Here is a 125,000-nt window from a genome sequence, read left to right as displayed (position 1 = left end):
CTCAAGTACATTTACTCTACTGTCCACCACTGATTCTTGAACTGCTGTTAACTGGTGGGAAATAGAAGGAAATTGGCACAGATAAATAAGTTACACCTGCAGGTTCTCAGAAGGAAATGAATGGTGAAGAAATGACAAAGAAAAAACTGATACAGACAGAGTTAGGGGTTAGTACGGGGTCACACGTGCGTACATGCCTGCCTACCTGCATGCCTGTGTGTGTGTGTGTGTGTGTGTGTGTGTGTGTGTGTGTGTGTGTGTGTGTGTGTGTGTGTGTGTGTGTGTGTGTGTGTGTGTGTGTGTGTGTGTGTGTGTGTGTGTGTGTGTGTGCTTGCGTGTGTGCGTGCGTGCGAGCGAGCGCCTGCTTGCCTGTGTGTGTGTGTGTGTGTGTGTCAAAAACATTATATGCTTGACATACTGTATTTTCATGAAACATAGTGGGAGTGACCAACAGGCTGACCGGAATGGACCTTTGGGTCATTTGTTTTACTTGAGTAAATGTACCTGGTTGAAAGAAGAGGGAACTAGCCATTTAAGTGTAATAATTCTAACCCCTAGGGGTCCTTGAGGGAGTTCCAGGGGGTCCCCAGCTAAATGATAGATAGTTGGGATCCAAATGGACCCTTATGGGTCTGTAACTCTTAAATTTGTACACTCTCAGAGTTAAATTAACATTGATTTTACAATATAAATTGGGGTCTTAGAGATATTAATGCCATTAAATGGGGGTCCGTAGCCTATTGCATGTCAAACTGGGGGTCCTTGAAATTAAAATGGTTGAGAATCACTGCTAGAGCAGTAGAAACTTCTCTTCTAGTGGTCCCTGGAACATATTTTCAAATGGGGGTCCGCGGGCTAATAAGTGTCAATTTGGGGGTCCTTGACATGAAAAGGTTTGAGAACCGCTGCTTTACAAAACCTCACCAACAAGTGTGTTCAATTACAATCCAACCCGAACAGACCTGGTTGAGTTGAAGCCCAAAAGTGGGAAAAGGAACTTCATATATTGGGCCCAGACTTCTTGTTTAAAAGGATCCCTGTTTAATAGGCCAAATATGCGTTAATACATTATAATTGCCCTCTATTATAGCTCAAATTAAAAATATCTTAACTTTTTTATTTATTTTATAACTAGTTCATCTTTTTCCTCAAGGGGGACAACACACCCGTCTCAAGTTGATGATGTCATTTGTCCATGTATGGTCCAGCCCTGTGGAATTATATTAGCATGTCTTAGGGCAGGTACACACTGTAGGACTTTTAAAGTGGTCGGGGAGTCGTCTGATCGTTAAGCATTACACACTGCAGGAGTTTATTTCTTGAAATCGGCTGTCATAATATCGTTGTGGTTTTCACCCTATAGATTTATCCCCGACCAGGGATTACTGTAGGATAGTTCACTAGGATGCTATCTCCAGAGTCAGACCCAATACATACATTTGTGTTTATTCCAATTCATTTTAATCGACGTATCCCGTGATATGCCTCTCTCCCTCTCCCTCTCCCTCTCCCTCTCCCTCTCTCTCTCGCACGTCAAGTGCGCTGAAGCGGTCAGCGACAGTGTTGCCATGTCCGCTTATCATAAGCGACTTTGGGGTTGTTTTTCTGTAAAGTTGCTTGAAAGTGTAGTTGCTTTTTTGGCCTTGTTTCCTAATGTTGTTTGAACCAGTTGTTTCTCAAACATTTTCATGGCAAGGACCCCCAAATTAATAATAATAATGAATTGTCCGCAGAGGCGCACACCTCCCCCTTCTGAAAATATGTTGTGCCATAGACCCCCATACAAGATCTGTGTGGATTTGGAAAATATTCCACAATTCCCCCCCCCCCCCCCCCCCCAAATGTCTTCTTTAAAAATAGCCTATCTACAACGTGAGCTTGTAGATCGTTTATTTTCAAGTATCCAATGTATTTGTATATAGGCTTAAAGTGCTCATAGTCGCTTTTGTTGGGCTTGTTTTCACAAACCTGGTTGCTTATTTCGCTTAAAACAAAGTTATTTGGACAGACATCAATAGTTTGTGAAGCTGGGCAAATACAGCTCAAATCATTTGGACATTGCTTAAGTTGTGGCGTCTCCCAGGGGTCAGTATTGGGGCCCAAACTTTTTATTCTTTACATCATATATTATATTATTCTTTATATCATATATATACATATATTTGCCAAATTTCTAAGCTGCTGTCACTGGTACTTTTTGCAGTTGACACAAATGTTTTTTGCTCTGGGGATTATCCAGATGATAATATAAAATCATTTGGAATAAACAGGGATTGCTTTTTCAAATTCAGTGTTTACACATGTTTTTCAGAATGGATAAAACTATTTTTTAAATTTTTATTTTTTTATCGATCATATCGATATCGGTTATATCGGTTATCGGCCATAACACCGATATATTATATCGGATATCGATATCGGCCAATATGTCACATCGGTGCATCCCTAATTTCGCTCGCAAAATCTGGCAACACTCACAGACAACGACACACACACACACACACACACACACACGCACACACACACACACACACACACACACACACACACACACACACACACACACACACACACACACACACACATACAGATCGCTCGCTCTCTGTGTCTTTCTCTCTTTCTCTATCTCTGTGCAATAGTCCCAAATAAACAGCCCCCCTTCGAGCACGCTTGCTCACTCTCATTCTGTTTTATAATAATGTTTAACTTAATACAGGACTGGACGGTAACTATGCGGGGGATCTGTTTGTTGTGGTCAGGTCCACCGACCTTCCATAGCCACGGTGGCTGTAATGTGCTCTCATTGGCTGTAGCGTGCATCTCCTCGCAAGGCGGTCGCAGCTCCTTTCATATTGTATGATATTGCCTGCTGTCCTGTCTGACAGACAGAGCTGGGACAGAGCTGAATATCTAACAGGGTAGTTATCTGAAAACGGTCGGAAAGCCGTCGCAGAGCGGATAATTGCGGCCAGATTGCCTCGCGGAGCCTTTCACACACTCTAGTGAGCATTAGCTCGCCGATCAAAGGCCGATCTGCATCAGATCGGGAGGTTTTGTCGGCGAGTGCCAAAAAAGGTCGGCGACGGCAAAATCGGACCAAATGTCCTGCAATGTGTACCTGCCTTTACTAAAACAATGTATTACGTCCTATGGTTAATATGAGCATCAAAACAATAGGTTAAATACATTTTTATTAGCACATGCATTTCATACATTCCATATGGCTGGTGTGTGTGTGTGTGTGTGTGTGTGTGTGTGTGTGTGTGTGTGTGTGTGTGTGTGTGTGTGTGTGTGTGTGTGTGTGCGTGTGCGTGTGCGCGTGCGCGTGTGTGTCTGTGTGTGTGTGTGTGTGTGTGTGTGTGTGTGTGTGTCCAAGCCAACAGGACGATGACAGCTTGATTAAAATCCTTCCTCCATCAGTATCATGTTATACACACGTATCAGTGTTTTCTTCTTCATTCATTCATTGTTCACATGCCAACAAAGAACACAGTGTGTGACTTATTTATCTGTGCCAGTTTCCTCCTATTTACCACCACTTAACAGCAGTTATAATGTATTATTTATTTATACACTTAACAGCACTTATAGTATATTATGTATTTTATACAGTTACTGTTGTATTATTTTATACAGTTAACAGCAGTTAAATCCCGAAATCTAAATGTACTTGAGTAAAAATACAAAAGTATTGGTATCAAAATATTCTTAATGTACCAAAGTAGATGTTGTATCTCCTTAGTACATCCCATACTCCATACAACAAATAAGACAACGTGTTGTTCCCAATATACTGGTCTTTATTCACCTCAGGTCAGGTCTGTACTGGCTGAGATGCCTTTGCTTGCATTTACATCACAGGTGTCAATCATGGTGATCACAGCACCACAGATGTCAATAATGGTAATCAGTAATCAATATATGACAGTAGAAAGTACTCATTATGCAGAATGTCCCATTTCACAAGTTTTCAAATGTAGTAAAGTACAGATCCTCAGATTATGTACTTAAGCCTACAGTACTCAAGTACATTTACTCCGTTACTCTCCACCACTGATTCTAACTGCTGTTAGCTGGTGGGAAATAGATAGCCTGGTAAACACCCCTAGCCTGTTTACCCAGGCTAGGAAATGGAAGGAAATTGGCACAGATAAATAAGTTACACCTGCAGGTTCTCAGAAGAGAAATGAATGGTGAAGAAATGGTCGTATATTATGGACCCCAAGCTGCTTATACTTATTGAACATACACCATATAATTTACTAAAGTCCACGTGATCAGAGAGTGGCCTCTTCCTGGTCACACCTCGACAGCAGGGTGGGACACTCGCTCACAAAGCAGCCAGACAGAGACATTAGATGATCAAAGGAGTTGATCTGATTACCTTCCAGGGCGACCCCCACACACACACAAATGTACCCGTCCCGCCTGTTATTCTAATGTGAGCGACGGTGTTTAAAAGGTGAACTGTAATGTAACTCAGTACTGTCCCACTCCCGAAGCCGTGAGGCTGGAGGAGAGGGTCCCTCTTCGCTATGTTGTTTGTTACAGAATAAATGGTGATTCTGAACGAGTCCGGACGTCTTCTCCACTTTATTACAACCTGCGGGCCTGGTAACTCTCCACATTTCTATGCTGTCATTTACCACAAAATGACAAAGAAAAAACTGATACTTCTGTAACTTAATTCTGAAGGAGGAAATAAAACGAACTAATGTATTTCCTCATCGTAGGTCGATTCATTCCACTTGTTGTTCTGCTGGCTTTAGACATGCAACACACGTGACTTATTTATCTGTGCCAGTTTCCTCCTATTTACCACCGCTTAACAGCAGTTATAATGTATTATGTATTTATACACTTAACAACAGCTATAATTTATTATTTTATACAGTTAACAACAGTTATAATATATTGTTTTATACAGTTAACAGCAGTTATCATTTAGTTTTATTATAATGCAGGTAAAGGAATACAGCATGTATTAGTTACACTACTTTCCAAAGTGTTTGAGACAGGGGCAGCTAAAGGGGAGTATAGATATAGATATTATCACTATAATGTGTCAATACAGAAAAAGCTCATATGCTATGCACACATCTGGTGTCGCTGGTGTGATTGGCGTCATTTGAAGCTTTTCAATCATATACGTACGACAGTAAGTTCCACTAGAAGCACGTTGACGCGCCCGATGTAGCTCGGCCGTCACTTTCTTTCTAATAACACAGAATCACCTGCTAGCTGCAAGCTTACAGCGAGGAGCTGTGAGGTAAGACTAGCTGGGACCTGCAACCCACACTGACTTCATCTGGAGAAAAGGAAAGCTGTCAGTCAGTGTGGTGTTATGTGAGACAGGCAGGCAGACAGACAGGCAGCCAGGCAGACAGGCAGGCAGACAGACAGGCAGGCAGGCAGGCAGGCAGGCAGGCAGGCAGGCAGGCAGGCAGGCAGGCAGGCAGGCAGACAGGCAGGCAGGCAGACAGACAGACAGACAGACAGGCAGGCAGACAGACAGACAGACAGACAGACAGACAGACAGACAGACAGACAGACAGACAGACAGACAGACAGACAGACAGACAGACAGACAGACAGACAGACAGACAGACAGAGCTTCCGACTGATAATCATTCTAATTAAAAGATGTGTGTCTGATTTTGAAATGTAAGCCTTGTGTTGATATTTAGCCTTTTGTGGGGCATGGTTAAAAAATAGGCTAAAGTTACTACTGTTAAATCCTTGTCTCTCTCTCTCTCTCTCTCTCTCTCTCTCTCTCTCTCTCTCTCTCTCTCTCTCTCTCTCTCTCTCTCTCTCTCTCTCTCTCTCTCTCTCTCTCTCTCTCTCACACACACACACACACAGTCTAGCTGGCACTGCCCACGCTGATTTAACCGTTTCCCTGTCAATACGGTAGACACCAGTTGTCTAGTTGAGATTCAACATCAAGTGAAAAGCTGCACATTACCAGGTTTGATTTTGAGCCTATATTCCAGCTTAAAATGCCGCGAAGCCAAGCAACGCTTTGGAGAGAGCGTGGGGAGAGAGCGTGGGGAGAGAGAGTGGGGAGAGAGAGAGGGGAGAGAGAGAGGGGAGAGAGAGGGGGGAGAGAGTGGGGAGAGAGGGGGGAGAGAGTGTGGAGAGAGAGGGGAGAGAGAGGGGGGGGGGAGAGAGTGTGGAGAGAGAGGGGAGAGAGAGTGGGGAGAGAGAGGGGGGAGAGAGAGTGGGGAGAGAGAGAGGGAAACTTGTGGGGAAAATACATACAATCTCTAATCTCTGAATCTAATGTGATTCATATACCTATCAGTGAAGTCCAGGGCTGAATGTGACAAATATTGAGACCAATATGACTTTGTATATTGGTAATTTGCCAATACATTATTTTGTGAAATAAATGGGTTGTATTTCACAGATATACCTTTCTTGTACTACTGTATATTAAAATTCAATCATCCGTAACCTTCAAGTTAAATTCATTATATCCGTGGAATTAAAAATCATTGTTTTAATTGATGGCCTTCCTGTCCTGGCATTTGGCCTTTGTGCCCTCAAAAAAAAAGTGGCCTCACCCCTAATTAAATTAAAATTGTGTGAGTCAACAGTCTGACAAAGATCTTTAGTCGTGAGATGAGTTTTTTTTTGCTGTAATCCTTGTGCCCCGCCCTAACTAGAGTTGTTCCAACACTGATACCAGTACCGGCATCTTTTGCTGATAAATGCTGGTATCGGTATCAGCGAGTATGCCATTCAGATAACCACGTAATTCCTCACATGATGATGATGTCATTTACAGTTATATTGTATTTTTATATTGTATTTATTCTACACTTACTGTACTCTTTACGTTATTATCTTATTAACTTGTAGCTGCATAGTTTAACAATTATTAATGGAATGAAATAAATAAAACCTGTTCCTACGGTTCCATGTGGTTCCATTTGTACACTTGGGACTCTCAGGGTTCCAAAATGACCCTTACAGGTCTGTAACCCTGAGAGTCCCTGGACCAAGACTAGGCAGAATTTCAGAAAATGTGCTTGTATAAAATGTAGGGCTGGGACTCGATTAAAAAAATTAATCTAATTAATTAGAGGCTTTGTAATTAATTAATCTAAATTAATCGCATTTTAATCGCACATCAATATTTGACCTGAGATCAATGAAAAAAAATGTTTTCAAATGGATTTTGGTAAACGTCTTTAAGTACATGTACTCAAGAACTGTACTTAAGTACAATTTTGAGGTATTTGCACTTGACTCTCGAATACGCCTATTTCCAATTTTTTAATACTTTTACTTCTACTCCAGTAACTCCACTATATCTCAGAGGCAAATATTTTACTTATTTTAAAACTTTAGTTACAAGTTACTTTGTAGATTTCGATTAATATTATAAAACATACAGTAACCATGTGAAAATAGCAGATCTACAAGCACAAGGCATTGTGAGCTTGTAGATCTGCTATTTTCCACCATTGGAGGCTGGTAGAGTGTGTTGTTGTTAGTTGTTTTATAGTCGTTTAATTAATTATTTTAAAAAATCGCGCGCATGTGACCCGCACCGCATCGTGCAAGCCCCCCCCCCCCCCCCCCCCCCCCAAACGGGACAAACGCGCGCGTGGGGGGCGGCATCCATTACAGATTCTGATTTGCCCAGCCAACATTATCAAGCAGGCTATGCGGCACGTCTTCATTCAGTGGCTGCTCTGTTGTTGTGAGAACCACGTCGTTCTCACTTCTCAGACAGCTTCTCAGGCGGACCGATAATACCAGCGCACCAACCTGGTGCGCTGGATAATAGGTCCGTGTGAAACTCGTCCAGTGAGAAACGTTCCGCGGTGAAAAAATAGGCGCGATTAAAATGCGTTAATTTTTTTAACGCGATAATTTTTTTGTAATTAATTGATCGAAATTAACGCGATAAAGTCCCGGCCCTAATACAATGCTGAAGGCATTTCGTGTTTATTTTTGGTATACAACGTTTCTAGGGGTATTAAGGGGTGCTGAATCCAAATCTGCTGTATACCCAGCGCAAAAATGTCAATTAAGGCCTCAAAATTGAGAAATTCAACATGGCCGCCAGCGCCAGGACCTCTTTCCAAAAAAACAGGTGCTAAACCCACATTCTTTATTCTACTAACATGAAACTTTGCACAGAACATCTGCACTTATGGGGGAAGAAAGTAGGAATATAGCTGGGGTGCAACCATGAGAGTAACAGGGTGTTTTTGACTGTCTAACTGTAATCTTTATATAGGCGAGGATACAAAAATGACATTTCTTCAGTGTTTGCAGGAATACTACAGCAATTTGGTAATAACTGTACAGTGTTGGACACCAACATTGGAATCCCCCAAGTCTTAGCTTTCTTCAGGTACCAAGTTTATGCCAGTAGCCCTTATAAGTCTGGATATATAAGCATTTTACTGTAAGCATGCTGTTTTAGGAGAATTTTCAAAAGATAAATGGTGGGGCTTATACTGTAGTAGGGTCCGAAAGTGAGGTTCTGTGACCATCCTTTGGCAAGTACGTTTTGACGATTGATTTGACCTCTATGGACCCTTTAGAAAAGATTTAGCCCCCAGGTCCCTCCCAAAAATCCCGGCATTTTTTGCTAGACAGCCAAATTCAAAATGGCGCCCGGCGCCATCTCTAAAAATTAACTTTTGATCTGAATGACCTAGAATCATGTATGAAGGCACTTTTCCATACAAGTCAATCATGAGGATTCCACTTCTGACAAAATTTTAATTGTAAGACCTCGTTTTGACTCCGAAATTCAAGATGGCCGACATCCAGTAGAGTAAAAACTTATACCCAGGGGGCAAAGGGGGGTATGCTGCATTTGCCCTGCCATAAAAGGTTGGCCACCAGAAATAATATCTATGACCCAGTAGGATCACAACCTATATGGACAACCCGGTCACCTTGCTGCTGGAAATCCAATATGGCCGCCTCAATATTATCAGAAAATAGCTTTGGCAATAACTTTTGAACCAGATGGGCTAGAAATAAAAACTTGGTGTCTATTTCATGGTTTCAGAGCATGAGAAACTCAATGGAATACTTATCTTTATTATTGGGTGTGTCTGGACCTTTCATTTGCATATTTCCAAGATGGACGCCACGCGAAAATGAGTTTTACTATGACTTTTACAGTGACAGCTGACTGTTATGGCAAAAAGTCTGCTTTTTAAGCAATATGAACACATTTGGTCAGTTTGAGCTTTAATTTATATGTTGTCAATATGGCTGCAGTCATAAATAATGTATGGTATTACATTTTCCCTCAGATTTATTGATTTATAGATCTATAGTTGTGGGGATGATTGCAGAGAAAAATCGGAGAAAAAGCCCACAATGTATCTTATGTATCATTTTAATAAACTAAATACAATATAAACAGACACATGCACACTCCAAGACTTGCCAAAAACTTCAACTTTAGGGCTATACAAATTAACATAGTGGTATGCATTCAAGTAACATAACAAAAGATAGACTACTTAGTGACAAATAGAGTAAAGGCGGAGTTGAGGTTGCCTACAAAAGGTTCATTTTGACCTCTATGGTGCTGTCTTGCCTGCTTCTAAAGCCAATGATACTATGGTACAATGCTATTCACTGTCACTGTTGTCATGTGTTGCACTGATCCTGCTGCATCGTGTCTCCAGTCCCTGGCAACGGCATCCTAAGTAGCATGGAATTGCCTTCTTTGCACGGGAACAGTTTTTCTGGCAGCCTTTGATACAGCTGCATGATATTGCCTTGTTCATTGACACAGGCCAGGCTGGCTCGGTAGATGCAAGGGGGACTGCATTGCTAGCACTGAGAGACCATCCATACTCTGTGAAAGAAGGAATATCCGGCTTGGCGATATGTGCACATTTATCTATTATGGTTGCTAGAACAGCTCTTCTCAGGTGCAGGTCAAAGGCATTCTCTGTCGGGGGCAGCAGCTTTAAGAGGGTTGATCTATTATTGAGGAACTTGTACACTCTAAGCTTACTCAGGTCAAAATCCTCCTGGTGGTCCGCTTTGGATGTATATACAGCAATTGTGAGGTCTCGTGCCTGATTGATGGACGTCATCTGAGAGGGAATCATAAGAGTTTTCACCAAACTCCTCAAGTGCAGAGATCCAGACGCATGATGGCCTTGAACCATGCCTTCTTCCCAGTGAAGAAGGGATAGCTGGTGCTACAGTATCTCTGCCACTTAAACTATGGATAAAGGGCAGGGCACGACACTGTGCGAGCCCCAGTGCTGATACCATTTAATGGATAGGAAGGTATGAATTTTGCTCTGTTCTCACCCACAGCTCTGGAAGGCATCTGAGATGGGTTGCTGCATAGTAAAGGCACATGATGATGATGTCTGTGTCATTGGCATGGATGACAACTCTGTCAACTTTGTCATTCTGGACACTGTACAGGGTGTGGAGTATTATTCTTGTATCAGCCTCCTGTTGTGTGGATTCTAGTGCAGGGACATCTTCAATAGACCCCTCCTTGATCACCACACTCCTTGTCTCTTCTTTAAACCCCCCACCCAGGTAAAGATGTGTTGGACCAAGGGCCGACTTAAGTTTCACATTTTCACACCATTCGTCACAGAGGAAACTCAATAGGTTTGCCTTGTTAGCTGACACAGCAAAAAACTCCTGAGGATCTGGAGCTGTGTAATGCATACTGACTTCATATTCTTTGGTAGGTTTTGGTCAAGCATACAGTATCTGTGTTCTTGCTCAGCTGTCTTAAGACTAGGTCCACTGTACCGGTCAAAACAGAAGTGAATGATCTCTGTGCCAGCAGGCACATCATTCAACAGCAGACGTTGGTATCGTTCAGCGATTGTTCCAAATGCTTCACCTTTCAGGAACGACCAATGGCGCATGGCATACATGGCATCAATAACTACTGCTGTTTTTATGTCTTCTGTAGGCAGGTCAGGGATGCATGCAACTTTGGTCTCCTCTTTCAGGACCTTAACAAGGCTTGCCTTGGTACCTGTTCTCATCCTGCCATCTTCCTGGAAGAGGGAAGGGGGGAAGTCACTGCACTCATGGTTGCCTATAAAGTCAACAAGGTTGAGTTCTCCACCACTGGCTATGATTTGGGTCATGCGCAGGAGGGCAGTAATTTCATTACTCTTGCAGGTGCTGAGGTTTTCCCCTTAGATTTTGTGTTTTGAGTGTAGAAAGTGTTAAGCTTCATTATGCTGGTCTTCTTCTGTTCACTGGACAGTGACTCACACAGTGCCTTCAGACCCAGTTCTTTCACACTCATCAAGTCGTCCTTGACTGTGGAATCAGCACACTGTCCTGTAGATATGTTGATCATGGATGATGTGCTCACTGTAAATGGGCTAGTCTCCACTGCTGCCTTGACTACCATCTCTGCATCCCGGATTACACGACTCTGACATATAAATTAAAGCTCAAACTGACCAAATGTGTTCATATTACTTAAAAAGCAGACTTTTTGCCATAACAGTCAGCTGTCACTGTAAAAGTCATAGTAAAACTCATTTTCGCGTGGCGTCCATCTTGGAAATATGCAAATGAAAGGTCCAGACACACCCAATCATAAAGATAAGTATTCCATTGAGTTTCTCATGCTCTGAAACCATGAAATAGACACCAAGTTTTTATTTCTAGCCCATCTGGTTCAAAAGTTATTGCCAAAGCTATTTTCTGATAATATTGAGGCGGCCATATTGGATTTCCAGCAGCAAGGTGACCGGGTTGTCCATATAGGTTGTGATCCTACTGGGTCATAGATATTATTTCTGGTGGCCAACCTTTTATGGCAGGGCAAATGCAGCATACCCCCCTTTGCCCCCTGGGTATAAGTTTTTACTCTACTGGATGTCGGCCATCTTGAATTTCGGAGTCAAAACGAGGTCTTACAATTAAAATTGTGTCAGAATTGGAATCCTCATGGTTGACTTGTATGGAAAAGTGCCTTCATACATGATTCTAGGTCATTCAGATCAAAAGTTAATTTTTAGAGATGGCGCCGGGCGCCATTTTGAATTTGGCTGTCTAGCAAAAAAGGCCGGGATTTTTGGGAGGGACCTGGGGGCTAAATCTTTTCTAAAGGGTCCATAGAGGTCAAATCAATCGTCAAAACGTACTTGCCAAAGGATGGTCACAGAACCTCACTTTCGGACCGTACTAATACAAAGATTACAGTTAGACAGTCAAAAACACCCTGTTACTCTCATGGTTGCACCCCAGCTATATTCCTACTTTCTTCCCCCATAAGTGCAGATGTTCTGTGCAAAGTTTCATGTCAGTAGAATAAAGAATGTGGATTTAGCACCTGTTTTTTTGGAAAGAGGTCCTGGCGCTGGCGGCCATGTTGAATTTCTCAATTTTGAGGCCTTAATTGACATTTTTGCGCTGGGTATACAGCAGATTTGGATTCAGCACCCCTTAATACCCCTAGAAATGTTGTATACCAAAAATAAACACGAAATGCCTTCGGGGTTATGCTTCTCTGAAAATTGACCCTGTCTTATTGACTACTGTCCCAGATGTTTTTAGATTACACACTGGCATCAGTCGGACAGGTACTCTGTATCTCTGACCGATACACACATGATGGGTATCGAAACGTTTTTTTTTCCCCCTTTACTTTAACCCATTCAATATGGGGGTCATTTTAGATTTTAACCACTTTAACCATTATTTTATACTTTGGCTATTCAAAAATAGCAGATCTACAAGCTCATAGCGCGGCACCAAGTGCAAGTGAAAATTTGTGCAAATATTTGAATATATATATATGTTTAAGTCATTTTGTTTACTCTACACTTTACATAATAGTGCTAATAGGTCAGACAGTATCATGTCAATATCATGTCAGAATCATGTCAGCATCATGTCACTATGAAGCTATGTATGCCATCTATGAAAAAGTTGAATGTGCAACACAATTCTATACAGTGTGTAGTGGAAACGTTGAAGACCCCTGATGTAATAGTTCTCAAATTAGATGTCACGTTCCTATATTAAAAAAAAAAAAAAAGGATACAAAACAGGGATATGTTCTTGATTGTTTTTAGCGGTGCCAGCCGCTCTACATTTGACCGTGTGTGTGGGTCCGTCCGTCCGTCCGTCCGTCCATCCGTCCGTCCGTCCGTTTGAGCACGGCAAAGATGCAACACATGCGCCACTTCAAGACATCCACGCACGCACGCGCACACACACAGACACACAAGCAAGCCAGCACTGCACATGCACACGCCCACACACGTAACATGCGGTCCTGCGAGGCGCACCGTTGCAACACATGCACCACTTAAAGACATGCACACACACACACACACAAGCCAGTACTGCACACGTGCGTGCGCACACACACGCACACGCGCACACACACACACACACACACACACACACACACACACACACACACACACACACACACACAGAACATGCGGTCCTGCAAGGCGTATCGTTGCAACACATGTGCCACTTAAAGACATGCACACACACACAAGCCACTGCACATGTGCTCGCGCGCGCACGTGCACACATACACACACACACACACACACACACACACACACACACACACACACACACACACACACACACACACACACACACACACACACACACACACACACACACACACACACGTTGTAAAAGTGCATTTAATATGTGGGACTATTTGCCTCTATTGAGAAGAATGAGCGAGTCCAGGCATGGCTTCTACTTGGTTACTTTATTTAAGGAAAGTAAAGAGTTAACATCACATGGCAGCTTCAGCAGGAAAAGAGACAGAACTCAACTCAGAGTGGATATTTATACCCAGTGTGTGTGCACATGCATGCTGTTTTCTATATACGAGGTGTATGTGCTCTGATCCAGATGCGTAACCAGTGTGCATCCTATGTGTGTGTATGGGCATGCAAGGATGCGCTTCAGTGTGCACGTAGGTGTGTGTGTGTTACAAATACTGAGATGGTGTGTAAATGTGTGTGTGCTAAATTAAGTTTGGGTGGGTGTGTGTGAGTCCATTGTACATAAGTTAGATAAGACAATGTAGTGGTCAACTAAGGTCAGAAGGTCGATGAGAGCTGGACCCCATGGACACCCCATGGAATGTGTCCTTTATTCCCTGTGAAAAGGCTTTGAGGTTTCTTTCTGCACCTAATCTAGAATCTCTCTAGTATCAGTTATAAGGCTGACCACAGTAGGCCTTCATTAGTAATGTGCATGGTTACATTGTAGTGTGAGTGCATTACAATATGGGTACTGGACTGGTATATTAGTGTATATTGGTATGTGATATTATGCATGGATACATGTATGTAAGTACTGTACAAAGACCATGTGCTGCCCTAGATCACTGTTAGTCATTGACCATAGGAGAGTGTGTAGCATCATGCGGGGGATGTGTGTCTCTAGATCTGTTCTTTGTGTGGTTCAAATCAAGCCACGTGAGTCCTTATGTGTGATCATCTTAGGTATTTCTAGAACTATGCTATTTCAATATACCACACACACACACACACACACAAACACACACACACACACACACACACACACACACACACACACACGTAACATGCGGACCTGCGAGGCCCACCGTTGCGCCACTTAAAGACATGCACACACACACACACGCACGCACGCACACACACACACACACACACACACACACACACACACACACACACACACACACACACACACACACACACGTGCGCACGTGATTTGCTTCCAGTGGTGCTGTTCAGGAGCCTTCAAATTAATTTACAGGGATTTAACATTGTTTCTCTAGTTCATATATAGCCCAATTAAATAAGCTCATCAAAGGCACCGCTTCCTTCACACAGGGTGTGATTTTTCTTACTTCAGAAGACATTATGTACAGTATCTTTGAAAAACAGCTAATTTAGAAACAAGTAAGACGCGCGAACGCTGGAAGCGAACGCAGCTCGAAAATAACAATAAGAAGAATAGAAAGGAATGAGCAATTACTTGCCATCCGGCCTGAAATATGCACAAATGACATGGAATTCTTAGATATCCCAATAGATGAACTCGTGTAGATGCTTGTAGATGTGTTATTTTTGACTGTCGCTGCTATATTTTTCTCAGAGGAGTGTAATGAGTCACCCAGGGGCACAGGCGAATTTCAGCCACACTGTAGTGCATGCAGGCAATGAGAGCGTGACTCACATGGGGGCAGCCAATGAGAGCGTGAGTGACATGGGGGCGCGGCTGCACACATACTGCACACAGACAGACACACAAGCCGAGCCGAGTTTCATAGTATGCTCCACTTGGTCGGAGTTCGCCGCGCCTCCTTCCGCGTTCGCAAAAACAAACAAAAAACGAATTCCTTCTACCGAGCAGTTCATAAGGAAAACAGGATTACTGTATTGAAGTTGCTCTGAGAGCAGACCTGCTGTCACATTGCCCAACGTCAACAGCCTGGGTCGTCTTTTGCTTTAAGAGCATGTACAGTTTTAGTGTCGCTAGTCTCTTGATAATCCTTCGACTTATATGGTGGCATGGCGGGAGCCAGGTGGTGGTGGTGTCCATCCCGCTCATAATGAGGTCCAGTGGCTTCTCATGCGTGATGAATGCCTGTTGCTGTGATTCCATCAGGCGGTGGAGCCTCTTGTGAAGGTCATGGATGTTGTGCGAAGGGTGCACCAGTTTCCCCTGATGGCAATTAAGTGCTGCTCCAATTCCTCTGGAAAGGGTGCAGCACCTGCCATTACCAGCATAGTAGTTGTTGCCATTCTTACACCAGTCTGGGATGGCTTCCAGCCTGCAAGAGTAACAAGTGAATTTAATTAATTCATGTGGTATTGTAAGTGAAAGTCACACAACTGCTGCCATTCATTCTGATTTTGATTTTCTGTCTCATTGGCTCTAACCTTGATGCTTTCCTTTGGATTTGGAGCAAAACACTGTTCCAGTTCCAGGTGTCCATGAACTCCTGCAGCCTCCCCAACTTCCAGTTTGCCCCAGCAGTAGTGTTTGGTGGATATAGCGCTGCAAAAATCAAACATAGTTGGTTAGTGTGTGTGTGTGTGTGTGTGTGTGTGTGTGTGTGTGTGTGTGTGTGTGTGTGTGTGTGTGTGTGTGTGTGTGTGTGTGTGTGTGTGTGCGTGTGTACATTTTAAAATCCTATCAATGTCAGAAATGTCATACTTCTCCACAGGGGGGCAGTGTAGGACTATTTTGTGTGCTGTTATGATGGAGCTCCTTTAAGATAAGATGGCTTCACCCACCACTTGTCAGGGACATTTTCTATACCAATACTCAAACTTTGTCATCTCAAGGACCCCCGAATAGATTATATATATGTCCGCAGACCCCCCCCCCCCATACAAGATTGGTGTTGTTAAAATGTTTTTAAAACACTATATATATATATATATATATATATATATATATATATATATATATATATATATATATATATATATATATATATATATATATATATATATATATATATATATATATATATATATACATATATATATATATATATATATATATTTCAAATGTTTCGCATTTGTACAAGATTTTTTTTAAAATAGCAAATCTACAAGCAGGTATTCCCTGCCATTATAGCATAGAGCATAGATATATTGTTAACTATTTATCTTTAACTAGGATAAATGGATGGGACACGTGGCATTTTCACATCATGCTAATTTCCCCTTTTTTGTTGTGCTAGAAGGACAGAAAGATGAGAGAGGGACAGTAAGACAGAGGACAATGATGAGAGACAGAAAGACAGAGGACAAAGATGAGAGACAGAAAGACAGAGGACAGCAAGATGAGAGAGACAGAAAGACAAAGGACAGAGAGATACAGAAGGACAGAGGACAGAACGATGAGAGAGACAGAAAGACAGAGGACAGAGAGATACAGAAGGACAGAGGACAGAACGATGAGAGAGACAGAAAGACAGAGGACAAAGATGAGAGAGACAGAAGGACAGAGGACAGCAAGATGAGAGAGACAGAAAGACAGAGGACAGAGAGATACAGAAGGACAGAGGACAGAACGATGAGAGAGACAGAAAGACAGAGGACAAAGATGAGAGAGACAGTAAGACAGAGGACAAAGATGAGAGAGACAGTAAGACAGAGGACAACGATGAGAGAGACAGTAATACAGAGGACAAAGCTGAGAGAGACAGAAGGACAGAGGACAGAAAGATGAGAGAGAGACAGAAGGACAGAGGACAGAAATGAGAGAGAGACAGAAGGACAGAGGACAGAAAGATGAGAGAGACAGAAGGACAGAGGACCGAAAGATGAGAGAGAGACAGAAGGACAGAGGACAGAAATGAGAGAGAGACAGAAAGACAGAGGACAGAAAGATGAGAGAGAGAGACAGAAGGACAGAGGACAGAAATGAGAGAGAGACAGAAAGACAGAGGACAGAAAGATGAGAGAGAGAGACAGAAGGACAGAAGACAGAAATGAGAGAGACAGAAAGATGAGAGAGAGACAGAAAGAAAGACAGAGGAATGAAAGATGAGAGAGAGAGACCGAGGACAGAAAGATGAGAGAGAGAGACCGAGGACAGAAAGATGAGAGGGAGACAAAGACAGACGAAAGACAGATGAGAGAGACAGACAGAGAGATAAAGAGGACAGGCAGACAGAGTGAGAGACAGAAGTGAAGAGGACAGACTGATGAGAGACAGACAGACAGATTGACATAATGAATACAACACTCTGCTGCTGCTCGCTGTGTAGGTGGTCTCCATAGCAACCAGTAGCACGGTGGTGATGCTGCTGTGTATAGATAGATAGAGCAGTGATAACCGTGTGTGTGTGTGTGTGTGTGTGTGTGTGTGTGTGTGTGTGTGTGTGTGTGTGTGCGTGCGTGCGTGCGTGCGTGCGTGCGTGCGTGCGTGCGTGCGTGCGTGCGTGCGTGCGTGCGTGCGTGCGTGCGTGCGTGCGTGTGTTTGATTGCTCTCTCTCACACACATGTGTAAACCTATGTCCCTATTGGGTTACCTATAGGTATATATGGGTTACCTATACCTATAAATATATAGGTATATATGGGTTACCTAAAAAAAATAGTATGGAGACAAAAGGTTTCTGCCCGACAACAACAAAATATTGAACCAATGAAAACATATTAACACAAGCTTGTGACTTAATAATAACTTGAAAACGACAATATCAGCTGTATATCAGCTGTATAGTATGCAGTATGTTGTTAATGTTACTGTTGGGCAGAAACCTCTTATCTCCATCTTTTTTTCTTAAAAATAACAAAAACAAATGTACCCCCTTTTTCTCCCCAACTTAGTCGTTATGCCAATTGATTCCTCTCCACACACGTTTACTGTGTGTTGTCACTGCTGTTGTATCCCACTGACTCACCTACCAGTGAGGAGCCCCCACCAGGAGGACGTAGAGCCTTTGTCCTACTCCTCCCGCCCAACACTCCCTTCTGACAGGGGCCGCCCCTGGCCGTAGGAATTTGTTCAGTGACAATTATCACCCTCCGTGCCCCTTTATCCTTCCCCCGAACATGGGCCAATAGGGCATCGCAGTTGCGGCCACTTCCGGGTTCCACTGCAAAATACTCAATTCATTTTTCCCATTGACTTTTCCAAAAATATTTATATCAATTCATTTAAGCCTAGAATCAAGCCATCCAGGATCCTGGTGAATCATGACCATAAAATGTTTGATTCTGTGATTTATTTTATTTTATATTTAATTATATGATATACTATATTTAATAAATACCCTTTGTTTTGCCGTTTTCAACATTTTTTTTTACAGAATCAAACGTTTTATGGTCATGATTCACCATCCTGGTTGGCTTGATTCTAGGCTTAAATTAATTGATAAATATTTTTGGAAAAGTCAATGGGAAAAATGCATTGAGTATTTTGCAGTGGCACCAGGAAGTGTAAAGAAGTGTAAGAAAAAGTAGTGAAAACAGCAGATTCAAAAGCTCACAACGCATCAAGAGTAATACAAATTGGAATACAAGGTTTGCACCCAACAAAAATGAAATCAGACATATTGACACATATTGAATTTGGTAAACTCTCTTCGAAGTAAAACAATAACCGTAAAAAGGGACGATTTTATTTATTTATAAAAAAAATTGGCCAATCATCGTACTTAGATTATATATTTTTTTACAAATTAGAAATTCTAGAAATTCACGCCCACAGTCGAGACAGTGCCGCTACTTATTGGGGTAAGGGAGAACGGGTTACTGCAGCTGTCAATGCAATCCATGCGAGAGTCATCGTAAAATACATTGGTTTCACTGGTTGATTACTGAGGCTGTAGGGATTTGTGTTGTGTCCTAAAAAGTTGTTTGAGTTAACTGCCATCGCAATATACCAGCCCACAATATACTATAATATATAATACTCCATCAGTGTGTCAAAAGTGCTTGCATTGGAAATCTTAAGTTTAAGTGGTTGCATGGTACGTCCCGGACGCATCCCTTGGTCCCAGGTTTTCAATACATTTGTGTCTCTCATGTATCATTTTTATTTTATACTATAACATTTAGGCTATTTATTTTGGAAGATTAACTTGCTTCTAAACGGCGTCTTGCAAGGCTTATTTTTGATTAATACTAACCTGGGGTTCATAATTTCTGGCCATTTAGTAGTTACAACTACATCAGGCAAGTTAATATACAAAGGTAAACCCACACGTTTTAATTTCTCATGTACCGTCGGAGCTCCACGGCAGGTATTGAATTAATATACACCACATGTTCCAAATATATACAGACGTGAACAAAGTCTGTCGGGATGGTCATGGTCTGGTCGGGATGTAGACTTGAGAATTCCCCTCTTCAAAGTCGGCGCCCGTAAAGACAATGATGTCATTGAAATGTGACTTCTTGTCTGTCTGCCGCCTCCCCTCTGCTCTGTTAACATTATGGGGTAAACCCATTCAAGTGACAAATTAATAAATATATGTTTAAATATATATAAATATATGTTTCCAAATGTATGGGGTATACATTTGGAAACATATATTTATTCAAATCAATATAATAGTCTGCAGTTCATGTAGGATTATTTTAAAAGTAGGCTAACTACAGTTGAATTCAGTGGCTTCTATGGGCTGACCTGCAGTACACCGTTCTCCCTAATCCCGAATGATGGCACTCTCTCAATTGTGGGCGTGAATTTGTAGTCGCTCACGTGTCTCTATTAGCTTGGATTCTCGCCTATAATGTCACTGGTAGGCGGGTTTGTGAACTGTCCACAGCCCTCCTCTGAGACACAGACTAACAATAGACAAACATGGTACCATATTATAATGAGCATTTGTGAGGACCAATTATATGAAGATAGGTTGAAAATGGGTGATGTCGTCCTTTAAGTAAAAGGAGCAATGCCACAATGTTACTAATACCCTGTTATAAGTAAAAGTCCTGTATAAAAAAATGACTTGACTAAAAGTGAGAAAGCACTGGCATCAAAAGCAAAAGTACCATTATGCAGATGTCGATGTAAGAATCATATCATCATTATGTCATGTTATTGGGACTATAATTATAGATAGATAGATTAACTACTTTTCCATTTCATAACTTAGGATATTCAAAAATTGTTTTATTTTCCTAATAAAATTATATTTTTGATTAATAATTCTATTAGTTATTAATCATCTAAAACTGCAAAGTAACTTGTAACTAAAGCTGTCAAATAATTGTAGAGGAGTAAAAAAAGGTACAATATTTTCCCTCTGAGATGTAGTGGAGTACGTGAGTAGGCCTAAATGTCTTTTTTTAGCCTGTCCTCCATGTCATGTAGCAGGAGACCAGCTACAGGAAGACTCCCTGTAATCCTCTAATAATGTGATTTCTCTGCTGTTACGTGTCCAACTGGAGCTTTAAATGCAGATTATGGCATGTACACTACACAGTAAACTCCTCAGCGTCCATTTAACTCTGAGAGGGAGGTACAACTGTAACCAAATGGACCCGTGACGACAGACTCATTCGGTTGCATTTGTACCCCCCAGAGTCAGCTTATAATAGTGTAATAAAATGTTTATAACAGTGTTATTACAATGGGGCGCTGCTGGCGCACCTAGTGGGTAAGGCGCATACCACATATAGGCAGTGGTGTAAAGTAGCTGAGTACATTTACTCAAGTACTGTACTTAAGTACAGGTTTGAGGTCATTTTACTTTACTGGAGTATTTCCAATTGTCTATACTTTTACTTCTACTCCACTACATCTCAGAGGCAAATATTGTACTTTTACTCCACTACAACTTTAGTTTCTAGTTACTAACTTCAGTTAGATATGAATTATTACATTATAGAACATACATTAACCACTTTAGCCCTATTTTATACCTATATGCTATTTGAAAATAGCCGATCTACAAGCTCACAACGCGTCGCATCGGCTATTTTCAAAAATGTTAGTACTTTTGATTGATTGATTGAATACTTTATTTAGAAAGACATGGTAAAAGTAGCCTACATGGAAGTACAATTCACAATACAAGGTCCTCTAAAATGGATCGCTCATAAAAGCACTTGGCTTATTTAAAATGAGATCCCCGTCCACTCAAATCATGATGACATTTAAGAAGACACACAAATATACACTACTATATAACGTTATACCGCGTTTCGAGCTTGTAGATCTGCTACTTTTGATGCTTTTGTGTGACGCTGTAGTATGATCAAGTAGGGCGTTCATTTACGAAAAAACACAAAAAGTTAAAACGTGGACTAAGAGTTTTCTGCCCGACAGCAACCATATCCCTTCTTCCACTTGGATTTCCCAAAAAATGGACTCCTGTTGACTCCAATTATTCGGGCAGTGAGTCCAATCCTTGTTTTTGAAACAACACGGCCGAACACACAGTAGTAATCCCTTTCATCCCAGTAATTAAGTGGAACCTACATCCCAGGAAGAGCATTCAGAAAGACAGCTTTCCAAGAACCAGGAGCCAGAGCAGATGGAAAGTAACTAAGTACATTTACTCAAGTACTGTTATTTTACACTTTACATTTAAATATTGTACTTCTTTACTCCACAATTATTTGACATATTTAGTTGCTAGTTACTTTGCAGATTTGCTTATGTAATAGAAATGACCCGTTAACAACAAAGCCTATTTTGTACTGTAGGCTACTTTGGCTATTTGAAAACGACAGATCTACAATGTGACGAATTGTGAGGTTGTACAATGTTCCTACAATTTTCTAAAAATGTTTCTAAATTGGGATTACTGTTACTTTTGTTTTGTACGTATATTTTGATGCCTGTACTTTGTGTGCTTTTACTCAAGATTTTTGTAATACAGGCTATTTTACTTGAAACAGAGTAGCCTAGGCCTATTTCTGTAATATTAAGATAATTGTATATCTCATCTTATTTTCTCATTTCAAAGCTTTATTTATGGTCTAATAAATAAAGAGGCATTGTTTTTTTTTTTTTCTTCTTCTCATTTTTTCAAATTCAGTGTTTACATGTGTTTTTCATGAATGGCCAAAATTTGTACTTGTATTTGTAGAGATATTATTGACATTGGTAAATATCGGTTATTGACCATAACGGCAACATTGACTATATCGGTTTTGAACCAGAAGTTTCACATCAGTGCATCCTTAGTTGCAGTGCTTCTGTCTACCAAATGATGACAGTGCAGAACAAGGCTGTGAACCCGCACGTACACATACTAAACACACACACACACGCGCGCGCGTGCACACACGCACACAATTTATACTTTGCACCAGTGGTGGAAACAATTTTGAGGTATTTGTACTTTACATGAGTAATTTCCAATACATTTACTTCTACTCCACTACATCTCAGAGGCAAATATTGTACTTTTACTCCACTACAATTATTTGAAAACTTTAGTTACTAGTTACTTTTCAGATATAAATTATATTATGAAACATACATTAATCACGTTAGCCCTATTTTATACCTAGGCTATTTGAAAATAGCCGATCTACAAGCTCACAACGCGTCACATCGCGACGCGTTGTGAGCTTGTAGATCTGCTATTTTCAAACATTTCAGTACTTTTACTTTTTGTACTCTGAGTACATGTTACTTGTAACAGAGTACTTCTACATTGCAGCATTGATACTTTCACTTAAGCAAAACATTTGTGTACTTTTTTCCACCACTGTCCATTGTACATTAGTATCATTTATCAGAGAGAGAGAGAGAGAGAGAGAGAGAGAGAGAGAGAGAGAGAGAGAGAGAGAGAGAGAGAGAGAGAGAGAGAGAGAGAGAGAGAGAGAGAGAGAGAGAGAGAGAGAGAGAGAGAGAGAGAGAGAGAGAGAGAGAGAGAAAATGTGAGTGTCTGAATGACGGCAGGCTGCGTGGGAGAGCAGCACTGCCAGTGAGTGTCTTCCATGGCCTCTGTGCTGATCACCGGCCCCCGGATAATCACACACAGACCTCTCCACACGGCTTGCATGCCCTTGCTGTCCGCACGCATTCCCTACACCGCCCTATCAGCCAATCGGCTGTGGTGCTGCTGATGCTGAAGGGATTCCATCAGCCAATCGGCTGTGGTGCTGATGCTGAAGGGATTCCATCAGCCAATCGGCTGTGGTGCTGATGCTGAAGGGATTCCATCAGCCAATCGGCTGTGGTGCTGATGCTGGCAGCGGCTACGAGAGGAAGAATCATCTGCCCATTGTACCCGATGAACAAAACCCAGTGAAGAGCTGATGTTTAAGTGAAAGCAGAAGTTAAGTAGAAGTCCCTTGAGGGAATCACTACAATTATTCTCTTACGAGTAAAAAGGCTGTACTCAAATTTTTACCTGTGTAAAAATACAATAGTATTGGCATCAGAATATATGTACTTACAGTGCCAATATAAAAAGTATTCACTTTTTTTTTTTAATAAAAAAAATAAACTGGTCAAAGAAATCATGTCAAAAATAACCAATCAACAAGCTCACAACGTGTCACAGTGCAAGGCGTTGTGACCTTGTAAATCGGGTATTTTTTAATAGCCAAAATATAAAATAAGGCTTAAATGGTTAATGTATGTGTTGTAATAATAAACTAAATTCTAAATTCTACCTAAAGTCACTATAGTAACAAGCATTTTCAAATGATTGTATTGGAGTAAGAAACACAATACAAGAAAGCAGAGAAAAATGCATGTTCAACATTCACAACAACACACACATGAACATGGTAGACTCATAGCTGACGGTAGCCCTCAAGAACAAGATAGCCCTCAAGAGCACTAGTTAGAGCAGATAGTTGTCCCTGATGTCACACACATTCCCTTCATTTATTGACTCACCTGAGCATTGATAGGAGTTCTGACCCGACATCCTGAAGTGATTGCTGTTCTAAACACATATATACTGCATATCACACACAACCTTTGTAGGCTTTGTAGATTGGCCAAGCTGTGTGCAACGTTTGTTCTGCTACCAGTATAAGTGGGAGCTTTATCACTTGTGTGTGAACCTCAGAACCTCTGGCCCACATTTTTCAGATCAGCCTATCATAGCGCCACCATGAGGCCGACTTTTGCAAAACACATTTTTTGCTCCTACAGATTTTGACACTTTGTTTTGAACAAAATGCCTCAAATCATGAAGGCAGCATGAGATTTCCGTGGAATTTCCCACGTGTACATTCCCACTTGACCCAGAAAGAAATGACACTTAAAAACTTTCAAATCAGCCTCATGGTGGCGCAATAACAGGCCAATTCACATTTTTCAAGAATATATTTCCACCAAACTATTTTTTGGTAGGACATGATTTGTCCCAATTCTCAAGAATGGGTGATGGGTATATATATATATATATATATATATATATATATATATATATATATATATATATATATATATATATATATATATATATATATATATATATATATATATATATATATATATATAAATATATTGGAAGGACACAGATGCTTTTCCGGATTGAATGAGTGGTTGAGTGGTTGTTCCTCTGCACTCAACTCCATCATCACAGAACGTCTCTGCTCAGTTCCCTAGGAAACCAGACGAGCTGTTTGTCACTGCAGTGAATCCTCTGAGGTAAGGCAGTCCGTGGGCTGACATAACTTAAATGGCACACACACACACACACAGGGCCGCATTAAGACCCCTCAGGGCCGTGGAACACTACAAAATCAAAGGCCCCCCCAGTGGCGTAATTTCACGCACATGCACGCGCGCGCGTGCATTCGCACAACCTGCGCGAAATATTTCGGGTCTAATTCGGTTCTATTTGACCAATATAAATCAACATTTTTTCTTTAAATACTCAAACATTAAATACACAATTCTCACAGGGCCCTGCAGGCTGAGGGCCGTGGAACACAAGTTCCACTAAGTTCCACGGTTAATGCGGCCCTGCACACACACACACACACACACACACACACACACACACACACACACACACACACACACACACACACACACACACACACACACACACACACACACACACACACACAGCTAGAGTATTTCACTTTTTCCCCCATTAAAGGTAAGTGTAACGGACCCGAAGGGGGGTTTCCAGGAGTATAAATGTGGTGTCCCTGATACTTTTATTTTGAAGGACTTCCTGCCAAAACATCAGGTCTGTGAGGCTTTTACTTGAAGAGTTTCCTGCTCACAGGAGCAAATCAGCTGCAATTAGAGTAATCAAGTTCACCTGGTGCTGATGCCAGGGTGGGGCTGCAGCAAACAATAAAATGGGCTTGGTGGTGACTAGAGCATAAAGGACTGCACAGTGTTGCAAATGTTTGTAAACTAATAGACCCTGGGAAGGATGGGTTAAGGACGGACGCCAATGGACCCTGGAAGGATGGGTGACGGACGGACGGAAGGTTAAAATGACAAACTATGGAAGCCACACACCATGCCACTGTCTACCACAATTAGCACCTAGCTGGAAGGGGAACAAGGTATATGTCTCTGTTTGATGGTTTTGTTGCACTGTTTATATGATCTTATTGTTATCTGAGTGATCTTATTGTTGGCTTTTATTATCTGAGGGTTATTTTGAATTTGATGACGAGAAATAAGCAGACCAGATTGGAAATGGAACACTATGGAACTAATCGATTTCATATATTACTTTAAAAAATATCCATTTTAACGAAGTAATCTTTTTTCTTTTTTTTTACTTTTCAAATTACAGTAGAATACCGGAAGCAGCTGATCTACAAGCTCACAGCTTGTGAACTTGTAGATACACACACTGTAGTACATGACAAAGGGCTTCATTCGATATAATCAGATAATCGATTTAGTCAATTATGAAAAAAGTATTTATTTTTTCAAGTTGATTCGTTAATAAAATGTGCTTCTCAATTACTTGTTTCATTAAAAAAAGTAATGTATAGAATCAGAAAATAATAATAGTTGCAGCCCTTGGTAACTGTACTTAGTTGCTTTTCACCACTGTAACCAATGAAATGCAAGGTCCAGAGAGAATTCACTTTTCTTTCTTTTTTTAAATATTTTTATTATTTCCCAAATTTCTCAGCCGATATTTGTGGTTTCATTTGTAATTCAGTTCCTTTGCATTGTAGGTGAAAAGTTCCACAAACCTTTAAAAAAAATGAATCTACAAGCTTGTTGTGGGCCGATCTTAACGAGCAATACTGTATTTAAAACATTTGTCTATTTTCAATGAAAATAAAACGACAAACAAACATCTCTATGAATTCAAGGCTTCATGGAGTGAGCAATTGATAGAAATAGCCATTTTGGGTGTGAACTACCTCTTGATCATTTGTACCCCAGCCTCTACGACGCACCAACATGACAGTCTTAATTGGTAAAGAGCCATGCTACCATGCTGCCAAACAACACATGTTCACTGCTCTATATTAATAGTTCCTTTAGTCCGGTCTTTGCAAAGTACGGCTATTATATTAAATGAAATAATGGATGCTCCTTCACCGCCAGAGTTACAAAATGACCTCCTTCACGCGCAGCACTACAGAAAGGAATCTGTAATCATACCAAAGGCATACTTGAATATGAACAGAGGAGAGTCTAGGAGGTCAAAGAGGCTTCATACCCCCCCCCCCCCCCCCCCCCTACTAGGCCATGCGTGATGTTGTATAATTCCTGATTAAAGGCCTATTCACTGGAAAGCCACTTTGACGCACCTAGTAATTTATTCTCATTGAGAGGCGAGCGCGAGGTAGGGAGTAACCTTAGCTCCCAGGCCTGTCTCATCTCACCAGGAGAGAAGTTTACAGGACAACAGAAAGTGTTCGGCCCCACTTCGGTGACGGGGGGAGGGGCTATTTTTGTATACGTTTCTTTTGGAACATTAAAAAATAAATAAATAAAAAAGTAATTGAAAAAAAACATGGCCCCTCACGCATTAGTAGGACAATATCAATCACCAGAACCAAGGACATGCATTTTCAATGAATCTATTATGGTTAAAATGGAGTTTGAAGTTACAATGGGTTTATATAGGAAGGAGTGTCTGATAAAAATTTATATCAAATATCTAAATACTGAATCAAGCAACTTTAAAAGAAAAAAAACTGTCTGGGGTGAAACTCAAAAGCCAGAGTAGACGTCAAAATGACATCTTTGAATGTGAAATATCCCCTTTTAAAGACGGGGTGCCGTGATTTTCAGTGATCCCCCCCCCCCCCCCCCCCCCTAAAACATAATCATCAGGTATTATGTTTTACTAGGAGGAAGATTTTTTTCAAAAAAGTGTACAGAAATTGTTAAAATTACCCACCTGTCCTAGTCCCTCCTCCTCCTAATGCCCACACACCTGTTGTGTTATGATAATGAGGGGGAGTTTTGACTATGTCACTAAAGGGCTGTTTTTCTATTGGCACGTTTGACCCTCAAGGTTTCAGCCTCCAGGTAGAAACTCAAAATAGTCAGAGAAGACTTAAAACACCATAAAAACACCACCGGGGGGCTTAATGAAGTTCTATCAACCTCATAGACACATGAAAAACAGAAAAAGTGCAAAACCATGGCACCACCTCCAGCAGACCAGACAGACTGCTCACTGGAGTCTATGAGCGTTTGTCACTATTTCGAGTTTACATGACCCACGTGACCGGCGCTGTTTCTGCCCCCTCGTTGACGCAACCCTCCAATAGAAGGCTCTGGTTTTATGAGACATGCTCTAGTCCAGTGGTTCTCAACCAGTGGTCCGGGGACCACCAGTGGTCCTTAAGGCGGTTCCAGGTGGTCCCCATGCTGAATGATGGAGAGTTGGTAACCAAATGGACCCTTATGGATCTTTAACTCTTGAGAGCGTAAAATGAAACCAAATGGACCCGTAAGGGCCGTAAGGGTCCATTTGGTTTTGTTCAGCGCGATTAAAGTTTATAGATGAATTCATGAGGCATGGAGGGATTCTGGGCTACCGGAGCCACCTGTGGGGCTGAGTCTGCTCCGTCCAAGTTGTCCTGATGAATAATTGTGAACCGCTTGAAAAGCTTAACCCATTCAAACCGGGAAAGCATCTGTGTAACCACTTTAACCATCTTTTATAAGGTGGCTATTAAAAAATAGCAGATATACAAGCTCATAGCTCATCTGGTATTTTTGAAAAATCTTGAAAATCTCTGCAAATCTTTGAATATATAGTCATAAAGTGAACATTTTATACTCAAATATTTTTGAGATTGGGTGCCAAATACATTTATTTTTTGGGGTCCTTGACCACTGCACCACTGATATAGCAACATATGTTTTTTTTCAGATTTAGAAGACATTTTGTAGAATCGGTGTAATGACCACGCCCACGCCCTCATTCCAGAGATCCTCATCTCCAGCCTATTAACTTTACACACCTGTTCCTCATTAGTCCACTCCTATATATACCCCCCTCTTCCACTGTGCCAGTAGACAGTATTGTTTGGGTCTAGACACCAGCAGCTCCACACGGTCCCGTCCACGTTTGCCCTTGTTTGTTGTCACCCTGAACTTTTCCTTTCCCACTTGTACCTTTGTTGGACTTTATTAAACACCCTTGAAACCTGCGCCTGCATTCAAGAATGTCATTACATTCGGCCTCAGGTCTTGATTGGTTAAAGGGGTCATTAGCCTTCATTGTTTCAGAACCACCAAAGGTGTCATGGATCATTAGCAACTATGTGAGACATACTGTAGTAGGTCTGCTGATTAATTAAGCTCACTTAATCAACCGCAATCGACTTGTAATCGTCTGATGAATTATTGCATGCGAGCTACGCTCAGCGCCACCATAGCAATAGATGAAGTTGATAAATCGAGGTAACTATAATGTCTGCTCCTTGAACACAATATGGCCTTGGTTACACTTGTCGTTTCAGTCTGGCTTGTTATCATCATAATCACCTGCAGTTAAAACTACAAAACGGGACTCATTTCAGTGAATAAAAAGTTATTGTAATCAAATATTGTTCTTTTACTCCACTATAATTATTTGAAAACTTTAGTTACTAGTTACTTTGCAGATTTTGATTTTCAAAGTGAGGTCCGCAACCCACAGGCGTGGCCACTACGGGGGCTATTTAGAAATAAAAGGAAAATCTTGAAGAAAATAATCTACAGAGCATACAGTATTATAGTGTATTACTTGGATCATATTGAAACTCCCACATGTTTTAAACTCTCTGGGTTACATTAACAGTGAATATTTGTCAGTGTGACCACCCACACTCACACAGCTGCAAAATTGCAGTATCATTATTATGTTCACCACAATGAATGTCCATACAATTATCTGAAATGCCCCATTCTTGTTTAGTCATCTTTTTCTCTTACACAATGACATCTTTATTTATTTTTTCAAATATACAGCTACAGTAGCTATGATGCAAGTACAAGATACAAGCTTGTAGATATGCTATAAGAGTACAAATACAACTTGAATATGTTTGAAACATTTGAACAACTCAAATCGTGTACACTGGCACAAAATGTTTTCCGATGGGGGTCCGTGGCCAAATAATTATATATATTAATTTGGGGGTCCTTTACTTGAAAATAATGTGATAATAATCACTGTTATATAAGGCATTGGTTCTCAAAGTATGGTCCTTGGGGTCCCCAGCAAAAGTAGTTACTATAGCATCACAATCACTTTATCCAAGTATATGTTGGCTATTGAAAAATAGAAGATCTACAAGCTCACAGCACGTCACTTTGTGGCCCGCTGCAAGCTTGTAGATATGCTTTTTTTTTTAAATATTTGAAAAATATTGAAAATGTTTGGAACATTTTGAATACATATTAAAAAAATATATCTTCTCAGGTGTACCTGGCACAAAACCTTTTCAGATGGGGGTCCGTGGCCAAATGCATATCAATTTGGGGGTCCTTGACACGAAAAAGTTTGAGAACCACTGATGCATGCAGCAAAGGCCTCCAGCTGGAATGGAGCTGTGGATGGTGAACACAGCTAGCCTGGAAACCAGACAAATCTGCCAGTGCAAAAAAAACATAAAAAGTAGCCCTCAGCAGATTTGACCTGGCCCTGCTCTGTTGTCCCTGCCCCCGAAGTTGTGGGGGCACCAATCAGGGCCCAGTATGCAAATATGGGGCGGGTTTATCACCAGAGGCCCTTTTTTTTAATTTGCCGCTTGGAAATGCAGATTCCACACAGAGATTCCAGACTAATATCTACGCAGTGATATTAGTCTGGCCATGCCAGGCGAGGACACAGCAGCCACCTCCGTTCTGGACACTGTTAATAAAGTATTAAATCACAGAATCACACCTGGTTGATCCAGGGTTGGGACACACTGTGACTTCATGATGTCACATCTGCAGGTGAAATACATGCCTCTGCTTTTGATATATATGGGGTAATTATTATTATTATTTATGTTTTTTCAAAAATAGCAAACATAGCAGATGTACAAGCTTGAAGATTTGCTATTTTCACTATGTGTTGTGCCCTGAAGTACTTAGGTCTTAAGTGGTGTGTAACTGCGCGTGGCCTTGCACCTCTCCTGCATGTTTTTCCTCACAGAAGCCGCCCCATAGCAACAGGTGGGAGAAAGTCCGGAATGGCCCCGCTGTGGCCAAAATGAGACCAAGATCAATGAAAACAAGAGGGGGGGGGGGGGGGGGGGGAGAATATAGCAAGAATGTAGGAGGAGTAGTAGGCTACGGGCGTAAAAAAGTGTACATTGCCCAGATTGATGGTGTGACACATGTGTGAGGCCCCTTCTCTGTGAACTGCATTCCTTGTGCAGCGAGGCCTCCAGGATAGGGGCTCGCTGCAGTATTCTTGTGCCTGCGTGTTTAATCACATTACAGGTGGCAAGAAGTCGTGGACCGGGGTCCTGGGGCCCTCCGAACCGGAGTCTCCCGTCGCTCGGGATGGCAAGTCCCTCGGGTTCCACTCTGCCCGGTGCCCTGAAAAACAAGGCCGTTTGAGTCCTAACCCCCGTCCGTATTTATGCTGCTCCTCTTTACACACCCTCGGCGTGCCAGAAATAGACCTCGTCTCTCCCAGCGCTGGCTGAGCTTGTGCTCGGTGACTTTCGCCCCGCTCCAGTTCCGCAGTGGACTCCGTGCCGCGTTTTCCCTCTCGCTTGTTCCCTGCGTGGAAAACTAGGTCACTGTTTGCTTTGTATTATTCAGCAACTGGAATGATTGTGTGGGGAGGGTTCTTGACTGTGATCTGGGTGACATGCAGCCAGATAGCCAGCCAGTCAGTCAGTCAGTCAGTCAGTCAGCGAGCCAGCCAGCCAGCCAGCCAGCCAGCCAGCCAGATACCCAGCTAGCCAGTCAGCCAGTCAGTCAGTCATACACAGTCTGAGAGAAATCACAAAACCTTAATAACAGATATAGTCTAGATAAGCTTAATTAATTGCAAAACATGACACCCCTTATTCAAAACAGATGGCGAATGCATTCTTCTCTTTATAGGGCCTACACAAGTAATACAATTACCTATGAGACCTTTATGAATTGAACCTCACAGACAGCAGTCAGTCAGTCAGTCAGTCAGTCAGTCAGCGAGCCAGATAGCCAGCCAGATACCTAGTCAGCCAGCAAAATGCAGCATAAATATCAGTTTAACCACTATAACCATGTTTTATACTTTGGCTATTTGAAAATAGCTGATCTACAAGCTCTTATAGATCAGCTATTGTCGACTAATTTAATTGTGAAAAGTTTGGCATTTTGAAAAATGTTAACAACACAAATCTTCAGTTATGGGGGTCCACGGCCATATAAAAATGTGGGAGTCTTTGACATGGGTGAATTCGATAGGCCAATCATGTAGATTCATCCACTCTCTGACAATCTGTGCCTAGGACCTAGTGACTGTTGTCTCTTAATTGTATTGTTCACTTTCTTGTGTATTGTACATAAGTTTCTTTGCAATCATTGTAATTTTGTATGTTCTTATCATATTTCAATATAGTCTCAATTGATTTTCGAGGTCTTTAATGATCTAAACTTGTACTGATCATCACCACAAGCTGTCACCTCTGGTAATCACAGACTTATAGTTGCTTGATTCAGTATTTAGATATTTGATATTCATTTTATCAGACACGCCCCCTTCCTATACAAATCCATTGTAACTTCAAACTCCATTTTTAACATGTTAGATTCATCAAAAACACCCATCCTTGGTTCTGGTGACTCATCCTGCCGTCTTAATATGTGAGGGGGCCGTGTTTTTTCAATTACTTATTTCATTTATTTTATATACATTTTTTTCATTTTCCCAAAAAAATTGAAAATGAATGAAAAAGGTGATTGAAAAAACACGGTCTCCTCACGTATTAGAAGGACAATGTCAGTCACCAGAACCAAGGACGGGTGTTTCTGATGAATCTATCATGGTTAAAGTGGAGTTTGAAGTTACAATGGGTTTGTATAGGAAGGGGGCGTGTCTGATTAAAATTAAAATCAAATATCTAAATACTGAATCAAGCAACTTAAAAACTGTCCGGGGGGCTCACACACTGAGTAGACAATAAAATGACCCAAAAAATCACCCACTTTTTTACCTTGTAAACCTGTGATGTGACAATAAAACTGATTCTGAGTCTGAAAGTGAAATATCCCTTTAAAGAGGTGGTGCCATGGTTTTGCACTTTTTCAGTTTTTCATGTGTCTATGAGGTTGATAGAACTTCATTAAGGCCCCCGCTGGTGGTTTTATGGTGTTTCATGTCTTCTCTGACTATTTGGAGTTTTTTCCTGGAGGCTGAAACCTTGAGAGTCAAACGTGCCAATCCAAAAACAGGGGCATAGTGACATCACAGAGCCCCCAGAAAACATACCCTCCCCCTCATTATCATAACACAACAGGTGTGGGCATGAGGAGGAGGAGGGACTAGGACAGGTGGGTGGTGCTAAGGTGGTGGAGGAGGTGCTAAGGTGAGAACCAGGCATACTTAATGAACTGGACGCGTGTCCATATAAAAACATTTTTTTTAACAATTTCTGTACACTTTTTTTTTTTGGAAAAAAAATCCTTACATAATAATAATACCTTATGATCAGGTTTTAGGGTTGAAAAATATCATGGCACTCCATCTTCAAGTAACTCAGTCATTCTGCTGTATTATTCTTGAAGAAGGTAGTTTTCATTTGTGACTGACACGTTGCCCCTTCTCTGAATAAAAATGTCCTCCTGTACCGTGCGGGCAGTGTGCAGGCTTATTTTTATTGTTGATGTTGCCTACGCACCTGTCTTAAGACTTTTTTATTCTAGATGTGCTTAGGTTTTTTTTTTTTTTAAGCCATTAAATGCCTTCTAAATCAGTAGTTCTCAAACATTTTTGTGCCAAGGACTCCCAAAATTAAAAAAAAGAAAATAGCCGATCTAAAAGCTCACAACACATTAAGTAGTGTGAGCTTGCAGATCGGCTATTTTCGTGGCAAATGCTCCCCCCAGAATATGGGACTGCTATAGGGTTCAAGGGGTTAAAACGTGACACCGTACTATTGTGAGTGAGCAGTGTGGAAAGTAACTAAGTACATGTACTTTTTTGAGTTTTGAGTTACTAATTACTTTACTAGAGTATTTCCAATTTGCAATACTTTTACTTCTACTCCACTACATCTCAGTGGCAAATATTGTACTTTTACTCCACTACAAATATTAGAATACTTTAGTTACTAGTTGCTTTGCAGATATAAATTACTATTATAAAACATAAATTAACAACTTTAGCCTTATTTTATACATATAGGCTATTTGAAAATAGCTGATCAGCGGATGCGAGGCGTTGTGAGCTTGTACTTTTGGTACTTTAAGCATATTTTGATGCCAATACTTTTGTACTTTTACTCAAGTAACATTTAGAACACAGGCCTTTTGCTTGTAACAGAGTATTCCTATATTGTGGTATTGCTACTTAAGGCTTAATGTCTAAGTATTTCTTCCACCACAGTGCGTGCGTGCGTGCACTGCAGGAAAAGTGGACAAACAAACCCGGTGGTGAAAGAAGGATGTTTAGTGAGCATTCTTGAGGACTGAACGGTGATAAATAAACACCCCAAATCTCTCTATCTCTCTGTCTCTCTCTCTTTCTCTCTCTCTCTCTCTCCCCCCCCGCCCCCCGTCCCCCGTCCCCCGTCCGGGGTGAGATGGGAAGCAGGGGTCATCATCATGCCGGCTTGTGATGTAAAAAAAAAGAGAAAAAGTGAGATGCTGTCATAGTAGCGGAGGGATTTCATAATACTTGAAAAAAAAGTAAAAAAAAAAAAAAAACAGATTCGGAGGCAGGATTTCTCACGGCAATGTACGCATGTGGGCGTACACACACACACACACACACACACACACACACACACACACACACACACACACACACACACACACACACACACACACACACACACACACACACACACACACACACACACACACACACACACACACATATGTACAGTACACACATACAGTGCAAGGGGGGATGAACTCGTTCTGAGTTCACATGTCCTCATGGCCCCCGCCCCCCTTCATGTACAGGAAAGTTTCCTGCCTAGAGGACACATGAGGACACATGAGGACAACGATGTGGGGACATAATGTACGGGTTGCCTCAGGCCGACCATACATTAGCAAAACACTTAATCTAGATCTATGTAAACACAGCTAAACCAGGGGCTTTATTTATGTGCGTGCGTGCCTGGTGGGGGCAGGATGTGTATGCGGTTGCTTTTTAACCCATTAAGACCAAGCCGATTCTACATGTCTCCTAAATCTCAACAGTTTTCTGAAAAACGTATGTTTCTATGTCAGTGGTGCTCAAACTTTTTCATGTCAAGGACCCCCAAAATTATGTTTTTGGCCACGAACCCCCATCAAAATATGTTGTTCCAGGGGACCCCCCAGAAGCAAAGATTTGAGTTAAAAATGTTCGCTTTAAAAATATATATATTCAGAAGATTTGCGCACATTTTCACGATTTTTCAAAAATAGCAGATCTACAAGCTTATAGCGTGGCACTCGGTGCCGCGCTATGACAGGTCTTAATGGGTTAAGTCGCTGTTTCTCAACATCCGGTCCGGGGACCACCATGGGGTCCAAGATAGACCCTTTTGCGGGTCCAAAATAGCAGCTTGTAAGAACTTCTGTTTTTGCTGTTTGGGAGTTGAAAGTGAAAGTGTTTAAGTGTGTCTGTGTGTTTATAACATTTATAAACACACAGACACACTTAAACACTTCATTTAATATTTAATGTTTAATTTAATGTTGAACCAATACAAAGTATTAACGAGAGTTTGTGACTAAAATAGTGCATTTTTTTTTACGATTTTACAGTATAGATTGAGGTCCCAGAGACGGGAAGAAAATCATATCAAATGGGGGTCCGCGGTCTAATGCATATTCAAAGTGGGGGGGTCCTTGAAAAGATAAAAAGGCGTTGAGGATCACTGACTGAATGTATGCACCGTTGTAATGCAACATAACGTCTCTGTCCAAAACTGTTACAACTGTTACGTTTCGAGCTTGTTTAGATCTGCTACATTCGATGCTTCCGTGTGACGCAGTAGCAATGATCAAGCAGGGCGTTTAATTTAATGAAAAAAAAAACACAAATAATTTGAATACTGTACATGGAGATAGGAGGTTTCTTTGCCCGACAGCACAATATAAATAATGGGGGTTCTTTAAGGCTATAGGCCTCATGTGTTCTTTTCCTGAGAGGCTGTTGTCAGTAGATCTGTGCCGTGATCTGTGGCGTTCAGTTCAGCAGGGGAGGAGAGCGAGGGAGGGGAGGGTGGGGTTGCAGAAATCCCTACCTGGAATGTCAGCTGTTATGTAACTAGTCTTCCACACACAGGACCTCGAATGCTCTCTCTGTGTTCCAGAACACTTCAGCGCACAGCAGGACACATGGGTGGAAAGAGCCATGCAGTGGTGGGGGAGAAAAAAAGTACTTTCTTCTTTCTTCAAAAGTATCAATACTGCAATGTAGAAACATTCTGTTCCAAACAATCCGGTAATCCAAATTGACTCGAGTAAAAGTCCAAACGTGTTGGTGTCAAAACATACTTAAAGCACCAAAGTAAATGCGCTCGTTATATGCAGAACGTTTTCAAAAGTATAAACAATCATTTGAAAATAGCAGATCTACAAGCTCAAAACGCGTCGCTTTGCAACGTGTTGTGAGCTTGTAGATCGGCTAATTTTCAAAAGATTTTCATTCATACATTTTGAAAACTTGTGAAATGGGACAGTTCCGTGTAATGAGTACTTTTACAATGTTGTAGATACAATGTTTCTGCCCCGCAGCAACGATATATATTGATTTAATGATTATTATTACATTTTTGTGCTCTGACGTCTGTCTGTCTTTCTGTCTGTCTGTCTGTCTTTTTGTCTGTCTGTCTGTCTGTCTGTCTGTCTGTCTGTCTGTCTGTCTGTCTGTCTGTCTGTCTGTCTGTCTGTCTGTCTGTCTGCAGTGGTGATAAGTCACTAAGTACATTTACTCAAGTACTGTACTAAAGTACAGTTCAAATTTTCAATACTTTTACTTCTACTCCACTACAACTCAGAGGCAAATAGTGTACTTTTACTCCACTACAATGATTTGAAAACTGTATTACTAGTTACTTTGTAGATTTTGATTATCATTACAAAACATACATTAACCACTTCAGCCCTATACATTTCGGCCATTTGAAAATAGCAGATCTACAAGCTCGTAGCTTGTAGTGTAGATCTGCTATTAGATATGCTTGTATATCTGCTTGTAGATCTGTTATTTTCCAAAAATATATATACATTTGAAAACGTGTGAAATGGGACATTCTGCATAAATGAAGCGTATAGCGTTAGTTCATGCAGGACACGGAAGTCTTGCACGCCTCAGCTGCCTCCTCCACCCCAGCCTCCACCTTTTGATCAGGGTGTGGCATAGGCTCAAATACTTGTGATTTTATGTCTGCTGATTCAAGCTAATATGTCAATGTATTGCTTATTGTATTGCTATTGTATCCCTGTGTTTTTTATTTTGCTTAACGTTCCCTGATTTTGCTTAGCATGCTGCTTGGACCAAATTCAGGGAACATCTCTGTATTCCATTTCCATTATGTGTTGCAATTAATGGTTAAATCTACTTTGAGTGTTCCTGACTGAATGAGTACTTTCTACTTTTGGTACTTTAAGTATTTTGATACCAATACTTTTGGACTTTTACTCAAGTAAATGTTGAATTCTGGACTCTTACTTAAGCAAAAATACAAGCTCCAATCTTTTATTTTGCGGTATTGATACTTTTACTTAAGCAAAACAAATCTGTCTGTCTGTCTCTCTCTCTCGTGTGTGTGTGTGTGCGCGTGCGTGCGTGTGCGTGCATTTGTATGTATTTCTCCTTCCGTCTCGGTAAAATTATCCACACACATGGCAACACATAATGTATGGTCGTCACTGCATTAATACCAAACGTGTTAATGCCAAACGTGCTATCGTTTCAGACAGACACATTAAGCCAGCATAGAGACAACGAGTGAAACGCCCCCCCCCCCCCCTGACTGGATGCTGTGATAACCTTTTCATTTCCTCATTAGCTGACACAGACGACTGTCGCTGGAAGTCTTTGAAATGTGTACATCGTGTTCCCATCTCAGCAGCAGTCGAAACACAAACAGACAGACAGACAGACAGACAGACAGACAGACAGACAGAGCACTAAAAACAAACACGCAGACGTACACACATGCACACACACACACACACACACACACACACACACACACACACACACACACACACACACACACACACACACACACACACACACACACACACACACACACACACACACACACACACACACACACACACACACACACACACACACACACGCACGCACACACGTGACATGTCACATGGAGTGTTTGATAAAGCAGTCGTAGTTCTCAAAGGGTCCAGGGCCCTTGAGGGGGTTCCTGGGCGTCCCCAGATAAAATGTGTTTTGAAGACCTCTAGAAATGAAAATTAAATCTATAGATAAATAAAACCATTACTGCGTCAAAAGTAATCAACAAACTGTATACTATAAAGTAGTTGTCAAACATTGGCCAAATTACAGAAAGAGGCAAACATTGTGAAAATAGGCAATCCACAAGTTCACAACACCTCGCATTGCGAGGCGTTGTGAGCTTGTAGATCGCCTATTTTCACAATATTTATCTGTGGAACCGAGTAAAAGGAAAATGTTATGCCTCAACTCCTACAATTCCAAGTGCTTGTCAGGGTGGGGTGAGGGGGGTCCCTGTTGTAGAACCCCTGTTGTAGATTGTTTATCTGAGAATGACTCGCATGTGCATGGCCTGAAGAGAAAAGGCTAATAGAGTAATAACCTGGTATGTCAGGGACAGTCATTGCTGTGCATGTATACGGTGCTGCCGCTGACAAAAGATGTGCCAGCGAGTTTAACACTTACCACTTAAAGCTGCACTTTGTAACTTTCCTATGTTCTGTCGTGTCCAACCTAGACACGGGATCTAAATGTCTCAATAGAAGAGCAGGGAGAAGTAATTAGTGACTAAAATTTTAAAATCATTCTAGTGGAGTAAAAGTACAATATTTGCCGCTGAGATGTAGTGTGGAGTAGAAGTAAAAGTATTGAAAATTGGAAATACTCAAGTTAAGTAAAAAATACCTCAAAATTGTACTAACAGTACTTGAGTAAATTTACATTACACCACTGCTGGCAGGTGAGTCAAGCTTGAAAAAAATAAAATAAAAAAGCTTTAAATATAGGCCCAGGCTTTTGGAGAACTTTCACGCATAACGGCATGCACGTAAGGATGGCAGGGTTAGAATGAATCCGTCTCTATGACATCTTCACTGATGCTTGGATACCGAAACAAAAGGAAAACAAGCACACACCACACATTCTAGCAGCATTACAGCTCCCTTTGTGTTCTCATCAAGAGGGAAACGCATAGGTCTGGCAGACAACATGTCATGGGCTTAAACATTTTCTGTCAAAGGAACATCTTTGCCGTTGTTTCTGCGCAACCTCTCTCTCTCTCTCTCTCTCTCTCTCTCTCTCTCTCTCTCTCTCTCTCTCTCTCTCTCTCTCTCTCTCTCTCTCTCTCTCTCTCTCTCTCTCTCTCTCTCTCTCTCTCTCTCTCCTTCTCTCTTGTGATGCTTGCTCGCCTCTTTTCCTCTGGTCGTCTGCCAGGTTCACTGGTGGGTGCGCGCACACACACACACACACACACACACACACACACACACACACACACACACACCTATAGGCGTAGTGCTCCCAGTCTCTTCCTCTGCAGGGAACAAAAATAAACCAGCCTACACAGTCCCGATATTGCTGGAGCAGTGCTTCTCAAAACTTTTTGGCCACGGATCCCTGACTCTGAGGCAGGGCTGTGGGTTAAGACTTTTTGGGGCAGGGCTACAACCAGGGCCACCAGGCACCAGAAGCAGGTACGTGTGCTTTCAATGAGTGAATGAATGATGAACATGGTTGAAATGGAGTTTCAAGTTACATTATAGGGAGGGGGCGTATCTGAAAAGAATTATATCCAATATCTAAATATTGAAATATTGATGAATCATTGAATACTGTAAAAGAAAAAAGGGGCACGGTGGCGCAGTCGGTAAATACAATTCCCACCGGGGACGCTGTGGGCGCTGGGTGCGTGTCCTCTCCTCCGTGTCATCAGTGCCCTACCCTAGGTGGGGTTGGTGAAAGGGCCTCAGTGTGTGGAGTTTGCATGTTCTCGACGCGTCTCCTAGGGTAGGTACCCTAGGAGGCGGCCATAGCTGAATGGTTAGTGAGCCTGCCTAGGGAGCCAGAGTCCCTGGTTGCCCCAGGTTCGATTCCAGGCCAGGTCAGCATATGTGTCGATGAAATGAAATTTGTCCCTGAGCAAGACTATTAACCCCTAATTGCTCACAGGTTCTCATTGGAAACAAGACCGCAAGGACTTTCATGAACGACCTGTTAAAAGGAATTATCCTTTACCCTCACAGAAAACATTCAGTAATCCTGGCCTCTATACTGCCTCCCACTAGCCTGTGATCAATACCATTTTCGGGTTTCTGATCCGGTCGGAACGTTGAGTCATCAGGTGGCCGGAACCACCGACCGGAACCACCGGCGTCGTGCATCTCCAAAATTATTCCCCTAGTTTAAAACATGTTTAGTTTCGTATAATCGCTTTGTTTCTTTTGTATGTATAATAATCGTTCGGTGTGTTCATTTTATAATCTAACTCGTGGCACGACTAGCGAGACTAAACTAATTGATTCGCATTATGTGGGGAACAAAAACAATGCGACGCCAAACGGAACCAACCACCGGAACTAAAATTATTTTTTTCCTTTTTTCTAAATAGCTGAGAGATGGTCTGCTCTAGCTGATGGTATTTTAGCACTTTGGTTAGGGCTTCCTCTAAGCTGTAATCAAAATTACAGCCGACCTCACACACACACACACACACACACACACACACACACACACACACACACACACACACACACACACACACACACACACACACACACACACACACACACACCACGTTGAAGAACGCACGCTCAGTGTTGCCATGTCCGCTAATTATACTTTGGGCTACTTTTGGCTTTTATAAAATGGTCTCTCTCACACACATACTCCTTGCGTGAGTACCTACAGGCCTGTACACAATGGGGGAGGGGTAGTGAGTTGATAACAAACACACAGAAAACACATTGAAAATTTGAAATAAGCAGCAGTCGGTGCATAATCACCCTGAATCCTCCTCATCCCTTGCTTGTAGATCGGCTATTTTCACTATTAGTTTGGGTCCCGGGGAGAAATCAAAATTGTCTTGGGTCTCGAACCACTGGTGGTCCACTGGTTCTCAACCTTTACAGGCCGTGACCCCAAAATAATCATATTTTAACTGCTCCCCCCACCCTGACAAGGACTTGAAATTGTAGGAGTTGAGGCATTTTGTTTGACTTTGTTCCACAGATAAATATTGTGAAAATAGCCAATCTACAAGCTCACAGCGCCTCTTGTTGCGACGCGCTATGAGGTTGCTTCTTTCTTGTATTATTTAACAATTTGGCCAATGTTTGACCAGTTTTTATAGTATAGTTTGTTGATTACTTTTGATGCAGTGATGGTCTTTTTTCATTTTATTTCATTTTTCTATTTTTTTTTTAAGGTGTATTAAATTGTAACTTTATTGTCATCTGGGGACACCCCCCAAAAGTCATGTGGGGACCCACCTGGGGGTCCCGACCCACCGGTGGGGAACCACTGGTCTCGTCTACGACATCAGCCAACTATGAAGTATCTGACGTATGACTCCAAATTTGGGCAAGACTTCAGGCCGATCCGACCACCAGTCAGGTATTGGCAACTGATCAGTCCAGTGGTTTGCATTAGGTCAATTCAATTTGAAAATGTGGACTGCTTTGACATCTGGAAAGAAAAAAGCCACCAAGAGCAATGAAAACACACACTTCTTAAATGACTCATCTTTTCTTTTTTCTTTAAAAGATATTTTTTGGGGCCTTTTGTGCCTTTATTGATAGGACAGTAGTCTGGCAGGAAATGGGGAGAGAGATGGGGGGAGACACACAGAAAAGGTCGTCGGGATCGGGAGTCAAACCCCCGACACGCTGTGAAGCTGGATTACCAGCGTATATAGTATGTGCCTGGACCGCTAGGCCAGCGGGCCCCCATATTAATCCTTTCTAATAAAGTTGATAGTTAATAAAGTTGATAAGTTAAATCCATTCTCTGAAGGGAAGAGACCGTGGTAAGAGGTGGTGAAGAGTCGTACTCTTGTCCGTGATTGACCGGGCAGATGGTTAGAGGAACAGAGTTTTGATTAGGATTATTATTATTATGATAATAATTATCATGATTTAACTGAGTGTTATACGATCTATGTTGATATATCTGTTGACGATTATGATTATTATCATATGTAGGATCGGTACTGAAGTATGGATAGAGATTCTCAGTGAAGGTGCAGCCAGTGAACGAGTAAATATGAACTCTGGCCTCCACATCATAAAAGGAGACCAGACCCTCCTCATAATCCACATACACTCCCACTTTCTGGATCTTCTTAACTGGCCGATTCTGGAGCTTCTTCTCTCTGACAAGGAGGACATCAGGACCAGCAGAAGGCTTACACTCATTTAGATTCCTCAAGCATATTGCCCAGTAACTATTGTTGGGGCTCATTGAGATTACTCCCTTCCTTAGGATGGACTCTCTGGCCACTCCTATAACCCAGTCAGTCTCCTCTTCAACCTGAACCTCATAATAAAATCGTCCTGACGAGAGGCTTTGATTTCCCAAGACACAGACATAAGGAAGGAATCTCTTTTCGTTGTATAGGAATGTCTTCTTTACCTTGTTTTCACTCACTTGTTTTCCATCCTCAGACAGGAGGAGATAGGGATGTGCTGTATCGGGGTCCAAAGTCACATCCACAGCATGTTGCTGGATCCTACTCAACTCGGCATCGTACCGCTTCTTCATCTCTTGACTGAGTGTCTTCTCCAGCTGAACCACAGTCGTACTCACAGTCCCCACATATAAGGACTGATGGACATCAATCTTTGTCAAGTCCTTGGTGGGTGGAGAGGTGTTGATGGATGTGAAGTTCTGGAGGAGGTGGAGGTGGTCTTCAGTGTGTGAGAGCTGCTCCAGCTCAGAGCTTCTCTTCTTTAACTCAGTGATTTCCTTTTCCAGCTCTTTAATGAAGCCTTCAGCCTGTTTCTCTAGTTTGGCATGCTTTTCAATAGAGCCCATCAGAGAAGTGAAGACCTGCACGTGTGTGTCGTCGGTCTCATTCTTGCCGAGCTCTACTGCATGTTTGACCTCCTGAATCTTCACCTGTCTCTCCTGGATCATCTGCTGAACTTCAGCCTCTGTCTTTCTCAGCTCAGCCTTCCTTCCTTCACATCCTTCTTGCAGAGATGCGATTTGATGTAACTTGTGGTCTGACTCGGCGCAGATCTGACAAACGCACATGTCCTCAGTCTTGCAGAACAGCTCCAGAGGTCTGTCGTGTTTCTTACACATACATGTGTCTTTCTTCACAGGGTCAATCAGTTTGTGTCGTTTTAACCCCGAGACTCTCTGATGGGGCTCCAGGTGAGTCTCACAGTAGGAGGCCACGCACACCAGGCAGAACTTCAGGGCCTTGGCCTTGGTTTCAATGCAGATGTCACAGGAGGCTTCATCCGGCTCAGCAGGTTGCTGCAGTGACTGCCTGAACTGATCAACCATCTCTGACATCAAAGTATTGACGAAGACTTTTGGTACTTCATAGAATTGCTGTTTACATAGTGGACACTGACACACATTGTTGGTCACCCAGTCGTGTGTGATACAGGTTCTGCAGAAGTTGTGTCCACATGGAATGGTGATTGGATCAGTGAACACATCCTGACAGATAGAACACTGTAACTGCTCTTCAGAGAGCGTAACACTTGCACACGCCATCTCTGAACACTGACAACAACATTGAAAGTTGAATCAACCTTATTTTTATAGACACGCCGTATCAGACCATGTCACACTGATGTCACAGAGACAGTGGTTGGAAAAGTACTCAAATGTTTTACTTAGGTAAAAGTATCAATACTGCAATGTAGAAGTAGTCTGTTACAAGTGAAAGTCCGATATTTAAAATTGACTTGAGTAAAAGTACAAAAGTATTGGTATCAAAATGTACTGAAAGTACCAAAAGTAAAAGTACTAAAATGTTTGAAAATAGCAGATCTACAAGCTCACAACGCGTTGCGATGCGTCACTTTAGCTTAGGTATAGAATGGGGCTAAAGTGGTTAATGTATGTTTTATGTAATGTAATCATTTATATCTGCAAAGTAACTAGTAACTAAAGTTTTCAAATTATTGTAATGGAGTGAAAGTACAATATTTGCCTCTGAGATGTAGTGGAGTAGAAGTAAAAGTATTGGAAATTGGAAATACTCAAGTAAAGTACAAATACCTCAAAATTGTACTTAAGTACAGTACTTGAGTAAATGTACTTAGTTACTTTACACCAATGCATAGTATGCAATGTCGTCACAGAGATGCCAGTACAACTAGGCAGCACTCTTCATGGCATATAATTTGTCATTGTGCAATACCTTGAGTACTTGAAGGAAAGTCTATGACATCACACATATGCCGTCACTATGCCGTCAGGTATCTCCATAATTGGGCATAAACGAGGCAGACACAGAGACACAAACAAGATCAGAGAATATCAAATGATATCCAAATAACCTCTTAAAGGCAGGCGCTGGTCCCAAAAAGAACTGACAAACAGGCAAGTCTGCACACTTGTAGCTCCAGTTAAAACTAGAAAATGTGCTCCTCGGAGCACAAGTCTCCGCCAGCAGACTTGTGTTGGGAATGTTGGGAATGTTCTAATTCTTATGTTCTAATTCTTACAAAAAATAGAACATGTTACTGTGTCATAGTAACATGACACACTGTCTGTATAAGTGTCCTATCCGTCCTGTCTGTGTAAGTGTCCTATCCGTCCTGTCTGTGTAAGTGTCCTATCCGTCCTGTCTGTGTAAGTGTCCTATCCGTCCTTTCTGTGTAAGTGTCCTATCCGTCCTGTCTGTGTAAGTGTCCTATCCGTCCTGTCTGTGTAAGTGTCCTATCCGCCCTGTCTGTGTAAGTGTCCTATCCGTCCTGTCTGTGTAAGTGTCCTATCCGTCCTGTCTGTGTAAGTGTCCTATCCGTCCTGTCTGTGTAAGTGTCCTATCCGTCTGTCGGAAAGGCGCAGCGCTCCGAAGTGACACATCTATTTATAGGCCGCTATACGTCATGCGTCTCACTAGCCAATCAGAGCACACTCTTTCAATGTATTGTCACGTGTCACGTGAGGCTTGACCAATGTTAGCTTGGCCGAGGGGGGGGGGGGCGGAAAGTGAAAACATAGTCTCCTGGCGGAGACAATAAGCTTTATTTAGGACCTCCGAAAATGTGACCTTTAGAGCAACTGCTCTTCTTCAGACTGAATACACGTAGCATAGCACCATCTCTAACACAGACCACACAGGTCATGTGATCATCACCCTAATGCTACGTGTGTGTGAACAATAATGCAATCAGACAAAACAAAATATACAAATTAATCATACAGGTCAAAACAAGATCAAGAAGGACCTCTAAATATACGAATAAGCATCAATGGAGTCAGGTCGTGACAGGACGGTAAGCGGTCCACGACAGAGATGCTGTAGTCTGCGCGTTGTTGTGTCAGAGCTCTATGGGTATTGAAGATCAATAATTTCTGTCTATTGAGCAGAGACAAAGAAAGCCAGGAGGCAATAAGCTCACAACATTCTTACAGGAGGAGATACATAAACAAAACAAAGATATATAAACAAAAACAGGCACTCAACCAAATATATTGATTATCTGGCCCCAGAACATTATTTATTTTTTATCAGTGCGCAGAGTCCCTCAGAAATGCCAACCATCATGTTGACCAGTGTTATTGTGTTGAATTTGGATGTATTGTGATTGAAATGGATGGACCATGGTGACCGTGCTGCTGGTCAGGATTCACGTCTTTCCCCTGTAGCCTAATATCTCCTCATGTCCTAGAGCAGGGGTCTTCAACAGGGGGTCCGGGACCCCTAGGGGGTCCTCAGAGTCACTACAGGGGGTTCGCCAAATCTTTGTGTGATATGATTATTTTTTTTACCTTAACCACTTGAACCCTAGCATCCCTTTTCTGAGGAGAACTTTGACAAAAAATAGCAGATCTACAAGCTCACAACGCCTCGTGCTGCGAGGCGTTGTGAGCTTGTAGATCCGCTATTTTTGGCAAAGAGGGTGTAGAGGGGAAAAAGAGCAGACCAAGTAAAAAAAAAGAAATTTAATCTGAAACACAATTTTATACAATATAGAGGGAGTCCCTGCTTCATCTCTCTCTCAGCTAGGGGGTCCTTGGCCTGAAAATGTTGAACACCCCTGTCCTAGAGACATCTGTGATGATAATACTCACATGCTCACTCTCAGTTCGAATGGTTCACACCTGGGCCTCCCTCACACAGTTAAAACACTTGTTTTATGGCTGCCTTATGCCTTACGTGAAGCATAAGGCCATTTCAATTCATTTCCTATGGAAGTAACATGGTTTGATAAAGCTGACTTGCCTTAGGGGAGGGGGGGGGGTAAAGCCAGAGAGCGGCGAAGCAAGTCATCTTTATCAAACCATGTGACTTCCATAGGGAATTAATTGAACCGGCCTTATGCCTCACGTAAGGCGTAAGGCAGCGACAAAACACTTGTTTTAACTGTGTGAGGGAGGCCCGGGAGGTCTCCAGACCAGGCTCCGAACCTGGGGCGACAGGGCTTTTTCTGTGAATGCCCCCTCCCCCTAGAATGCGCTCCCAAACATATCAGAGATGCCCCTTCCCTCCCTACCATCAAATCGCCCTGAAAACCCACCTGTTTAGAATTGCCTTTCCGAATTGACTTTGATTTCAACTGTTTTTTAAAAGATATTTTTGGCCTTTATTGATAGGAAAGTATGCTGACTGTAAATGGGGGGAGAGATGGGGGAGGGTGTGACACACAGCAATTGGGAGTCAAACCCACGCTGTCAAGCTGGATTGCAGCATAATGGTATGCGCCTGGACCACTAGGCCAGCGTGTGCCCTTGACTCTTGTTTTTTAGTGTTTTATTGCTTTTATTATGATTTATTATTTGCTTATCTGAGTTTGTTCCTGGGTATTGCACTATTACGTTGTTGTTTTTTTCCCTCTCCCCCTGGCCCACACACACACATGTAAAGCGACGTTTTATGTAAACTCCAGGTATTATAATTTTTACACCTGGGAAAGGGAGAGGTTGAAAATATCCGTCTCTCTCTGGAGGTAGTTGGGGGTTTCAGGGATCGAACCCAAAACCTTTCGATCCAAAGGCATGTGCTCTACCGAGTGAGCTACCCGGCCGGACACGTAGCAGTCATATATTCCAGCCAGGTCTGGGGAACACAGTAAAACACAGTAAAATCTCTTGATTGGATCGATGCTGCCAACGCCTGTCCAGACAACCATGTCTCTGTCATTGCAATTACACAGGAACCCATTTTTTCACAATGGTATTTCACGCGAGACTGGAGCTCATCCAGCTTATTATCGAAGGACTATACAGTACATTAACCAGAAGAATGGAAGGCAGGGAAGTCTATTTCCAGGACGTCTAAAACTCTTACCTATGTATCGCGGATTCGAGGTGACCTCATCTGTGTCGGCGACTACGCGCTTGTTTGTTCCCAGAGCTGGTGTGGAGGTTAGTTGTGAACCCGGTTGTCGTATTAGTGTCAAAACAGTCGAGTAAACGTGAGCAATCGCCGATCAAGATGTCCAAAGTGATTGTTTGTCATAACTGAGTGTGCAGTGTGCATGAAAAAAAAGGAACACTAAAAAGTATTAAAAAAAAGAACAAAGAAATGTACTCAAACTCCAAAATGATATAACGGAGCTAGTACGGAAGCAGCCATGTATTGAGGCGCTCCCATGATTCCCGATTTGAGGAGAAATAGTACACTACTCACAATCCTACAGTATAGCAGCGACATCTCTAATTGGTAAATACATTTTCATAAAAAATCACTACCAGTCAACTACAATATCACCATTAACATGAATATAAAAACTATAATAATTACAAAGGTTAAAGGAGTCTTGTACCTTTTCCTAGATTATTATTATTATTGTTATTATTAGTATTATTAGTATTACACTTTATTTATTGCACTTGAATCAAATGTAGTCATGATTCATGATGGTTGGCTTGATTCCAGGCTTAAAACTCTTCATATGAGAATTTTATTAAACATCTATTGCTTAATGAATGGGAAACTCCTTTCTCATACCCCTTCAAAAAGTTCCACGATGGCACATAGCTCCAATGAACAAAAGTGGCCAATGCATGTGGTAAATACATGTATAAACTGTGGTATCTGTGTATGTAGCCGGAATCACTAGGGCCTTAAATGAAAATTCATATTTTCATGAAAAGCTGAGGATTGAGGTAATACTAGACTCTATTCTGAGATTTGACAGGAGAGATGATCAGAGGAGCAGAGTTTCTACCATTATAATTAGGATCAGGACTGAAAATTGGATAGAGCTTCTCAGTGAAGGTGCAGCCAGTGAAAGAGTAGATGTGAACTCTCGTCTCCACATCATAAAAGGAGACCAGACCCTCCTCATAATCCACAAACACTCCCACTTTCTGGAGCTCTTCTCTGACGAGAAGCAGGACATCAGGGCCAGCAGCAGCCTTGTACTCCGTTCCATTCCTCAACCATATAGTCCAGTAACCGTTGTTGGGGATCCGTGTGTTGGGACTCTTCCTGTTGATGGACTCTCTGGCCACTCCTATAACCCAGTCAGTCTTCTCTTTAATCTGAACCTCATAGTAAAATCTTCCAGAGGAGAAGCTTTGCTGCCCTAACACATTGGTACAATTGGTGAATCTCTCTTTGTTGTTTGGGAGACTCTTCTTTACGTCCCCATGATACACTCGTTTTCCATCCTCAGACAGGATGAGTCTGCAGTGTGCTGTATCTGGGTCCAGAGTCACATCTACCGCATACTGCTGGATCCTCCTCAACTCAGCATCATACAGCTTCTTAATCTCCTGACTGAGCGTCTTCTCCAGCTGAATCACAGTCGTACTCACGGTCCCCGCGTACGAAGACTGATGGACATTGTCCTTTGTCCAGTCCTTGGTGGGCGGAGGGGTGTTGATGGATGTGAAGTTCTGGAGGATGTTGAGGTGGTCCTCAGTGTGTGAGAGCTGCTTCAGCTCAGAGCTTCTCTTCTTTAAATCTGTGATTTCCTTTTGCAGCTCTTTGATGTAGCATTTTGCCTGTTTCTCCATCGTTTTATGCTTCTCAATACAGCTCATCAGAGCAGTGAGGACCTGCACACATGTGTCTGTCGTTTCTTTGTCCGCGTCTTTCTTGCTGAGCTCTAATGAGTGTTTGACCTCCTGAATCTTCATTTGTCTTTCCTGGATCATCTGCTGAACCTCAGCCTCTGTCTTTCGCAGCTCAGCCTTCTTTCCTTCACACTCTTCCTCCAGGGATACAATTTGATGCAACTTGTGGTCTGACTCGGTGCAGAACTGACACACACACATGTGGTCAGTCTTGCAGAACAGCTCCAGAGGTCTCTCGTGTTTCTTGCAAATAATGTCCTCCAGGTTCCTTACGGGGTGAATTAGTTTGTGTCGCTTTAACGCTGAGACTCTCTGATGGGGGTCCAGGTGAGTCTCACAGTAGGAGGCCAGACACACCAGGCAGGACTTCAGGGCCTTGATCTTGGTCTCGATGCAGACGTCACAGGAGACTTCATCTGGCTCGGCAGGTTGCTGCTGTGACTGCCTGAACTGATCAGCCATCTCGGAAATAAAAGTATTGACGAAGACCTCTGGTCTTTTGGAGAATTTCCTTTTACATAGCGGACACTGACACACATCGTTCGTATCCCAGTAATGTGTGATACACGTTTTGCAGTAGTTGTGTCCACACAGAATGGTCACTGGATCAGCGTACACGTCCAGACAGATCGCACAGCGCACCCGCTCTTCAGAGAGCATAACACTTCCACACGCCATTTCTGAACACAGAGCGAAATTGAAAAGTCGAGTCACTTTTATTTGCACTGACCCTTTTGTCAGACCATGTCGCGCTGACGTCACACAGGCACGCAACGTCGTCACAGAATCAGTGGTGGAAGCGAGATGGAGAAGGCAGAAAGCACAGCAGGGCAGTGTTGATTTTGACAGCAAATTTTGATTTAGTTTTAGTCATAGTCTTTTGAATAAAATTCAATTTAGTTTTAGTCATATTTTAGTCATCTGAAATGTTTTAGTTTTAGTCATGTTTTAGTCAACTAAATATCATAAGGTTATAGTCGACTAAATCTACAGTTGATTTAGTCGACTCGAATGTATTTTGGCGGTGCCTTGTTGGCGTTGTAATGGCTGATTTTACACTTGGTTGCATGCTGAAAATAGCAGATCTACAAGCTCACGACGCGTTGTGAGCTTGTAGATCTGCTATTTTGAGAGCACAACACCCGAGCGCAACCAAACATAAAATGACTTGTCTTTTAGTTGTACTGGATCTCTTCTCCACTAGTCCCTCACTAACATTTTAGTCTAGTTTTTATTTGTTGACGAAATTGTCAATACATTTAGTCTTCGTTTTAGTCATCATAGCTTAGTTTTTTATTTCGTTTTTATCTAGTTTTTGTCAGTGAAAAAAGGTAGTCGACGAACATTTTTCGTCATAGTTTTAGTCGACGAAATCGGGTGCAGTACGTTAGTCCGACAGCGCATTCCTCCGACAGCGCAGCGCTCCGACGTTTCCAATACTAAACCCGAACCAAACCCGCACCCTAACCCTAACCGCACGCGGATACCACATAGTCGGAGAAAAGGTCTGTCGGATTAACGCATGCCTCCCGACGAAATCAACGCTGCAGCAGGGCACATACAGTAAGAGGGCCATTAAGTAAGAGGGCTCTCCCTGGCGGTGGATGAAAGCATCGGTTGTGTGTCACATGTCCAGAGTGTCATATCGTGAGAGTGAGTTACTGGGACAGTGCAACGTCAACAACAAAGTAGAGTTTCTCCTGTTTTGTCTCTCTGAAAAAAAGCAATTTTTAGTGTCAGAATGTTTGGAAGATGTGTGGCTTGTGAAGAATGAGTCCAATCATTTTGTTCAGTGGCCATGGGGCAAAAGAATCAGTCACTGTGTTCACGTTCACTTCCCCCATTGGAATTAATAGACTCACAACCATATGAAACCTATGTCTCCTAAACGGGCGACCACTACGGGATACCTACGGGAAGTAAAAGAGAGAAGGGCGTTCTTGCCTTTCTATCGTCTGTCTTCATTAGAATTAGAATTCACTAGAATTATTTGAAAACTTTAGTTACTAGTTACTTTGCAGATATAAATTATTGTCTCCGCCAGGCCGAAAGGCATGGCGAGAGAATATGTTTTACCCTCCGTCCGTCCGTCCGTCCGTCCGTCCGTCTGTGACCAGCTAATCTCCGGCACTGTTGGCTTGATCGCAGCCAAACTGTGCGCACACACTCCCTGGATGCCAATTCAGAACCTCTGCCCCAAATTTTTCACATGGGCCTATTATAGCGCCACCAGGAGGCCACTTTTAGCAAAACTCCTACAGATTTTGTCCAAACGTCACGCAAATCTGTACACAGTATCTCTATAGTCATTAAACGAAACTGGTTTTTCAGATTTTTCATATTCCATCCTGTTTGGCTAAAAATGGCTTCCAAAGTTTGCAGGAGGTCTCCGTTTTGAATAAAATGTCTCAAATCATGAACACAGCATGCAATTTCCGTGACATTTTGCACACACATTCTCACTAAGTAGAGGAAGAAATGCCACATGAAAATGTTCAAATTAGCCTCATGGTGGCGCTATAACAGGCCGATTCGTGTTTTGACCTATAACTGCACCGATCTGTGTACAACTTTGTATGCACACTCTCTAGAGGCCAGGGAAAAACCTTTGCCCTGCATTTTTCACATCTGCCTTTTATAGCGCCACCAGGAGGCCAACTTATGTAAAACACATGTTTGGATATTACTCCTTCAGATTTTATCCAAATGTCACGCAAATCGGTACACATGCTCTTTATGGTCATGTGATCAAGACGGATCTGTTAGATTTTTCATATTCCATCCTCATTGAACAAATTGCAGGAGTGGCCCGTTTTGAACAAAATGTTGCAAAGCAGCGTCCGATTGCGGTGAAACTTTGCACGCACATTCGCACTACGTTGAGGAACAAATGCCACCCTTTTAACATTGGCTTGTTATAGCGCCACCAGGAGGTCTAATTTAGCAAAACATTTTTTTTTAACAAAATGCCTCAAAACATGAATGCAGTGTCCGATTGCCGTGAAAGGCCTAAGAAGAAATGCCACCCTTTTCACATTGCGGCCTATTATAGCGCCACCAGGAGGCCACAATAACCTACCTGACCTGGCGGAGACCTGTGCTCCGAGGAGCACTTTTTCTAGTTATATTATGAAACATTAACCACTTTAGCACTTTTAATTTATACCTAGGCTATTTGAAAATAGCCGATCTACAAGCTCACAACGCGCGTCGCATCGCGACGCATTGTGAATTTGTAGATCTGCTATTTTCAAACATTTTAGTACTTTTACTTTTGGTAATTTAAGTACATTTTGATACCAATACTTTTGTACTTTTACTCAAGTAACATTTTCAATTCCGGACTTTTACTTGTAACGGAGTACTTCTACACATTTGCAGTATTGACACTTTTACTTAAAGGCATTGTAGGGAACATTAAGCCTAAATTTAAAAAATATTTATATATATATTTTTTGCATTTTTCCCCCTCTATCAGCCACTATGATGCTGGGGTGTTTTCCTGCATTGAAACACAGTACTCTTTCTGAAAACCCTATTTTCCCTGCATTGTTATTGTTTGTGCAGTTTGTTTCCCGGCCACCAGGGGGTGATGCCTCCATAGACTTCCTTACGTACCGGACAAATATAACAACAACAACAACAATAGGGAAAATGGGGTTTTCAGAGAGAGGCCTGTGTTTCAATGCAGGAAAACACCCCAGCATCATTATATAGTGGCTGATAGAGGGGAAAAAATGCAAAAAATATATATATAAATATTTTTTAAATTTAGGCTTAATGTTCCCTACAATGCCTTTAAGTAATTTACTTTTTCCACCACTGATCAGAGTACTTCTTCCCTGAGAGAGGAGGAGGAGGAGGAGAAGACGTATATGGCGGTGTAATAGAAGAGGAGAGAGGAGACCGACCGTGACGAACGGAACATGAAGGGCAAGGCACAGCGGAGCTGCACGCAAAGGCCATGTGCTCACAAACGTGTCAGCCCCTGCCAACGACATGTGACCGTGTAGCAGTGGTGGGAAAAGTATTCAATTTTTCAAAACTGCAATGTAGACATATACTCTGTTACAAGTAAAAGTCTGGAATTCAAAATGTACTTGAGTAAGAGTACACAAAAGTATTGGTATCAAAATGTGCTTAAATTACCAAAAGTAGAAAGTACGCATGATGCAGAATGTCGCGCGATGCAGAAGTTTTCTAATGTATTAAAAGCTCACAATGAGCTTGCAGATCTGCTATTTTCAAATGGCCGAAGTGTATACAGGGCTGAAGTGGGTAATGCATGTTTTGTAATTATAATCAATTCTGTAAAGTAACTAGTAGCTAAAGTTGTCAAATAATTGTAGTGGAGCAAAAGTATAATATTTGCCTCTGAGATGTAGTGGAGTACAAGTAAAAGTACTGACATTTTGTAAAGTAAAAGTACCTCAAAATTATACTTGAGTAAATGTACTTAGTTACTTTACACCACTGCCGAGTAGTAGCTGAGAGACTCTTGGCAGTGTTGCCACAAGTAAAGCAGGAATTTGAGAAATAGACAACTGTGTGGACAATTCTTCCTGGTCCTGAACGGAGAAATCCGGTTTATTCATGGTTAAAAAGGATAACAATGAGGAAAAGAGAGAGTAATATTTACAATGAAGAAAAGATTATGGTCGGGGTAGAGGCTTTAGGGGTTAGGCTTGGAGTTAATGCCTGATTTATACTTTTCGCAGCGGAAAGATATAGCATTTCTACAAGCTCACAACATAGACATAGGCTACAGACAGGTGAGCTTTTAGAGCGGCTATTTTGGGCTTTCAGGGTTACGGTTAAAAATGTCGGTGTCCTCAGAATTTCAGTAATACAAACCTGCGTGCATGCGTGTACGTGCGGCAGAAGCAAGGCTTCCCACGGGGTGTACACTGGTGAGAACTATTCTGTGTGGGTGCGTGTGTGTGCGTGTGTGTGTGTGTGTGTGTGTGTGTGTGTGTGTGTGTGTGTGTGTGTGTGTGTGTGTGTGTGTGTGTGTGTGTGCGCGTGCGTGTGTGTGTGTGCACGTCTTCCCAGAGCAGTGAATGAGTGTCGCACCGGTCACAGACATGCGCAGTGCAAGTTCTGTCAGGGAACTCAGTGCAGTTGTTGGTGGCCTACCATTGGACCGCCTCAGTCCACGTTCACATGCACTCATCCACTCACACTCATTTCATTCTCAGACCGCTCTATTTAAAGACGGGGTGCTGTGATTTTCAGTGATTCTTTCCCCCCCTAAAACATATTAATCATCATCAGGTATTATGGTTATACTAGGAGGAAGAGTAAAAGAGAAAAAAGTGTACAGAAATTGTTAAAATTTTGTTTTTATGTGGACACGCTCCAGTTCATTAAGTATACCTGGTTCTCGCCTTAGCACCTCCTCCACCACCTTAGCACCACCCACCTGTCCTAGTCCCTCCTCCTCCTCATGCCCACACCTGTTGTGTGATGATAATGAGGGGAAGGGTATATTTTTACTATGTCACTAAAGGGCTGTTTTCTATTGGCACGTTTGACCCTCAAGGTTTCAGCCTCCAGGTAGAAACTCAAAATAGTCAGAGAAGACATACAACACCATAAAACACCACCAGGGGGATTAATGAAGTTCTATCAACCTCATAGACACATGAAAAACAGAAAAAGTGCAAAACCATGGCACCACCTCTTTAAACTGGGAGTTTGCACTTCTCAGTCCTGCTTGCTTTTGCTGCGCTCATGCAATTGAGGCTGCTGTCACTGCTGTCTTGCTAAAATTGCTGCTCACCCTCCACCACCCCAGCTACCACCTGTTGTTTTTGGATCCGCTGTTTATGTACGGGGGATTCGGAGTCCCTATGGTTGGGAGATGCGCTTTATCAGAGTACCTAAAAGCAGACCCAATTCATCGCCAAACCATAATAACTATATTGCTCATTTTATATTCAAGAAATATATCTTATCCTTCATGAGTTGTCTTTATCCATTTATGAGTTGTCCTGACCGAACAACAGAAACTGCTGAGCGCCATGTGACATGCCACAGTGGTTCTCAACCTTTTTATTTTTCCCTTTCAAGGACCCCTGATATGCAAATCCTCAGTGTTCCCTTAATCCATTAAGATCAGGAACGAATCTGTGTCATTTTAGATTCCTTTGGTTATTCAAAAATAGCAGATAAACAAGCTCATAGCGCGGCACTAGCAAGCTCATAGCGAGTGCCGCGCAAGAGCTTGTAAATCTGCTATTTTTTAAATATCTTGAACATTTGTGCAAATCTTTGAATACATATATATGTTTTACGAACATTTTTTACTCCGATCTGTGCTTCTGGGGGTCCCTGGAACAACATATGTTGTAATGGGGTCCACGGCCAAATACATATCATTTTGGGGGGTCCTACCCCCCATTTTGGGGGTCATAGCGTGGCACCGAGTGCCGCGCTATGAGAAGGGCTTGTATATCTGCTATTTTGTGAATAGCCAAAGAAATCTCTAAAAATGACACACAGATGCGTTCCCGGTCTTAATGGGTCAAAAAAGCGTGCCTCGAGGCGCCGCATGGGACAAGCCAGCATACGTATGCCGCAGGATTCCAGAAATACACATGCCATTGTATCTTTGTATCTGTCATCCCACTTGTCCCCCCCCCCCCCCCCCTCCCCGTGCACCTGCACTCCTCCTGATGATGAGGCGGCGTGTGGGTGGGCCACGGGCGTATTTAGGCGGCCTGCCGAGTATGCTGCTTTCTATGCTGCAGTGTGTGGGATGTGCATGAGGCTGACCTCTCTGCCTTCAACATCTCTCATGGAGGAAAAACAGAGTGTGGGGGGGGGGGGGGGGGGGGGGGGGTGAGGGTTGGTGAGCAAGGCAGGCTGCAGACGACAGCTGCAGAAGAGGAGGGGGAAACGTCATGAGAATTATAGGGATTGGGGGATTGTTCATTTTTTATCAGCTGTGATCGCCTTATCGATCCTGCAGCTGCGCAAATCGAGCCGATTCCTTATTGCCAGTGGTGGGGAAAAGTACTCTACTTATGTTAAAGTATCAATACTGTAATAATGTAGAATTGCTCTGTTACAAGTGAAAGTCCGGAATTCAAAATGTAGCCAACTTGAGTAAAAGTGCAAAAGTATTGGTATCAAAATGTACTTAAAGTACCAAAAGTAGAAAGTACTCATTATGCAGAATGTCCCGTTTTGCAAGTTTTCAAAATAAAATGTATACAAATCTTTTGAAAATAGCAGATCTACAACTTAAGCTCACAATGCGTCGCATCGCATTGTATATACAGTATAAGTTTGTGATATATCTAAAGCAGAGGCATGCATTTGTACAGATGGAACCGAAGGATTTCAGTGCAACGACATCACTCTAGCTTTGGTTTCCCAGTGGTTTCCCAGTAGTTTTGGTTTCCCTGTCACCGTGGTAAGGTTTCCAGGGAAACGCTATTAAGGACCATGCAGACACACTGATCCTTTTGTCGAGCCATCGAGTGAGATGAGGTTTGAGAGGCACACATCTCACCAGAGGGACCACTTGCCAAATCTAATTACATGCTGTTAATGTATTGTTTACGGCACGCTTCTCCTTTTTGTCTCTCTCTCTTTCTTTCTCTTTAGTGCTGCTGTCACTGCTTTTAAACCCACAAGAGCCACAAAACGTGCTCTGACCTTTCAGAGAAGGCTTTGGCTAATTCAAGCAGAAAAAAAAACGTGTGTGTGTGTGTGAGAGAGAGAGAGAGAGACATTGATATGGTCTTATGCAGTGGTTCTCGACCTCTACAGGGCCCACTTGAACATTTTTTAAGTGTTGGCTGCCCACCCATCATGATTATTTTAACGATCAATCAATTGCGTTCCGTCTCTGATCAATGGAACTAACGTAGTCAGTGAAGCTCCTATTTAACACTTTTCTCCCACCAGGTCTTAAAGAAAAGATTCCATGAAATTCTTTCCACATTAAAGGACGACTTTAATTCATTTTCAAATTATCTTCATATAATTGGTCCTCACTAATGCTCATTATAATATGGTACCATACTCGGTCTGTGTCTCAGAGGAGGGCTGTGGACAGTTCAGAAACCCGCCTACCAGTGACATCATCAATGGGGAATCCAAGCTAATAGAAACTGCAGGCTTTTGATTCCTTGAAAGTTAGCAGTGATGACCATAATGAAGATAGGTTGAAAATGGGTGAAGTCGTCCTCTAATCTTTTTTATTTGAACGTCATTATTATCATTACAATCTTACTGTTTTGCCAATTATTTGGGGGGTCCACTTGCAATACCCTCGCGGCCCACAGGTTGAGAACCGCTGGTCTTTTGGAAACAAAGAAACACTGCGGTCTTCTCATTGCAGAGCATGTTTTGTGTTATTAAAGGGGGAATGGCATTTATTTGATATGGGATCGTGTTGTCGCTGCTGGCACAGTGGGTAGCCCCCTGCCACTGTTTTGTATAGACCTTCTGTAATGACAGCTTTGGTCAGAGTTAGATATGACTCAGGGAAACCAGGGAAATAACTCTGAGAGATAACCAGAGATAACTTTAATTGTAAAGAGAAGATGAGATGCTGCTCAGTTCACTGGACTATCGGTAACTATCTCCATGTGTTGTCCTCCTTGAAAAATCCAGACTCCACATGAACTCTGTTCTCTTCTTGGCAACTTTATTGTTCCGATTCTGTTGCATTTAGTGTTTTTGTTTTCACAAAGCAGTTTTCACAGCAGCTTCACTTCTCCACACTCTGTCTCTAACACACCTTCTCAGGTCAGTCACTGCTGCTCTGCTCTGCTCTCTTAAAGGTGCAGTCACAATTTGTCTCTGCATTACGATGCTACAGGAGCAATGAATATATAAAACCATGGAAGATTATTACAATAAAGAAATCAAAATAAAATACCTGTATGTTCAGAGTTAGTACAGCTTTTCTTATACCCATTGAACTCTAGATTGCAACACCTGCACAGCAATGGGTCCAAAATGACATGTAAAGCCTTGAACTGATGCAAATAATAATGTGCATTATCTGTCTCCAAACAATATAAGTAGAAACAGGCGGTAAGGCCTGTGCACTGCAGTAGAAACATGCGGTAACACCTGTACGCTGCAGTAGAAACAGACGGTAAGTCATGTGCACTGCAGTAGAAACAGGTGGTAAGGCCTGTACGCTGCAATAGAGACAGGCGGTAAGGCATGTACACAACAGAAGAAACAAGCGGTAAGGCACTGCAATAGAAACAGGCGGTAAGGCCTGTGCACTGCAGTAGAAACAGACGGTAAGGCCTGTACACCGCACTAGAAACAGGCGGTAAGGCATGTGCACTGCAGTAGAAACAGGCGGTAAGGCCTGTACACTGCAGTAGAAACAGGCGGTAAGGCCTGTACACTGCAGTAGAAACAGGCGGTAAGGCCTGTACACTACAGTAGAAACAGGCGTAAGGCCTGTACACTGCAGTAGAAACAGGCGGTAAGGCCTGTACACTGCAGTAGAAACAGGCGGTAAGGCCTGTACACTGCACTAGAAACAGGCGGTATGGCCTGTACACTACAGTAGAAACAGGCGTAAGGCCTGTACACTGCAGTAGAAACAGGCGGTAAGGCCTGTGCACTGCAGTAGAAACAGGCGGTAAGGCCTGTACACTGCAGTAGAAACAGGCGGTAAGGCCTGTACACTGCAGTAGAAACAGGCGGTAAGGCCTGTACACTGCAGTAGAAACAGGCGGTATGGCCTGTACACTGCAGTAGAAACAGGCGTAAAGCCTGTACACTGCAGTAGAAACAGGCGGTAAGATGAAATGATGGTGAAAGTCTTACAGCATGAGCGGAAAATTGCTCCTGTTATGTAACACTGAACGGAGCCGCTCAGCAGCTTATAGTATACCTCATGCACAGCGTGCACACACACACTCACACACACACACACACACACCACACACACACACACACACACACACACACACACACACACACACACACACACACACACACACACACACACACACACACACACAGATGATGGAACAGACCAACGTGGGACAACCACAGGTGTAGATGAGGCTTTGATTGTGTGACATCACACCATGCACACATTTTTTTGTGTGGCCTGAGTGTCCAACCAGTGAGTGCTCATCTGATGCATGGGTCTTAAAGGGCAAGACCACTTTGGTACTCTCAAAGTCACTCTTTTAGCACAAAAACGAACGCAAACAAAGTTGATTCAGACAAAATAGAACATCACCAAACCCAGTACTGTTTTTTTTAAATAAATATGTCAACTTCCTGTTGATTTTGCAATTTTTAATAAGTAGAAAACCCGGACTGGATCGGCGGATCCAGATCCAGATCTTCAAATAGTAAAATCAACAGTAAGTTGACATTTTTATTAAAAAAACAAACAGTACTGGGTTTGGTGATGCTCTACATTGTCTGAATCAGCTATGTTTGGGTTCATTTATGTACTAAAAGAGTGACTTTGAGAGCTGTTTTACCGTACAATGTAAGTCAATGAGGAGCTGCATATTTTGAATTATCAATTTCTAATCAATGGAGCAATTACTTTTTATTTCTTGCCCACCTTTGGAGTTACATCATGGCAAGGTAACTACACAACCCAAACCTCTACCAAAGTGATCTTACCCTTTAACACACATTAAGCACTTAAACCCTGTACAAAAGAAAAGGGATGCTATGGGGTTGAACCGGTAGAAGGTTCTTTCATTCAGGACTTTGACATATGGTGAACAGAAGCACAACTTGTAGCTCCACGGGATTTTACCTGTATAAATAAAGGTCAAGGTACGTGCGTGTGCCTGCGTGTGTGTGTGTGTGTGCGTGCGCGTGCGCGTGCGTGTGCGCGGAGGCGTGTGTGTGCGTGCGTGCGCGCGCGTGCGTGCGTGTGTGTGTGTGCGCCTGCATGTGCTTGCGTATGAGTGTGTCCAAAATTGTACATCTTTACAAATGAAGCCAGTAGAGAGAAGGTCAGCCATCAGTCAGTAGATGACAGTGTTTGTTTTGTTATGTCTGTGGTGTATATGTTCATTGTGTGTCCGTGGTGTGTGTATGTTCAGTGTGTGTCTGTGATGTGTATGTTCAGTGTGTGTCTGTGGTGTGTGTTACAGTATGTTCAGACCAATCTGGGAGCCCATTGGGTAAATACATTTTTTCCCTCTGTTTTTCCATCTGGGGGCACCACCTTCTTTTTTGTGTAGAAACATGAAGTCAGTTTGGCTCCTCCCATTAGTCCACTTCTTAGTCCACTTCTTCCGGGTTTGTTTCTGTGTTTATTGTTATTATCCTATACTATCCTATACTAACAACAACACTACATGTTTAAGGCAGTGGTGCTGACAGAGTCTGCCGTTAGCAGAAGCTGTCTTGAGAGATTATGTTCACACAGGCTTTCAGGGTCAGCATGACGCTGACCTCCACATCTTTCATGTTCTCCTTTTTTTTCTCCAGTCTGGAGACATACTTTCACAGGAAGCCCACACACCCTGGTGTTGTGTGCAACTGCCAAAGCCGCATATGCAGCCCAAGACTGTAGGCTACAACCAGTGGTGGAAAAAGTACTACATTATTAAGTAAAAGTATCAATACTGCAGTGTAGAAATACTCTAAAAGTAAGGTATTCAAAATGACTTGAGCAAAAGTAGTAGAGTAGAAGTAAAAGTACTGAAAATGGGAAATACTCCAGTAAATTCCTCAAAAGTGTACAGTGTAAATGTACTTAGTTACTTTACACAACTGGCTACACCATTGGTTTCCAACCTTTTTTGGGGTGAGGATCAGGGCCCACTTGAAACATCTCGAAAGCGTTTGCGGAGCGTAGGCTAGCGCTCGCGGTAAATGTATTTTGTGTTCACTATACAGCGCATATCCATGGTAATTTTACGTCTCGCCCGTCTTCTGTAACCTGACTCCGCCAGATGGGAGAAGCTTGCGTCACATTTGTTTCACAGGCTACTTCCATCTGGGACCTCGGTAGCGCAAATTAATCGATGACGGGGCGGTCACTTTTTTTCAAGCTACTTGGCAGGTGATTGGATGGGACCGTCTGTCTATCACCGTCTATCAACCAATCATATTGACGGGTCTCGCCAAGATCCCGCCCCTAGCAGACGCTGATTGGTTGGCACGCGCAGTGCGCACGACTGCGCAGATAGTAGAGTAGCTCTACTATCTCAGCGATCCCAGTTGGAGGCTGTATTGTGAACCTGTGAAGTCAATACCACCCCCATCTGGCGGAGACCCTCAATTTGCCTCTTCCTTGCTGTGCGCTTGGGTCACACACACACACACACACACACACACACACACACACACACACACACACACACACACACACACACACACACACACACACACACACACACACACACACACACACACACACACACACAAGTCCTAACAATAAATATTGCTACTGCTGCATGTGTTCTCAAAATGCAGACACAAAAAGTGGTGGACGGTGCACGCACGCAGCGGTGGAAGAAGTACTCAGATATTTGACTTAAGTAGAAGTAGCAATACCACAATATACTGTAAAAAATACTCTGTTACAAGTAAAAGGCCTGTGTTCAAAATGTTACTTGAGTAAAAGTACCAAAGTATTGGCATCAAAATATACTTAAAGTACCAAAAGTAAACGTACTAAAATGTTTGAAAATAGCGATGCGTTGTGAGCTTGTAGATCGGCTATTTTCAAATAGCCTAGGTATAAAATAGGGCTAAAGTGGTTTATATATATATTGTATCTGCAAAGTAACTAGAAACTAAAGTTTTCAAATAATTGTAGTGGAGTAAAAGTAAAATATTTGCCTCTATGATAAATTGTACTTAAGTACAGTACGTGAGTAAATGTACTTAGTTACTTTACACCACTGCACGCACGTGCAAGTGTTCAGGTGTTCGAGCAAAAGCTTTCCAAGTGTTCAGGTGTTAAGTGTTCAGGTGTTCCTGTTTATTCTAATGATCAATCAAATTGATTGTGTTCTAGCTTGGATCCACGGGTGCTTCAGGGCCTACGGAGAAAGCCAAGCACCCACAGGGCACAGTGCACTTGCTGGGAATGCTCATATGCACCACGCAATCCTGAATGGATCTCTGTCATTCAAACGTCACTGTAATCTGAAAAAGTCTGATTGTCACTGTATGTCCGTGTGCCAGTTATGATTTCTATCATCAGCCAATCAAATTGTATGACTTGAAATGTACTCACTCTCCCCTCCGTCCCTCTCCCTTTGTCTCTCTCCTCTCTCTCTCTCTCTCTCTCTCTCTCTCTCTCTCTCTCTCTCTCTCTCTCTCTCTCTCTCTCTCTCTCTCTCACACACACACACACACACACGCGTGCTCTCGCTCCTTCAAAGTGCGAGAGAGGGAGAGAGAGGGAGAGAGAGGAAGAGAGCGAGAGAGAGAGAGAGAGAGAGAGAGAGAGAGAGAGAGAGAGAGAGAGAGAGAGAGAGAGAGAGAGGGAGAGAGAGAGAGAAAATTGCCCTTCTCAAAATGCCTACTCTGGTCTGTCAGTAAAATAATAAAAACATATATAGGCCTATATGATGTTGTTTTGGGCTTTTATGCCTTTATTGATAGGATGTCTGACAGGGAATGGGGAGTGACATGCAGCAATGGCCGTCGGGGTCGGGACTCGAACTCGCAGTCATGCTGCTTTGGAGTCTAGGGTGCCTGGACCGCCACGCCAGCGTCTATCAATTGATCAAGGGGTTAAAACGTGGTAGTCCCATGGGGTCCTTGGTGTGGAAAAGTTTGGGATGCCCCAGGCTAGAATCACAGTGCTCATAAATCCATCGCAAAGCAATTCTGAAAGACAGAAATCAAGATGTGTGATATCCAGTCTTCAGTGTGTGTCTTCTTGCTTCACTGACTCTGCAACTATTTAATTATATGCCCTGATTTTCCTTATCGGTATGATTCAACTCAAGTAAAAAAAGAATTGTCCTGATAACATGCTATGCTGAACCAGAAACTATAGTGGGCAGTTACTCTGAAATTATACACAGTAAAACGCTGAGTGGAAATGAACAAAAGCCAGAGTAGAAGTTAAAATTACCCCAGAAGTGTGAAATACCCCTTTACCAGTGAATTTAATGAATACAAATTCATAGTGAGTCCAGCAGTATGTCATAACTTGTACTTTTCTAGAGGGTTGGAATCACCATTAATTTAGTGGATATCTCCTTTAAAAATCAAGTGTTGATTGATTGATTGAATACTTTATTAGTAAGAAATGTAAACAGCATGTGGTACTGTTAGACATTTAGACTAAAAGGACAAAAAAATCCTTACTGTTATTGTGGTCCTATGTATACAATTTATCAACATAGCATAACAAATTAACACATACATGTCATGGTATGTACTGTATGTCAGGGGTCTTCAACAGGGGGTCCGGGACCCCTAGGGGATCCTCAGAGCTACTACAGGGGGTCCGCCAAATATTTTGTCTGATATGATTTTCTTCTTTTACATTAACCTCTTGAACCCTAGCATCCCTTTTCTGAGGAGAACTTTAGCCAAAAATAGCTGATCTACAAGCTCACTTTTTGGCAAAGAGGTATAGGTGTAGAGGGAAAAAAGAGCAGACCAGGTTTAAAAAAAAGTTTAATCTGAAAAACATTGCTGCTGTTTGTGTTCATGATATGTATTGACCCCCATGTAGACTGTGGTTAAATGTAGGCAATTGGGCCTTTTTCTCCATTGTTTTGAATGGTCATTGTAGTGAATACTGAAATAATCAAGTTGATTATTTTTTTTAATGCTTTTTGGAAAAATCGTGGAAAGGTTTGTGAAAATCTTTGAATATATATATTTTTAATATGAATTTTATTGCAATTCATCCATTCGTAACTCTGAGATTGTACAAATGGATTCGTACACGTACTCTGAGTTAAATTAACACAGGATTTTGCTGTGCAAGTGCTGTGGTAAGGCCTCATGCACATTATTGCAGTGGTTCTCAACCTGAGATGGTGGGCCGTGAGGTTGTTACAAGTGGGCCCCCAAATAATTGGCAAAAACACTACGATTTTAACGATAATATAACATTCATATTAAAAAAAAGTGATACCAATAAATAAGCATACTATGTTAGTGCCATTGATCCAAGGTGGAACACAATGGATTGATTGATCATCAAAATGAACATGCTCTGAAAATGCACACGGCCCACCCATCTGACGACTTGACACGGCAGCCGAATGGCTGCCGTGTCAAGTGGTCACATGGGCGGGCCCGCGAATGCTTTCAATATTTTTTCAAGTGGACAGTGGAAGCCACCGGGTTTATTGCACAGCCTTCTCGGGCATCTCGAGGCTCAGTGAATTCCGAAATGATTAAGGGGCCCGAAAAGGGGGCGCAGCTCGTACATGTGTACAACTCCTCTGAAAGATCTGTCCAAATGTGGAACACAGGCTTGACGGCTCTGTAGGGATTAACCTACAACCTTTTTTTTCTTTTCTTTGTCATTAAATTGTTGGCACTTTTTTTTAAAGAAAGTGCATTTGGAAGCAAAAGGTCTAAGATACAACTTGTATCTCATGCAAAGGCTAAAATGTAATTTAGATAGCATGTTATGTAGACAGATGCCATGTCATTGTTGACCTGGCATCCTATAGTGTGCATAGTTTCAATGTACAGATTATCATTTTTTTTTTTTGTATATTCCACTTTTAGACTGATGATAGATTCTTAGTTTACTTATGATCCTAGATTACTGTTTCTATGCATTTGATGTATTACCTTGTGTTGTCCTTGTGTACATGCTCTGGATTGAGAGCGTCTGCTAAATTGTAAATTGTAAATTGTACAGTTCTATGCATATGTAGCCTACTATACACAGTTAAAAGCCTCAGTGCTAATTGAGTGTACATCATACTGTACAAATGGAGCCACTGGTCCATTGTGGTTCCGTTTGTACACTCTTTTATTAGAGGATTTGAACTGTGCAGCTATTGGGTTAGGGTTTCATTCAAGTGAACCCACCAATTATTTGGTGCAAATGGTGCCAGTTTCAAATGCATGGGTTAGTCCCAGACTTTTAACTATTATTATGTTCAGAATTTCATCTTCATTGAATCTGTTTATTTATTTTTCATTAATTCATACGCCACACACACGCACACACACACACACACACACACACACACACACACACACACACACACACACACACACACACACACACACACACACACACACACACACACACACACACACACACACACACACACACACAAAATACACACAAAATACATACAGTATATTGCAGACAAAGGCTTTTAAGGCACCTCCCTGCATGTCAAGTACAGTTTGAACACATGAGTTTCAATGTGCCCACAACCAGCCGACAATGTGACGACAGCCATTCGTGAAAAGTAGTTTAACTTCACTTCACATGACCTTCACTGGTGCAGTCTCGGTACTTTCTTCATCACGTCTGACTCCGGTTGGCTGTCGCCTTCACCGGAGGCCTGATGTGAGTGTTGTAGTGATGATGAAAACAACACCCGATTTTTTGTCTATTTACAGCAGTGGTTCCCGAACCTTTTCATTTCAAGGACCCCCAGTTTACTATGCATTAGGCCACGGACCACCACGAGTCTGAGAGCGTATACAAATGGAATCAAATGGGCCCTTGCGTGTCCATTTGGTTCCATTTGTACCCTCTCAGAGTTACCACTCATTTACGTAGCTGGGGACCCCCTGGAACCCCCTCAAGGACCCCTGGGGGTCCCCGGACCCCACTTTGGGAACCACTGATTTACACAGCAAGTGAATCACTGGTCTCCCAGTGTTCAAGCTACTGATGTGTTAACTTAACAGTGCTCTCCTGCATTGAGTAGCTGATGGTATACTCAAATCATTCAGCAACTGCAATAATTCATTAATTTTGTTTATTCATACATAGCCTACATATATACATAGTGAAATGGATATGGTACTTATCCGTATTTATCTGCCTACACTGCTACATCAGCCCCTACAGTCTTTTGTACCTTTTTAAATAATATATAATATTGACCATAACATGAACGCAGTCTTACCTTGATGAGGATACGTGTCCATTACTACATTTTCAATTCCGATGCAGGAAAGTGGTAACCTGACTAGCCAGATGAGGGCGGTATTAAACAAAGTTGTGTCGCAAGCTTCTTCCATTTGACGGTGTCAGGTTAGGAAAGTGGAGGGTTTGTACAAAGGACAGATTCCCCTCAGTAATCAATAGCTCTGATAAAAATTCTCGGATATTGGCGGATTCCAGAATAATCTTTTATTACCTCGGCAAAGGTTAGTGAGCAATCGCTCTGTAGAAAAGGCTTACATAATACCCTTTCCAAGTCTTGAAGTTATTAGCCTTTGGTCGTATAAGGTTGAACTTGATAAATTAACTTCTTATTCTCAATCTCATTACCGTACGCTCTATACTTATGACGTTCAGTGGATCCATCGCATGAGGAACTCGCTTGCCAAAATAAGCTGATCTACAAGTTGTCAAGGCGGTGCGTACCGACACGTTGCAAGCTTGTGTATCTGTCCATTTTGAAGTGTGATGATGTTTATGGTCTCAGGTTAGAGTTCCCGGTTGACTTTTATGGTGTAAAATGGGGCGTGGTCGTGGATGATCTACACGGGAGCGCGCTCGTGACTGTCATAAGCAAAAATGAGCTATATGTGTTTTGTGAGCGACAAGCACAATCTAACGTGTCATTCCCCAAACACCGTGTACTGCCCTCATTTGTGTGTATCGAAAATACGCTCGCCTTGTAACTTTATTTACATGTTATTTACGACCAGCTTACTGAATCGGGCCCATTACTCTATTGTCATGTGATCAAGACGGATCCGTCCGATTCTTCATATTCCATCCTGATTGGTGAATTTCGCACATGGCCCGCAATAACCTGTGCTCCGACGAGCACTTTTTCTAGTCTTAAACTGTATTTATTATATTTTGACACTTGCTTTGGCAATGCAAACGTATGTTTTCTTATGCCAATAAAGCTCCTTTGAATTTAATTGAATTGAAGTGGTTATGGCCTGGGAAATGGATGTTAATTATAGTCAGTGTATTGTAAATTGCATCTTGTAGTGCATGTTATATTGCATATTGTATAGTGTAGTGCTGTAGGCTATATATTCTATATTGTAGCCTACGGTGTATATATTTAGGCAGCCAACACTATAGTAAGGCGACTTGGGTTTCATTGATTGATTGATGTACTTTATTTAGTAAGACATGAGAACAGTACATGACAGTACATAACAGTACATGGAAGTACAAATTCACAATACAAGGTCTACTAAACTGGAAAGCTCATTAAGCACTAAGCTTGTTTAAGATGAGATCCCCATGCACACAAATCATGATGACATATAAGAGACAGACAGATAAACATGATACTATACAGGGTGACTTTATTTGTTTAATTGTTTTTTGTTTATTGTTTGTTTACCATTTAATGGTTCATTCATCATAATCACAGCGAGACCACGCCTCCTCCGTCCCTCTCGCGTCCTACGAAAACAGTACTCGCCTAACGGGACACACACACGCACGCACGCACGCACGCACGCACGCACGCACGCACGCACGCACGCACGCACACACACACACACACACACACACACACACACACACACACACACACACACACACACACACACACACACACACACACACACACAGTACGATCCTAAACCAATGAGATACGGTCCCATACCTCGGGGGCGGGGCTGGGTCTAATTTTGACGTCACAGGACCACAGTGTCCGCACATGGAGAGAGGGACGCTCCTCCACACAGTCAGTAAATACAGACAGATAGACAGACCGACAGACAGACAGAACGAACACTGTACAGCGAGCAAAGCACAGAGTACAGCACACACACACTCTCACACACAGCACAGTACAGTACAGAAGGAACAGTACAGAAGTACAGAACAGACGCCCTCATCCAACATCAGTCACTGAACGGAGCTTTTATCAACGTTCGTTCACGGGGTCCGTCCGTCAGGGCCGAGGAGAAAAGGGAGCTGGTTTTTTTCCCCTGGAGGATTTTGGACGGCAAAATAACAACTTTTATCTCCCTTTTTTTTCTTTTTGCGGGGGCCCTTGTGAGCTTCTTGCCCGTGCCCCCCGGACTAAAACAAAACAAAAACAATAATTAAAACATAATCATGGAGAAAATGGCCAGACCTCTCCCGATAAACCCAACTTTTCTACCGCCGCCGACGCACCACGGCGGCGTGCTGAAGTCCCTGCTGGAGAACCCGCTGAAGCTGCCCTTCCACCACCAGGAAGGTATGTGGTGTCGCTCTCTCCTCCGAACGAGGGAGCCTTGTTGCTTAGCGCAGGGGGTTGTTGACCGGACTGGTGAACCGTGGGTCACGGGTTCTATCGCGACTCGGGGCGCTTGCGTTGACCGGTCGTTTACAGCATTAGTGTCAGTGATAATACTTGTATTACCATGCATTATATGAATGTACTGTACAATATTATAGCGATCTCGCGAAAGACCCGGCCGTAACTTGCTCCTCCAAGCAAGCTGGCTCTCCTGGCCGTTACTTGTTGTACCTGCCGGTCTTGCCGAGCTGGAGACCGGGGTTCGATTCCAGCTTGGAAGTGCGAAAACGTTACCTTGGTGTCAGAAGGGGGATTGTGCATTGATGCGTATTGACCGGTGCAATAACCCATAGTGTAGCCTAATATCACTGTTTTGACACTGTTAAAGCAAGATTAATACTATTCTAATTTAACCCCGAGAGTGTGCTAAATTCATATACATTTTGCACACTCTTTTTATTGCACACTTAAATGAATACCGAGGACATTGAGTCAGTCTAGTGGGGTTTGCTGGCTGTGATGGTCATTTTATCTTGATTGGTTGTTTATCAGTAAACATTACAACACAGTCTGTCTTTGACAGATATAATAGTCCAACACAACCGCAGTGAGGGCCAGCGAGAATAACTGTTAAAAAAAAGACCCTTCTTCCCTTATTTGTTGTTTGTTTTATCTCTTTGTAAAAAAAAGAAGAAAAGGTATCTGGCTTTTAAAAGTCTATATATGAGATTGATATATGCATATTCCGGTGGGAGTCATATTCATATATGGGGCTCATATGTATGTGTGACTGAAGCATATTCAAAGCCATAGGTGGGTTTGACAGACTTGACAGTAATGGCAGTGAATAGACTGCATGGAGTCTAGGTTTTATGCAGCTTCATTCTAGGCTAGGGTCTCTGAAGGGTATATTGTCATTCCGGCAGCTGTCCATAGAGGGCGCCGTCTCTTTTAAACAAATCAGACTGGGGCAGCTTCTGTTGATAGTGACAGTTGATTAGCAGGTAATGAATTACAAATAAGTACAGGGGGTCCATGGGGAAATGTTTACAAATAAACATACTTAGTTAAAAACATTATGTTTAAATAATATTTCATAAGTCCATCACTATAGGCTCTATGAACAGCAGCCATATTATCACTTCCTTCACAGGTGTTACCAGTGATACTAATGAAGGCTCTGTTCCATTTAGTGTAGCACAGTAGTTCTCAGATTTTTGAATTTCAGATTTCCACGACCCCCATAACTATGTGAGTGTACAAATGGAACCAAATGGACCCGTAAGGGTCCATTTGGTTCCATTTGTACACTCTCAGAGTTACACACCCGTAAAGGGCCATTTGGGAGTGTTTCCAGTGAGCCAACATGCACAATATCAGCGGTTACATGGCGGCTTTCCGACATGTCGCCTTTCCGACGTTAACGAACCCTATACCTAACCCTCACCCTAACCCTAACCGCACGCGGAAGCCACTAGTCGGAGTGGCGAGATGTCGGCATGGAAGACGGTTACCATATCAGCACCCTGACTCCGTCTGACCAGAATGGAACAGAGCCTTCATTAGTATCATTGGTAACACCTGTGAATGTCTTACAATATGGCTGCTGTGCATAGAGCCTATTAAAGGTAGTGTAAGTGATGTGTATTTTTTTTCCTAAAAAGGTAAACGCTTGTATACGTCTGTTCTGATAGTGCTCATCGCTATAGAGTGTTTGTTCAGTGACAGGGGTCTCCTTGTCTCTCCAGCTCTTTAATAAACAGATCATACATGTTCAGGTGGGTTGCGAAATGTCAGCCAATCAAGAGAGAATGTTCCTTCTCTCTTCTGATTGACAAACAGTTGGTATCCTGCCCTGAACATGCATTTTCTGTTTACTAAAGAGATAGAGAGATGAGGAGGTCTTGTATCGGTATAGTATTGGTACAGTAAATTGGTCTTGAATCTGATTTGGAGTGACATTAAAGTCTTAAATCATACTAAATCATACACAATTGTTCAAAATGTGCCAGCGGTCCAGAGCTGGAAAAAAAAAGTTAGAGAAACACTGCTCTATATGAAGGGTGAATGTATATTGTTTTTACTGATGTACTGTAAGCATTAATGTAAACATGAACCCTATAGTCAATAAACAAGGTAGATAAGCACATAAATAGTGTGCAGAGAGAACAATGTAGTGTCTCAAAGAAATGAGCCTTGCATCTGTCTAACAACGTGCTATCTAAACAACATTCAGTGGTGGAAAAAGTACTCAAATGTTTCACTTAAGTAAAAGTATCAATACTGCAATGTAGAAGTACTCTGTTAGAAGTAAAAGTCCATAATTAAAATTTGACTTGAGTAAAAGTACAAAAGTATTGGTATCCAAATGTACTTAAAGTACCACAAATGGCATAGGTTTAAAATAGGGCTAAAGTGGTTAATGTATGTTTTATAACGTAATAATTTATATTTGCAAAGTAACTAGTAACTAAAGTTTTCAAATAATTGTAGTGGAGTAAAAGTACAAAATTCGCCTCCGAGATGTAGTGGAGTAGAAGTAAAAGTATTGGAAATTGGACATACTCAAGTAAAGTACAAACACCTCAAAATTTTACTTAAGTACAGTACTTGAGTACATGTACTTAGTTACTTTCCACCACTGACAACATTATGTACATTTGAAACTATAGGATTCCAGGCAAACAATGAACCTAGCATCTGTTGAAATAACATGCTATCTAAATCGCATTCTTAACATTTGTGGTGGAGAAAATAAACACACAATCTATGAAACAAAAACACGAGTACAAGTGATTTGTCTGCATAGTAGTCATGTCTTGGTCAATGGCTGGCGTCAATGGAAAGGTGTCAAGAAAGGGTACAGGGAGGGTGAAGGGCAATGGGAGTGAGGTGGAGTCTGAAGAATGGAGGGGAATGGAGAGTTTGTTCCAAAGTTTGGGAGCCAGGGAGAAGAGAACCCCACATGGGGGTCAGTGGCCTAATGCATTTTTGTCACTGTTGGGCAAAAACCTTGTATCTTCATATTTCAACTTTTTATGTTTTTTTTTGTAAATCAATTCCCTACTTCGTCATACAGTGTCACTCAGAAGTAGCAAAAATAGTATATTTTTGGCTATTTTTGACAATTTTTGAAAGTGAACGTGGTAGTTAAAAAACATTTTTTGAACCAATAAAAAGTTTTAACAAGAGCTTGTGACTAAATGATAACTACACTGGATCCATTGGCACACGTTCCTTTTTTCAATGTATTGAAAAGTAACCATTTTGGACACCCGACAGCGACAGTATCAAACTGGAGGGTGGGGGGGGGGGGGTCCTTTGAAATGTATTGACAAAAAAGGTTAAGTATCACTGGCTGCTCTCCCAGTGGTGTCAGTTCAGCAAAAGCTAAGGTATTGGCAAGGTTAGGGTTGCCAACTCCCAGAGAATAAAATAAGGGACACTGCGGTCCACGCGGCCGAAATGCCCCCCGAAATGCATAGAAAACTATGCATTATACCTATAACACAATACAAACACTATGGTCTTACACCTGCATTAGGCTGCTATTGATGATTTTTTTATAAAAAAAAAAAAATCTGGAGCCAAGTTATGGCACCTGCCATTTTGATTGATTGATTGAATGTTTTATTAGGCAAAAAAATGTAAGCAGCACAACATTTATAAATACTTTGTCTAAAAGGTCCGTCCAAAAAAGTCCTCGCCATACCTTGCCGTAACCAATTGACGCCCCTGTCGCTCTCCATTGCCACAGGTCTGGTGAAAGAGAAGGAGAGGGAGATCAAGAAGCTCGACGATGAGAGCGGCACCGGCAGCCACCCGCAGTCGGCCTTCCTGGGGCCCACCCTGTGGGACAAGACCCTGCCGTACGACGGCGACAACTTCCAGCTGGAGTACATGGACCTGGAGGAGTTCCTGTCGGAGAACGGCATCCCCGCCAACAACGCGTCGTCCCAGAGCCACGGCAACCGCCCCAACAACAACCCCCAGGCCCCCCCGCCCCCACAGCTGCAGCGGCATTCCCCTCCTCTGCAACAGGCGGCGCCCTCCTCTACGCCCGCCGCCGTCACCAGCCCGTCCGTGGTGGACCTCAGCAGTCGAGCCGTTCATACCGGCAGCACCATGGTGGCGGCCCCCAACTGCCAGCACAGCCCCAGCAGACCCGGTAAATAATGTTCTTACACACACACACACGCACGCACGCACGCACGCACGCACGCACGCACGCACACACACACACACACACACACACACACACCACGGTAATATACATGCATGTCCTTTTCTGTGACACAAGTATGCTCTTCAGTTAGGCCGTGACCCCCCCCAAACTTATTCATATTTGAACTGGGGACCCCCATCTGATAAGCACTTAGAATATAGGAGTTGAGGCATTCAACTCTTTTGTCTCAGTTCCACAGATAAATATTGTTGCGAGGCGTTAGATCGGCTAAATATGCTAAATAGCATATTTATATCGGCTAAATATGCTAAATAGCAGTTATTGCTATTTGCTACAATATCAAGATAACAATATCAAGAACCCCCAAATGTATATGTATTTGGCTGCGGACCCCCCCATCTGAAAATATGTTCTGCCAGGGACCCCCAGAAGAGACGCTTTGTGTTAAAAAACGTTCTCAATTATTCCAAAATGTATTTTAAATAGCAGAGGTACACGCTCGCAGCGTGACACGAAGCGATGCGAGCTTGTAGATCTGCTATTTTTGAATAGCCAAATTGTACACTAATGGATAAAGTGGTTAAAATGAAGCTGTGTAGATATTGCTTTATTAACTGCTTTTTCTGGGGACCCCCTGGAACCCCCCCCCCCCCCCCCCCCACTGCTGTACTGTACCTTTTGCCGGAGGACCCGGTGACACTGGCTGTTGCCACGGTGATGGCGAGATGATGCGTGGGCGGCGGTGGAGACAGACAGTCAGCCAGCAGAATAGCATTATGTGGCTGATTACAGACCGCGGTGCACAGTGACCGAGTACATCTACTTGAGTACTGCACTTAACCCATTGAATCCGGGAACGCAACGCTGTGTCATTTTTTGATTTCTTTGGCTATTTGAAAAATAGCAGATCTACAAGCTCATAGCGTGGATCTGCTATTTTTGAATAGCCAAAGAAATCTTAAAATGACAGAGACGCCATCCCCGGATTGAATGGGTTAAAGGAGCACTTCAACCATTTTCAACCTATCTTCATATAATTGGACCTCACTAATGCTCATTAAAATAAGAGTACCGAAGTCCTGACGTCAGTCGCGCTAACCCCCTGGGTCACGAAATGTGTCGTTTATGATATTGAGTTTCATTTGATAACGTCTGTGTTTAGAGATTTTTTTTCCTACTCTTTGGATAAATTTGCACCTTTTCCCCGTCAGTTGATGCTTCATATCCATATAATAAAATTGCGGGGCTGAATTGTTTAATTCTATTACACAGACACAAAATATAAAACAGGGATTAACACATTCCCTGCCATTGACGGAAATTTCCGTCATTTCAAATCCAACGCTTGACTGCAATTGATGGAGATTTCCGTCTTTTAAAAAAAAATCATCCCATAAATCCCATAAAGATTCATCTATGTTATGAGATGTAGGAAAGCACATCCATTCTTCTATTTTTGATGAAAACGTGCAATATAAACTAGCCATAATCAACTGTGTGTGTGTGTGTGTACATATGTACAGTATTTGTCTATTATGCGATTGAAGATAACAGTAATCGTACAACGTTTATTGGTGTGTTGTTTAGGCCAGCGAGTATGCTCCATTATGAGCAGCTGTTTGCTCACAATGGAGCGTGCAGCAGAACTTATCGCCTTCCGCAAACAGGTCATTTTCAACACCGGGAGCAAGGCTTTTGCATGACAACCAGGGGAGGGAACAAGTTGTTGCTGTTTGCCTTGCACCCTTAATCTCTGTTCCCTAAGATGTTATCTCTCCCTCCAAGTACTCTCTGACCTTCACCCAAACTATTTCCAGGGGCTGTTTTTTCCATTTGCCTTGGCTGACAAGCGTGACTCTGTGTAGACCACAGCTGAGCCTCGCAGAGCTGTTGTTTGCCTCGGATTTATACACACAGATAGTTGTGCCGTGGCGTTCTGTAGCGCTGGACTTTGGCGTTACTGACTGTACTAGGCTAAAGTTCGCTTACAGTGTTGTAATATTGCGTTTTGGGAAACCACCAGGTGATGTTATGAATATTTGGGAACTTTGGAAATGTTCTTTTAGCTAAGCCTACTTTTGTCGTACGACATATAGAGAATATATAGGCAATCTACAAGCCGATCTGTGAGCTTTTAGATTGGTTATTTCTGCTACTTTTGAAAATGTCTAAATTGTTAGAAATGTTTGGGGAAAAATAACATTTTGAGAATTTCTTTACATCTTTTTTTTTGTTGCCTATGACATGCCAAAAATGATGGATGCCAACCGGTTGAAAGTGGCTACAATTTTAACTAATCTTCAGCCGATGTAATAAATCTGCTCGCCTGTTTAGTCTGCAGAACAATTTAGTATAAGTTGCACAGCCAAAATGCTGTCATGACAATTGACAAAAACATCATGTTCAGCCATTTGTCCAAAAATAGTGCAATTTACTTCAAACTCCAATTGTTATTTTTCTGAGCTATAATCCTAAATATCGAAGATTGGTAGGGTTCAAACTTTTGGAATAAAGAGCAATAGTCAAAAAAGAATATGTTCCACTGTAACGCAAGCGTCCTGCTTGCTATTGCTGACAGATAAAAAGTCAAGTAATGGTCTTACATTTGGCAACATGACCATTGAATTTTCAGTGACCTTGAAAGGTCAAATGTCACTGGTCACACTGGAGCTCACCTGGTGTTTGCTCTGTCCAAAATGTGACAAGAGAAAAACAACACAAGGTTCAACTGTCTTTTAAAAAGCATCATGTCTGTTTGTTGGCATCCTATTTTGCGTTTTAGCCAAGTGATTGTCTGAGTGGGGTCCGGGGACCCCCAGGGGTCCTTGAGGGGGTTCCAGGGACTCCTGATCAAAATGAGTTAATATAGGATCAACATCAAAATCAGTTCAACCACTTTCATCCTATACGGCCTTTTCAAAATAACCGTACAAGCTCACAACATGTCGCATCTTGAACAACTCTTGTTCAAATGTTTTACATTTTTGGAAATATTTTAATCTTGTGTGGGGGTCCCTGGCACAAAATAGTTTCTGATGGGGGGGTCTGCGCCTCTGAGGCCAAATCCATATTAATGTGGGGGTCCGAGTTTGAGAGCCACTGACCTAGCCAATCTCTCGTTTACTGATGGACACAGAGCTGTGGGTTTGTGACAAGTATAAATTCAAGTCTACAACAACAGATGGAAGAAATAATTTAATCATTTCATATTGTATTTATTTGTTTACATTTTTACACACATTTACCTGATATGCCTGGGGTCATTTCGTTTGGGGAGGCACACGTTTGACCTGGCCTACGGCCTTTGTGGTTTTTGGCAACAATGGAGTCTCTACGTCGTGGCTCTGAATAACCCGCCTGGGTTTTGAATCAAGTCCGTCTGTGTCGGAGCGGCTTTTCTGAGCGGTATATTTATCCAAAGTACCGTTTCCCGATCGGTTTCAATGGCCACCCCATCAGAGCCGTTTAGGTCTGCAGCGGGCCTGAGAAAATAACTCTCAAGTACAAAGAGTGCTTGCACACACAAACACGCACGCACACACACAGACACACACCTCCCCCGTCCAATTTGATGTGGCGCTGTAAAACCTCAGCCTCCCCAAAGCCATCTGTCCTCCGGCGGGTAAACAAAAATAGCTGATCTATAAGCTCACAACACGTCGCGCTGCGACGTGTTGTGAGCTTAATAGATCAGCTATTTCCGGCACCGCCGTACGCCAGACTATAAACCCCGGCCGTAATACTACACGGCACCGCAGATGAATGAAGCCACGCGTCCGTCGGTATAGGCTAGGACGGTACATCGTATCCCCCCAGCCTCGCACATCCGCGGCACGGCAAACACGTGCTCGTGTGCAAAGATCAGATCAGACCGAACACCTTGCCCCCCCCCCCCCCCCCCCTGTTTATGTCATTTTCATGTGGAAAAAGGGACACAATCAACCCGAGAGAATCTGAGGCGTCTCTTCTCTCTTCTTCTGCAGCAGCAGCAGTGTGTTGAGCAGTGGTGGAAAAAGTACTCAAAGGTTTTGCTTAAGTAAAAGTATCAATGCTGCAATGTAGAAGTATTCTGTTAAGTAAAACCCCGAAATTCAAAATTGACTTGAGTAAAAGTGCAAAAGTATTGGTATCAAAATGTACTTAAAGTACTAAAATGTTTGAAAATAGCAGATCTACAAGCTCACAGCGCGTCGCGATGCGACGCGCTGTGAGCTTGTAGAACGGCTGTTTTCAAATAGCCTAGGTATAAAATAGGGCTGAAGTGGTTAATTGTTTTATAATGTTATAATCTATATCTGCAAAGTGACTAGCAACTAAAGTTTTCAAGTAATTGTAGTGGAGTAAAAGTACAATATTTGCCTCTGAGACGCAGTGGAGCAGAAGTAAAAGTATAGACATTTGGAAATACTCCAGTAAACTAAAAGTGCCTCAAAATTGTACTTAAGTGCAGTACTTGAGTAAATGTACTCAGTTACTTTACATCACTGGTGTTGTGAGCCATGTGAGGGACACACATTGCAGGCGCCGCGCTGCTAAGGCTGTGTACTGGAGCCTTGTCACGGCATGGTCTTCTGCAGTCCCCCCCCCCCCCCAGCAAATACAAAGGGAACTACACTTTTAACCCATTAAGGCCTGAGGCGATTCTTAAAAATGTTTTCTAAATCCTAACAGTTTTTTGAAAAAAATCCAAAAAAAAAATGTTTCAAGATTTAAAAAAAATAGCAGATCTACAAGCTGCCGCGCTATGAGCTTGTAGATCTGCTATTTTTGAATAGCCAAAGAAATCTAAAGTGACACAGAGTTCCAGGTCTAAATGGGTTAAAGGCCCCAACGTGGGATTGTTTTGGTTGCAGAATTGTATTTATATCGAGGGGAAATGTGCGATTGGGAACTTTCTCATAAAAAAAGACTAAAAAACAAACATAATGAAAATAACATAGGTATAATGGTACTCCAGTGGTTACAAACTTTACCAGTGTAAACAAACCTATTTTGAAGCCCCCCCCCATCCCCCTGCCCCCCATGCAAATACACAGTAGTTTAAGTAAAACATGCATCTGTTCATGTTGTGATTCAAGAGCTGAGTCAGTCAGCCAGAGAATACAAACATGTCTCTATACGGCTGTTTGTTATCTTGGGTGGACCACCGATTGGACCACCTTTATCTCTCTCTCTCTCTCTCTCTCTCTCTCTCTCTCTGAGTTGGATTATTGTAATAGTTATAACACTGTTATCACACTGTTATGCATCGTCCTTACTAAATCCTAACCGTAGGGGTCCTTACTAATGGATAAAACAAAATAGGATTCTCTCTCTTTCTCTCTCAATCCATCCCTCCCCCCTCTTCCTCTCTTCCTCTCTCTCTCCATCTCTCTCTTCCTTTCCGCTCGGCCCCTGTAGCTTGCCAGAGCGAGCATGGGAGCGTCCTCTCTCTCTCTCTTAGCTGAGAGGCACAGTGTGTTCCGTGTGTGTGTGTGTGTGTGTGTGTGTGTGTGTGTGTGTGTGTGTGTGTGTGTGTGTGTGTGTGTGTGTGCACACACACACACATCACATGGCTCTGGCCGTGCTCCGGTCACATGCGGGCAGCCACAATATTGAACACAAGCTTGGGAGTACTTCTCTCTCTACAGTACTCAAGTAAATGTGCTTAATTACTGTCCACCACGGGGATGTGCTGCTGGCGCTTACAGACTGAGGTGGGCAGGAATTAAGAACATTTACTTGAGTAGTGTAATTTACCCATCTATTTCAAATATAGTGAAAATACCCAATCTGCTATTTGCACTATTATTAGTATTTTTCAAAACGCACGCGCGCGCACACACACACACACACACACACACACACACACACACACACACACACACACGGCAGCGGGCCGTAGGGGAGAGGTTAAAGGTCGTGTTGTGGTAGCGTTCCTTCCTTCATGTGTTGCAAAGGGAGGCGGGGGGGGGGGGGGGGGGGGGGGGGGGGTGTGAGGCTGTTTGGTCACAAACGTAAAAGCGAGGGAGATGATATGCCACCTCAAACACAATGCAACATGGGGTCATGCCTATATGTTCCCTCAGTTTAGGGTATTAGGTTTGGAGTTTTTGATTGAAAAAAAAAAACGCCTTCTAAATCCTGACTTAAGTTTTCTGAAAAACTTCTAAAAAATTACAACAAAATGTATGTTGCTACATACAGTAACAACAAGAACCCCAAAAAGTTGTTCCCGTCCTGAAAGGCATAGTTACAAATAGGGGTTCCCGCCCTAAATGGGTAAAGTAATACACTAATGCTAAAAGGATAACACAAAAAGCCCTGAGGGCTTGTTTCCATTGTGGTCCTATGTGTTCAAGATAAGGTAACAACAACAACAACAACAACACAGATAGTAACAACATTCAAATAAGTATTTCCAGACCTCAGTGTATGCCACATAATATGTGACCCCGGCCCCTGGTCACAGACTTAGATGTGGAGATATTTGGTCCAACAACACATCAACCCCCGGGGCGCGAGCTGCAAAACAAGCAGGGGATGCTTGGCATTCCCGGACAGAGAGGATAGGTTACCTGGTTGCGACATGTTGCTGTACTGTTTGTGTTGTTGCACAGGCGAGCTTTTCTCAAGCTAGAAATTGTCAAGTGGTTGTTTTGTAGCACCTTTCAATACGGAGGCTTAAGTAGGCTCTGTGCACAGCAGCCATATTGGAAAGAACTCGGGCCTCTTCCTTACTTCCTTTGCAGGTGTTACCAGTTATGCTGATGAAGGCTTTGTTGCATTTAGTGTAGCAAAGTGGTTCTCAAACTTTTTTAATTTCAAGGACCCCTATAACTCTGAGAGCGTACAAATGGAACCAAATGGACCCTTACGGGTCCATTTGGTTCCATTTGTACGCTCTCAGAGTTACACACCCGTAAGGGAACCCCTTCAAGCAACCATGAGGGTCCCTGGACCACACTTTGAGACCCACTGTTGCAGCAGAGTGTTTCCAGTGAGCAAGTGATGCGCGATACCAGCACCCTGACTCTGTTTGACCAGAATGGAACAGAGCCGTCATTAGTATCATCGGTATCACCTGTGAAGGAAGTACTTACGTTTGCTTGCCAGACCAGCGTGTTCTTCTTCCACAGTATAACTTATCAGAACCTTCTGGAAAAAAAAGTCCATCAACTGCTGATAAATGTGTTATCAGGACAATTGGGGGAGGGGGGAGGGGGAAGGGGGGGGGGGGGTCGTATCAGGGCGAGGTGGGGGTGAACTTTGTGACGTGCAGCTCCTATCATCAATAACAGTGGAACATACCAAACACGGCCCCATACCTGTGTGTTCTGTCTGTCTCTCTCTCTCTCTCTCTCTCTGAAAAGGAGAGAGAGAGAAAAAAAAGAAAGGCTATTTAAAGCTTGTGAGAGAGAACTGCCTTTTGTCTTTGCTTTCCCCCTCTCGGAGTCTGGCCAGCAGAAAGAGGAAGAACAGGCTTGTTTGTTGCTGCTGCTTAAGTTGGGTCACACCCAGGGCAGAGTTCCATACATTTCCCCCCCTGCGCTGGGCTCAGCGCAGCCAGGATATGGCTGGCTGTACGCCACTGCTTAAGCCTCATTCATACCTCGCCGTACCAGGGTGTGTGTCCGCCAGGCCCAGGCTCAGGCCTGTCACAACTATTACATAATGACCCCACACTGTAAACCTGGCAACCTTCTTTCAAAATGAAGTGGGAAATGCTAGAGCTACCAGCATAGGCGGCGGGTGAGCCTGACAATTGGGAAGGCTATATTGACCAATGTATACACAGTGCCAGGATGAACTTTGAAACGACTGATCATGAAATATTAACTAATAATAACTATACAATAGTATCAGAAAGGATAGATAATAACAACACAACAACGTTTCTGTTTCAAAATCAAAAGGGAGGACATTTATTAAGACCATAATGTTACTACTGGACAATGGAATTATCTGTGCAATTTGCAAATCAGTAGTTGCGGGCGGCGCGTAGGAATATATATTTCAAGATCTCTCGATCGCTCTTGAAATAGGCTATACAATCCTTGGTTTCTGTTGTGTGTAAACAATAATAGCAATTCAAAGCAGTTGTCCTCCAAAACCCACCTCCAGTGGCTGTCATCAGACCGGAGGGAGCGTGCGATGATCACGGCACCAGAGACTGCTCTTGCTGACGCAGCTGCAGCCCATCAAGCCTAATTTATGCTCCACCCCGCGCGCAGAGAACGGCTCAAGAATAGCAGACCTCCAAGCCCACAACGTTCGCATCTGCGACGCGGTTGTGCCTTGAACAGTATGTCAGCTATTGTCGGCACGCACCTCACTAGCCAACACACAGAGGAGGTTGAATGCACTGAAACCAGAGCTCCCCAAAACAACAGGTTTGGGGATATGTTGGGAATTGATTACATGAAGCAGTCACCTGTGCGTCCAGTCTCAATGTTTGTAAATAAATAATTGGTCTGTATAATGCTGCGCACATATATTATATATAATTTGCACAATCTCCAGCATAACATTTGGGAAGGCATAGCCTACCCTAGCCTTCATTACCCGCCGCCTATGGCTACAAGCTTCACAAAGTATCGCGTCATGACGTTTTGAAAGTATACAATTATTAAGTATATGTAATTTCTTTGTATGTAATCCATTTCTAACCCATTTCAGTAATACGCTTTTTATCACAAAAAAAGGCAAGCAGGAAGTTCAGTGCCAAAAACCCAATTAAATCCTCAATCGTAAGCTCGACTGGTTAGTGAGCTCGTAGATCCAATTTCTTGTAGGCCATTTTCAGCGCGTGACACACCGTTGTGTACATTTAAGCATTATTACCTTAATCCCCAGCTTCTGTCTCAGGTGTTAAATCTATATGGATGAGGCTGGCTGCAGTCTGACATAATCCGGCTCTTAAAATAGCCATTGGTGTGCATACAGTATGTAGGTAAGAAAGGCTTCTCTCTCACTGATGCCGGCTCGAGCAATACTTTGCCAACAAACGCAGCAGTAAAAAAAGTATTTCATACATGTATGCACTGGCCAAGATGCAGGATATTTCACAAGTGCCATGGACAGAGCAGGATAAAACACAACAAACCATACAATAATGATACATTGAAAACATACCTGTACACAACATCACATTGTACAAGTACAATAGACCAGTGGGACCCCCAGGGAGGTCCCAACATTATTATTATTATTATTATTTTATTTTATTTTTTTGGGGGGGGGGGGGGGTACCCAGATGACTTTTATTACCTTTTTAATACCCCAAAAAAGGAAAAGAAAAGTGTCAAATTTTCTTTAAGAAAGAAACATAAAACAAAAAATATAAAAATAGCCTCGCAAAGCTTGTGAGCTTGTAGATCTTCTATTTTCACAATATCTGTGGAATCGAGTCAAACTAAATTGAATGCCTCAACTCCTACATTCCAAGCGCTTGTCGGGGTGGGGGGGGGGTCCCCGGGGGGGTCCCCTGTTAAAATATGATTGTTTTGGGGGGCCTGAAAAGGTTACTGCAGTAGACCACTGAGGCACAACTCAGTTCACCGCAAACTAGACGTCAGAGCAGGAGCAGCTATTAGTAATCATCAGGAGTTCAAGGTGAATGACAAGGGGTGATTATGCTAGGCTTGCTATTTTGTAGAGGTCGAAAGGTTGGACCCACACTGTCTGTTAACCCGTTTAGACCGGGAACGCATCTGTGTGTCATTTTAGATTTATTTGGCTATTTTTTGAACATTTTGAAAATGTGTGCAAATCTTTGAATATATATATATATTTTTAAGAGAACATTTGTAACTTAAATCTTTGCTTCTAGGGGGGTCCCTGGAACTAAATATTTTTTGTATCGTTTATATATTTTTCAAAAAAATAGATTTTATTTTTAGAATCGGCCTCAGGTCTTAGGTGTGGGGTGATCCACTATGTGTCTTAATTGAGCCCTGTAAGAAGCTTGCTGTCTATTTGTGTGCCCTACGCTCCTGTTTTTAAATGGCTTCGTGATTAGCTTCGCCTATATCTGGCATGGCCCATCTATTATGTCTATTAATACGAGCTGTGTTAAGTTACTTATGTCCTGGAGTAAGTGCTGGAAGAAGCACACAGGTTGTTTTTACTTTCAAGCAATACCACAATGTAGAAATATAACAGAATATATTTCAAGTAGAAATCCTGCGTTTCATTGCTGTTGGGTGGAAACCTTATGTTGAAAAAAACATAAAAAGTCGAAATATTGCCCGACAGCAACGATTTGCAATATTACTAGAGTAAAAGGACAATATGACAAGTATTCTCATCAAAATACACTTAAAGGGCAAGACCACTTTGGTAGAGGTTTGGGTTGTAGGTGTAGTTGCCTTGCCATGACGTAACTCAAAAGGTGGACTAGATATCAAAAATAATTGTTCCATCGATTAGAAATTGATAATTCAAAATATGCTCCTCATTGACTTACATTGTACGCTGAAACAGCTCTCAAAGTCACTCTTTTAGCTCATAAACGAACGCAAACAAAGTTGATTCAGATCAGACAATATAGAACATCACAAAACCCAGTACTGTTTTTTTTAAATAAAAATGTTATCTTCCTGTTGATTTTACTATTTGAAGATCCGGATCCATGGATCCAGTCCGGGTTTTCTTCATAATAGAAATGGCAAAATCAACAGGAAGTCAATATTTTTATAAAAAAAAAAAAAAAGCACTGGGGTTTGGTGATGTTCTATATTGTCTGAATCAACTTTGTTTGCGTTGCGACTTTGAGAGCTGTTTCAGCGTACAATGTACGTCAATGAGGAGCATATTTTTTAATTATCAATTTCTAATCACTGGAGTAATTACTTTTGATTTCTTGTCCATCTTTGGAGTTACATCATGGCAAGGTAACTATACAACACAAACCTCTACCAAAGTGGTCTTGCCCTTTAAAGTAGGCAGAATGGCCCATTTCACAACGCTGTTGTAGATCTGCCATATTTCTTGCTATTAGGACAAAGTATATATAGGGCATAAGTGGTTACATTCTATTCCTTTACACAGAGTCACTAGTGAAATTTGCACTTTCCTTTTAGTCTGATAACGATCGCAACCTTTTTCTGGAAGCGCCTTCTTTGCTTTGAGTAATGAACCTGCTTATGTTGGACGGAGACAGAAAACTCTGCTCTGGAATCTCACTCTATTAGCATCGCAATCATTTTAACCACTTTAACCATATTTTATACTTTGGCTATTCAAAAATAGCAGATCTACAAGCTCATAGCGCGTCACTTTGTGCCACCCTATGAGCTTGTAGATCTGCAATTTTTGAAAAATCGAAAAATGTGTGCAAATTTTGAATATAGTATTTATTATTATTTCTTTTTTTGAAAATGTTTAACTCAAATCTTTGCTTCTGGAGGTCCCTGGCACAAAATATTTTTGAGATGGAGGGTCCCCAGCCAAATACATCATGGGGGTCCTTGACATGGGGGTGTGTAAACAAATATCACATCGCGACGCATTGTGAGCTTGTAGATCGGCTATTTTCAAATAGCCAAAGTTTAAATAGGGCGGAAGTGGTTAATATCATATGTATAATACTAATCTACAAAGTAACTCGTTACTAAAGTTTTCAAATCATTGTAGTGGAGTAAAAAGTACAATATTTGTCTCTGAGATGTAGTGGGGTAAAAGTACCTAAAAATGTTACTTTAGGACAGTACTTGAGTAAATGTACTCCGTTACTTTCTCACCACTGCCTTTATGTTGTGTCTTGCAGTCAGGAGAAGATCTGTTTGTGTTGCTTGTCAGGTGATCCTAGCCCTGCGTGGAGTGGTATTTTAGTGAGGCAACGGCTTGTGTAAACACACCATTGAGTCATTAAGCAGGTTAATTGATTAAAACTAATCCTCCTCTGCTGTTTGACCTGCGCCCCCACCATGCGTTCCCTTTGTTTACAAAGCTTTTTGGGCAAAATCTTTACGGGCAAAGTGCAGTTTCTGTCCAGAAACTGAGGAGGGGGGTGGGGCGGGGGGGTTACATCTTCTTACCCACTTCAGCCCTGTATACTTTGTTGTACGGCAAACAGCGAACATGGTAGATCTACAAGCTCAAAATACGACACGTTGTGAGCTCGTAGATCTGCTATTTATGTAAATGTATTTGTTTTATCTAAATATGAAAACACCATAGGGTTAATGTTGTTTAACACACACACGCACACGCGCACACACACACACACACACACACACACACACACACACACACACACACACACACACACACACACACACACACACACACACGTAAATACGTAATAAGAAACATACAAAACGTATCAGACAGTCTACATTTCCCAGAAGGAAACGCATGTATTTAATTCCGTCTGATCGGAAGCAGGGATTAAACATCACATTGAATGGCCAGAGGAAGGGGGGGATATCAAAAGCAGAGGCATGGATCCCCCCAGGCAAATCCAGCCGTGTTGACGGTCATTGCAGAAGGCAAAGTCCAGACGGGGACATATGGTCTTAAAGTCATTTTAAAGACCACATGTGACTGTGTGAGATGAGATCAGCTGATGACACACACACACACACACACACACACACACACACACACACACACACACACACACACACACACACACACACACACACACACACACACACACACACACACTGCCTTGAGTCCACGTCACTGTTTCTCAACGTCTGGTCCCCCAGGGGGTCCTTTGCGGGTCTGTAACTATGACTTTGACCGGTACGGGTCCATTTGGTTCCATTTGCACAGAGGATTTTACAGTGTAGAGGGGGGGGGGGGGGGGGTAAAGTGTCTAATGGGGGTCCATGGCCCAATGCATAACAAACTGGGGGTGGGGGGGGCGGGACATGAAATTAAAAAGGTTGAGAATAACTGCATGTTTCTAAATCAACCGCTGAGCCTGCCCTGGTTGTAATGCCTGTGTGGCATCACCGCCTGGTGGTTGTCTTGTGGAACTGCAGCATGCAAGGATTTCAGGAAAGGAGTGGCTCTCAGATTGCCTCAAATGTATATTTATTTTGCCGTGGAGCGACCTCTCTCTTTTTCTCCCTTTCTGGGAAAAAAAAAATGATGGGGCTTACACAAACAAAATGGAATTTCACCCACTTCTTCTTTAGACCAGTTTAAATGTGAAAGCTAAGGGGTGACAATTACCATCCCCCGGAAACCGCAAATGTCGCACCTGGAGGACATACAGTAAAACAACATTCACAGTAAGAAAGTAATAGCCTTCTGGTACTTTTAATTCATAAGCGCACGGACAGAAACGGGAGATAGACTCCTGCCCTATCTCCTATCGACAAGCCTTCCTCAGCGTGTATTTTGTTTCCTACTGTGGACATACAGTAAAACCTACGTAACCCGTTTTTTAACACGTAGTGTATGCATGTCTCCTTTTGTCCCGTGTCCAGCAGCAATGCCGTCGGCCCGGGACTCCCCCAGTCCCATCGACCCAGATTCCATCCAGGTGTCGTCCGGCTACGAGCCGGACCCCGCCGACCTGGCCCTGTCCAGCGTGCCGGGCCAGGAGATGTACGACCCCAGGAAACGCAAGTTCTCCGCCGAGGAGCTGAAACCGCAACCCATGATCAAAAAAGCACGCAAGATCTTCATCCCCGAGGGCCTCAAGGTAAAGTAGGGCAGCGGTTCCCAAACCGGGGGTGCCCAAATTATTTTTTGGGGGGTCCCCAGATGATTAGCTTGTGTTCTCACTCAACACAACCCAGCATACAGTATAAGTGTATACAGGGTATCTGCACATTTCTAAAGTTACAATTTAATGACCTTTAAGACCTTTTTTAATACCGAATTGGCCAACTTGTCGAATATTATATAAGAAAGAGGCAAACATGATGAAAATAGTCGATCTACAAGCTCACAACCCGCATTGGGAGGCGTTTTGAGCTTTTTTTTACACAATATTTATCCGTGGAATCGAGTCTTAACTAAATGTAATGCCTACAATTCCAAGCGCTTGTCAGGGTGGGGGGGTCCCCAGTTCAAATATGATTATTTTGGGGGGTCACGGCTTTGGGAACCCTTGAATTAGGGGGGTGGGATGATTATGGATTTAGACAGTATGATTTATAGTGAGAGAAATATTAACGGTTTTACGATTATCAACGATTAGTACACTATTGATGTATAAAATCACATGAGCATTTGTAAATTTGAGGTTTTTGTTGTATTTGCTTTTTGTTGTTGCTGCCTTTCACAATACAAATAATACAGCAGCCAAATAATGCTGTGTAGCCAAATAATACATACAACATAACACATACAAAATAATAATAATTTAAAAAAAAAAGTATATGTCTTTTAAATCTCAATTATACTGAGCCTCTACGATTAATTCATTGTGACGTTTAAAATTGTGGTTAATAGTAAAAAACAGTTAATGTCCCATCCCTAAGGTAAATAATCTTAATAGCCAAACAATCTTGGCCTAAGCAAGAGATTTGGAGTTAAGAGTCTTGCTCATGGACACTTCAACACAAAACCGGGGCCGGGAATCGAACCTGGGACCTTCGGTTCCCCCAGGCAGCCTCTCTGCCCATTTCAGCTCTGGCTGCCCTAATAATATCAGTTTAAATATTATTAGGCTGTCACTTCCTGTTGGGAATTAATCGCCACTTCCTTTTGTCTTGACACAACGCTGAGGACGGCCGATTAGGTTTGCCTTTCTAGGTGAGGCAAATAACCCATTAAAAGCGGGAAAACATCGGTGTAATTTTATATTTCTGCGTTGGCTATTCAAAGATAGCAGATATACAAGCTCACAGCTGCGAGCTTGTACATCTGATAGGTTGCTCTATCATTTATCATTCACCTTAGGCTTTTGATCACACCGTGTATGAGAATCGGATCCTTCAACATCTGCTATTTTTTAAAAGATTTTTGGGGGCTTTTTCTGCCTTTATTGATCGCAGCAGAGGTCGTCGGGAACGGGAGTCGAACCTGCGACATGCTGTCAGGCATCAGAGCCTATATGTGGCATGCGCCTGGACCGCTAGGCCAGCGGGCGCCTACATCGGCTATTTTTGAACATTTTTGAAAAATCTTGAAAGTGTGAGATCTACTGATGTAGAAGGCAAACTCATGTGTTTTCATTCTGTTCTCATTGTACTGTAGGGCCGTGCACCTTGAGACTGTGTTTCGGAGAGCGTGTTCCGGGGGATTTCTTTTTCTCTCTGCCCTAACACTATACTTCTGGTCGCAGGACGACAGGTACTGGGCCCGTCGCAGGAAGAACAACGTGGCGGCCAAGCGGTCGCGGGACGCCCGGCGCCTCAAGGAGAACCAGATCGCCATCCGCGCCAGCTTCCTGGAGAAGGAGAACGGGGCGCTGCGCATGGAGGTGACCGACCTGCGTAAGGAGCTGGGCCGATGCAAGAACGTTTTAGCAAAGTATGAGGCCCGCCACGGGCCCCTGTGATGGGCCCTCGCTGCGCCACGGGCCCCTATGAGGGCCTCGCTACGCCCCCAGCAAACCCCACCCTGTCCCTGGAACCCCCCTCCCCAACCCCACACACAACCTCTCTTAAAGGTGTTGTAAGTGATTTGTTTTTGTTAAAGTAAGTGTTAAATACATAGATCTACTCTGATAGTAATTATTGCTACAGAGCAGAGATTCTCAGCCTTTTTCATTTCAAGGACCCTCAGTTTGATATGCATTTGATACAATTATTTTTATCTGTGGGAATCTATACTGTAAAATCTTCAGTGTTAATTCAACAAATGGACCTGTGAGGGTCCATTTGGACCCCACAGGTGGTCCCCGGACACAATATTGAGAGCCAGCGCTATAGATGTTTGTTCATTAACAGGGGTCTCCCCGTCTCTCCAGCTCTTTAGTTAGTAAACAGAAAATGTATTACCAGATTACCAAAGAGCTGGAGAGACGGGGAGACCCCTGCTGCTGAACTAACAGTCTACTCTATAGCAATGATTACTATCATAATATAGAGCTTTAACTTTTAATGAAAAAACCTTTGTTTTAAGCACAAAAACATGACTTACACCAACTTTGACCACTTCCCCTGAAGCTTGAAGGACAATGCCCTCCCCCCCCAGAAACACAATTCTATATGATTCTGGTATTAATAATTGTAATTTTTAATTGTTTAGAATTCTGTCATACATAAGCTTTCTCATGTGTTTGTCTCCTCTTTGTTATTTTCGTGTAGGCTACCCGTCATAAAAATAAATAGTCTCACACGCACACGCACACACACACACACACACACAGTATAAATATATATATATATATATATATATATATATATATATATATATATATATATATATATATATATATATATATATATATATAGTATATATACTGTATACATACTTTACTCCTTCGGTCTTTCTAAGGAGTTGATGAACCTCATGTTGAAAATGAGGCCATGCTGTTTCGTACCCCGTTTTCTTTTCCTAACGTACGTTCCGGAGCGAGAACTTTTCCTCACTCCACTCCCAGCTGTACTTTAAAAAAAAACGAAACGAAATAAAACAAAAAATCATGCTGTGAGCTTCACCTCTTTTCGCTAGCAAAGGGTGTGCGTGCGGCATTTTATTTTGCCTGCCTGTTGTATCTACTGTCAAAAAGGCAAACGGTCCTCTTCTCCGCGTTCAATGCGTCGCGCCGTTCAACCCGTTGGCGCCGTCGCTAAAACGCAGTTGTGCAGGGGCGTGGTCTGCTAGCTTAAAGTGTGCGATTGATGTCTGTGTTCTTAACAACATGTGCGCTTTTCTCTCTGGACCTTCATTTATATGTCTTAGTACAATGGTGTTGCTTGCCAAAAATAACAGATCTACAAGTTGTTAGCTTGTAGATATTTTTTGGCAAGTTTCACCCTCACAAAAATCGGAATCAGTGTTCATTTCGTAGACTAAAACTATGAGGAAAATGTTTTGTCGACAATTCTTTTCGTTGACAAAAACGAAATAAAAACAAAGCTATAATGACTAAAACGATGACTAAATATACTGACAATTTCATCAACAAATAAAAACTAGATGACAATGTTAGGGAGGGACTAGTGGACAAGACTATTTTATGCTTGGTTGTGCATGGGTGTCACGCTCCGGCTATTTCCTGCACACAGCTAACTATAAATCAGGCATTATGATGCCCATCAAGGCCTGCCTAAATAACATTTTGTCGACTAAATCAGCAGTAGATTTTGTCGACTAAAATATGATCATATTTAGTCAACTAAAACTAGACTAAAAGTAAAACATTTCAGATGACTAAAACATGACTAAAACTGAATTTTATTCAAAAGACTGAAAATTTGCTGCCAAAATTAACAAATTGATCCATATAGGTTAATTTGCTCAACCGCATTTAAAGCCCCTTCTCCGTCTTTGCTACAATTCGCGTCTCACAATCTGACCTCTTCTTAACACTCACTTTAAATCTACATATACATGGACGATACGTTTTTTTAATCTATCATTTTAATTGTTAATGAAAACTAATCTCATTTTTTGTACCATCCTCCTTTTATTCGGCATGATTTCTCTCCCAAGTTGTTAATTGTTCTTTATTTTATTTGTATTTTGTTCTATTCTTTTCATTCTCTTAGCATGATTAACACGAGTGGCTATTTTTAGAAAGCAAGTAACGTTAACAGATGTCTATTATTGTGTTTATTATTTTTGTTTTCTGTTATGTCTGCCTACTTTTAAGATGGCTGAATGAATGTAAAAGATGCTATAATGGGATGTGGGGAGGGTGGGTTTTTAGGTGATGTTGTTGTCCAGTACTGTGGTTAACCCAATCAATTTGTTTACTACAGACCAAACCGTTCACCACAACAGAGATATGCTATATTGGTTATAATAAGAGATATGTTTATATAAAGCTATTCTATAAGTTGTTCTTTTTTTGTACAGTATTTTTCCTATACTACATAAACTGACTATGTATTTTAAAGGCACACAAGATCCAGAATATTATTAAAGAATGACAAGTCTATTCCTCAGAAAAGCAAACAAACTGAGAGTGGTATTTTGATTTTTCAATTGTGATCGCTTTAAAGGGGATTTATTATTAAGGTTTCGAGGCCATCAGGCTCGAAGCCTTTCTTGGGATACTAGGCTTTCTTTATTATTATTCTTCCGCCGCTTTTGGCAGTTCTGGCCTAACCGCGTGGTCACTTTTTATGAAACTCGGCAATATGGTAGAGGGCTATGCCAAACGGCGAAGACCCGAAACTCACAACCATCGGCCAAAGGGTGGCGCTGTAGCACTCGATTGAAATATGCCAACTTTGAACAGGTACAACTCATGCCCTGTTTGACCTACAGCATTGAAACTTCAATACACACATGCGTCTCCTCATGCCGAACAACTTTCACAGTCTGACTTTTGACCTCTGACCTTTAGATCTCCCACCATTTCGAATTCTATGAAAAGCAGTAAAAAGCAGTAAAAATGACTCTCCTCCTGGGATTTTTGAGCAATCTGTACGAAACTGTCTACACATGAACTTTGGACCAATGCCGACAGACGTGAGCAAGCGGATTTTCCATAAGTAGGAGTACGTTTCAGGCAATTTAAAGTTGATTGGTAGTGACTTTTTTTTTGGTCCCTAACATTCATCGAGCTCTGGACTTAGTCATTTTTTTTCCGTTTTGGTAGTGACACAATGGTGTCACTACCGAAACGAAAAAAAAATGTTCCCCCAAAAACCTGTTAGGAGTACGTTTCAGGCAATTTAAAGTTGATTGGTAGTGACTTTTTTTTGGTCCCTAACATTCATCGAGCTCTGGACTTAGTCATTTTTTTTTTCGTTTCGGTAGTGACACCATTGTGTCACTAGCGAAACGAAGTTAAATCCGAAAAAATCACTAAGTGTGGAGGCCAAAATTGTTCCCCCAAAAACCTGTTAGGAGTACGTTTCAGGCAATTTAAAGTTGATTGGTAGTGACTTTATTTTGGTCTCTAACATTCATCGAGCTCTGGACTTAGTAATTTTTTTCCCGTTTCGGTAGTGACACAATGGTGTCACTACCGAAACGAAAAAAAAATGTTCCCCCAAAAACCTGTTAGGAGTACGTTTCAGGCAATTTAAAGTTGATTGGTAGTGCCTTTTTTTTGGTCCCTAACATTCATCGAGCTCTGGACTTAGTAATTTTTTTTCCGTTTCGGTAGTGACACCATTGTGTCACTACCGAAACAAAGTTAAATCCGAAAAGTGTGGAGGCCAAAATCGTCCCCCAAAAAACCTGTTAGGAGTACGTTTCAGGCAATTTAGAGTTGATTGGTAGTTTTTTTTGGTCCCTAAAATTCATCGAGCTCTGGACTTAGTCAATTGTTTTCGTTTCGGTAGTGACACCATTGTGTCACTACCGAAACGAAGTTAAATCCGAAAAAATCCAAAAGTCCAGAGCTCGATGAATGTTAGTGACCAAAAAAAAAGTCACTACAAAATACTACCAATCAACTTTAAATTGCCTGAAACGTACTCCTAACAGGTTTTTGGCGGAACAATTTTGGCCTCCACACTTGGTGATTTTTTCGGATTTAACTTCGTTTCGGTAGTGACACAATGGTGTCACTACCGAAACGAGAAAAAAAAATGACTAAGTCCAGAGCTCGATGAATGTTAGGGACCAAAAAAAAAGTCACTACAAAGTACTACTGTACGTGAAATTTGTCCTCTGCACTTTAACAACTAACAGCCTCAAATCACTCTAAGATTGCCATATTGTTGACCTGACCTGGAATCGTACCCAGGACATCCAGGACCTTTGGTTCACCAGGCAGGCCCACTAACCACTCAGCTATGGCACTCTGATTAACATCATGTCAGAAAATGAAAGGAAACAAAAGTCTGACTATACTGAGTCAGAGTCAAGCTTTACAAAATGTAAGTTGTGTAAAAAAAAGTCTGACTAATACTAAGTTGTTATTTGTTTGTTTAAGTCAGGCTATACTCTACTCAGAGTCATAAGTTTACAAAATGTACTAAAGTACAGTGAACGTCTGTGTGGTTTGTCTCCATCACTGAAAATCACGTACATGTAAACAGATATAAAACTGCTGTCCTGTGCAGTTGGGGTGAAAAAACACAACCATTCCACTCCTAATAATACATATTTGATTTGACATCCTGACTTGCTGCTGTGGCTGAGACTTGAACCTGTCACCTGCGGCTCACTAGTCAGTGACTCTATCCTACAAATTGACATGTATTTGGGCAGTGGACCCCAATGTGAAAAGTAACACATTTTTTAAAAGTTATTTGTCTTGTTTGTTGTTCAAGTCAAAGCACCAGGAAGGCTGTATTTCTTGGCCAACAGTTAGCTCAATGGGTTGAGACGCAGTACTCATGATCCAGAGGCCATGTGTTCAAATCCCACTGGTCTCTTTACTGTGATGCTTTCCTTTGCAGACTAACTTCTAGAAAAACAAGTTAAAAACACCAGGAAACCTGTAACTCTCAGCCAACAGCTTAGCTCAACTGGTAGAGCGTCTGTCCAATGACTTGACTTGACTTGAGTGGGTTCGATTCCCACTCGAGTCAAGTGTCCCCGGTAACTTGGGGCAGCGGATAAATTGCCTGATATCCTTAGTGATGCTTCCCTTTGCAGACTAACTTCTAGAAAAACAAGTTAAAACCTGCAGGAAATATGTAAGTTAAAACCACCAGGAAACCTGTAACTCTCAGCCAACAGCATAGCTCAACTGGTAGAGCGTCTGTCCAATAACATGACTTGAGTGGGTTCGATTCCCACTCGAGTCAAGTGTCCCCGGTAACTTGGGGCAACGGATAAATTGACTGATATCCTTAGTGATGCTTCCCTTTGCAGACTAACATCTAGAAAAACAAGTTAAAACCACAAGGACATCTGTAAGTTAAAACCACCAAGAAACCTGTGACTCTCAGCCAACAGCATAGCTCAACTGGTAGAGCGTCTGTCCAATAACATGACTTGACTTGAGTGGGTTCGATTCCCACTCGAGTCAAGTGTCCCCGGTAAATTGGGGCAACGGATAAATTGACTGATATCCGTAGAATAACTTGTAGGAGTGTGCTGGTTCAAATCCAGTTACCACCTTAGTAACTGAAACCGAATCTGGCCATAGATTGAGGGTGTGTAGAGTAGGCGGAGTAGAGTAGTGAGTAGAGTAGGGGTAGAGTAAAGAGGGAATATAGTCGGGGAGTAGGGGGATGAGTAGGAGTAGGGCCCAGAGGGGCCCAGAGTAGGGGGAGGAGTAGGAATAGGGCCTAGAGTAGGGGGAGAAGTAGGAATAGGGCCCAGAGTAGGGGGAGGAGTAGGAATAGGGCCCAGAGTAGGGGGAGGAGTACTCCTACTCCTCCCCCTACTCTGGGCCCTACTCCTCCCCCTACTCTGAGCCCTATTCCTACTCCTCCCCCTACTCTGGGCCCTATTCCTACTTCTCCCCCTACTCTGGGCCCTATTCCTACTCCTCCCCCTACTCTGGGCCCTATTCTTACTTCTCCCCCTACTCTAGGCTCTATTCCTACTCCTCCCCCTACTCTGGGCCCTTCTGGGCCCTACTCCTACTCCTCCCCCTACTCCCCGACTATATTCCCTCTTTACTCTACCCTACTCACTATTCTACACACCCTCTATCAATCTCAGTAACTGAGACCGAATTGGCCAGATTCGGTTTCAGTTACTAAGGTGGTGACTGGATTTGAACCAGGACACTCCTACAAGTTATTCTACGGATATCAGTCAATTTTATCCGTTGCCCCAATTTACCGGGGACACTTGACTCGAGTGGGAATCGAACCCACTCAAGTCAAGTCAAGTCATGTTATTGGACAGACGCTCTACCAGTTGAGCTATGCTGTTGACTGAGAGTTACAGATTTCCTGGTGGTTTTAACTTGTTTTTCTAGAAGTTAGTCTGCAAAGGGAAGCATCACTATGGATATCAGTCAATTTATCCGTTGCCCCAAGTTAGCGGGGACACTTGACTCGAGTGGGAATCGAACCCACTCAAGTCATGTTATTGGACAGACGCTCTACCAGTTGAGCTAAGCTGTTGGCTGAGAGTTACAGGTTTCCTGGTGGTTTTAACTTGTTTTTCTAGAAGTTAGTCTGCAAAGGGAAGCATCACTAAGGATATCAGTCAATTTATCCGTTGCCCCAAGTTACCGGGGACACTTGACTCGAGTGGGAATCGAACCCCCTCAAGTCAAGTCAAGTCATGTTATTGGACAGACGCTCTACCAGTTGAGCTATGCTGTTGGCTGAGAGTTACAGGTTTCCTGGTGCTTTTAACTTGTTTTTCTAGAAGTTAGTCTGCAAAGGGAAGCATCACTACGGATATCAGTCAATTTATCCGTTGCCCCAAGTTAGCGGGGACACTTGACTCGAGTGGGAATCGAACCCACTCAAGTCAATTCAAGTCATGTTATTGGACAGACGCTCTACCAGTTGAGCTAAGCTGTTGGCTGAGAGTTACAGGTTTCCTGGTGGTTTTAACTTGTTTTTCTAGAAGTTAGTCTGCAAAGGGAAGCATCACTAAGGATATCAGTCAATTTATCCGTTGCCCCTAGTTGCCGGGGACACTTAACTCGAGTGGGAATCGAACCCACTCAAGTCAAGTCAAGACATGTTATTGGACAGACGCTCTACCAGTTGAGCTAAGCTGTTGGCCGAGAGTTACAGGTTTCCTGGTGTTTTTAACTTGTTTTTCTAAAAGTTAGTCTGCAAAGGAAAGCATCACAGTAAAGAGACCAGTGGGATTTGAACTCATGGCCTCTGGATCATGAATACTGCGTCTCAACCCATTGAGCTAACTGTTGGCCAAGAAATACAGCCTTCCTGGTGCTTTGACTTGAACAACAAACAAGACAAATAACTTTTAGAAAATGTGTTACTTTTCACATTGGGGTCCACTGCCCAAATACATGTCAATTTGGGGGGTTGACAACAAAATGTTTTAGAACCACGGATTCCAAGGAAACAGCTGTAGGTGAATGGATAGAGTCACTGACTAGTGAGCCGCAGGTGACAGGTTCAAGTCTCAGCCACAGCAGCAAGTCAGGATGTCAAATCAAATATGTATTATTAGGAGTGGAATGGTTGTGTTTTTTCACCCCAACTGCACAGGACAGCAGTTTTATATCTGTTTACATGTACGTGATTTTCAGTGATGGAGACAAACCGCACAGACGTTCACTGTACTTTAGTACATTTTGTAAACTTATGACTCTGAGTAGAGTATAGCCTGACTTAAACAAACAAATAACAACTTAGTATTAGTCAGACTTTTTTTTACACAACTTACATTTTGTAAAGCTTGACTCTGACTCAGTATAGTCAGACTTTTGTTTCCTTTCATTTTCTGACATGATGTTAATCAGAGTGCCATAGCTGAGTGGTTAGTGGGCCTGCCTGGTGAACCAAAGGTCCTGGATGTCCTGGGTACGATTCCAGGTCAGGTCAACAATATGGCAATCTTAGAGTGATTTGAGGCTGTTAGTTGTTAAAGTGCAGAGGACAAATTTCACGTACAGTAGTACTTTGTAATGACTTTTTTTTTGGTCCCTAACATTCATCGAGCTCTAGACTTAGTCATTTTTTTTTCCGTTTCGGTAGTGACACCATTGTGTCACTACCGAAACGAAGTTAAATCCGAAAAAATTGTGGAGGCCAAAATTGTTCCCCCAAAAACCTGTTAGGAGTACGTTTCAGGCAATTTAAAGTTGATTGGTAGTACTTTGTAGTGACTTTTTTTTGGTCACTAACATTCATCGAGCTCTGGAATTAGTGATTTTTTCGGATGTAACTTCGTTTCGGTAGTGACACAATGGTGTCACTACCGAAACGAAAAAAAAAAATGACTAAGTCCATAGCTCGATGAATGTTAGGGACCAAAAAAAAAGTCACTACCAATCAACTTTAAATTGCCTGAAACGTACTCCTAACAGGTTTTTGGGGGAACACTTTTTTTTTCGTTTCGGTAGTGACACCATTGTGTCACTACCGAAACGGAAAAAAAATTACTAAGTTTAGAGCTCGATGAATGTTAGGGACAAAAAAAAAAGTCACTACCAATCAACTTTAAATTGCCTGAAACGTACTCCTAACAGGTTTTTGGGGGAACATATTTTTTTTCGTTTCGGTAGTGACACCACCTCTCTCTCTCTCTCTCTCTCTCTCTCTCTCTCTCTCTCTCTCTCTCTCTCTCTCTCTCTCTCTCTCTCTCTCTCTCTCTCTCTCTCTCTCTCTCTCTCTCTCTCTCTCTCTCTCTCTCTCTCTCTCTCTCTCTCTCTCTCTCTCTCTCTCTCTCGCTCTCTCTCTCTCTGCCCTATTCTCGAAACCACTTATTGCTGCTTGCAGCTATATTTTTATTTTATTTTTCAACCTGGACCGTAACCTTTTGTTTTTAGATCATTTGGACCACAAACAAAGTCTGGGTGTGAAAATTATTGGAATTGGTCCACTCGGATGCGAAACATCCAGAGGCGATTCACACTAATAATGTTTTCAGATGGATATAATTATATTAGCCTGTAGCCTATTTGAAAAAAACGTTTGGAGGGGAACGAATGGACCAATTCCGATAATTTTGTAAAACTACAGGGCCCAGGTTTAAAACAAACAAAGACAAAAAGAAAAAAAACTTTAAGGTGATGGGTGGCTCCTGGGTGTTATGAAAACAATGCTCATGCAGGTAGGTGCAACCGTTGAAGCCTGACCTAGTTTCGAAAATAGCCGATCTACAAGCCCACAGCGTGTCGCGTTGCGACCTTGTGTAAATCAGGCATGTAAATCAGGCTTTATGCGCTCACGTCAACTTTCCTGGAGTCCACACATTCTTTCCAAACGAGAGAATGTACAGAACGTGTTTTTTTTGTTTTCATCTACACTACACAAATTCTTGTTTTTGCCCTCCTGGCAAGAATTCCAGGAGGAACTTAAAGGGCAAGACCACTTTGGTAGAGGTTTGGGTTGTGTAGTTACCTTGCCATGATGTAACTCCAAAGGTGGGCAAGAAATCAAAAATAATTGCTCCATTGATTAGAAATTGATAATTCAAAATATGCTCCTCATTGACTTACATTGTACGGTAAAACAGCTCTCAAAGTCACTCTTTTAGCACATAAACGAACGCAAACAAAGTTGATTCAGATAATATAGAACATCACCAAACCCAGTAGCCTACTGTTGTTTTTTTTTAATAAAAATGTCAACTTCCTGTTGATTTTGCCATTTTTAATAAGATCCGCGGATCCGGATCCAGATCTTCAAATAGTAAAATCAACAGGAAGTTGACATTTTTATAAAAAAAAAAACAGTACTGGGTTTGGTGATGTTCTATATTGTCTGAATCAGCTATGTTTGGGTTCATTTATGTGCTAAAAGAGTGACTTTGAGAGCTGTTTTGCCGTACGATGTAAGTCAATGAGGAGCATATTTTGAATTATCAATTTCTAATCAATGGAGCAATTATTTTTGATTTCTTGTCCACCTTTGGAGTTACATCATGGCAAGGTAACTACACAACCCAAACCTCTACCAACGTGGTCTTACCCTTTAACAGTGTTTCACATTTTGGGCTTAATTCATACACTGTTAAATGTTAGTTTTCATGCAGCTTTAGGCAATTTAATGTGATCTTTTGAGGAGTTTATCCGAGCGTTATGATTTTTCTTATAAGGTGGCCTAGTGGAAAAACAGGCTCGGAATATGCCAAAAGTAGGCAAAGTTGCGTAAATATACAAATGTAGACAAATCCACTCAATAATACAAACAACAATTTTAAGATCCCTAGAGGCCAAGGAAAAACCTCTGCCCTGGAGCCTTTTATAGAGCCACCAGGAGGCACCAGCAATGCCACTTACATTGTAGGTTCACATTATATAGATCATTATGTCAGTAGACTGAACAACACAGTTTGTTGTACTGTAAGCCAATCCCATAGGAGGTTCCCATTAAATCAAAGCAGTCTAGAAGCGGCCCTGCTCCCACATCCAGCCTAATTGCCGTTCAAGTGCCTTTTGTATTTCTTTCCGCTGTTCAATTTTGATTGATTCAAATAGGCACCATTTAAACCCATTCAGGATATGAGACCACGAATGTTTGGTTTCCTATACAAAACAATAGAGTACACAGTAAAATCCGCAGTGTTCATTTATCCATTTGTAACCTTTGAGTGTGTACGAGATGTAACCTTCGTGTGTAGAAAGGTTACATTTTGTACCCACTCAGTTAAACTAACAGGAAACCAATGAACTCACAAGCAGCGACCTTTAAAGTATAATTTCTACTTTGTCAAAGGACGGTAAACGCATGCCTAAAATAGGAGATCTATAAGATGAAAATAGCTGATCTACAAGCTCACAACGTGACGAGGATGCGATACGCTGTGAGCTTACACTACATTCATTTTGAAGCGTCGGAGCGCAACACCGTCATACAAAGTACAATTGTATATGGATGTCAGGCCCTGTCACATCAGGCCCCTCTCACAGAAGCCCGGTTCGGGGTCATCCCTATGTTCCCCAGGTTCTATGTTCCCACTAGGGTTAGGTAAGCGGGGAACATAGAACCCGGGGAACATAGATACGCTCCCCCTGGTTCCAGACGAATCTGCCATTGCAAAAAAAAATTGCCCTCGGCAGATTAGGTCTGGCCCCTCTCAATAGAGATTGGATTTCTCTACCACCTTAGTTGTGAGGGACCAATCAGGGCCCAGTATGCAAATATGGGGCGGGTTCATCACCAGAGGCTTTTTTTTTTATTTGCCCCTCGGAAACGCAGGTTCCACACTGAGATTGCAGACTAATATCTACGCAGTGGTATTAGTCTGGCCATGCCAGGCTACTCTCACAGCACTGAATGGCGGCCCTGTCTTGAGCATACATTAGGCACTGTAATTAACTAATTTCCACACAGCAGTATGTTCTGTCCTGGTAGTCCGTTAATTCAATACATTTTTATGGGACCCTCCCTGATCTCCCATGTGTGCGAAACTCCTTGTTTTTGTGCCGTATGGAAAAATCATGAAAAAAAAGTAAGCACTTTTGATTTTGCTCGACTTTTTATGGACTTTGTGTACCAGGAAATATGTACAGTATTTATAGAGCCCTGTTCAGGGTACTCAATTTCACTTTACATGAATTAAAAAATAATGATCGTTTCAATTCATCCGTAAAATGTATGCATTTTCCTTGTATAACAGTAGAGGGAATATTGCACACCACACACACACACACACACACACACACACACACACACACACACACACACACACACAGGTCAATGGAAATGAGGCATAAGGGTTCCAGATTACATATTTTTTTTATTCATTTTTTTTTATTGTCATGTCAGAAAGGTCATAGGAGGAGCGCTCATTAATATGCAGCACCTTCAATATCAGCCAATGGAATAAACAAGAAGCAGCCCCCCCCCACCCCATTACAAAGGCCAAGACATTTTGAAGAATCCAAAAAGAAAACAGATTTGTACAAACATTACAAAACACAGTGGTTAAGGAATCAATGCTACATCTCAGTAGGAGCCACGATATTTAAAAAATATACATTGTTGAGATTTACAATACAAGTTCCACACAATAATATTATGTGGGGGGGGGGGGAGTTAACCAATGATCCATTCCTTGATTTCAAAACATAGGGTAGTCGAGTAGCCGCTAACCCAGGGGTCTTCAACGTTTTCAGGCCAAGGACCCCCTATCTGAGAGAGAGATGAAGCAGAGACCCCCACTATATTGTGTACAATTGTGTTTCAGATTATACATTTTTTGTTTACTTGGTCTGCTCTTTTTTTCCCTCTACACCTATACCTCTTTGCCAAAAAATAGCCGATCTACAAGCTGACAACGCCTCGCAGCGCGAGGCGTTGTCAGCTTGTAGATCTGCTATTTTTTGGCTAAAGTTATCCTCAGAAAAGGGATGCTAGGATTCAAGTGGTTAAGATAAAAAAAAAAAATATCATATCACACAAAGATTTGGCGGACCCCCTGTAGTAACTCTGAGGACCCCCTGTTGAAGATCCCTGCGCTAACCAAATCTGTCAAACCATCATGATTTGATTTAAAAACGGTGGATCTCAATCTTTTGAGTTGCAAGGACGTCCAGTTTGATATTCATTAGGCCACGGACCCCCATTCAATACCTTTTTTTTTTGGTCTCTGGGATCCCAATCTACGCCGTACAATTCTCAGTGCTAATTTTACTCTGAGAAGAAATGGAACCAAATGGACCCATAAGAGTCCATTTAGTTCCATTTGTACATCGTCAGCGTTACAGACCCATAAGGGTCCATTTGGACCCCTGGTGGTCCCCGAACCCCATGCTGACAACCAGCGACCTAGACCTAGCCTCAGCCTGTCGGAGGATATTTCTGCTTTTCCAGTTAAAGCTGCAATCGGTGACTTTTGCGTCCTAGCCAGGATTTGAACCTGGGGTCTCCTGCATATAAAATGAGACAAAGATTATATACCGCTCATCCAAGTGGCAATCCTCGCTTGGCTGCCAGGCGGAGATATTGCGCTTATGAGCTTCAGGAAGTACTATTATTTAGACCAAGGGTTCCCAAACATTTCAGGCCGTGACCCACTAAAATAATCGTATTTAAACCGGGGACCCCCCAAAAGAATCATATTTGAACTGGGGACCCCCCAAAAGAATCATATTTGAACTGGGGACCCCGCAAAATAATCATATTTGAACTGGGGACGCCCACCCTGACAAGCACTCGGAATTGTAGGAGTTGAGGCATCAAATTTAGTTTGACTCGGTTCCACAGATATATATTGAACTACACGTTGCGAGGCGTTGTGAGCTTGTAGATCGGCTATTTTTAAGATGTTTGCCTCTTTCCTAGGTAATATTTGACAACTTGGCCAATCTTTGACCATTTTTTATTGTATACATAGGCGATTTTTACGGGGGGCATGGGGGGCTGGACAATTTCTTTTTTCTTAAATATATATATACATATACTTTTATATTTAAAAAATATACACTATATTAAGACGTCAACTCTGCCATTGCAACAATCAAGACCGGACTCAGCATCCAGTTTGTGGACTGGTGCCCCACAGGCTTCAAGGTGCTGAGCATAAACTACCAGCCTCCTAGCCTGGCGTAGACAGACTATATCACTGCGTAGATATGAGTCTAGTGCTTCCATGAGGAAGTTTTTTTTTTCCCCAAGGGGCGGGATCAAAACAATGGCCCTCGACGCAATTGGTTAGACCTACAACCAACTACCAATTACAGTCTCCCATATTCAAATACTGGATCCTGATTGGTCACACACGTCTTCTGGAGCAGGAAATGGATTCTCTATGGAGCGGTGCCAGACCCAAATCGAGAGAAAAGAGTGCAATTTTGTTTTGCACTCGCAGATTCGTCTGGTCCCAGGCTACCAGCCTCCCGCAGTAGTTCCTGGTGGAGACCCATGGCCAAGGTCCAGAGGGCTGTATGCATGCTGAGAAACACCACGGCCATAGCTGAGGCCATGAGTCTACAAGTTTGACCTAATGTATGCCAAGAGGGCCTTCGTCCACTGGTATGTTGGTGAGGGCATGGAGGAGGGCGAGTTATCTGAGGCCAGAGAGGATATGGCCGCTCTGGAGAAGGATTACATAACTTATATTCTGTACACATATATTCCACATATATGTACATATTATGTAGAGACATATATGCAGGCAGCCAATTCCAAATATGTCACATATATATGTGCATATATATATATATACCCCCTGGTGTCCTGGTGGCAAAAATCGCCTATGATAGTATAGTTTGTTGGTTACTTTTGACCTAGTAATGGAATATTGTAGTCTCAGAGGACCAGACATCTACATCTTAGGTTGTCTACCGACATGTCTGGGGACATCTAAATTGTATGTAGCCATGTAGGCTAAGCGTTTCAAGGGTCTGGTGACTCTGTTGAAGGTTGAAAATCTATGGGGATGATTCAGTATGAACCAATCGCCAAAGAGTCCCACTTCGGCCACGCCCCCATTTCAGAAAACGGCTGCACAGAGACTGAATAATGGAGTGAAACAAAATGTAAATGCAGGCTGAACGTCAGGCTAGGCCGCTGACAAACCTATATGCCCACTGCTCTGAAAAAAACAATTGTATCACCGTCCCAATATGAAGGACGGCCCTACAGTCTTTGCATTGGTTCTTCTGCAATGCAAAGACTTTAATTGAGTTATTTGTTCTGTTAAGATTGATTAGGCTGGTGTTGGTTGATAACGGAGCTGTGTCAGGACATCTAAAAGCTACTGAAGGGTCACGCCCACGGAGAGCTGTGCTCATTGGTCCAAAGTATTGTTGACAAGATTAAGACGGAGACAGCTGCTGAGCTTAATGTTGTGCAAGAGCAGAGGAACCAGAGCAACGGCACAGGAGCACCACAGGAACATTGAAGAGCTTCAGAAACGACATGATGAGGAGAGCGGTGTCCTGAAGAAGCAGATAGATGTGTCGAGTTGTGAGTTGAAGGAGTTTCAACAGCTGAAGAAACAAGTTCAGAAATCATCTTTTAAGAAAGACCTTCAAAGAAATATCCCGGCACATGGCAACCGAGGTGAATTCTGGGGAAAAATCCAGATTCTCGCGTTCCAGAACATGGCGAAAAACTTTAAGGCTCATAAGAAAAAAATGGCTTCTTGCAGAGCAGGAGCTGAAAACAGTCAAGGAACGTCTGGTGAATTGAATGTGGGGCCAAGTGGATGTCGAAGTTCAGAAGCACCGTGAGGTGGAGTTGGACTGTCTGAATATGGAGAAACACATTCTGCACGGTGTAAGCGGGTGCATTTCTCCTTTCCGACATGTCGCCTTTCCGACGTTGACGAACCCTATACCTAACCCTCACCCTAACCCTAACCGCACGCGGAAGCCACTAGTCGGAGTGGTGAGATGTCGGAATGGAGAGTGAACACCGGTGTAAGCACAGGACGTGGACGCCATACGGACCAGACCAGAAAACAAATCTCTGAATGTCAAAGTGAAGAAACTCAATAGGTGTGTTTGTTTGTTGTTGGAATTAAGTTCCGGATTGCAGCTTTAAGTGGCACAGCTTGTGTGGCAAACCACGTATTGTTTTTGTTAATTAATGCTACTACTTCATCGTACAGGGGTGTTTCACAAAAGTAGTGAACATTTGAAAAATGTTTTTCCAAATAATGATAAAAAAGGATAGTTTTGGACATAAAAAGGTTTCTGCCCGACAGTAAAGATATTGTATACACATACCGTACGGTCCATTCAGCATATGATAAAAGAAAAAGAAAACTATATGAGACAAACTGCTGTGTGCTTTGCTGTTCTGACCACATACACACACACTGAAGCTCTGTCACAACGTCACTCTCCAAACAGAGACTGTGTCATCGTGTCTGCAGAGATCTCCATCAATTGGCTTAAAGCTCATTTATACTTGTATCATGACACGCCTTTCACATTTAGTTTTTTTCCCCCCAGCTTAAAATACATTGTTTGTTGCGTGACCCGTAGGGCAACATTGACGAATCCCATGCCACCAGCTCATAATACCCTCATAATAACATTATATACTAAATACACAAACAGAATGTGCGGAAGTATTTACAGAAAGGTGAACTTAAGACCAAATGTTTTGGTGTTCTTAGCTAGCCAGTTATACTCGGAACAGAAATGTAATGTGCATGTTGATCAAACTTTAAAGTCATACTGTGTAACGGCCATTTTAGTAGTCTTTTTGGCGACACCTCTGGTAGCTCCGTCGACTGTTAAGAACCGCGATTCCCAGAATTCATTTTGAAACAAAAACCACTTCTAAACGAACGCTGCGGGGTCCTGGGCACCAAGGTTATTTTGGAACACAGCGTTTTCAGAAACGGTATGTATTAACATCCGGGGCAAATGTCGGAGGTGTGTTTAGAGAAGTTGTCACATTTATGAGGATTGGTTGTTGTGAAAAATATACCAGTGAAAGATTATAGCAAGTAACTCTTTTGTTTATTTGAAAAGGTACACAGTATGACTTTAACATCTCATTGGTCAAAAAACTACCTCAGTGAGGACTAGTGAGAAAAATGAGAAAGATGAGCCCAGTGGGATAAATTCTTAGAAACAAAGATTTTGCCAGCGTCCCACTAGAGCTGGGCAATATCTCGATATGACATCAATATTGTGATATGAGACCAGATATCGTCTGGGATTGTGTATATTGTAATGTCGTGACATGGCAAAAGTGTTGTCTTTCCCTGGGTTTAATCACTTAAGCCTTTTTTCATTATTTCCAAAATGGTTAAAGATGGTCAGAAATAGTGAGGTGGTGAGCTTGTAGATTACAGTAGGTGTTTTTTGCTATTCCTCACCATTTTATTCAAATTAAAAAAGGAAATCGATATTGCAAAACATTGAAAAAATATTAGATTTTGTCCATATAGCCCAGCCCTACATCCAACTCAAAGTCTACTTTAGCATTTGTCAACCCCATTGTTCAGACCATTAGACAAAATAAAAAGAGGGGGTGACCGAAGAAGAGGGTGACAGACAAAAATAAATCACCACAAATGTACACAAAAGTGGAATGCGACTTCACTCCAGGCCATAGGAAAAAAAAAAGACCAATATCAAACACTGCACAAAATGTCGAGGATCAGTGTGCAGAGGATACGAACAAACTGGAAAATGTGGCGATAGGTTCATTTACAAAAGTGTTTTCTTCCTTTTGAAAAACAAAAAAATGGTTTGTATACAAAACAGCTTTGAAAGTTAGCTTTCCGATTGAGGGGGTTCGTAGGAGGAGGAGGAGGTAGCGGTCGGAAAAATAGACGCCTGACCCCCCCGCCACGTTAGGGGAAAAAAAAAAGTAAAAAGTAAACAATGCGTGGTCTTTTTTTCCGTAAACTTTCGAAGGTGTTCGCTGCAGCCTCGGTGGGCAGACTGGGGGAGGGGGGGGGGGGGGGGGGGGGGGGGGGCAGTGGGCAAGGGTCCTTCATTTTAAGGACCCTTTAAAAAGGAGGTTAGGAGGTTTGGCATGTATTGGGGGCCATGTCCACAGAAAATAAAAAAAATAATAATTAAGCTGGCAGCACCTGTCTGCCATGCATTTCTATGGTAAAGACACGCTTGGTGCGCTCCTCTTCCCCAGCGCCCCAGCATCCAGCGTTTGTTTTTATTTGAGGGGTGGGGGGCAGAGCGCTCTGGGCGCTTCAAACTAAAAACAAACAATAAAGCACGCACATCCACTCACCAAAAGCCAGGTGCTGGGCTGAGGTCAGAATCCAAAAAGAATAAAGTCTGCGCTTCAAACAAATACAAAAAACAAAAAAAAAACTAAAAAACCTGTAGTTCAACTCACCGCTGTAATGTTTGATCCTCCTGGCTGTGTCCGACCCGGTCATTTACGCAAATCGTTAACCACAACCATGAGAAGAAGTCCACGTTTTACCATTTCGGCTAAGCTATTCGTGCCAATAAACGCAGATGACACGATGTGGTTCCAAGCACAGCCGATGGATGTCGAGGGAGCGACAATAAATGCTCCGTGCAAGCGCTACGGACGTGTGATGTCCGGCGCGCTTGCTCCAGTCGTGAAAAACGCCTGTCTGTGGACACGGCCCCTTAGGCCACGGAAACCCTATAACTCTGAGAGTGTACATGTGTACACTCTCAGAGTTACAGACCTGTAGGGGTCCATTTGGTTCCATTTGTACACTCAGAGTTACAGACCTGTAAGGGTCCATTTGGTTCCATTAGTACACTCTCAGCGTTACAGACCTGTAAGGGTCCATTTGGTTCCTAAATATCAATCGTTTAGCTGGGGAACCCCCCTGAAACCCCCCCCCCCCGTCAAGGACACCATTCTGAGAACCACCGGAGTGGGGGGGGCGGGCAACAGGGGGCAGGGTCAGGAGTCGACGGGGAGAGAGCCGCCGCCGCCGCCCTTGTAGAGGTATTTCCAGATGGCGTAGTAGTGCACGGCGGCCGCCAGCGCCACGAACACGTGCCATATGGCGTGGGCGAAGGGGATGACGCCGTCCGACTTGAAGAACAAGACGCCGAGGCAGTAGATGAGTCCGCCGCACGCCAGCTCCTGGAGGCCCTCCGTGTTGCTCTGCAAACAAACAAAACATGAGCGTCGGATCAAAAACAGGGGTTTCCCACTCCACTTTACAAGGTCTTTCCTAAAAAACTCATCATCCAAGGTTTTCTGTACAATTATGGTACCGGATGTGATGCAATTAACACATTGACTGCCAGAGTTTTTTCAGAACAGTCTGTAGCCTCTGCCTGGGTTTTGAACGATTTTGGTACCTGTTCGCGTAGCCACAGATTTTTTTCCTCCAATATGATTGATCCCCAGATGGTTTCTAATCAGATGAGATATAGCTCAAAACCAGTAGTTTTAAACCAAAAAACAATGTGAATTGTTTGTCCGTTTAAATTTTAACATTGAAGTGAATGGAGCAGCAAATCTTTGAACATTTTTAGCTCCTAATCTGTTCGAAATTCGAAAAGGGTTGAAATTATAAAAAAATAAAAAAATAAATAAAAATGTTTTGAATTTTTTTTTTTTTTTTTTTTTTTCAAAAACGTATATACGTCTTTGGCAGGCAACAGCTGATTATTAAAAGACGTATATATACGTCTTTGGCAGTTAATGTGTTAAGATCTATTCTATATACATGTTTTTTTTGTTGTTGTGCGTGACGTCAGAACAGAGCTTGATCAGCGAGTGAGAGACAGAGAGCATATTTCACACATGTATACTTATTTGTAATAGCAATTAAGATTTTTTAGCTCAAGACCTAAAAGAGAAATTGTATGTCTCCCACGGACCGAAACTGGAGAAAATATATATATTTTTAAAGTACGGATTTTGTTCATCATTTATGACAAATTGTGTTTAAAAAATAAATTTTAAAAAATCTGAAAATATTTTTGAAATGATAATTAAACAAAATGTAGGAAAAGCAGTGTTTCCCAAACAGTGTTTCCCACTGTTTGGGAAACACTGATATAAGAGACTCATCATCATACTGGAATTGATGGCATTCTTGTTTGATCGGCACCACTTTCACTGATCCACTGTAGATCCATTTTCACAAGTAGCAGTAATGATATTCCTCTGAAGGTGGATGATTTTTCTTTTCACTTTACTGAAGGCCCCATAATGACCACTTATAGGGACTTATAATCACACTATAATACATAATAACTTATAATCATTTATAAATGAATTATAAAATATGTTACAACTATGAAAATTAAACACTATGAAAAAGCAAAGTCCGTCAATGTCCAGCAATTACGCAGAATTATGACACTTGACCTAATAAGTCATTATAAAATGCTTTATAATGGTTTATCTGAGTATCATCATGAATATGTATGAGTGTTGATAGTTAAAACTGTACAGTGGTAAAAGCAGAGTATATTGCCTTATAAGTATGTTGTATAATGTATGACAGACGTGGACTTAATAATTAAGTGTTGAACTCCAATAGAAATACATTGGATATTAGGCTGTCATTCATAGGAAATCCACAAGGGGGAAGCACAGACAGCAACATTCCACAGTAATCAGAGACAGACCCCTATTAGAAGTACACAACCTTTTCTCTCTCTTCCTCTCATACAATGGTGAAATGTAGCAAAGTGCATCTACTCAAGTATTCTATTTTTTTTTTTTTTTACTTTACTTCAGTATTTCTATTTCTTGAAATGTGTTCTACTCCATTACATCTCAGAGGCAATCATTGTATTTTTCACTCCGCTACAATTGTTTGAAAACTTTAGTTACTAGTTACTTTGCAGATTTAGATTAATACAAAACATACATTAAGTGATAAATGATACAGGTTCAACTACCCAGCAGCACATTAAGTCATTAAAGCAGCCACACCTTTACCAGCTGCAACATTAAAGTAATTAACACACTCAAACAAATGGGCCATTCTGCATAATGAGAAATGTTACGTATTGATGCCAATACTTTAGTATTTTTTTAATCAACTAAATACTTGAGTACACTCCTTTTACAAGTTATTTCTCCATTTTTTGTCGACATGTCATGTCGTGACTGTGGCTGCTTGGGCGAGGGTAAAAAAAACAAACAAACAAATAACAAATTAACTTTACCATCGATGTCACGACCGATGCAGGGAAAAACCCCATTGCCAAGTAGAAGGCCAGTTCAACAACTTTATACCTGCGGGGGGGGAAACAGAAATGCCACATTCAAACACATTTCAAAGTTCACCTTTTCCAGTAGTTTTTGCAGACATTGTATTTTCACAGATTGTCACTGAATTGCTGTCAGTCTTAAAAGTCTTAAAAACGGAAAAGCAGGATGTGACATCCACATAGTATGAAAGTTAAAGGTAGAGTAAGTGATACTTTTTGTCTGTGGTTAAAATGTATATATTTTTTAAATAATCATTGCTATAGTGTGTTTGTTCCCGTCTCTCCAACTCTTAAATAAAACAGAAAATAAGTTTTGTTCTGTTCCAGTTTCAATTTTGTCTCCTCATTTCTTTGTTTCATCACTTCCACTTGTGTATCCTGTATGAGTTCTCTCTCCTGATTGGATACAATTGGTATCCCCAAACTCAAAATACATTTTCTGTTTTACTAAAGAGCTGGTAGAAACCCTTTGCTGAACACCTTATGCCAATGGTTAGAATGGAAAAATAAGAGTTATTTAACACTTAAGTACAAACGTTAAGTCAGAGAGTGTACAAATATTAACCAATGTGGTTGCATTTGTACACGGTCAGATTTACCAATGGATTCATCGACAGAGAGGATTTTGCTGGGTGGCGTGCAATCACAGGCTATAGCGTGTGCGATAACAGAGATTAGCGCCGCTTACAGTGCAAACTGAAGGAGCGGGCGGAGGATATAGTGAACTCGCTGGACTTTCACACGTTTTAACTGGTAAAGCAGCGATTCTGATTTTGGGTGGTGCTTGACACGGAAAAGTTAGGCGCACCACAGATATAGCATACTGTTAGGATTTAGAAAACATTTTTTGATATGCATTTGGCCGCGGACCCCCCAATCTCAAAATATGTTGTTCCAGGGACCCCCAGAAGATCTGAGTTAAAAAATATATAGGTATATATATTCAAAGATGTGCACACATTTTCAAGATTTTTCAAAAACAGCTCATTAAAGCTCATAGCGCTATGAGCTTGTATATCTGCTATTTTTTTTACCCATTAAGAACGGGAACGCATCTGTGTCATTTTAGATTTCTTTGGCTATTCAAAAATACCAGATCTACAAGCTCGTAGCGCGGCACCGAGTGCCGCGCTACGAGCTTGTAGATCTGCTATTTTAGAAAAATCGTGAAAACTTGTGCAAATCTTTGAGTATATACATTTTTAAAGCGAACATTTGTAACTCAAATCTTTGCTTCTGGGGGTCCCTGGAACAACAATATTTTGAGATGGGGGTCCGCGGCCAAATACATATCATTTTGGGAGTCCTTGACATGGAAAAGTATGAGAACCACTGCTATTATAGCAACATTTTCTTTAAAGAAAAAAATCTAAAGACACAGAAGCGTTCCCGGGTTGAATGGGTTAATCGTATGATAAAATGCCCTTTATTAGTGTGGGGCTTGACTTTAGGGCAGCAGTGTAGACAGAATCCAAATGACTCAAATGCGTCATGGCGAGACTGAGGTCTTTAATCCGCATGCGTTTCTCTGAACGCTGCCAACTTAATAAACGTGCCTGAAGGACATGTGGTAATCTCTATGATTGGTACTGTACTGTAACAACACACCACATGTTGTTGACAGCCGTGATGCTAAAGGCAGCCGTCGCGCACAACGCCTGTAAATTAAAAAGCCGCTGTGGCCTGAACCACTGACATTATCCCATTAAAGGGATAGTTCACCCAAAACAAATGTTTTTTTTCCTATCGATTAGTCACCCCATGGAGACTTGAATTTGTGGATATTTTTTTAGTTTTTGTCACATTCCTAAGCCAATAATTTCATGACCAGTGGACCGGTAGGCAGCGTTTCCGGTAGGAGACACAAAGGAGACTCTTAAGTGGCCGGAACCACTGCCGGTCATCAAATTATTGGCTAAGGAATGCCACAAAAACAAAAAGATCTCCATGGGGTGACTAATCGATAGCAAAAAGTCATTTTTCGGGTGAACTATCCCTGAGGCCGATTCTACAAATGCCTTCTAAAGTAGTAGTTCTCACACTTTCAAGATTTTTCAAATATTTCACACCTTCATAATTTTTCAATAGCAGATGTACAAGCTCGCAGCGCGGCACAAAGTGACACGCTGTGGGCTTGTATATCTGCTATGCAAAAATGTTAAATGACACAGCTGCTTTCCCGGTTTTAATGGGTTAAATGACCACTTCACCCATTTTCAACCCATCTTCATATAGTCGGTCCACACTAATGCTCATTATAAGACGGCAGCATTTCTCTCCATTTGGTCTGTACCTCAGAGGGCTGTGAACCGTTTATCATCGGTAGGCAGATTTGGTCGTTTCAAATAAGATTTAAAAAATGTTGTTTCTTCCTTTTTTTTATTAATGCAAGAGCATAGAAACAAAGACATTGCTCTTGCAGTGATAAAAAAAAACCTCATTAGTAGTCATTAGTGAGGACCAGTGACTGTATACGAAGGTAGGTTGAAAATGGGTGATGAAGTGGTTCTTCAAGCGCTGATAGATCTGTGGAAACTGTTCCCCCACAACATCAAACCTCCCCGCCGAAAATAGCCGATCTGCAAGTTAACAACGTGTCGCAGCGCAACACGCTGTGAGCTCTTAGATCGGCTGTTTTCTGTGAACGTTACCACCCAGAATTCAGGATGCTACGGTTCAAGTGATTAACCCATTAAGACCTGAAGCCGATTCTACATGTCTCCTAAATCTCAACAGTATTCTGAAAAATGCATGTTTCTAAATCAGTGGTGCTCAATCTTTTTCATGTCAAGGACCCTCAAAATTATATGTATTTGGCCGTGGACCCCCATCAAAATATCTTGTTCCAGGGACCCCCCAGAAGCAAAGATTTGAGTTAAAAACGTTCGCTTAAAAAAAATATATATATATTCAAAGATTTGCACACATTTTCACGATTTTTCAAAAATAGCAGATCTACAAGCTCATAGCGCGGCACTCGGTGCCGCGCTATGAGCTTGTATATCTGCTATTTTTTAATAGCCCAAAGTGTAAAATAATGTTTTTTTAGCTCAAATCTAAAAATGACAAAGTTCTTAATGGGTATGTAAAAGGGGGGAAAAAAGTTCCTATCGCACAAGGATTCGGCGCCCCAGGGGGGCAGGGCCCCTGTAGTAACTCTTGAGGACCCCCTGGCAGTCCCGGACCCCCTTGTTGAAGACCCCCTGCTATATACACCTACACGGTGGAGGTGGTGACATGCTTCACTCACTTTTCATGATAGTTGAAGACATAAATGGTGCCGGCAGCGGCCATCAGCCACACAAACCAGCGCATGTGGGCAGCCAGAGGACCCAGCTCACGTAGATTCAGCCTGAGAAACAACGTCAACACATCAGCACATGAACCTTCTTTACACTTCAGTCGCACGACTGCCGGAAATAGCCAATCTACAAGCCCACAACGCGCCACAATGCGATGTGTGCGCAAGGTGGGGAACGTGCAAGTCTGAGCAGTAATGCGGTATGTATATAAGTTTAGGACCACTGGGGCTGAGGGTCTTACCATGGCGTGTAGGAGGCAGCAATGAAGATATAGATGACCACCCTGTCACACATGTGGCAGCAGTGCTCTACAGACCTGCAAAAACACACACACACACACACACACACACACACACACACTTGAATTACTATATCTGTGAGGACATCAGCGTTTTAAAACAGCAATTTTATGAATGCAATTTTAGTTTTTGGTATCATGCACCAAAAATAGCCGATCTGCTATTTTCGGTGTTCAACACTGACACACAAATCAGGCATGACTCAGACCCCAAACCCCTAAACCTAACCTCTAAATCAGTGGTTCTCAACATTTTCAGACCGTGACACCCCCCCCCCGCCCCCAAATAATCATATTTGAACTGGGGACCCCCCACCCTGACAAGTACTTGGAATGTAGGCGATGAGGAATTACATGAATTACAACGTTGCGAGGCGTTGTGAGCTAGTAGATCGGCTATTTTCACAATTGTTGCCTCTTATATTATTTGAAAATAGTAGTTTTATAGTATAGTTTGATTACTTTTGATGCGGTAATGGCCTTTTTCTTTTCTTTTTTTAAAAAGGTATTAAAAAGGTCTTAAAAGTCATTAACACATCCACCGCCAAGGGTTAATCTCATAATGTACTCACCAGTGCCAAGGTTTTATTGTTGTTTTTTGTTTTTTTCACGCCGCCATAGACCCCGTTAAAATCCCTTAGAATGCGCGATGCACTGTTTGTAAACATCGTGCACATGTCCCTGTGTCTACTAGTGCAGACCACGTGTCAAACGGGGCATCCATGTTGTAGTTAGAACGGTTTATGTTAAACAGTGATGACCGAGGAGAAAAAACTACAAGGGAGAAAATGGCGTTTTTGTGTGCGCTTTAGAATGGAGGCCGACGGGAACGGCAAAACCGGATCGCAAATAGTTCCGTTCCGGTGGTGTTACACTGAAAATGGTCCGTGTAGAAAATTGGGAAAAAAAAAAAAAAAAGGAAAAAGCACCCGGACCGTAGCGGTCTCGGCGCTTAACAGTTGGATTTAATGGACCGTAAGACTACGTTCTTGGCGTTTAATGTGTTAAGGGACGCCCCCCCCCAACAACAAAAATCATGTGGGGACCCCCCAGAACCACTGCTCTAAATGCCTAACCCCAACCTGAACTCCCCAAACAGTATATGGTTTTTACCATAAAACAGCCATTTCACTTATAAGGAGCAGGAAAATTGTCCTCACAATGCATTATTCCTCAAATGCTTGATTCTGATCCTACTATACCTGTGGGGACATTTGGTCCTCACAAGTATAGTGAAAAAAAGTACACACGCGCACACACACAAAATCACAGCATACCACTTCCTGAAATAGAATTGATGTCACCGATATGCAGAGTGACACTGTCCCTGTCACAAGACCCACACTAACAAGCCAGCCAGTGTTAGCCTGGTAAACCATCCTCCTTCCGGAAATCTCATTTGCATTTTGCAAATGAGATTTCCGGAAGGCGGATGGTTTACCAGGCTAAGCCAGCGTCTGCAGTGATGCCATCAATTTAAAGCACAAGTTTCCCAAACAGTCGTTTGGGACCCATTTTTACGGGCCACGAGTAAATATCAACCGTTTTGCTTGTTCGTTTCCTTTTTTTTAATGTAAAGGTTTTTTGTTTGTTTTTTAAATGTTTCATAAATAACACAACAAAAAAACGTGTTGCAACGTGCTGTGATCTTGTAGATCAGCTATTTTTGGTGAAAAGATTTGGTGTAGATGGAAAAAAACAGCGGGTCAAGGTACAGTTGCAACTCAGGTCCATTTTTACTAAGAATAGAGGGTTTCAGTGGTTGAGAACTGTAGACTATCCGGAAAAAAAAATGTTGTTCAGTCATGCACGTCCCTAGACGATATCAAAATGGTACGTTATATTTGGCACAACACAGACACAACACCTGCAGTAAATAAATGACATTAAAGACATGGGATTACGTTCAAACAGTGATGGCCCGGGACTAAATGACTTTGGGGCCATCTAAAATTTAAACGCTGGCTCCCTGCCTCATCAGATTTCTGAAGGACTGGTCCAACGGGAAGCAAAATAGATCAGAGAGATTATTTTAGTGAAATTGTTTCCTCTCACCCTGTTGAAAAGATACACAGACACTTTGTGCCTTCCGTGTAACACAGTGTGGAATTGTTCATTAAAAGTGTGTCAGTCATATTCAAACATAGCGTTAATTCTTCCATTTCCATGTAACTCGGCCGCCCATCCTACAACTTTAGAAGATGCATAATTGCCGCCTACCAGAAGTGAGAAATAAGGAAAATAAGGAACCACGTGCAACGGAGGTGTGGCTGAAATATTGCACCTTTAAATTAACAACTGGTGATTTTAATCGTTCACAACAAAGGTAGGCTCTGTCGTCAACGTGCCACATGACGTGATGTGACTAGGGTTGTCACGATTATGACATTTTCCACGACGATCAACTGTCACACAAAGAAATGTGATTAACAATTTAATTGTGGTTTTTGCTATCGAACATCGGGATATAATATAAAAAACGACATTTATTTTGGCTTCGTCAGCAATTGTACAGGGCAGATAGGAAAAATAACAACCCAACAAAACTGTGTCCTTTTAGATCAGAAAACTCTTAAGGATATAGAACAGTGATTCAGAACAGTGGTTCTCCAAAATAGCAGATCTACAAGCTTACAGCGCATCACTTCGTGCCGCGAGCTTGTACATCTGCTACTTTTTTTTTATACATTTTTGATAATTGCAATTATGCGATAATAACGGCGTCCTCTCACTTCATGTGGCTTTTCTTCCAGGTGACGATGTGGAACACGGTGGACACCATGAAGAGGGCACACAGGCCCGTGCCGTACACCCACGCCGTCATCCTCTCCCAGCCGCCGTCTGACAGGCGGTGGAGCAGTGACATCCCCACGATGGCCGGCGCGATGAAGACCTATATGTACACACACACACACAAACAAAACACACACACCGCGCGTCGTCAATTAAATGACAATAAAGGGACAATCACAGTAGTCTTTCTGGGACAATCTAGACTTAACCCGTTAAAACCGGGTAAAAAAATCTGATTCGACTGCCAATCTCTCGTTCGAATCATGCAAAAAAGATGCTACTGTATGCAATAGAGGAACATTCCATTTGGGCTGTTGGGGCGCTTAATGTCTGATTTAACATATACTTGCTTGGTTTCTCCCAATAAATCATGATGTATATCCTAAACTTTTTTTTTTCCCCCCATAATTTGAGGGATTGACAGTCGACTCAGACACCCCTCGACTGATTAGTCGACTATTCAAATAATCGAGGTCAGGCCTAATATGCATATAATTTTGGGGGGGTCTTTGGCACGAAAAAAAGTCTTAATGGGTTAAGGTGCTCCAAATTTATCCATCCGAAGTCAGAACTTTCTTCCTATCACTTATCCCCCAAAGGTGCTTTCCAATCAAAAATCAAGCAACAACATGATAGCCATATAAAAGCAAAAATAATAACAAGCAAAATTAGAAAGGAGTAACTCACAGTAAAACAGATAAAAAACAAACTAGCATGGTCTTCAGCTTTTTTTTTTTTTTTACGTACTCTTCTGGGGGTCCCAGACACAAAAAGAAAATTCAGTTGGGGGGTCCACGGCCAGATATATATATCAATTTGGGGGTCCATGGCACAAAAAAAAACGGTATGAGAAGTGCTCTACACCAGGTCTTCACAGTGTTTTCAGGCCAAGGACCCCTTGCCTGAGAAAGAGATGTAGCAGGGACCCCCTCTATATTGTATAAAATTGTGTTTCAGATTTGTACTTGGTCAGCTCTTTTTTACCCTCTACAGCTAAACCTCTTTGTCAAAAATAGCCGATCTACAAGCTCATCAAGATCAACTTCTACAGTATGGCTTTGTTGGAGGCAGTTGAAGAGATTACAGGTTGTATTGACAATAAGAAATATGCAGTGGGTGTGTTCATTGACCTCAAAAAGGCCTTTGACACGATTGATCATGGGTTGCTGTTAAAAAAGATGGAGAGGTACGGTATTAGAGGGGTAGCACTTGACTGGCTGCATAGTTACATAAATGATAGACAACAATTTGTTCAAATTGGAAATTCTAAGTCACATAGCTTAAACATTACCTGCGGTGTCCCACAGGGGTCAGTATTAGGACCCAAATTGTTCATTTTATACATAAATTATATTTTTAAGGTATCAGACATTCTGAAATTAGTTGTTTTTGCGGACGACACAAATATTTTCTGTTCAGGAGATGATTTAAATCAACTCATAACAGAAGTCAAGAGTGAGCTACTCAAATTGAAACACTGGTTTGACAGAAATAAATTATCACTAAACTTGAGTAAAACCAAGTTTATGATATTTGGAAATCGTCAAATGAATATAGAAATAAATGTAGAAATAGACCAGGTAAAGATTGAAAGAGTGTATGAGATCAAGTTTCTGGGTGTCCAAATTGACCACAGACTCAGCTGGAAATCCCATACAAAGTATGTGTGCACCAAACTGGCAAGAACAATAGGGATACTGGGTAAAGCCAAACACATTTTAGATAAGAAATCACTACACACTCTGTATTGTGCACTTGTTGACCCTTATTTGTCATACTGTGTAGAAGTATGGGGAAATACCTATAAAAGCACTTTAAATAAGATTTGTATTTTACAAAAACTAGCAGTAAGGATAATTAATGGAGCAGGATACCTTGATCACACTAATAATCTGTTTTTACAATCTTATATTCTAAAATTTTCAGATCTGGTAAAATTTAAAACGGCACAAATCATGTTTAAAGCCTGGAATAAGAGTTTACCTGGAAACATCCAGAAGCTTTTTAAGGAGAGTGATGGAAAATATGATTTAAGAAACAAACATAATTTTAAACAGATGATAATTATTCATTCAACACTGAAACAAATGTGCATTTCAATATCAGGTATTAATCTTTGGAATAATCTTGATATAAGTATCAAAAACTGCAGAAATGTTAAACAGTTCACGCGATGCTATAAGCAGTCATTTATACTACATTATGGTCAGATCATTTTATACTGATTGACTAATTTAATACTATGATTATTTGCTGTATATGAATTGTTTTTTAAATTGACTATTTTCTTTACTTTATATGATCTTTTATTACTTTTAGTAGGATCGATTTATATGTACTATATGTAAATTGTGTACTCATTTTATGGTATATCAATTTGTATTAAAACATATTGTTTTACAATAGGTTATTTGTCATGGTAAGAAGGGGGCCGGACTAGATAAGCATTTGCTTCTTTCTGTCCCTTCTTGAACAAATGTTTTGAAATTGTGATGATGATGTATGGAGTTTTCTGTACTTTTAAATTGTTCAAGATAAATAAAGATCAAATCAAAAAAAAAAAAGCTCACAACGCCTCGCAGCGTGAGGCGTTGTGAGCTTGTAGATCTGCTATTTTTGGCTACAGTTCTCCCCAGAAAAGGGATGCTAGGGTTGAAGGCTAATGAAAAAATAAATAAATCCTATCACACAAAGATTTGGCGGACCCCCTATAGTAGCTCTGAGGACCCCCTAGGGGTCCTGGACCCCCCGTTGAAGACCCCTGCTCTACACCATGGGAACATGCCTGATAGCACTCTACACCATGGACCAATATGTCTGGGCTGGAGGCGTTCGCTCGCTGAGAAAACTCCCCAGGGGAGTGCGAGCCGTCTCCTGAGTTTCAGCTGGCTTCTCCCAGTCTGCTGCCAGTCGGTTCTTTTATCTCTCCCAGACGTCCTTTCACCCACCGCCTCTGACACAGCGGATGAACTAATATGAACCGCTCACCCACTCCCGTCCTGTTGTTGTTGTTGTTTTTGTGATGTGCTTTTTAATCTGATGTGTGTGCTTCATGTGGTGTGCTGCTGAGCTTTTAATTGCTTATGTACGTAATGTTCTGTGCTTCTAAATTGCCTCTCGGAGGACAAGTGTTCTTAAATCTAAGTAGTCTAACGATCAATGATGTTCTCAATTGGGAGTATATCGATTGCTTTTTTGATTAATTTACTAGACGAGCAGCACTATTGTTGTTTTTTGTATATTGTTGTTATTTTTGTAATTTGTATATTTTTATGTATCAATTAATCGTGATAATTGAAAAAAATCTATTGATAGGCTGATTGATCACTTCAGGAAGGCCTAAGTGATTTTTTCATTTATTTTTAATAAGTCAAATAATTTAGCTCCATATAGCTAAATTATATCACATCTGAGATTGTAGATTTTGAAAAAGTAAATGCAATTTAATCGACCAGCCAGTGTGCACAGAGCTGGTGTGTGAGCAGCAGAGCATTTAACCCACTAAAACCGGGAAAGCATCTGTATCATTTTAGATTTGAGCTATATAGCAACATACATTTTTCATAAAACTCTTAGGATTTATAACAGTGGTTTATAACAGTGGTTCTCAAAAGCAGCAGATGTACAAGCTCACAGCCGCGATTATTATTATATATTTTGATTATTGTGCATGTGTATAGCCTCCATTCGGCACCTATTTCACGCCTGTCCGCCTGCCATTTTGTCTTTTGGGGGGTCCCTGGCACAAAACATTTTCAGATGGGGGTCCGCGGCCAGAATACATATTAATGTGTGGGTCCTTGACACGAAGACGCTTGTGCACCACTGCAACATGTGTTTTTTCAGAAAACTTAGAAGACATTTTTTAAATCGGCCTCAGGTCTTAATGGGTTAAAACACATGACAGGCTAGTTGGCAACGCAACAGATAATTCATTTAATAATGTGTTTGTTAGATGTAGGTGTGTCCAGAGCCATGGGTGCACCACTGGTCCATGCCTGCACACAGTCACACACCTACATCTAACAACACCCATCGTTGATTTTATTAGCTGCAGCTGTGTTTACTATGCGTGTGTACTATAAGGTCAGCCTCTTATGCAGTCTGCAGTCTGTCATGTTTTTAAATCGGCTGTAGTTTTTAACCTGAACTGGAAAACAAAACTGCAAAATGCGCTCAGTTTCAACCTCCTTTTAGCATTGTTGAAGCGCAGCCTCATTTTCTAACTCGGTGCGGTTTGTATCCTTTGTCAATTGTGGGCCTGTCTTTACAGGCCCCTTGAGACTGAAGCAGTGATTAAGGGCCCACACACCCCCCGAGACTGCTCTCCATCCCTGGAGGAAGAGCCCTTTTCATGCCATTTCAGGAGCATTTTGAGCTTTCAGAGGACATTATGCTAGGACTGGGCAAATATATCAACATCGTGTTATCCCCCGTTCACACTGGTGGCAGCTACTGTACAAAAGAATAAAGATACAAGGCGACGCGGCATGTCTGTCGTAGAGCCCGACCGATGCCAGATTTTTGGGTCCGATGCCGATGCCGATTTTGAGAATCCTGGACCACCGATTGCCGATGTTTTTGACCGATATTTTTTAATTAAATAAAATAATAAAAAATAATTTTCAAAAACGTATAAACTTAGTTTTTTCATTAAAGTTAAGAATACAAGATTGAGAACATTTAAATAAAATGCAATCACATTATTACAAATAAACATGAATACAATTATTTGAAAACTTTAGTTACTAGTCACTTTGTAGTTTTGAATTATTAATATTATTACTAAACATACATTAACCACAAGTCTTCAGCCCTTTTTAAACTTTGGCTATTTGCAGTGGTGGAAAGTAACTATAGTACATTTACTAAATTACTGTACTTAGTACAATTTTGAGGTATTTGTACTTCACTTGAGTATTTCCAATGTCCAATACTTTTACTTCTACTCCACTACATCTCAGAGGCAAATATTATACTTTTACTCCACTACAATTATTTGAAAACATTAGTTACTAAGTTACTTTGAATATTTTTATTATTATTACAAAACATACATTGATCACTTCAGCCCTGTATAGGGCCATTTGAAAATAGCCGATCTACAAGCTTGTAGATCTGCTATTTTCAAAATATTTTTTATACATTTGAGAACTTGAAATTGATTGAAATTTGATGCCAATACTTTTGTACTTTTACTCAAGTACATTTTGAATTCCAGACTTTTACTCGTTACAGAGTATTTCTATATTGCAGAATTGATACTTTTACATAAGTAAAACATTTTAGTACTTTTTCCACCATTGGCTATTTGAAAATAGCAGATCTACAAGCTCACAACATGTTGCTATGCAGTGCGTTGTGAGCTTGTAGATCTGCTATGTTCAAGACATTTTCATACATAATGATAAGGGGTGTACTCCACTTCTAAATTTAGGATTTAGGTTTTGGTCAATTGATTTAGTTTGTTTTCATATTACATACACCGCATGCCCGACGTGCCCACGCAGAGCCCGTCCATCGATTGGTTGTGAAATCGCCCTGACAACCAACAACAACCAATAAAACCCACAACTGTCCCTTCGGACTATAGGATCTATTCTAAACTATGGGATTCTAAAACTTGAGCGTCGAGTCACTCAAGCTTTGAGCACAACAAAACTGTGTCCTTGTATTTTAGTTATGAACAAAGTCTTGCTGAGAGCAAAATGAACGGCCCAAGGTAAGGGTAATGCTTTACAAAGTTGTAAGAGGAATCCCTTCATCTGACTGACCACCTTGTCCGCGTCTGATGAAAAGTGAAAGTTAATGAAACTCGCCCCAAATCACACTCACCCCCATTCTTTTTCGCGGACCCACGGTTCTTGCATTTGTTTGATGATAAGGTTAGAACATAGTTTTAATGAGGTTACGTTTAGAAATAAGGTTAGGTAGGTTTAGGCATAGTTTACTGAAGTTACGTTTGTGAATACCGCCGGATTTGCTCCGGGGCGACTGTGTTTTAGTGCGACTGTGTTTTGGGGCGAGAGTTTTGGTATTCTCCATGCGACTGACAGGCAGCACTCCTCCGCTCAGAAACAGCGTGGAGATGTTAAATTAACGTCTCAGACAGACGTTCATATATATTTATTTAGCGATATACAAGTAGCTTAGAAGATTGTAGTAGCCTTTGCCCAATTGCCCATAAAAATATATACCTAACCGTTACATCATGATCCATAAATTAACAACGAGCCTCGCGTCGAGTCATTCATATCATTTATTAATTAATTGAGCTTATAGGTCTCTCTGGAAGGCATTGTAGGGGTAGATAACTTTAATCTCACTCAGTATTATTGAGAGATTTTTGAGAAAAACAAGCAATCTTTGTGGATCTCTCATAAATAAATATAAACACCTTTACCGCAGCAATTGCACAATCAGTGAAAATATTAATTACAAAAACATCGGAACATCGGGGGGAAAAATGACCGATGTCCGATATTGACATTTTGGTCCAAAATGACCGATACATCGGGCTCACCGATGTATCGGTCGGGCTCTAGTCTGTCGCCGAGTCGCTGTTGAAGTGTTGATCAACACCCTCGTTGACGTCAGCGTGCGTCCAACGAGAGAGAAATATTAACGGAAATATAAAGCCTGGGGTTAAAAAGAACACTAACTGGATGACGGAAATACTTGGTTTTTCCCCCTACTATTACAAGCAGGCAGTGGTGGAAAGTAACTAAGTACATGTACTCAAGTACTGTACTTAAGTACTTTGTGCCAAGGACCTCCCCAAAATGATATATATTTGGCCGCAGAACGCCCATCTGAAAATGTTTTGTCCCCCCCCCCGGCAATTTTATTTTACAAAAATTAAAAATTAAATTCATATTATCGTTACAATCCTATATTATCATCACAATATCAAAATCTAGGTCACATTTGATTGTGTTGACATCGCCCAGGCCTAATTCATGCCTATTGATCCGGCTATATTTCTGATGCAAGGACCATATGAATGTATGCAGTATGCAACAAAAATGACATACAGTATACAGTTTAGAACACTGGTTCTCAACCTGTGGGCTGGGGCCCACTGGTGGGCCATGAGCATACTGCAAGTGGGCCCCCAATTAATTGGCAAAACACTAAGATTGTGATGATATTATTGCATGAAAGGTACAATATATAACTGTCCCCTGTGTTTACATAACACAAGACATTCTACCCATCGTTTATTTCCATCTATACCAGCAGTTATTAGCCACTGGAGTAGTGTGGTGCCGTTAACAGAAACACACTGACCTCTCGCTGTATTTTGTGTGTTTTCACGGTTTGTTTTGGTTGCCCAAAAACATCCCTGGCTAAACGAACAGAGAAAACACCAAAATACAGCGAGAGGGCAGTGTGTGTCTTAGGGGTGTGCGCGGTTATGCGGTTAAACGGTTAAACGGGTCTGCCCCCACTAACCGTTTTCAAAATGATATTCGGTTATTCTATTAAATATATATTTTTATTGAGATGTTTATGTTTTTTCCATATCGCTGTCATCTCTTAATAATATGATGATTTTAACAAGCAAAATAAGCAGGCGCCGATCACGCAGGGCTCGCGCACCCACGGGAGACACTGCGCCCACTGGTCAAAGTCTGATAATGAATTCCTTGCGCCGGTTATTCCGCCAATAATCCTATTGTACAACTTGAAATATTATAGCCTACATTCACTGTTTCTCTGTGTCGCTCTCCGTCTCTCAAAGCCGTAGAGAGAGAGAGAGAAGAGAGAGCGAGTGAGAGAGGTTAGCGACGCATCTGTCCAAAAAGGTCTCATCTCACAGTAAACGCTCTAGCCTCTTCATTAAGGGGTTAAACTTGGTCACACAGCTGTTTGTGGTGCTGGGTGCAGTGAGTGAACGTAACACGGCCTACTGAAGCTACAGACAGACACTGTCGGTTTGAAAACAGAGTTTGGATTACTTAGTTTGATGGGAAAGCATCGCGACGGAGAAATCACATCCAATATAAACAGGTGGATGTGAATCGATCATGTTGCCTAGTAGCCCGCTGCCTGTGATCCGGTCATTTGAAGAAATAATCCAGCGTGTACTTTAAGGCAGGGGTCTTCAACAGGAGGTCCGGGACCCCTAGGGGGTCCTCAGAGCTATTATAGGGGGTCCGCCAAATCTTTGTGTGTTAGGATTTAGTTTTTTACATTAACCACTTGAACCCTAGAATTCCTTTTGTGAGGGGAACATTAGCCGAAAATAGATTAAGGTAGCATAGGCCTACGTTTTCAATCACAATTGTTTGGCTGAAGATCCATTCTATGTGTCATGTTATGGTTTAAACTTTATGGGGAGCTGGTCAGCGTTGTTCAGACCGGCTCTGACTTGCTATAGTGACAGCCTAATTGATATGACCTACTTTCACGCAGCACACTGGAATTATGTCATTAATTATTTGGGAGCAGGTGTGTAAGAATAGTATAAACATTTTAAATGGCTTTTATATACTCTTAATATTTTTTTTCAAATGATAATTGACCTTATAGATCGAAATGTGCTCAGTTTGGGCCATTTTCTGGGTGTTAATTGTAATAATTTAATTATTTAATTTTCGTGTATTCGAATAAACGGTTAAAAAAATTACACGCCAGTGAAAAAAAACGCTAGGAACATCCCTTGTGTCTGTAGGTAAACACCACCACACTGCTCCATTGGCTGATAACTGCTGGTACAGAGGGAAATGATGGTATATATTGTTTTGTTATGTAAACGCAGGGCAAAGTTACATACTAATGCCTTTAATATTACAAATATATACATAATGTAAAAAGATTATTTTTCTTTAAAACCTTGAAAAGTGTGTTTTCATTGTCAAACTGCTAAATAACTTAAAAGTATACTACTACATTAGTTCCTTTGATCCAAGCCGGAAGACCAATTGATTGATTGATCCTTAAACTAAACATGCTCTTAAAACACACACACACACACACACACACACACGGCCCGGGCCCACCCATCTGACCACTAGACTTAAGTGGTCCAATAGGTGGCCCGCGAACGCTTTTGAAGTCTTCCAGCAGGCCCGGATCCAGACAAGGTTGAGAACCGCTGGTTTATAGAGCTTCAACAGGGGTCCATGAGCCCTAGAGGGTCCTCACAGTTACTACAGGGGGGGCCGCCAAATCTTTGTGTGATCTTTGTGTTCCCCCTTTTTTTTTTTTACATTAACACTTGAACCCTAGCATCCCTAATCTGGGGGGAACATTCGCTGAAAATTAGCAGTCTGCAAAAACACAGCATAATTAATGCAAGTAACATTAACGAGTGTCAACGAGCGTCAGCTGGACAGTGACACACAAACCTCAGCTGTGCTGAATTGAAAGTGACTGGAGTTAAGTTAAAAAAAAGCCCTTGAATATGACACGATAATGTTTACTGTGATTATAAGCTTACATTTCACATCACAAACACCATAGATGAGAGAGAGA

General features: G+C 41.9%; 4 protein-coding genes across 6 annotated transcripts in view; 1 reads left to right on the top strand and 3 right to left on the bottom strand.

Annotated features, from left to right (window-relative positions):
- Positions 1 to 15,390: 15,390 nt before the first annotated feature.
- On the bottom strand, positions 15,391 to 43,927 carry LOC311055705 (E3 ubiquitin-protein ligase TRIM39-like; the record flags this gene model as incomplete). The annotated part of the gene is made up of 5 exons (XM_084071977.1): positions 15,391 to 15,793; positions 34,928 to 34,975; positions 41,106 to 41,109; positions 42,409 to 43,213; positions 43,343 to 43,927. The coding sequence occupies 5 exons, from the start codon at positions 43,925 to 43,927 to the stop codon at positions 15,391 to 15,393; spliced, it is 1,845 nt and encodes a 614-aa protein (XP_083928103.1).
- Positions 43,928 to 48,502: 4,575 nt separating this feature from the next.
- Positions 48,503 to 50,089, bottom strand: LOC311055704 (E3 ubiquitin-protein ligase TRIM39-like; the record flags this gene model as incomplete). The annotated part of the gene is made up of 1 exon (XM_084071976.1): positions 48,503 to 50,089. The coding sequence occupies one exon, from the start codon at positions 50,087 to 50,089 to the stop codon at positions 48,503 to 48,505; it is 1,587 nt and encodes a 528-aa protein (XP_083928102.1).
- Positions 50,090 to 68,253: 18,164 nt separating this feature from the next.
- On the top strand, positions 68,254 to 88,806 carry hlfa (HLF transcription factor, PAR bZIP family member a). Of its 2 annotated transcripts, none has more exons than XM_084072391.1 (4): positions 68,254 to 68,724; positions 72,524 to 72,934; positions 86,380 to 86,594; positions 88,185 to 88,806. In XM_084072391.1, exons 1-4 carry the CDS (start codon positions 68,601 to 68,603, stop codon positions 88,398 to 88,400), a joined length of 966 nt encoding a protein of 321 aa, XP_083928517.1. In that variant the 5' UTR covers positions 68,254 to 68,600; the 3' UTR covers positions 88,401 to 88,806. The 2 variants fall into 2 exon arrangements, with proteins under 2 accessions (XP_083928517.1, XP_083928516.1); XM_084072390.1 differs by having other exon boundaries at positions 86,377 to 86,594.
- A 15,068-nt stretch (positions 88,807 to 103,874) lies between these two features.
- mmd (monocyte to macrophage differentiation-associated) overlaps positions 103,875 to 125,000 on the bottom strand; it is a 25,260-nt gene continuing 4,134 nt past the window's right edge. Inside the window, exons 3-8 of one of the 2 annotated variants that reach the window (XR_014601848.1) lie at positions 115,460 to 115,620; positions 112,671 to 112,745; positions 112,378 to 112,479; positions 109,083 to 109,152; positions 106,719 to 107,055; positions 103,875 to 106,670 (exon numbers count right to left, since the gene is read on the bottom strand). Coding sequence is in view for 1 of the 2 variants with exons in the window: in XM_084072392.1 (XP_083928518.1) it covers positions 106,849 to 107,055; positions 109,083 to 109,152; positions 112,378 to 112,479; positions 112,671 to 112,745; positions 115,460 to 115,620 (615 nt within the window). In the remaining variant the exon portion in view is untranslated. Of the gene's footprint in view, positions 107,056 to 109,082; positions 109,153 to 112,377; positions 112,480 to 112,670; positions 112,746 to 115,459; positions 115,621 to 125,000 lie in introns of both variants that reach the window. The other variant, XM_084072392.1, reaches the window with a different exon arrangement.

This window comes from Gymnoscopelus microlampas (genome assembly GCF_963454915.1).
Source record: "Gymnoscopelus microlampas genome assembly, chromosome: 11".
In the NCBI taxonomy this organism is placed as follows: Eukaryota; Metazoa; Chordata; class Actinopteri; order Myctophiformes; family Myctophidae; genus Gymnoscopelus; species Gymnoscopelus microlampas.
Note: the sequence above shows the minus strand (reverse complement) of the source record. Positions and strands in the feature narration are given on the sequence as shown.

What these genes read in the sequence shown, in the direction of transcription:
- hlfa (XM_084072390.1), top strand. Translation starts at nt 68,601, where the DNA reads ATGGAGAAAATGGCCAGACCTCTCCCGATAAACCCAACTTTTCTACCG. An exon ending in GCCCTTCCACCACCAGGAAG is followed by an intron (nt 68,725 to 72,523) that starts GTATGTGGTGTC and finishes CCATTGCCACAG; the next exon opens with GTCTGGTGAAAGAGAAGGAG. An exon ending in TCATCCCCGAGGGCCTCAAG is followed by an intron (nt 86,595 to 88,184) that starts GTAAAGTAGGGC and finishes TTCTGGTCGCAG; the next exon opens with GACGACAGGTACTGGGCCCG.